The 144,179-nt window shown below is 45.7% G+C and overlaps 1 protein-coding gene and 1 long non-coding RNA gene across 3 annotated transcripts; one reads left to right on the forward strand and one right to left on the reverse strand.

Annotated features, from left to right (window-relative positions):
* Positions 1 to 16,152: 16,152 nt before the first annotated feature.
* LOC143996941 (uncharacterized) lies at positions 16,153 to 77,967 on the reverse strand. The gene is made up of 2 exons (XR_013277615.1): positions 77,626 to 77,967; positions 16,153 to 16,357 (listed from the first exon to the last, which is right to left on the reverse strand). It is a non-coding gene; the product is annotated as an uncharacterized LOC143996941 (long non-coding RNA).
* E2F3 (E2F transcription factor 3) lies at positions 74,252 to 108,114 on the forward strand. 2 transcript variants are annotated; one of them, XM_077492264.1, is made up of 7 exons: positions 74,252 to 74,832; positions 96,228 to 96,339; positions 96,546 to 96,765; positions 99,816 to 99,974; positions 100,946 to 101,060; positions 107,256 to 107,391; positions 107,485 to 108,114. In XM_077492264.1, exons 1-7 carry the CDS (start codon positions 74,560 to 74,562, stop codon positions 107,733 to 107,735), a joined length of 1,266 nt encoding a protein of 421 aa, XP_077348390.1. In that variant the 5' UTR covers positions 74,252 to 74,559; the 3' UTR covers positions 107,736 to 108,114. The 2 variants fall into 2 exon arrangements, with proteins under 2 accessions (XP_077348390.1, XP_077348391.1); XM_077492265.1 differs by having other exon boundaries at positions 74,254 to 74,592.
* Positions 108,115 to 144,179: the final 36,065 nt, after the last annotated feature.

Below are 144,179 nucleotides of genomic sequence, written 5' to 3' on the forward strand. Positions count from 1 at the left end.
ATCTATCTATCTATCTATCTATCTATCTATATATATATATATATATATATATATATATATATATATATATATATAAATATATAATTTTATATATATATATATATATACAATTTTATATGTATATATATATATATATATATATATAGCGGCAAAAGTGTCCGCTATGTGCAAATTTAGTTTTTTTCCTCAGAACAGTAAAGGGGTTCTGAGGGTTGATTCTGCAGGTTTAACTTTGGCCTTAGTTTGGCTGGGCTGTGTTAGGGTTCTGTCTGGTCATGTGTACAGTTAGGTGCACATGACAGGACCAGAACCAGGCCTGGTTGGACGCTTTGGGTATCAGCGTTCCTCAGAGCCAATCAGTGGGTGAGTCTGTCCCCGTTGAGTCTGGGTAAGGGTACTTAAGAGGCTGAAGTCACGTATTTGGGGCTCGTTTGTTAGGCCTGAACTGCCTGTTCCTGAAGCTGGACAGGGGTAGCCCTGCAAGGGGTTCTAGCCACGGGGGCGTATGCCGCTCCACAACATGGTCAGTTTGACTAGCCCCATTAGACCTGCATGGTCTGGGGCAAGGATCCATCTGTTCTCGAGTCTTGGAACCGGCTGGTCCGAGGCGCAGTAAATGTGGGAGGATTCAAGGCGTCCGGGTGTGCTCTCAACTTGGAGGGGCACCGCAGCCTGTGTAAGCGATCGGGGGAGGACTCTTCGGAGGAGGGCCAACAAGCTGGCATCCCAAGAACTGCCTGGTTGCTGGGTTGTCAAGGACACTAACGGATCCACGCTTTTCCAGTTCTGCTAAGGAGACAGAGAACGTTCCAGGTACTGAGGAAAGGTTCCTGTTCACTTTCGGTTGCAAATTTGTTCATGGTTAGAGACTTTGCCAGTTCCGGATTAAAGTGCTGACTGCCATAATCTCTGGCTAGAGATTTGTTCAGCTTTGAAGCGCCCAGCTAAGAGTGGCTACTCTCTGGGTTGCATTAGAGACTTTCTAGCGATTAGCAGTTCAAGGTGCCTGAGTTTCTTCACCCTTGCCCTCTGCTCCCATACGAGACTGTGCTTGTTGGATGTTACCCCTGCAAATAAAAACCTTTCTAAAGGACTTTTATGGTGTCAGCCTCCAAGGTTGTTGGGTACTAACCCTGGGAACCCCTAGACATGGAAGAACAAGCCAAGCAGAGGTAACCGGTAAGCCGGTTATATATATAACATTTGCTGTTTTGCAGAATATTTTTTCTGACAGCACCGGTGATTTGGCTACACTACCCAGTATCGATTTGGGAATATTGTCATTTGGTGTGGAGGCACATTATACTCTTTCCTGTTACTTAGTGGAGTTTTTTTTCTGTTGAAATTTGATTTGAGGTAGCGCCACACTTTTATTTAGTGGATTTCTACTTTTGCAGTTGGATTCAAGGTAGCTCCACATTTTTATTTTTATTAAAAGAAGAAGAAGATCCTATTATTTCATCAGACCAGCAAGAAGATTGTTGTAAGAAGGTATAGAAACAATAAGTGATCCCCAGTGCACAACAGAACATTCTGGCCCCACCACCAACACCACCAAGAAAGTAGAAGATCCGGTTACATCACCAGACCGGCAAGAAGATTGCTGAGAAAAGGTATAGAAACAATAAGCAATTGTCCCCAGAGGACAAAAAATCATTCTGGCCCCACCACCACCAAGAAAGAAAAAGAATATCCTGTTATGTCACCTGAGTGGGAAGAAAATTGCTTTAAAATTATATAGAAACAATAAGTGAACCCAAGAGTATAACAGTACATTCTGGCCCAACCACCAAGAATAAAGAAGATCATGGTGCAATACTGGACTGGCAAGAAGACTTCTGTAAAAAGGTATAGAAACAATAAGTGATCCCCAGAATGCAACAGAACATTTGTCCCCACCACAACCACCAGGAAAGAAGAAGATCTGGTTACATCACCAGACTGGCAGGAAGACTGAAGTAAAATGTTATAGAAATAGCAAGTGATCCTAAGAGCACAATAGAACATTCAAGCCTTAGGCAATTAGTAAAATATAACATGTCTACCCAAGAGTAAATCAGACTGGGAAACATCTCTCATTGAAGCAAAAGTTTGGAGGACCCACCAATGCTGAAAATCTGAAAACAAAGCCAAGCATCTGTGCACCTTTTTCCTGTGATTTATTTTTAGCTCTAGGGCTAGCTGTATAGGTCTAAAAAAAAAAAAAAAATAACAGGAAAAAAACTCTGCTCTGGAGTTCCACTGTTAATTCGCAACACCCTGGGGAAGAAGAAGCTTAATAATTACCTTTCCAGCTGCATTAAAACTTCATTCTCTTAAAGAGTCATGGGGGCTCTTGGTGTGTCAGATATCTGATCCCCAGGTGTCACTATGGTTTCTTTTTCCAGTTTCCACGATACTACAGGAAACTAGAGACACAGTGAATGGTGGGAGGAACCATGGCCGATGCTACAACTAGGGCGCCCGACCACTGGTGTTATTACTCTCTTCTCTCTGCAGCAAGCAACTAAGTCTCAGCATCAGTATCAGCAGACAGCCGCTGCTCCGTTCACACATAGTGTCAGAGGCGCAGTGGCAGCAGAGAACTGTGTCTGTGTCCTGACACCTGAATGAATGGAAGCAAGCAAACATTCATTGATGGGTGCTGGTGAGGTTGCATTGATGGGCGCTGATGAGGCTGCATTTGATGGGCGCTGGTGGGCTGCGTTTGATGAGTGCTTCATTAACCTCCCTGGCGGTACGATTATTTCGGATTTTAGGTGCTAAAAGCGGTACCATTATTTTGCATGAAAATTTGGCGTTTTATATTGTAGTCCTTTAATTCTTAGGAATAACTCTCTTAAATCTGTCCAAACCAGAGTCTAGCAGACATCCCGGGTATGATAAAGTTTGAAAAATTAAATCATAAATTATAATATAATAAATAATTATAAATAATTGTACCAAATAATAATATAACAATAATAAAAATTATTTAATAATGTAATCAAATCAAAAACACTGAAATTTGCTCAGTTGCAGAATTGTCACTGTCATTACTTTTCAGTATTTGATGACGGATCTCCCCACAAATCGCTATCGCTCAATTCTGCGAGTGATTCTAATTTATTATCGCTGTTTTCTAGCTGGTCTAAAATCATTTTTGATGTAAAGTGACAGTTTTGGTTGCTATGGGCAATCTCCAGTTTCCAGGCATAAAGAACAGTTTTTATTATATAAAACTGCATGCAGGACACTGGGCAGACCACTAGGGACAACGGGGATGTGAAATATTTACATACAGCAATGTAATCTGTAAGATTACATTATACTGTATGTTTACTGTTTGTTTCACTTTTTGAATTTGGCGCCGAACTCCGTCCCCGTGCGTCGCAACGCTCGCAGGGCACGGAGATCGGCGATGTAATGCATCGAGCGAGACACGGCTCGCTCGTACAGCGGGGAGACAACGCTGGATCCGAGGGAGAAGGTAAGTAAACCTCCTCCTGGATCCAGCGATGCAGTCCCGAGTCTGACTCGGGGATACCGCTCTTGGTATAAAAAATCCACCCCGAGTCAGACTCGGGAATACCGTCAGGGGGGTTAAAGAGGCGGAGTATACATGGACAGGGCAAAGGGGGTGGAGTGAGGGGTGGAGTGGAAAAATTAGGTTTCGTCTAGGGTGTCAAACATCCTTGCACCAGCCCTGAGAGGATCCACAGTGCCCAGCAAGGGAAATTTTATCCTACAGACCCAGAAATGTCTGACAGCAATAGCACAGTAGCTCTTTAAAAGAATTAAAATTCTGGTGCAATTTTTTTAATTCCCCATAGTCGGCCACAAATGCCTTTAGACCCCTCGGCCCAGCTGGATGCTCCCCAAGTCGACCACTCCTTACCCTCCAATTACGGTCCCTGCCAGCCCCTTGGCCGCGGAAGGGGAACCCATGCAGCTAGGACTTGTTCGCCCTCGTCTCACCCCAGATGAAAGGCAACGAAGACGACAGGCCAACCTATGTCTGTACTGCGGAGGGGTTGGCCATTACCTTCGCAACTGCCCAGTGAGACCTTGTAAGCCACCTCTGCAATTTGTTATGAACTATCAAGCCACAAACCTCACTCAGTCTTATGTTACTCTTTCTGTTTCTCTGCAGCTGGCGGAAGAGAGGATTCAACTACAGGCCGTAATTGACTCGGGAGAATGCAGTTGTTTCCTGGACATCTCTGTGGCTCAAAAACTTCACATCCCTCTCCAAGACAAAAAACAAAATCTTCTTGTCCACTTGGCTGATGGGTCTTTACCTCGCTCCGGACCAGTTACACAAGAGACCCAGCCGATTCTCACCATCACGGACTAGGGCCACCAGGAGTTCTTACGCTTTGATTTGATTTCTTCTCCCATGTTCCCCATTATTTTAGGACTCCCTTGGTTGCAGGCCCATGACCCCCAAGTTAACTGGGGCAGAAAGAAGGTCTCTTTTACATCCTCTTACTGTTCTCAACACTGTTTTCCTCCAGTTCCAGCTACTTGTATGGCAGTCATTCCTGCATCCGACAGTCTTCAGCATGTCTCTCCAGTATATCTCGAGTTTAAGGATGTTTTTGATAAAAAGAAGGCCGATTGTCTACCACCTCATCGGTCTTATGACTGCCCCATCGAATTGTTACCTGGATCTGAAATTCCGTTCGGGCGCATATTCCCTCTATCCGAGACTGAACTAAAGGCTCTCAAAGCCTACATCGATGAGAACCTGGAAAAAGGCTTCATTCGGCCCTCTTCATCTCCAGCCGGGGCGGGTATTTTCTTTGTTGAGAAAAAAGATGGCTCCCTCACACCCTGTATCGATTATAGGGAACTCAATAAAATAACTGTCAAAAACCGATACCCACTCTCGCTCATCCCAGAACTATTTCAGTGCTTTCGGACTGCCAAGATCTTCTCCAAACTTGACCTACGATGCGCTTATAACCTTGTCCGGATTCGTACCAATGACGAATGGAAAACAGCCTTCAGGTCCAGGTTTGGGCATTTTGAGTATTTAGTGATGCCCTTCGGTCTGTGCAATGCCTTGGCCACCTTTCAACACCTGGTGAATGACATTTTCAGAGACTACCTTGACGATTTTGTAGTCGTATATTTAGACGACATTCTCATTTTTTCTGCCACCATCGAACTTCACCGAGACCATGTAAGAAAGGTCCTTACCATTCTTAGGAAACATAAACTATACCTTAAGGCAGAAAAAAAATGCGAATTTGAGAAGACCGTTGTCCAATTTCTTGGATTCATCATTTCCACTCAGGGGATCGCCATGGACCCCCAAAAGGTCAAGGCGATTCTTGATTGGCCCGCTCCAGGGGATAAAAAAGCTGTGCAAAGATTCATAGGCTTTGCTAACTTCTATCGAAGATTCATTGCCGGCTTCTCATCCATTGTTTCTCCGATTACGCAGCTGACCCGTCAACATGGACGCTTCCAGTGGTCCCAGGAAGCTCAGGAAGCCTTCATTAAACTGAAATCTTTGTTCACTTCAGCACCCATTCTACAGCATCCAGACCCACTTTTGCCATTTGTGTTGGAAGTTGACACTTCTGAAACCGCCACTGGAGCCATTCTTTCACAAAGACGGGGCCCCAAGGCCCTTTTACATCCAGTAGCTTTTGCCTCCCGAAAGCTAAATCCTCCGGAAAAGAATTATGATGTCGGTGACCGAGAGCTACTGGCCATTAAGTTTGCCTTAGAAGAATGGAGGTATCTCTTAGAGGGTGCAACTCATCCTATTACAATTTTTACGGACCACAAGAACCTGGAATACCTCAGAACAGCCAAGCGCTTAAGACCACGACAAGCCCGTTGGGCACTTTTTTTTTCTAGGTTCAACTTCCACATTTCCTACCGTCCCTGGTCCAAAAATGGCAAAGCGGATGCACTCTCCTGGATGTTCCCTGAATCCCCCCAGTTTACTGAGCCCAGCACCATTCTGTCACCGCAAAATTTTCTCCTGCTTACACAATCCGACCTGTAGTGTCTTCCTTGAAGAAACGCAATGATCTACTTTGGGCACATGATAAGATCTTTGTCCCTCAGGAAGTAAGGCCAGCAATCTTAAAGACTTTTCATGACCACAAGTTGGCCGGCCACTTCGGAATACGGAAGACGTCAGAATTGATTTCCCGTTCCTTCTGGTGGCCTGGTTGGAGGTGGGACTGTCAGAAATTTGTCTCCTCATGTATTCCGTGCCAACGCAACAAAGGATTTAAAGCCAAACCTTGGGGATTACGGAGACCCCTACCTATCCCTGAACGGCCATGGGCAGACATTTCTATGGACTTTATTGTGGACCTGCCACCCTCAGAAGGGTTTACCACCATCCTGGTCGTGGTTGACCATCTTTCAAAAATGGCCCACTTCTTGCCCATGATTGGTACTCCCTCTGCCTTGGACACTGCCAATACTTTTATTAAGGAAATAGTCAGACTCTATGGAGTACCTAAGAGTATTGTCTCAGATCGGGGCGCTCAGTTTACTTCCAAATTCTGGAAAGAACTCTGTAAGGCCTTGGAAATCAAGGTCTGTCTCTCATCCGCATACCATCCTCAGAGCAACGGTCAGACAGAAAGGACAAATCAATCTCTAGAACAATATCTCCGCTGTTTCTGTTCCGGCTCCCGGGATGACTGGTCTTCCCTTCTGTCTTATGCAGAATTTGCATACAACAATTCTGTACACACGGCTACTAACCAAACACCGTTTTGGTCGAATTTTGGATTCCATCCCTCCTTCCTCCCCAACTCCATCCCTGAAACGTCAGTCCCTGCTGTTCAGGATCGGATAGTCTCTATCCAATCAAATTTTCAAAAGATTCGAGAAACCATGCAAAGAGCTCAAGACGACTACAGGAAGTACTACGACAAAGGGAGAAAGGAGAATCCAGCTTTTGGAATTGGCGAGAAGGTCTGGCTAGCCTCTACTCATCTCAAACTACCCTGCCCTTCACGCAAGTTAGGTCCTAGGTTCATAGGCCCATTCACAATCAAGAGAATGGTGAATCTTGTGGCCTTCGAGTTAGACTTACCCAGATCATACAGAATACATCCGGTTTTTCATGTATCTCTCTTAAAACCAGTGGTTCCTAGTCCATTTCCCGGAAGAGAGGAGCCTCCCCCGCCTCCAGTGGTAATAGATGGAGAGGACGAATTTGAAGTGGAAGCCATACTTAGCTGCAGAAAGTCGGGCAGACAACTTCAGTACCTAGTAAAATGGAAAGGGTACCCATCAGAAGACAACTCCTGGGAACCTTCTGGTAATCTTCATGCTCCAAGGTTGATTAGAGCTTTTCATCAGGAACATCCGGAGTTGATGGCCAGCTTGGGCGTCCGGAGGCCGCCCCTTGGGGGGGGCACTATCAGGGAAGTAATTTGTATCAAACTCACCATCTCCCTGCGCAAAGACGCACACAAATTTGCCATGGATCGGTGCTCCGGCGCATGCACATTCGTAGCCCTACTGAGAGGCGTGCGCGAGTGAATTCCCTGACCAGCCTATAAAAGGATCTTTAGCACACAGACAAGTTGCTGGTTTGTCTCAGCTCACCTGTGTTTCCCTGCTTCCTGTTCCTGTTTGCCACTTCCTGTTTGACCCGGATTGCCTGAAGACTATGCTGATTCTCTCCTGACCTGACCCCTGGCTTGTTTAAACAGACTTCCTGCTCTTAGCCTTGCTGCACACTGGACTGATACTTGTGTTTGACCCTCGGCCTGCCTCTGGATTATTCTCTGTCTGCTGCACTTAGCCTTGCTGGCTCCAGGACTGATCACCTGTGTTTGACCCTCGGCCTGCCTCTGGATTATTCTCTGTCTGCTGCACTTAGACTTGCTGGCTCCAGGACTGATCACCTGTGTTTGACCCTCAGTCTGTTTCTGCACTTTCTTTACTTGTTTTACAGACCTGCTGGCTGCTTACCTTCTGGTCCGGTCCATCCTGCACAAGCCTTCTTCCAGACCTTCACACAAGTCAGGTATCCCGCTGGAGGCTTGTGCCTCTTGGTGCAACCCATTCCCTGTATCACCTCCAGGGGTGGTGTGCGCTGAGTCGCAACAGCCACCACTCTCTGCATCTTGGCCTCGGTGAATACCTCTTTGCTGATAGTATGCTGCTGGAGGACATGGAGATCTCCTGGGTCACGCTGGGGCCTCAAGAATCACCTCCTTTCCTTCTTGCTTGATCCTGCAAGAAGACGCGGAAGCAGCAAAACAGGAGGGAACACATAGATCCATGAAGAAAAAATTGATCCCATGGAAAAACCAAGGCATTTGTTCCATGTGCCATCGGATCCCTTGTCCTTGACACAAAGTTGTCGATCTTGTTGTTGAACCTGGACGCAAACAGATCCACGTCCAGAACTCCCCCTTTGACATATTGACAGAAAGATGTCAGGGTGAAGGGACCATTCTCCCGGAAACAATTGTTGGCGACTCAAGTAGTCTGCCTGCCTGGAATGAACATTGCAAGATTGAAGATAGGCAAGGAATGTTGTTTTCTACCCAAGATAGAATATGATTCACCTCTCTCTGGGCTGCATGAATTCTCGTGCCCCCTTGGTGATCGATATAGGCCACTGCTGTGGCATTGCCGGATTGGATCCTGACAGGACAATTCCGTAATCTGAGCATCCAGGCCTCTAGGGCCAGGCGTACTGCCCGAATCTCTAGAATATTGAAGGGCAAAGTCCTCTCTGATTTGGACCGTTTCCCTTGGGCAGACGCTTCTCCCAGGACTGCTCCCCAGCCCAGAAGGCTGGCATCTGTTGTTACCACCTTCCAGGTAGCTGGTAGAAAGGATTTTCCTTTCTGAAGCTTCTTGGATATCAACCATTGAGGCTCTGATGCACTTTGGGGGATAAACGCTTTGGGAAGTACAGAGCTTGGGCCTTTTTGATTCAAATTGAAAGGATACTATTTTTCAGCAGTCTTGAATGAAACTGCGCATAAGGAATGGCCTTGAAGAAGCCACCATCTTTCCCAACAATTTCATGCAAAGTCAAGTAGAAGGATTCTACTTTGTCTTGATCAACTGAATCAGTACCTTTATGGAACTGATCCTTTCCTGGGGCAAAAGCTCTTCTGAACTGTATCTATGATCAGCCCTAAGTACTGCCATCTCCTTGATGGTTCTAAGGAGGATTTTTCTAGGTTGACAATCCAACCTAGGTATTCCAGGTAGCTGACTGTCGTGACCAAACTTTGGATTTAAGCGGGCTACCGATTAATCTATCAAGAGTAGATCGTCTAAGTAGGCTAGTATCGTTATACCTTGAGCCCTTAACCTGGCTAAAGAAGGAGCCAGGACCTTTGTAAACACTCAAGGTGCAGTAGCTATACCGAAGGCAGAGCTACAAACTGGAAATGAAGATTTCCTACCTAGAAACTTAGAAATTTTTTGTGAGCGGGGAAAAAACAGCACATGGAAAAGCATCCTTGATGTCGATTGACGCTAGAAGTTCTCCCCCTTGTAGGATGGGGACTACAGACCGGATTGACTCCATGCAAAAAGAATGGATATTCAAAACTGGTTTAGATCTTTGAGATCTAAAATGCTAAAAAGAGAGTCTCCTTTTCACTGGATCTCTGGGAATGTTTGATCTGAGAAAACGAGGAGATGGGAACCCTCAGAAATCTAGTTTGTAACCTAGAGAAATTGAGGAAGCAACCCATCTGTCTTGACATTGTACCTGCCAGATCCTTGAAAACTGTAGAAACTTTTCCCCCACTCGAGCAAGCGGGGGCATCCCTTCATAAGGCTTTAGTATTTTGTTTTGTGGGTTACCTCCCCCATTTGACCCTGGGACTGACCCTGAGGTTTACCTCTTTAAACTTGATGGTAAAAGCCGTGACTGCCTGGAGGCTGATGCCCCTGGTACTGAAGAAGAAGCATATTTAAAAGATAAAAACGTCTTAACCGGAAAAAAGGGAACTTTCCCATTAAAAAATTCTTTGAATATACTTATCCAGATCGTCTCCAAATAACCATTCACCATAAAAAGGGAAACTGGCCAAGAGCTTTTGCATGGCGCTTTGGTTGACCAATTTTTGAACCATAGGATTCTACACACATGTACCAGCCCTAGCATGAGCCATAAGGCCTGGAGTATAGAATCTTTCATAGCATCAACTGTAAACACAACGCTTCTGATATGCTGGCCAAATCTTGGGCCTGCTGATCAGGAATAACTTTGAGTACCTCTATAAACTGGTCCTTTAAGGCCTGAGATACTCTGAACGCTGCCAGCGCAGGATGAATGACTGAACCTGCGAGCGAAATATAGTTCTTTTAAAAAGGAACTCCAACTTCTTATCTGTTGGACCCTTTAGCATATGAACATTGTCTACTGGACAAGTCAGGATTTTACTTACAGAGGATATAGCAGCGTAAATTGCTGGAACTCCCCATTAAAGCCTTCCTCCATAGAATAAAGTATTGAGAACTTTTTCAGAGGAAAAAAACTGTTTATCTGGGTGCTCTGAACTCAGAATACATAAGATTTCTTAGCCATGAATGGATAGGAAAAGCATGAACAGATTGGGGAGGCTTTAATGAACCCAAACCAGAAGTGGGCTCATCGACTGACTGCGTTTCTGGCAGTAAAAATGTGGAACGGACCAATTCAGTGAGCGACTGTACCAACAACCTTTTCTGCGAACCTGATACTCTGCATCAGGTTCTTTGGAAGAGGAGACATGGGCCTTTTCCTGGTCCTTGAGAGAAATTTGTCATCTCTCGCCCCTTGTTTATCAGAATGAGGGTGCTGAGCAATGGATGAGGAGTTGCTACGCTTAGTCACACTCTGGGATGCGATTAAAACAACAATCTTTACTCCAAGCTAACTCTCAGGGGAGGATGCCATCTTACTGGGATGGATCTAGGCTTCTGTGTGACTGTAAGTCTTTCTAGAGCCCCTTATTGAGGTGTTTTTCACCCCCCTTCTGACTATAGCCCAATGCACAAAGCTATCAGAAAGCTATGTACTATCAGAAGGAATGCATCCACTGCTTGAGTAATAGTTCAGCTCTGTTATTGCTATTAATCCTCAGCTTGATGCAGCAGTAAATGTGTCAAGGAATGCCTGTGCCACCAACCTCATTGCTCTTGTGTCCCTCCTTCAGCATGTAATTAGACCTTCCTGCGCTGGATGTTGGAGGACACAAACTCCACGCTAAGCCATGCCCCCACTGACTACAGCCCTTCCCCTCCTGATCCTATGGGATCTCCAGGAGAAAGGAGGAATGGCGGAGGGGGGGTCTGGTAGCTACCGAGCGGTGTGCCAATCGCTCCATTTTTTTTTTAAACTATTGGCGCTCTTTCCCCAAGAAGAGGGGAAGAAAAAACGGCACGAGGGGGGGGCGTCTGGTGGGGAGAAGGAACCCCCCAGACTTACTGGTGGTCTTGCTGCTGTGGAGGAGAGAAACTTGCTGTTTTCTGGAGACAAACGTGAGCTCTCTGAGAAGCATGAGACGTAAGTTCTCAATACAGCCCCCAGTGGTGACACATAGGCTTGACAACACTTAAAGATTTAAAGGAAACATTCATTAGAAAATTTGAAAAATTTCATAGGAAACTCCACTTACCTTTCCCGTAGGGTTTTCTGTGGTAAACCAACAGACCCAATCTTCACCCTTCACGATGGGTTCCGTTAAAACTTCAGGAGCCCAGGGATCCTCGAGGAAACCCACAATCCTGGACCTGTAATAGCACCTCCGCCAGTAAACTTTATGGCCTTACTACCAAAAAGTACTGAATCCCGGGGTCCAGCTCTCTAAAAAGAGAAGCGTTAAAGGCAAGACCTTGTTTCTTTGGATACGAGGCCTGGATACCATTCAATTCAGACAAAAATACACTTTGAATGGATCCGCTCTGCATGGCTAGCCCCAGCAAAGATTGCTCCAGTGGAGCTCAGCACTGCACATCTTCACTCGTGACCAACACCTTAGACACTGGCAAAAAAACTCCCACCAGTGGGAGGGGTTATATAAGGAGTGCACTTTTTAATCTAGGGCATGCCAGTGTCCATCACCTGGAGGTGGCCTATAATCCACATAGTAACAATTATGGCTCTGCATCCCTTGATGTACGATAAGAAATTAAAGTGCCCAAACACATTCAATCTGGTTTTCTGCAAATTTACTCCTTTAAGCATGTTGGGCTTCTCTATGGAATATTGAGGCATATATTTATATTGTTTTATCACTTTCAATTCATTTTATTTGGGCCAGTTCGCACCATGAATCACATACGATCCAGTGTGATTTCAACGCATTCACTTGAACGGGCTGAAATCACACCGAACCGCAGCAAAAGTAGTGCATGCACTACTTTACAAAGCAAAGAGCAACCAAAACGCATAGTACTTCTGTACCACGTGATCCAGTGATAAATGGGTCCCATTCTGTGTGGAAGAGCAGCCATAAGCAGTCCTTTCAGCACTGATCAGCAGGAGTTACAAAAATTGATACATTATTTATTAATTAAAAGGGTATGCAAGTATGGCCAAAGCTTTTTTGGGCCATACGTCTCCTGTGGGTACACTTACTTTTGTGCTTCTAAGACTCAGATTCTGCTGACAGTGGGCTATTGCATGCTATTATTATTATTATTATTATTATACAGGTTTTATATAGCACCAAAAGTTTGCTCAGCGCTTTACAACATAAGGACAGACATTACAGTTACATTACAATTTGGTACAAGAGGAATCAGAGGGCCCTGCTCGTTAGAGGTTACAATCTAAAAATGTGACAGAGCTGCTTCAGGCTCTGGAAGATTCCCAACCATATTGTCGGGATCCAACCAGCTGCCTGATTGGCTGCTGGCTCAACCTCTCAGGGCACAACTGCGAGCGATGGAGGGGCAGAGAGGAGAGTGGTGAATGACAGCCACTGCTATCCGCTCCCACCAGGCAGAGGACTGAGCAATCGGTGGTCATGTGATCGCTCAGTTCTCGGGCTTAGAGCCGACAGTTGCAGCATCAAACCGAGCAGAGTATGTGTGTTTTTGTTAACCCCCAAATTTCTCCTTGAAATGTCTCTGGACAGTCATGTGATGTCATCGGTCCTTCTTCTCCTCTTATGTCATTGTTGGTGAGAGGGTCCTGAATGAGACTGTTCTCTGTAGCATTCTATGATGCCAACATTTGGAAACAAAAATAGCTGTATATAAACAATAACTGATTTTAGCTTTACTGTCAAGTGCAGCAAGACATTAGCTCTAATAAGACCTTATTAAAGCACAAACAGTCAATGGGTTTCCATCATAATGACCTTACTTAATAGTAGGGGTGCAACAGATCAAAAAACTCACGGATCAGATCGTTCCTCGGATCAGGGTCACGGATCGGATCATTTTTCGGATCAGCAAATGATAATTGAATTTGCAAAAACCTGTGAAAATTCCACCGCCATATAGTCACCACTGTAATATCCACAATCTCCCCCACTGTAATATTGGCTGAGCATGACTGGGTACGGCTGAGCATGGCTGGGTATTGCTGAGCATGGCTGGGTATTGCAGAGTATGGCTGGGTATGGCAGAGTATGGCTGGGTATTGCAGAGTATGTCTGGGTATGGCAGAGTATGGCTGGGTATTGAAGAGTATTACAGGGTATGGCTGGGTATGGCAGAGTATTGGCAGAGTATGGCAAAGGATTGGCAGAATATTGGCAGGGTATATAAGAGTATTGGCAGGGTATGGCAGAGTATTGGCAGGGTATGGCACAGTATTGGCAGGGTATGGCAGAGTATTGGCAGAGTATTGGCAGGGTATTGCAGGGTATGGCAGAGTATTGGCAGCGTGTTGGCAGGGTATGGCAGAGTATTGGCAGGGTATGGCAGAGTATTGGCAGGGTATTGCAGAGTATTGTCAGGGTATGGCAGAGTATTGGCAGGGTATCTGATCTCTCCCCCTCCACTGTACAGATCAGTACAGAGAGGGGAGAGAGGAACCGACGTCATGACATGACGCCAGTTTGTTTACAAGTGATCGCTCCGTCATTTGACGGAGTGATCACATTGTAAACGGCCTGGGTGTAGAAAGATGCCCGCCGCTTCGTAGCTGGGCCAAAGCCGCGGCCTTTCCTAAGGCCGTGACCGCGGATCGCGGCGTGTGCCAATCCGAGTGGGGTGACCCGTTCGGATCACGGATTGGTGATGATCCGTTGCACCCCTACTTAATAGTAAGGCCATTGTGGCGGAAACATGTTGACTGTTTTAGAGTTCTTTAGAATATGTTGAATCTGCTATTTGTGCCATTATGACAAGGTGACTTAATCTCCAAGCTGAATGAAGCTCAAAGGACAGAGGAGGAACAGAAGAAGGATTGTGTCACTATTCGCTACCTCATCGCAGTTCACCACTTTGGGCGCCTCTTCAAAGTGCTGCACGAGTTCTGAGTGATGACCAGTTGATGCAGTGAAAAGGCTCCCCAGAGCCTGTATTTGGGCTAAAAATACCCATTGATGGCACCAGCGTATGCAGGTGTTGCTGATAAGGCGAATGGCAGGCAGCTGATGTTGGAGCTGCATTTCTTCCAAGCAAGCCTTGCAGGAACCATGAAACAGACAGAGACAGAAATACAATCTAATCACACTTGTTTATTAATAAAAAATAAAAAGATAAATAGGAAAAAAGCGTAGTCAAGCAAGCCAGAGTCCAGTAGCCAGATCGGGTAGTCAGCCAGTCCAAGTTCATAAACCAGATCGGGTAATCAGCCAGTCCAGAGTTCAGGGATCCATGAAGAGCAAGTGCAAGCCAGTCTTGAAACAACAGCAGGAGATGATTCCAGTGATGTGACCAAACGTGAAGGCAAAGGAGAAATGAGCTGGAGACTTATATATAGGCAGGCCAGATGAGCATCATAATGAACAGCTGGTAACTGAAGAGAGAGAGAAGAGAACTGGCAATTAGCCGACAGCTGAGAGGCCAGCCCAGAGGAGGAAGGGCTAAGCCAGCCCTGACAAAGCCACTGGCAATTATGACCACATAGAGCAGGGGTAGGCAACCTCAGCACTTCAGCTGTGGAGAAATTACAAATCCCATCATGCCTCTGCCTCTAGGAGTCATGCCTATGATTGTCAGGGTCTTTCAGTGTATCATGGGAACTTATAGTTTCACCACAGCTGGAGGACCGAGGTTGCCTACCCCTGCCCTAGAGTGTCAATTAGGCCTCTTGGCCTGACAAAGGACCTACAATACTGGCAGATAGGGTATTTTGTGATAAACTACTTCCAGGCAAGGCACGTGTGTGAATTTTCCCTGGCAAGGTGGTAAATAGTAAACACATAACCTTGACTGGTTGAAGATGGCTTGGAGTCAGCCACCTCTAAGCCTGAGCTTGCAAAGCTGGCAGTAGCTCTGGTCCATTGTGACTCCTGTTCCCCAGGCATACTAACTGCAACACAGCATGGCAGTGTTTAGTCTGCAATGTTGCATATGCTCTAGGGCAGTGATGGCGAACCTTGGCACCCCAGATGTTTTGGAACTACATTTCCCATGATGCTCATGCACTCTGCAGTGTAGTTGAGCATCATGGGAAATGTAGTTCCAAAACATCTGGGGTGCCAAGGTTCGCCATCACTGCTCTAGGGAGTTTGGGGGGATTTTTGGTTCAGATGAGTTGGAGGATAAGGTGGCAGAGGAGAGGAAGGAAGATGGCAGCGCTGGGATTGGGGCAACAAACGGAGGGGGGGAGGCCAGGCAGCAGGGGGAAAAAGAGTGCATAGGGAGGATTATTGGTGAGGCAGGGAGGAGGGATTATAGGACCATACCCCTGTGTGTCTCTCCCTGCTGGAAGCTGGCTGGAGGGAGAGGAGGAGAAGCCAGATTTTAGCTGTTGTTGTAGAGAGAAACACACAGAGATCGGTTTCTGTAATAGCCCCCGCCACACCAATAACCCCCTCTCCTGCTCACATCTGATTCCCCTTGCTGCCCAAGCCCCACTACTGGCCTCATTATCAGCAGCCCTGGCTAAAAGATATGTAGCATCCCTGCCCATATTTACTGGACCACATCTCTGTGGTCATACAGTGGCTATAGAAAAGAATCATCCCCCTTTAAAATAATTACATTTGTTGCTTTGCAGCCTAAAATGAAGACAGACACAGTTAAAGACATAACACCAACATGTCAGATGTAAACCATATTTTGCTTTAATTACAGCCTGTTGGGATGTCTCTACTAACATTGCACATCTAGACTTTGCAATATTTGGCCACTCTTCTTTGCAGAACTGCTCAAGTTCAGTTAAATTTGCTGGTGACAGTTTGTGGACTGCAGTCTTCAAGCCATTCCATAGATTTCCAATGTGGTTTAAGTCTGGGTTGTGACCAATCTAATGAGTGAACAAACACACAATAAGCAACTACCTAAACCAAATATATACAGACAGTAGGATATGGCCAAGAAGCGTAGTCAGTGTCAAAGCCAGGGTCATGCACAGGAGATCAGGCAGAGGGAGCAAGGAGCAGGCCAGAACAAGGAGAGGGTACACGAGAACAGGAGTAAGGAGGAACATGGTTTGCAGGTCAGGGGCACATGGGCAGAACACAAAGGTAAGGGGAATAAGCAGAGGAAAGACTAAATACTCTTTCAGCAACAAGCATCAGGCGATGACTAATTACTATGAACTTCTGGCTGCTGAGAGACACCCACTGGTGGACACCGGAACTACAGCCAATAGGTCTGGGAGCCAGAGTGCCACCAGCAGGCGAACCAGTTCCTGACACATGCTTTAGCCTAAAGTTATTATAATACAATGTTCCAAGATAGTGGTCCTTTAACATGAGCATGGCTGAGTGTTGACAAGAGCTTTGCAAGGCTTTCCCATGTATTTTGTGAACATTTGCATAGGCATTGTAGGGCATTTTGTATAAAACAGGAGGTTGCATGACTCTGTTATGGTATTTCATGGAACTAGATCGATGAAAACACTCACAAGAATCCATGTAACAAGCATTTTGGAAAACGTACCTTATAGAGTAATGGAAGATGAAGACTCTTGCTGTCTGAGCCACTAGGAACTAGTATACACTCAGAAAAGTCAGGGGAGTATCATTATTTTCCAATTTGCTCCAGGTCAGTGACACAAAGTATTCAAGTGAGCATAATCAGCAGTAGCAAAAACCATCATAATCAAGCCAGTTCATTTTTGTAACCACTTGTGGACCGCCCACTGTAAATATGTTGTGGCAGGGCGGCAGTTCTGCTTCAAATCGCGCACCTAGTACATGATCTGACACTTCCGGGTCTGGGGAGCACATGCCCGCCAGACCACTCTCCACTGTGATTATTCACAGTGAGGGCTGATAGGCAGGTATGGCGGACCCAATGTCGGTTGGCACCCGCCGATGCTTCGGTGGTACATACGGAGAATGGTGATCTGTAAAAAAGGCAGATTGTCATTCTGTCAGAACAGAAAGCATGGTTCCTGTGCCTTTGCAAAGCAGGGGTACCGATCCATGCCTTCCCCTAGTAAAAGCACCTCCCCATAGTAAGAAAACACCAGCTAGGCACACAGTTAACCCTTTGATTGCCCCTGATGTTAACCCCTTCCCAGTTTCATTACTACAGTTACAGTGCATATTTTTTAACACTTATCACTGTATTAGTGTCACTAGTCCCCAAAAAGTGTCAGTTAGTGTCCGATTTGTCTGCCGCAATATCACAGTCCTGCTATAAGTCACTGGTCACTGCCATTACTATAAAAAAACTAAAAATAACTATAAATAAATAAAAATATACCATAGTTTGTAGAAGCTATAACTTTTGCCCAAACCCTATTAACATAAACACAGGCACACCTATGTAACCAATAAATATATGCTTATTCTGATTTTTTTTATATATATAAATTTATTTATTTAATTTTCACAATTTTATTACAAGCAGGGAAAAAAACACACCCATCTCCATAAATTTATTGAATAGCCATTGAGAGTGGGAGGGTTTAATCTCTACCCTACCCCTCCCATAATAACATAAAAACCAACCATCCTATTTACTTTACATTCCAGGGAAATACCCATTTTTTTCCCCCTCCCGGCCCTCCCCTCCACTTCCTGGTATGAGTGGATGGGAGCCCCCCCCCCAAGTCTCTGAACCTCAACATATTTCTTTGTTAGTTTAAATTTCTTCCATGCCTCCCACTTCCTCTGCGGCTCCCTACCTATATCCTCCTCGTCTACCCTAAGTTCCTCCATTCTGTATATTTTGTCTATTTTCTCAAGCCACTCTCTTACTTTAGGTGGTTCTACTTCCTTCCTTTTCTTTGGGATCAGACTCTTTTCTGCATTTATCAGGTGGATTGTAAGGGGGTTTTTATACTCTTTTACTGACGAGTCTATACAATGGAAAAGGCAGACCCAGGGACCTTAGGGTATTTGATTTTTAGTTATCATCTCTATATATCCTAATATTTCCCTCCAATACTGTTTAATCTTTGGGCAATTCCACCATATATGTGCCATATTCCCCGGTTGTCCACAACCCCTCCAGCATTCCCCAGTGAGCTCTGTTTGGTATTTTGCCATTATGTCCAGTGTCCTATACCATCCTTGCCAAACATTTATAGTTTGTTTCTATCATCTTAATATTTGTTGAAGACCCATGCAGCAGCCTCAAAATGTTATCTATATTCTGCTTATCAACTCGTGGGCCTATTTCTTTTTCCCATTTTTTTATAAATGTCGGCACCTCCACCTCATCATCCCATACTAAGGTCTTATATATCTGCGAGATCCCTGCCCGGGATGTTTTTCCCTCACAGATCCCCTCAAAGGCTGTCAATTTCTCTCCATCTCTCAATGGTCGTGGGATTCCGAAGACAAAATGTCTGAGCTGGAGGTACCGCCATTCATTCAAATCAAACAAATCTTTTTCTTTCTTTAGTGTTTCTAGTGTGTTTATTTTCCCCTCTTTTAATATATGTCTCAATTGAACATTTCCTTTTTTTATCCAATTCCCTCCCATAGTGTTTTACCTGGTGGAAAGAGATCATTCTCTTTTAAATGTATTAGTGGAGAATTATATTTCCATTTATTGTGTTTGTGCACTCCATCCCAAACTCTTATCACATTATTTGTCAATGTAAGTGTTTTTCCCCCCAGTGTTCTATATTGTGGTGGTGTCCAAACATTTCTCCCTAAATTTGTGTCTGCTAAGCTGTGCTCTATTTCTACCCATCTTTTTTTACTATCTAATTTTGTCCATTCTACTACCCATGTTAATACTACTGCTTCATAATATTTTTTAACATCTGGTACACTTAGTCCTCCTTGATCTTTTTCCAATTGCAGAGTCCTTAAAGTGGTTTGGTACCTAAAAATGAAAGTTCATGTTATTAAAATCAACAGATAGCATACTTACCTAAACGAACCCTGAAAAAAAAAAATATCATTTCCTTACCTTTTATTTCTGATGTTTCAGCTGACTTCCTGGTTGTCCTCCCGTGGGAGTAGGTGTGGCTATCGTCCTCGCAATGGTCCCTGGGAAATTTCCCAAGAATCCATGGGGGACAATGAAAGTTTTTCTTTCCTTGTCACTGCTCTCACTGAGCATGTGCAAGATGGAGCGGAGCATGCTGGGAGCCAGACGTCATCATATACCAGGAAGTAAATGCCTGTGGGCTTCAGACGCCCACAGTTAAAATGGAAAATGCCAGGGCAGGTTTTTATAAGTCATCCTGAGGAAAAGATTCGTGGCGCCGGGGGTCAAATAAACGCCGGACGTGGATGCCAATCGAAGGTAGCACTCACCCACCAGTGAGACAGGTAAGAAAAAAATAAAAAAAGAGTGGAATCCCGCTTTAAGGATATTCTGGGTCTCTTATTTTGGCAGATACATTTTGTAATTAGAGTTTTAATAATTCTAAAATACACCGGAGGGATATAAATCGGGAGCATCTGGAATTTGTATAATATTTTAGGCAGTATAACCATTTTTAGGGCGTTTATCCTTCCCATCCAGGACACAGGTTTTCTTATAATTCTCCTTATTTCTTCTTTTAATTAATCCAAAAAAGGCATGAAGTTAACCTGATAAATCTTATCGATTGATGATGTCAGTTTTACCCCTAGATATTTAATTTCCCTCTTCCATATTTAGGGAAATTCCTTCTGGATACTCTGCTCTTCTTTTAGGTCAATATTTACATTTAACACTTCTGATTTCCCCGGGTTGATTCCGAAGTTGGATAATTCTCCATATTCTTTGATTGTTTTTGGCAGATTTGGCATTGAAATTCTGGGTTTGGAAAGGTAAAACAGTACATCATCCGCAAATGCGGCTAACTTGTCTGTCGCCTCCCTAACTCCCACCCCCCTTATATTGGGGGTCCCCTTACCGTTTCCAGAAATGGTTCATGTGCCAACATAAATAATAATGGCGACAGCGGGCACCCTTGCTGGGTTCCGTTGTACATCCTGAAGGGTGGGGATAGTGTTCCATTGACTCTTATAGCAGCAGTTGGATTTCTATAGAGTACTTCTATCCAACTCAAAATCCTAGGGCCAAACCCCATTCTCTCTAGAGTACCCATCATGAATCCCCAGTCTACTCTGTCGAAAGCTTTTTTCGCATCAATCGACAAGAATAGACTGGGGATTCCCCTCTCCTGCATTTTCTGGAGCAATAACAATGTCCTTACTCCATTATCTTTTCCTTACCTTCCTACTACAAATCCCACCTGGTCTGAATGGATCAAACTCGACATTAACTTTTTTATCCTAAGGGCCAGCACTTTAGCAAACAACTTGGTGTCAATATTCATTAATGAGATTGGTCTATAATTAGAACAGATTGTCCTCTCTTTCCCTTCTTTCAAAACCGTGTTAATTGTAGCTATCGAGGCTTCTTTACTCAATCTATATCTACTTCCCAATCCATTAAAATATGCGCAGAGTTTTGGGGATAATATTCTCTAATTTTTTTAAATATTCCATAGTAAAGCCATTGGGCCCAGGGCTTTTCCTTCCCGCAGATTCTCTTATTACCTGATCTACTTCTTGTACCGTTATTGGGTTTTCTAACTCCTGGGCTAACTCCTCTCTTAATCTAGGAACTTTTGCTTGGAGCATATTATATTCCTTAATTTTTCCTTTTCTATTGGTCTCTTGTTGTCCTGTCTGTCTGCGTTTAACTTAATATAACTGCTTATAGAACTCCCTGAACACTCCTAATATATCCTTGGTATTATATACTAACTCCCCTTTCTTATTTAATATTTTCTCAATATAATTTATAGATCTTTTTTTCCTTAATATCCTAGATAGACATTTACTATTTTTATTTCCCCATAAATATCTCTCTTTTGCTATCCTAATTTCTTGCTCCATTAGTTCCTTTAACTCTTCTCTTCTAGTTATTAATTTTTGCTGTAAACCAGTCTTGTTCCCTTTTCCTACTTTTCACTTTTTTATGGGATTGTTCTAATCTATAGATTTCCTCACTTAGTGCTCTTCTGTTGTTATTTATTTCTTTCTTTCTCCTTACCCCTAATGAAATATACATTCCTCTGACATAGGCCTTGTGGGCCTCCCATATGATATTCTCTGCAGTATCCCTTATCCAATCTCCAAGAGAATAGTGGTTTATGCAGACCTGGGATTCTAAGTTTCATAGTCATTGGAGCATGATCTGACACAGATCTTATTTCTATATTTGTAGATATTACATAATCTAATATCCTGTGTTCCACCAACCAATAATCAATCCTTGTGTATGTTGCATGCACAGGGGAGAAAAACGTGAAGTCCCTTATCTTCAGATGTTGTGTTCTCCACACATCAACCAGCTGATACTGGTACAGCTGGTGTTTAATTGCTCTCAACTGTATGTTTCCTATCCCCCGTGCATGCAAAGTACTATCCAATTCTGGATTCATACAGAAGTTCAGGTCACCGGTCACAATCACCATCCCACTCTTAATCTGCCATCATTTCTCAAGAGCTTCCTTCAGAAAGATCGTTGGGCCTCTATTAGGACAGTATATATTGACTAGGGTATACTTTACTCCCTAAAACTTTCCCTTTAGAAATAATAACCTTCCTTCCGGATCCCATAACCTGTCCTCCAAAGCCACCCCCTTTGAATTACTTGACATTGAGTCGCCATAGTACCACAGGGGGTATCGCGGGGAATATAATCTAACCTTGCTTTCATGCGATATATGGGTTTCCTGTAATAAAAAATCCCTGCATCATACTGCTCAATCTCTTTCAAGATTTTATACTTTTTAGCTGAATTATTTAGGCCTCTGACGTTTCTAAGTCAGGAAGTTTACTGTAGACATATTTTATAGAAAGTACCTTCTGTTGCCTTCTATGTTTAATCGGCCCTTGGTTGGAAGTCCAAATTCCTGAGGTTCTAGACTGTAGATTTTTACCCCCCACCCTCCCACCCCTCCTCCTTGACCATACCTCGGCCTCTGCACCACCTACCAGGATGCATCCCCTTCCTAGCCACGTACCTTACCCCTTGGGATGAAGCTGTGTCTGGGGAGGGGGGAGGCAGGAGCGGGCACTCAATAGAGGTCCAGTTCCGCAAACCCCCCACCTTCAACTCATTTCAAAACATGTTCTGGTAAATTCCCTCCCCCCCAGCACCAGTCGACCCCTACCCCTCTACCCCCCTAGTCTTAATCACTATTCATTCCACTCTCTGCTATCTTCCTTCTTTACTGGCCGTTCGTTCTCTGTGTTGTCCTACTGAGAGGTTTGGGGCTGGGATCCCTAATTTTTACAGAAGTCCTGTATCTCTTCCACAAATTTTAATCTCACCGTCCTTCCTTCTCTCTGAACAATTAGGGCAGCCGGGAATCCCCAGCTATATTTGATATAAGTCCCCTTAATTGTTCCAATAGGGGTTTAAATTGCCTTCTCCGTGCCAATGTTCCCGCTGAGAGATCTGCAAACACCTGGAATGCCACTTGTTCATATTGAAGTTGAGGCTTTCCTCTTAGACTACTTCATATTCTTGCTTTGTCAGTAAACTGATGGAATTTAACAATGACGTCTCGGGGGAACTTCCTCCTTCAAACCTGGGGGTTTCCTTATCCTGTGCACTCTGTCAATCTTTAACTCCTCCCCCTCTCCTCGACCCAGCAAGGGATTGAAAATCGTTCTCATTTTTGCCTCTAAGTTTTCTCCATTTTGTTTTGGTAAATCTCTTATTCTTAGATTTTGGCGTCTATTTTGGTTCTCTTGCTCTTCCAATTTATAGAGAAAGTCCCTTTGATTTGTTTGCAATTCCTTTACTTGCATTTTTAATTCCATAATCTCTTGTGCTTGCTTTTCCGTTTTCTCTTCTGACTCTTCCACTCTCCTCAACAAATGTCCCAGATCCATCCTTCCATTTGTAATCTCTCTTTTAATAAGGCTTTCCATCCTCTCGAACATTGCCTTCATCTAATTTTTAGTCGGCATTTGGGATATATTTCTCTGTTCTTCTCCTTCCCCCATGTCTATTTCCCTCTCCATTTCCATCTCCTCTCTCGTTTTATCACCTTACACCCCCTTTTGTTTAGCTATCTCTTTCTTAGTACTTTTGGTGTTTTGTACTTTTTTTCCATTCCTGGGCTTTTAGAGTTTCCCTCTTTAGTTGTTAAATATTTCTGTATCGAGCTTACGTTTACACTTGTATTTAGGCTCTATCTTGGGGTTTTAGGTTCTGTCGATTTTTGAGAGCAGCCTCTCATATTTTATTCTTGTTTCTATCTCCTTGTCCCACCACGGAGAATGATCCAACAGTCCCCTTTACTCCCCCCCCCCCCCCACCGCCTCTCCCTCCTCCCCAATTATCTTTCAGGGAAAAAAGATTTTATAATAGCAGAGACCCGTTTGATCAGGATCAGTTTTCACAAAATTCTATTCAGAACCGTTCATGGAGCACCAGGATGGGTGAAAATATTTACCTAACAGAGAGGGAGGGGGATTCCACCACCATTCACCTTTAATAAGGGAAAAACTAATTAACCATTTGGAGTTTTTGACAGTTTTCCTTTCTATTATATGGGGTGTTGTGATCACCGGTGCCTCCGCATGTAGTCCTCCCAGAGCCCGGCTGTCCTCTCACACATGCCCGACTCATAGGGCACCGCCACGGCTAGCGTCCTCTCCGTGCGCCCTCACAGGTGCCTCCATCCGGCTCCTCCCCCAGCTCACACACGTCATGTCGCCATCCCCCCTTATTGGGATTTTTTTACCAAAAATTTATAGCAGAATATATATTGGCCTAAATTGATGAAGAAATTCGATTTTTATTTTCTATTTTTTTATTGGATGTGTGTTATAGCAGAAAGTAAAAAATATTGTTTTTTTTGTTTTTTTTTCAAAATTGTCAGTTTTTTTGTTCATACGCAAAAAATAAAAACCGCAGAAGAGATCAAATAACATCAAAAGAAAGCTCAATTTGTGGGGGAAATAGGACATACATGTTATTTGAGTACAGTGTCGCATGACTGTGCAATTGTCAGTTAAAATAACGCAGTGCCGTATTGCAAAAAATGGCCTGGTTAGGAACTGGATAAATCTCCGGTTGTGGTTAATCAGGTTTATTTTACAGCACATCTTTTAACCTGTCAGAAAGACTGCTTACACCATACAAACAAAAGGGTCTGGTGCCGTGGTCCAAGTGGCCCACACTGCCCAGGTACGTTGCAAAAGTCCTTGGCAAGTTGGGGTACCTGTTTTCTTTTGGAGGGTATTTCTTCTATTGTCAATATGGAGATAATTTGGAGAGTATTTATTTTATTATTTACTATATTGGTGGTCCCATGTTTAACTATGTGTAATAAGCACCTGTCTCCTGATCCTTAGACCTTAGATCTTGGGGACCTAGTCACATGTGAAGGACATGCAAGCTATCTGGTGCTTCCTTTCAAAGTGTAGAGTGACATTATTTCCTTATCCTGAAAGGAGCTGCTGAATCTCTAGCATGCAAATGTGGCAATCACCCCCTGAAAGTCTGTATACTGGTTTACACAGATTTGGCAGAAAATCTGAAAACCCCAGAATGCATATGAAGCTGGTTTCTTTCTCCTACTTTGTCTCTATATATGGTCAGGATTTGTCAAGTTTTTGTTTTGGGAAGGAAAAGCTGAAATGGAGATCTACTAATCCCATTGTCTTTACATCAGAACTCTAGGTTCCCTTTTACCTTAAAATTGGAGTAAACTCCCATGCATGAATTTTACCTATAGGTAAGCCTATAAGGCTTACCTATAGGTACTGTAATCATCTCCTAAACATACAGCTGGTGACATCACCGAAGCATGCACTCTGAAGGAACAGCCACCTGGGCAGTTCCTACAGAGTCCTGTGCTGTAAGCGGCAGCTCCCACGCACATGTGCAGGAGTGACATCATCCCGGCTCTGGCCACTCACACGACCAGAATCCGCAAACCCGGAAGGAAGACTGGTAAAGATGGAAGCCTTGTCAGTGGTGACAGCTCACCACCAGAAGAGCTTTGTTAAGGTAAGTTTTACATACTGTGCTAGTATGTGAGGCATACTAGCACAATTATAACTTTGCTTTGCAGGTTACAAAAAAAAAAAAATCACAGGCGGTTTATTATCACTTTAAAATAGTTTGAAACAGTTTGGCTCAAACAAATTATTTGCGTGACTGCTGGGGATGCTGTCACAGACTGTAGTAGGTTCTGCTACATATAGTAAGTGCTGTTGTCTTCCTTCAGGTGTTCAAGTAACTTCTGCTGCTGAAAAGAGAGTCACTCCTACTGCATTTCCATTGTTCAGGAACAGCCCTGTTTTTTTAATGAATACAAGTGTTTTTTTCTGATTGTCAGAGATGGAAAGGCAGGGATGGGGCAACTTGCAAAACCAGTCCCAATCACAGTGATTGCTTGGAAGATAGACTATAAATTCAGATAAGTTGTGTTCCTCCTCCCTTTCTCTTTACTGAAATACGTACCGTAGTTACATTCAGAAAAAGTTCAGATTCATGCCCCAACTGGTGGATTGGAAGTCCAGCAGCCCAGCAATTAATTAAGATAGTTATATTGTGCAAAAAAGTAACTTTAAATTGATTAATGAAATTAGATCATCATAAAGCTAAAGCAAGATTTTTATTTTTAGCTAATAAGTATTGCATCAGTTGTATAATTATCAAATGAAAATTGTACACACCTATGACTGATTGGTATTTAACTTCTGTTCGAATACCCACCCACTAGCTCTTCTTAGTGTTAAAAAGCTGTAACACCATACAGTAAAAAGCTGACTATATTTTCCCTTTTGTCTGCAGATTTTGGCTTAACAATCATTTAGGTATTAGTGTCATACTCCGAAAAAGAAACACCCTGCCATAAAACTGAACTTCTGTAGCAACAGGAAACCACAACATTTCATAACAGATTAAACCATCTCACACTTAAACCATGATTATCCAATGTAAAACTAGGTGGGGCTAAATGGAATGTTTTCCAAGTTTCTTCTGAAGGTACCAGCGGGATAAAGAGCATCCATGAACAATTCATCAATCATGTGTCCTAATCATGACCATGAATATACCTTAAAAAATTGCCATTCAAGTCAATCAACATAATCATAAATATTCACACTTTATCATGTTTTCTTTGCCCAAATTGTTTCACCCTCCTAGTCAGTGCAGGCTGATAGGCACATTTAGTACTGGCTCCCCTGTAATCAGTGGAGCTGTTGTTGATTGTTCTAGCCTGTTCAGTGTTTCACAGGCTGCTGCTCTGCTGGAGGAAACCCCTGTGCAGGGGTTCTGCCACTGGGGCAGGACCACTGGAGGTGCCATCTACAAGACATTGAGGTCCAAGCTGAAGCTTTAGCCAGGGGAGTCTATTTGCAGAGATTAGTTCTGGAATCGGATTGGGTCTGGAGCTCACTAAAGAATGCCAGGAGGAGGTTGGAGGGAAAGTGTCCAGTTGTCCTATAGTGGTGGGAGTCTGTCTCCTTCACTGAAAAATATCCGATGCATATCAGAAGGAGGCATTAAATGATTCTGTGGCCTTGTGGGTAAAGACCCCAATGCTGAAAGTAAGTGACTGTGCGCAGCTTTTGGTCTTTTGGGAGAAGCTATAGTTACCCGTTCACGCGTGTAAACTAGCAAAATAAAGAAGAGTTCAGTCCACCAGATTTAGGGTATCCCATGTTTCCTTCACTCCATTCAAGTTCACCATTACAATATAACCCTAAAATGACACCCCTAGACTGTTCCTTCAAGCCAGAGGTAAAGTGGAAAAAATGCTGAGATCAAAATTGGAATAGTTTCTGACAGTAGCCAACTAGAATTCAGCCCAAAGTGACAGTGTCTTTGCAAAGGCCCAGTCGCACCTAACAGTTATACTCACCTTACCAGTGCTTTTCTCGCTGCTCCCATTTAATGTATGGTCACAGTAACTGGTACTGTATGGTGGAGAATGTGATCTGTTCTTTTGTAACAATGCTTGTGTCTAGCAGTCTTTAGCCACATGACCATGACCAGTGGAGTGATGTCACAGCTTCTCTCACTGTCTGGCACCAGCCAACACCTTGTAGCTTGGTGCAGGCTGCAGGATTGGTAGTGTGACGGACCGCATGGCACCCCGCTTGGGTGCTTCTGCCAAGATACAGCTTTCTCCACTCCTTAACAAGAACAAGCTATTGTACTGTAGCTGAGAATTGCACCCAAGAACTAGACAACACTAACTTAGGTGCAAACTGGAACTAACTTTATTGTAAATTCACACAGTATTTATACCACACAAAATCAGATAAGAGCTTGATCACATTATCCTAAACAATGCAAACTTTAAACAGTAATATCATCAGTACATCTAGCAGCTATCAGTAACCCACTTAGCCCCTTCATGCCTAAGCCTTTTTCTGACATTTGTTGCTTACAAGTTAAAATCTAAATTTTTTGCTAGAAAATTACTTAGAACCCCCAAACATTATATATATATATATATATATATATATATATATATATATATATATATATATATATATATATATATATTTTTTTTTTTAGCAGAGACCCTAGAGAATAAAAAAGGCAATCATTGCAATATTTTTATGTCACATATATTTGCACAGCGGCCTTTCAAATGCAGTTTTTGGGGAAAAATACACTTTCATGAATTAAAAAAAAATAATAATAATAATAACGTTAGCCCAATTTATTTTGTATAATGTGAAAGATGATGTTACACTAAGTAAATAGATACCTAACATGTCATGCTTTAAAATGGCGCACACTCCTGGAATGGCGACAAACTACAGTACTTAAAAATCTCCATAGGCTACACTTTAAACATCTCTACAGGTTACCAGTTTAAACTTAAAGTTACAGAGAAGGTCTTGTGCTAGAATTATTGCTCTCGCTCTAACGATCGTGGTGATACCTCACATGTGTGGTTTTAACACTGTTTACATTTACAGTTGCAACTTACGTATATGTGTTCACTTCTGCGTGCTAGGACGGAGCGATTGGGCGCTTTCACTTTTTTTTCTTATTTATTTTATTTTATTACTTGTTTTTCTTTACACTGTCACTTTGAAAAAAAAAATAATAATTCTCAACACTTTTATTGCTGCCAGAAGGAATGTAAACAACCCTTGCGACAGTAATAGTCAGTGACAGGTACTCTTTATGGAGGGATCTAGGGGCTATAAGACCCCAAATCCCACCTTTGCACTTAAACGCATTCAAAACATCAAGTTTGGCAGTTTTAAATTCTGTCATTTTTTTAAATTCTGGAGCCTTTAAGTTTTCAGTAAACCAGAAGTGACATCAGAAGATCATGACATCAATTCCGGTTTCATATGGGTTTCCGGCCAGCCGGCGGACGTGCTAGCTGGTCGATTGGGTCTCTCAGTGGGATCGTATTCTCCCGCTACTTGGGATAACAGCTGAGTGGCTTCTTAGCCGCATCAGTTGCTACCTCAAGAAAGCCAACTGCTGGCTCTAAAAAATAGTACTGGGGTGATGCCCTTCAAGCCGAGGCTGTATATTTGTGTATGGTTGGTGTGAAGAGGTTAACTTAAACAGTGATCTAATTAACAGTAAGCTAATCAACAGCTAGGCCCCAAGACATGTCTCGATTAGTCAGGGAGCGCCAACCCCTGACAGTTCGACAACAGATCTCCTGCTGCTCTGAGGGATGTTCTCCTGCTTCGTATGTCTGCCACAAAAAACAGCTCTTGCGTCAGTCTCAGCGTATTTTTGAACACGGGGAAAAGAATGGACAGCTGGCTAGGGAGGGCTCCTCGCCTGTGTCCATCCCCAGCATTAGAGATGCAGATGGATTGCCTTTGACTGATCCTATCTCTATCAATAACTGTTTTGCGTCTTATTATCAGGAGCTTTACAGCTCCCGGGGGTCAGGCACAGATGAGGAGCTGCATAATTACCTAGAGGAGATTGAGTTGCCCTGTTTAACATCTGCCTTCCGAGATGCGCTGGACAGCACCATCACCTTGGAAGAACTTCTGGGGGTGGTGGCCTCTCTGCAGGCTGGTAAGATGCCACCGGCCGAGTTTACATATATGATTTACATATTTTTTACATTTTACACATTTTACACAGTTTACATATATGGAAGAGCTGCTCCTAACATTTAGGGCTGTGCTTCTGAAGGTGATGGAGGAGGAATCTCTCCCCCTTTCCATGTCAGAGGCAGTTGTGGTGGTCCTTCTAAAACCCGGGAAGACCCCAGATCAGTGTTCCTCTGGCCTATTTCCCTCCTTAATGTGGATGCAAAAATTTTTGGCAAAGGTTCTGGCTGGTCGACTGAACACTGCAATCACTGCTCTGGTACATGCAGACCAATCCGGATTTATGCCAGGTAGGGGGAAAGACATTAATATCCAAAGGCTTCTTACCCATCTATCGAGGGTGATGGGGATGGTTCGGAGTTGGTGGCCTCTCTGGATTCTGAAAAGGCCTTCAGTGGAGTGGCGCTACCTTTGGGCCATCCTACGTAAGTTTGGGTTTGGTCCCTGATTCCTACGCCTTTCACAAGCAGTTTCCACCTTCTCTAACACTGGAGTCTGATCTGGTAGAGAGCTTACTCATTGCTAAGGTTATAGACAAGCCCTTATCTTTTCTATATTTCCTCCTTTCTATAACCCCTACTAACAAGTTGGCCAGGACTTTTGCTAAATGGCAGGTAGATATCCCCAGTTTGACAGAGGAGGAGTGGGAAGACTTCTTGTCCTCGTTTGTTATGAACATGATATTGACCAGGGATCGGTTCCTCCAGATGAAATTCCTGCATAGGGCTTACTTTACCCCGAAGAGGTTAACAATAATGAATCCCACAGCCCAAGTTCCCTGCTGGAGATGTGGTACACAGGCTGCTTCCTTTTTACACATGGTTTGGTCCTATCCACAGCTCGACGCATATTGGCTAGCAGTCCTTGCTGATCTAAATCTGATTACTAATCTAACCCTTGGGTCGGATCCCAAAATCATGCTACTAAATGTCTTTGATGATCATAATATAGGCCACCTTCTATGCACGGAGGGAGATATTTCTCCATTGGAATGATGCCCTACCACCCACAATATATACATGGCGCTCTGTCCTGAACTCTGTTATTCCTCTCTACAAGATCAGATACCTTAACTGGAACTGGCCCAAAAAATTTGACAAGGTCTGTATGGGATGGATAGATGCCTGGGGCTCCATGGAGGAGGAGGCGCCTCAGCTTGCTCAAGATGCTGTACTCTGATTCTCAGCTGCTCATGGGTATCCAAGTCTTTATATTTCCTTACAGGGTTTTATATGCAATATTATCCCTTGTGGCCCCCTTTCTTCCTGCCCCCCTTTATTTTTTCCTCCTCACCCCCCGCAGGATACACTTTCTCCCTTTCAACCCCCCCTCCCTTTTTTTTCCTTCCCCATCCTGCTATAGATAAGTTCAACTCTATGCTATAATGCACCAGTATCGATAACCGTTTTATTTGTAAGAAGTGACCTAGCTTGGATTAATCTCCTGATATCTATATGGTTCCGCATGTTTGGTTATCCCTGATTTACAAATTTGTTGCCTAATATGCCTGATCACCGCTTGTATTTTCAAATATCTTAATAGTAAATATAATAGAGTCTATAGTAGAGTCTTAATAGTCTTAATAGTAAATTAATAATAAATTTTTTCTTGTTAAAAAAATAATAGAAGTAATGAGCTTCAATCATCCTGACACCATACCAACCATGGTGCTGGGATGATTGAAGCGCTAACATCAAGTGTTTGGAGTATCTTTTCTGCTGATTGTTCAACTGATTATTACACATATTGCTATTATGGTGTAGGAAAGATCTGTGCCTGCTGTCCCTTCATCCCTCTTTCTTTCCTTCCTTCTCTCTCCTTCCCTTCCTTCTCCCTCCTTACTTCCCTATTTCTTTCTTTCTCCCTCCATCCGTCGTTCAACTCAGACTCAAACCACACCCCCTGTGATACACGCCCCTTTAAGCCATGTCCAACATTTAGTTTAACTGATGCCAATTTTTTGCCGCGGCGCACTTCGCATGCCTAATTTTTCTTCCCCCACTACGGCACGCCTAGAAATGAATGCCCCACCCCCTAATTATAATAAGACTAGAGGCAAAAAAGTGTCCCTATAAATTTTTGGACAATGTTGGCAACTATGCCATAGCCAGTAGCCAAGAGCCTATCCTGCAGTCCCCTCCAAAAGCCCCTGTCCCAGTTGGGTCTGTCACAGGTAAGAACTGAGAAAGAATGCTGGCAACGTGGGACGGCAGGTCCTTTACTAAGTCACTGTCAGTTTGTCTTAAATTGGCAAAGTGGCATTTTCTCTACCATAAAATGACACGGTTGGCCAATATGGGCATTACTGAACTTTTTTTGTCAGCTTTTTTTCCTCCAGTTTTTTCAACAAATTAATTAATTAAATAACGAATCAATCAATTAGCGTGAAATCTGCTCAGTATTTTTTTTTACTATTTATCTCTCAGCATTTCAGCAGTCATTCAACTTATGTAATATAATTACTCCAACATTAATTATTCCTTGAAAAACTTCCCAGTAGTTTTATTTTAAAACTCTTCTAAATATTTCTGCTCGTGCTTTTTTCCCCAAATGGATTACTTTCATGTTAACCTCTTAAGGACCAGCCGCCGCAGTTGTACTGCGGCAAAGTGGCTGCTTCCCGTGAATCGCCGTCATTGTACATCGGTTCATACAGGGAGCCCACTGGCCAGCGGGGGAGCCAATCAGCGGGTGGGCCGGCCACCCGCAATCGTTCCCTACAGTGACAGAATGGGGATCTGCCTGTGTAAACAAGGCAAATCTCCGTTCAGACAGGGGAGATCACACCGATCCTGTCTTTCTGCTATGCAGGAAGACGGATCTGTGTATTTCCCTAGTCACACATACAGTTAGTAAACACACTGAGGGAACAGATTTAATCCCTTGATCGCCCCCTGATGTTAACCCCTTCCCTGGCAGCGTCATTAGTACAATAACAGTGCATATTTTTAGCACCGATTACTATAATAATGTCCCAAAAAAAGTGTCAAAAATGTTAGTTAGGTGTCTGATCTGTCCGCCGCAATGTCTCAGTCCTGCTACAAAATCACAGATCACCGCCATTACTAGTAAAAAAAGAATATTAAAAATACCATATATCTATTCCCTGTTTTGTAGACGCTATAACTTTTTTGCAAACCAATAAATATATGCTTATTGCGATTTTTTTACCAAAAATATGTAGAAGAATACATATTGGTCTAAAGTGAGGAAGACATTTTTTTATTTTTTTGGGGCTATTTATTATAGCAAAAAGTACAAAATATTGTTTTGTTTCAAAATTGTCACTATTTTTTGTTTATAGTGCAAAAAATAAAAACCGTAGAGGTGATCAAATACCACCAAAAGAAAGCTCTATTTGTGGGAAAAAAGGACCTCAATTTTGTTTGGGTACGTTGTCGCACAAACGTGCAATTGTCAGTTAAAGCGGCGCAGTGCGGTATAGCAAAAATGGCCTGGTCATTAAGGGGGAAAATCTTCCGGTCCTTAAGTAATTAAACTAACACACCCATGCAACACTGCTAAACAGTAGACATGGGCGCCGTCAATAAATTCATTTAGTTCTGTTCCGTTTCGGTTCGTATTAAAATTAATTCGTACTTTCGTATTTCGTGTCCGAAATTCCGTTTCATTTCGTACGAAATACGAATTGTCGTTAGGTTCCTTAACTTGTATGAACGTTCGTTACGATGAATTTAAAGGCAAAAATATACCTCAATATAATGACAGTCGATGCTGATGGAAGTTTGGTTTTTATCCAAAATACGAAATTCCGTTGAAGAATTTTCTATCCGAAATACGAATTTTCATTAGATGAGAAAGAGAGGAGCGGATTGTGTGCCATGCACCGCTGGTCCCGTTTTCGCCTGCTCCTCCTGGGGCTGCTTATTATGAGGGGCTCCCACCATCCCTGTGCTATGCTGACTTCCTCCTGGGGCTGCTTATTATGAGGGGCTCCCACCATCCCTGTGCAATGCTGACTTCCTCCTGGGGCTGCTTATTATGAGGGGCTCCCACCATCCCTGTGCTATGCTGACTTCCTCCTGGGGCTGTACCTCTGCTGTGCTCATTATGAGGGGCTCCCACCATCCCTGTGCTATGCTGACTTCCTCCTGGGGCTGCTTATTATGAGGGGCTCCCACCATCCCTGTGCTATGCTGACTTCTTCCTGGGGCTGCTTATTATGAGGGGCTCCCACCATCCCTGTGCTATGCTGACTTCCTCCTGGGGCTGTACCTCTGCTGTGCATATTATGAGGGGCTCCCACCATCCCTGTGCTGTGCTGACTTCCTCCTGGGGCTGTACCTCTGCTGTGCTCATTATGAGGGCTCCCACCATCCCTGTGCTATGCTGACTTCCTCCTGGGGCTGCTTATTATGAGGGGCTCCCACCATCTAGGGTTGCCACCTGTCCGGTTTTGACCCGGACAGTCCGGGTTTGGACACATGTGCCCGGGTTTCCACCCGTCGGAAACCCGGGCACACATCAACCATCCTGTGCCAGCTGGATCTCTGGCTCCGGCCGCCGCGACCGCAACAAACATCAATGTTCAGTTCACACTGCCCAAACATCGTTGCGCTCCGAGTCTGAGCCCAGCTCAGCAAAGGGCAGCAGCGGGTGTTCTGTGATTGGCCGAGTAGGCTGCAGGTCATGTGTGGGACGGACCGGATGGGGAACATGAAGGTCCCTGAATAATTCGTCTCAAGCCGTAGCTGCTGGTCACATGTGGATGCAGGGCTGTACTGTCTGGATCATCGTGACAGCCCTGCATGCTCCGGAGTCCTAACCCACGCTGTGTTTCTGTCTCCTGTCCATCTCTCTCATCCGCTCTGTCAGCCGCCCCCCCCCCCCTCCTGGCTCTCTATCTGCTAGACCCCCCCCCCTCTCCTGGCTTTCTATCTGACAGACCCCCCCCCTTTCCGGGCTCTCTATCTGCCAGACCCCCCTCTCCTCTCTGCCAGACCCCCCCTCTCCTCTCTGCCAGACTCCCCTCCCCTCTCTGCCAGACCCCCCCTCTCCTCTCTGCCAGACCCCCCTCTCCTGTCTCTCTCTCTGCCAGTCCCCCCTCTCCTCTCTGCCAGACCCCCCTCTCCTGTCTGTGTCTCTCTCTCTCTGCCAGACCCATCTCCTCTCTGCTAGACCCCCTCTCCTGTCTCTCTCTCTCTCTCTCTCTCTGCCAGACCCATCTCCTCTCTGCTAGACCCCCCTCTCCTGTCTCTCTCTCTCTCTCTCTGCCAGACCCCCCTCTCCTCTCTGCCAGTCCCCCCTCTCCTGTCTCTCTCTCTGCCAGACCCCCCTCCCCTCTCTGCCAGACTCCCTTCCCCTCTCTGCCAGCCCCCCCCCCTCTCCTCTCTGCCAGACCCCCCCTCCTGTCTCTCTCTCTGCCAGTCCCCCCTCTCCTCTCTGCCAGACCCCCCTCTCCTGTCTGTGTCTCTCTCTCTCTGCCAGACCCATCTCCTCTCTGCTAGACCCCCCTCTCCTGTCTGTGTCTCTCTCTCTCTGCCAGACCCATCTCCTCTCTGCTAGACCCCCCTCTCCTGTCTCTCTCTCTCTCTCTCTGCCAGACCCCCCTCTCCTCTCTGCCAGTCCCCCCTCTCCTGTCTCTCTCTCTGCCAGACCCCCCTCCCCTCTCTGCCAGACTCCCTTCCCCTCTCTGCCAGTCCCCCCCCCCTCCTCTCTGCCAGACCCCCCCTCCTGTCTCTCTCTCTGCCAGTCCCCCCTCTCCTCTCTGCCAGACCCCCCTCTCCTGTCTGTGTGTGTCTCTCTCTCTCTCTCTCTCTCTGCCAGTCCCCCCTCTCATGGCTCTCTATCTGCCAGACCCCCCTCTCCTGTCTGTGTGTGTCTCTCTCTCTCTCTCTCTGCCAGTCCCCCCTCTCCTCTCTGCCAGTCCCCCCTCTCCTGTCTCTCTATCTGCCAGACCCCTCCCCTCTCTGCCAGACCCCCCTCCCCTGTCTGTCTCTCTCTCTCTCTCTCTCTCTCTCTCTCTGCCAGACCCCCTCTCCTCTCTGCCAGACCCCCCTCTCCTGTCTCTCTCTCTCTCTCTCTTTATCTGCCAGACCCCCCCTCCTCTCTGCCAGTCCCCCCTCTCCTGGCTCTCTATCTGCCAGACCCCCCCCTCCTCTCTGCCAGTCCCCCCTCTCCTGTCTCTCTATCTGCCAGACCCCCCCTCTCCTCTATGCCAGACCACCCTTCTCCTCTCTGCCAGACCCCCCTCTCCTCTCTGCCAGACCCCCCTCTCCTCTCTGCCAGACCCCCTCTCCTCTCTGCCCGACCCCCCTCCCCTCTCTGCCAGACCCCCCTCCCCTCTCTGCCAGACCCCCCTCCCCTCTCTGCCAGACCCCCCCTCCTCTCTGCCAGTCCCCCCTCTCCTGTCTCTCTATCTGCCAGACCCCCCTCCCCTCTCTGCCAGACCCCCCTCCCCTCTCTGCCAGACTCCCCCCCCCCTCTCTGCCAGACTCCCCCCCCTCTCTGCCAGACTCCCCTCCCCTCTCTGCCAGACCCCCCCCTCCCCTCTCTGCCAGACCTCCTGTCCCCTCTCTGCCAGACTCCCCTCTCCTCTCTGCCAGACCCCCCTCTCCTGTCTCTTTCTCTGCCAGTCCCCCCTCTCCTCTCTGCCAGACCCCCCTCTCCTGTCTGTGTCTCTCTCTCTCTGCCAGACCCCATCTCCTCTCTGCTAGACCCCCCTCTCCTGTCTCTCTCTCTCTCTGCCAAACCCCCCTCTCCTCTCTGCCAGTCCCCCCTCTCCTGGCTCTCTATCTGCCAGTCCCCCCTCTCCTGTCTCTCTATCTGCCAGACCCCCCCTCTCCTCTCTGCCAGACCCCCCTCCCTGCCAGACTCCCCTCCCCTCTCTGCCAGACCCCCCCTCTCCTCTCTGCCAGACCCCCCCTCTCCTCTCTGCCAGACCCCCCTCCCCTCTCTGCCAGACCCCCCTCCCCTGTCTGTCTCTCTCTCTCTCTCTCTCTGCCAGACCCCCCTCCCCTGTCTGTCTCTCTCTCTCTCTCTCTCTCTCTCTGCCAGACCCCCTCTCCTGTCTCTCTCTCTCTCTCTTTATCTGCCAGACCCCCCCCTCCTCTCTGCCAGTCCCCCCTCTCCTGGCTCTCTATCTGCCAGACCCCCCCTCCTCTCTGCCAGTCCCCCCTCTCCTGTCTCTCTATCTGCCAGACCCCCCTCTCCTCTATGCCAGACCCCCCTTCTCCTCTCTGCCAGACCCCCCTTCTCCTCTCTGCCAGACCCCCCTCTCCTCTCTGCCAGACCCCCCTCTCCTCTCTGCCCGACCCCCCCTCCTCTCTGCCCGACCCCCTCCCCTCTCTGCCAGACCCCCCTCCCCTCTCTGCCAGACCCCCCTCCCCTCTCTGCCAGACCCCCCCCTCCTCTCTGCCAGTCCCCCCTCTCCTGTCTCTCTATCTGCCAGACCCCCCTCCCCTCTCTGCCAGACTTCCCCCCCCTCTCTGCCAGACTCCCCTCCCCTCTCTGCCAGACCCCCCCCCTCCCCTCTCTGCCAGACCCCCCCTCCCCTCTCTGCCAGACTCCCCTCTCCTCTCTGCCAGACCCCCCTCTCCTGTCTCTCTCTCTGCCAGTCCCCCCTCTCCTCTCTGCCAGACCCCCCTCTCCTGTCTGTGTCTCTCTCTCTGCCAGACCCCATCTCCTCTCTGCTAGACCCCCCTCTCCTGTCTCTCTCTCTCTGCCAAACCCCCCTCTCCTCTCTGCCAGTCCCCCCTCTCCTGGCTCTCTATCTGCCAGTCCCCCCTCTCCTGTCTCTCTATCTGCCAGACCCCCCCTCTCCTCTCTGCCAGACCCCCCTCCCTGCCAGACTCCCCTCCCCTCTCTGCCAGACCCCCCCCTCTCCTCTCTGCCAGACCCCCCCTCTCCTCTCTGCCAGACCCCCCCTCTCCTCTCTGCCAGACCCCCCTCCCCTCTCTGCCAGACCCCCCTCCCCTGTCTGTCTCTCTCTCTCTCTCTGCCAGACCCCCTCTCCTGTCTCTCTCTCTCTCTCTTTATCTGCCAGACCCCCCCCCTCCTCTCTGCCAGTCCCCCCTCTCCTGGCTCTCTATCTGCCAGACCCCCCCCCCCTCCTCTCTGCCAGTCCCCCCTCTCCTCTCTGCCAGACCCCCCTCTCCTCTCTGCCAGACCCCCCTCTCCTCTCTGCCCGACCCCCCCTCCTCTCTGCCCGACCCCCCCTCCTCTCTGCCAGACCCCCCTCCCCTCTCTTCCAGACCCCCCTCCCCTCTCTGCCAGACCCCCCTCCCCTCTCTGCCAGACCCCCCTCCCCTCTCTGCCAGACCCCCCCTCCTCTCTGCCAGTCCCCCCTCTCCTGTCTCTCTATCTGCCAGACCCCCCCATCTCCTCTCTGCCAGACCCCCCTCCCTTCCAGACCCCCCTCCCCTCTCTGCCAGTCCCCCCTCTCCTGTCTCTCTATCTGCCAGACCCCCCTCTCTTCTCTGCCAGACCCCCCTCTCCTCTCTGCCAGACCCCCCTCTCCTCTCTGCCAGACTCTCCTCCCCTCTCTGCCAGACCCCCCCTCTCCTCTCTGCCAGACCCCCCTCTCCTGTCTCTCTATCTGCCAGACCCCCCCCTCTCTGCCAGACTCCCCTCCCCTCTCTGCCAGACCCCCCCTCCCCTCTCTGCCAGACCCCCCCTCCCCTCTCTGCCAGACTCCCCTCCCCTCTCTGCCAGCCCCCCCCCTCTCCTCTATGCCAGACCCCCCTCTCCTGTCTGTGTGTCTCTCTCCTTCTCTCTCTCTCTCTCTCTCTCTCTCTGCCAGACCCCATCTCCTCTCTGCTAGACCCCCCCTCTCCTGTGTCTCTCCCCTCTCTGCCAGTCCCCCCTCTCCTGGCTCTCTATCTGCCAGACCCCCCTCTCCTCTCCTGTCTCTCTCTCTGCCAGTCCCCCCTCTCCTCTCTGCCAGACCCCCCTCTCCTGTCTGTCTCTCTCTCTCTCTCTCTCTCTCTCTCTGCCAGACCCCATCTCCTCTCTGCTAGACCCCCCTCTCCTGTCTCTCTCTCCTCTCTGCCAGTCCCCCCCCTCCTGGCTCTCTATCTGCCAGACCCCCCTCTCCTCTCTGCCAGTCCCCCCTCTCCTGTATCTCTATCTGCCAGACCCCCCCTCTCCTCTCTGCCAGACCCCCCTCCCTGCCAGACTCCCCTCTCCTCTCTGCCAGACCCCCCCCCTCTCCTCTCTGCCAGACCCCCCCTCCCCTCTCTGCCAGACCCCCCTCCCCTGTCTGTCTGTCTCTCTCTCTCTCTCTGCCAGACCCCCTCTCCTCTCTGCCAGACCCCCCTCTCCTGTCTCTCTCTCTCTCTCTTTATCTGCCAGACCCCCCCCCTCCTCTCTGCCAGTCCCTCCTCTCCTGGCTCTCTATCTGCCAGACCCCCCCCTCCTCTCTGCCAGTCCCCCCTCTCCTGTCTCTCTATCTGCCAGACCCCCCCTCTTCTCTCTGCCAGAAACCCCTCTCCTCTCTGCCAGAAACCCCTCTCCTCTCTGCCCGACCCCCCTCTCCTCTCTGCCCGACCCCCCTCTCCTCTCTGCCCGACCCCCACCCCTCCTCTCTGCCCGACCCCCCCCTCCTCTCTTCCAGACCTCCCTCCCCTCTCTGCCAGACCCCCCCTCCCCTCTCTGCCAGACCCCCCCTCCTCTCTGCCAGTCCCCCCTCTCCTGTCTCTCTATCTGCCAGACCCCCCCTCTCCTCTCTGCCAGACCCCCTCTCCTCTCTGCCAGACCCCCCTCTCCTCTCTGCCCGACCCCCCTCCCCTCTCTGCCCGACCCCCCTCCCCTCTCTGCCCGACCCCCCTCCCCTCTCTGCCAGACCCCCCTCCCCTCTCTGCCAGACCCCCCCTCCCCTCTCTTCCAGACCTCCCCCCTCTCTGCCAGTCCCCCCTCTCCTGTCTCTCTATCTGCCAGACCCCCCCCTCTCCTCTCTGCCAGTCCCCCCTCTCTTGTCTATCTGCCAGACCCCCCCCTCTCCTCTCTGCCAGACCCCCCCCCTCTCCTCTCTGCCAGACCCCCCCCTCTCCTCTCTGCCAGACCCCCCTCTCCTCTCTGCCAGACCCCCCTCTCCTCTTTGCCAGACCCCCCTCTCCTGTGTGTGTGTGTGTGTGTGTGTGTGTGTATGTGTGTGTCTCTCTCTCTCTCTCTGCCAGACCCCCTCTCCTCTCTGCCAGATCCCCCTCTCCTGTCTCTTTCTCTTCTCTCTCTGCCAGTCTCCCCTCTCCTCTCTGCCAGTCCCCCCTCTCCTCTCTGCCAGATCCCCCCCTCCTGTATGTCTCTCTTTTGCTCTCTCTCTGCCGGACCCCCCCTCTCCTCTCTGCCAGACCCCCTCTCTTCTCTGCCAGACCCCCCTCTCTTCTCTGCCAGACCCCCCTCTCTTCTCTGCCAGACCCCCCTCTCTTCTCTGCCAGACCCGCCTCTCCTCTCTCCTGTCTCTCTCTCCTTTCTGCCAGACCCCCCTCTCTCCTGTATCTCTATCTCTCTCCTGACCCTTTTTTACCTCCCTCCCCCCACCTCTTTCCCTCCTCAGGTGATGGGGGCCCTAATCATTTCAACAGCAGCCTGTGAGTGAATGCTCCAGCTCCCACACTTGCTGGCTCGAAGCAGCTCTCGGTAAGGCAGTCTAATGGGGGTCTTTAAGGGCAGGGGACACTGATGTGGGGATCCCTGATCTATCAAGGGGGGGACCGATATAAGGGAAGGGGAATCTGAGCTAATGGGGGGAGTCTGTGGGGAGGGGGGTTCTGACTGCTGTTGACCACTTAGAGACCCCCTATTATATCAGCACCCCCTCCCCCTACTTGGAGACCTCTATTAGATAAGGGGAACTCTCTTTATATAAGCACCCCCTTTAGAGACCCACATTATGATATAAGGATCAGTGTGTCCTTATATCAACCCCCTTTTTAGAGACTGGTCTCCTCTCTGCCAGACCCCCCCTCTCTTCTCTGCCAGACCCCCCCTCTTCTCTGCCAGACCCCCTTCTCTTCTCTGCCAGACCCCCTTCTCTTCTCTGCCAGACCCCCTTCTCTTCTCTGCCAGACCCCCCTCTCTTCTCTCTCAGACCCCCTTCTCTTCTCTGCCAGACCCCCCTCTCCTCTGAGACTGGTCTCTAAAGGGAATCTGATATAGGGGACCCTGATCTAAAAAAATAAAATAAATAATAAAACATGCAGTGCAACCTCCCCTTATAATTATATTAATTCAAATGTGAAAAAATAAATTGTAAATGATGGTGGAAACCCCCCAGGATAATCCAAGTATTAATACACTCCAATCTTATTTAAACATACATATTGTTCAATTTCCACAAACATACAATAGTGTATGAATAGTGGTGTAAATCCATTCCACAATGTGCTGTGCTAATATCCAACGTATATAACTCAAAAGGTGTTTATAAATTGGATATTAGCACAACACATTTTGGAATGGATTTACACCACTATTCATACACTATTGTATGTGTGTGGAAATGAACAATACGTATGTTTTTTTTTTTTTTTTTAAAGATTGGAGTGTATTAATACTTGGATTATCCTTGGGGGTTTCCACCATCATTCACAATTATTGAGGTTGTGCTGCATTTTGTTTCAATTTAAAAAATGTTTGGGTCTCTAAGGGGAGGACTGATATAAAGGGATTCTGATCTAATGGGTTCCTCTATGGGGGTCCCTGTATTATGGAGGGTATAATACTGACCCCTATATTAAGTGTGTGACACTGACCCTGTGTTATGGGGGTTAACACTGACCCCTGTCTTGAAAAGGGGGGGTGATACTGACCCCTGTATTATGTCGCCTAGGATTGCCACCTGTGTGGGGTCCACTTGAATAGCTCAGGTTTTCAATCGTGTCTGAATTTCTGCCTAAGACCCAGTCATATTATTCAGATCGAACTGTGGCTTCGCAAGTTACTAAGATAGTCGGACACCAATCCATTGCCACCTGTTAAAATTGGCCACACAAACTGTTCGTTCAGAGTGTTACGTGCGACGCATTATTGCTCTCCTCCTGGTCTTTAAAATCCTATAAAGTATAGCACAAAAAAATTTGCCATGCACCGCTAAAGTGTTCGGGTTTGGCTTGAAGAAAAGGTGGCAACCCTACCACCATCCCTGTGCTATGCTGACTTCCTCCTGGGGCTGCTTATTATGAGGGGCTTCCACCATCCCTGTGCTACGCTGACTTCCTCCTGGGGCTGTACCTCTGCTGTGCATATTATGAGGGGCTCCCACCATCCCTGTGCTGTGCTGACTTCCTCCTGGGGCTGCTTATTATGAGGGGCTCCCACCATCCCTGTGCTATGCTGACTTCCTCCTGGGGCTGTACCTCTGCTGTGCTCATTATGAGGGGCTCCCACCATCCCTGTGCTATGCTGACTTCCTCCTGGGGCTGCTTATTATGAGGGGCTCCCACCATCCCTGTGCTATGCTGACTTCCTCCTGGGGCTGTACCTCTGCTGTGCATATTATGAGGGGCTCCCACCATCCCTGTGCTGTGCTGACTTCCTCCTGGGGCTGTACCTCTGCTGTGCTCATTATGAGGGGTTTCCACCATTCCTGTGCTGTACTGACATACTGAGCACAGCAGGGGTACAGCCCCAGGAGGAAGTCAGCACAGCACAGGGATGGTGAGAGCCCCTCATAATAAGCAGCCCCAGGAGGAAGTCAGCATAGCACAGGGATGGTGGGAGCCCCTCATAATGAGCACAGCAGAAGTATAGCCCCAGGAGGAAGTCAGCACAGCACAGGGATGGTGGGAGCCCCTCATAATGAGCACAGCAGAGGTATAGCCCCAGGAGGAAGTCAGCACAGCACAGGGATGGTGGGAGCCCCTCATAATATGCACAGCAGAGGTACAGCCCCAGGCGGAAGTCAGCACAGCACAGGGATGGTGGGAGCCCCTCATAATATGCACAGCAGAGGTACAGCCCCAGGAGGAAGTCAGCACAGCACAGGGATGGTGGGAGCCCCTCATAATAAGCAGCCCCAGGAGGAAGTCAGCAAAGCACAGGGATGGTGGGAGCCCCTCATAACATGCACAGCAGAGGTACAGCCCCAGGAGGAAGTCAGCATAGCACAGGGATGGTGGGAGCCCCTCATAATAAGCAGCCCCAGGAGGAAGTCAGCATAGCACAGGGATGGTGGGAGCCCCTCATAATAAGCAGCCCCAGGAGGAAGTCAGCATAGCACAGGGATGGTGGGAGCCCCTCATAATGAGCACAGCAGAGGTACAGCCCCAGGAGGAAGTCAGCACAGCACAGGGATGGTGGGAGCCCCTCATAATATGCACAGCAGAGGTACAGCCCCAGGAGGAAGTCAGCACAGCACAGAGATGGTGGGAGCCCCTCATAATAAGCAGCCCCAGGAGGAAGTCATCACAGCACAGGGATGGTGGGAGTCCCTCATAATATGCACAGCAGAGGTACAGCCCCAGGAGGAAGTCAGTATTGCACAGGGATGGTGGGAGCCCCTCATAATACTCAGCCCCAGGAGTAAGTCAGCATAGCACAGGGATGGTGGGAGCCCCTCATAATAAGCAGCCCCAGGAGGAAGTCAGCATAGCACAGGGATGGTGGGAGCCCCTCATAATGAGCACAGCAGAGGTACAGCCCCAGGAGGAAGTCAGCATAGCACAGGGATGGTGGGAGCCCCTCATAATAAGCATAATGACTGAGTCGTCGATGCGATGACAACTGATCCGAAATCCGAAATTCGTAAACAAAAGTTCGTATTGCGTACAGAATTCAGACGCATGGCGATTCGTAGTTTGGATCCTCCCGAACGTGCGAATTTCAGATTCGTACGAAACGAATGGCACATGTCTACTAAACAGCTTCATATAAGGATGCTTAGTAAGGCCTGGTTCACAGCTATGCATTTTTTTGGTGCATGTTCAGTTTTGCAGAAACACACTACAGTCCATTTAACATTGTTTCCTATAGGTCATGTTCACATCTATGCATTTTATGGAAAGTAGCAGGGACTTTATTCTGGTTTTTGGTTCCATGACCAGGACAGTCCAGATATCACTCTCAGAGACATTATGGCTGCAGTGCTCTCGTGCAACACCTCTATAGCAGCCCTAACCTCAGATACTAAAGGGGTTAAAACTGAACTATCTTTTGTTAGACAAGACATGCAAAAATTGCGGGACCGCACCACAGCACTGGAGGGCAGACTGAGCACATTGGAGGATAAATGGGCCCCTATACAACAGGAGGTACACTAGAACACAATGGCGGTAGACAAACAGGTTGCCTGCATAGATGACATGGAAAATAGGATGATGAGTAATAATGTCCGAGCGATCGGTATTCCTGAAAAGACCAAAGGAAAGATCCCGGTACAATTTATTGAACAGTGGCTTCTCCAGATATATGGGAAAGAAGCCTTATCTCCTATGTTCTGCGTCGAAAGAGCCCATAGAATACCCATGAGACCACTACCCCCGGGCAACCCACCTCGCACATTCCTGTTCAATCTACTCAATTACAAAGATAGAGACGTTATACTCTCAAAAGCCAGGAATCTGGAAGATGCCCTAAAAATGGCTAGCTCCAAAATCTCACTCTTTCCTGACTTCTCTGCGGAAGTGCAGAAGCAGAGAGCTCAATTCAATGATGTAAACAAACGATTGAAAGCCCTTAAGGTACAGTACTCTATGCTATACCCCTCCTGTCTCTGTGTGAATGAATGAAATGAATAAAATACTTGTATAGTGCACAATGCAAACTGAATCGCCTCTAGGCGCTGTGGCGAGCTTTGATCATCTGTGTGGTGGCCAGGGACCAGTTCCATTTATTTAACAGACCACAATTGGTGTTGCAGTGGCTGGACAGAGAGGAGGCAGCAAATCGCAGAATAGCTGTATGATGCACATAAGCTCAAGGTATGTAGAACACAGACCCCGACATCGTATATCCTTCCCTACTGCTACTACATTCTTGGCAAGGCAGATGCCCTAAAAGATGACAGAAAATTACACTATCAACCCCATTTTGCCTGGTGCGCCAGTCAGGCGCACGAACTGCGCCAGTCAGGCGCACGAACTGCGCAAAGACAGACCAAGAGTCACGTCTCCCCACACTCAGGACGCCTTGACAGTCCCACGGGGACGAAGATCTTTCTGAATGTTTTTTGTAAAGGCCCTGTTGGCCTGTTTGGTGCTTCCCTTCACAGACCAGGACCCACACACAGAACTCCAGAGGGATGACCAGTCTGCTTATTGCTGATCCCGCAACAAAAATTTAACTTCAGCACACTCAAAGAAAAGTTTTTATTTTCCCTATCTGCATGCGATGGTATGGTGCACATGTACGTTTTGTGAGTGGAATATATACCCTCTCCTGACTTTTATTTTCAGTCGGACATTTTATAATCATATGACATGGCTAGATCTCATGTTGTGCGGGGAATGGGCAGCGGAGTGAACAGGCTGGCTGTGACACATGTGGCTAAGCACTTACGGTCCTCAATACTTTGCTTACAAGAAACGCATATGCATATAGACCAATCCATACAATGCTCGGCTCGTATAATCAGCCAGCAGTTTCACTCTGCATATTTCTCATTTTCTCGGTGACTAAGTATACTGATCCTACCAAGGGATCCCCTTTACATATGCACTCTCAGTGACAGATGACAACGGGAGGTATATTTTTCTCACGTGCAACCTGGAGGGCTTAGAATGTATATTAGCAAATATGTATATACCCCCTCACTTCTCTGCAAAAGTTCTTACCATTTTGGCAAGCTTTCTGGCCCATTACCCTAATGTTCCAGCTCTTATCGTGGGCGACTTTAATAATTATTTAAACTTCCAGCTAGATACATTTTCGATGGCCCGCTCTGATAGATTTAAGATGGGTGGCCCATCACCATTTGCCCATCTACTGACGGAGATGGGATTACATGATGTCTGGCACCTAAAAAAACAAAAAAACAAAGACATATTCATGCCACTCTGCTTCACACAGGGGCCTCTCCAAAATTGACCTTGGTCTTTGTAATGAGGAGATGCTACCATACATTGATGATACTCTGTATGAACCGATGAAGTTCTCTGACCACTCTCCATACTAGGTTAAGATAAATACCGCTGGCCCCAGCAAATGGAAACACTGGAAAATAAATCAATTTTGGCTATCCCTGTTCCCCACATCAGGCCTGGTAACTACCACTCTTGTGGACTTTATCGCCATCAATAAAAATACAGCGCCCTCGGGTATGTGCTGGGACGCTCTTAAGGCCTTTCTCAGAGGCCAGTTGATTAAAGCAATCTCCTCCATAAAGACTAGCACCAAGACCTGGGGGCTTTCTGTCCTGCAGGAACTAGGGGAGGCAGAACTGGGTTCATTGCAAACCCGAATGACCATACCGAAAGGTGGGAGCAAGACCTAGGAGCGAATGGGGGCGAGGATTGGGAACTGTGCTTGCAGTCTCTGCCAATCGCCTTGGTGTCTCCATTGTATAGGCTCTCCCAACTCTTCATTTTACATAGAACCTACCGTACCTCGGTGCTGCTTCACAGATGGGGCAGGAGGGAAACCCCTCTGTGCCCCAGATGTGGGGGGGCCAATGGGGATCTTATACACCTGATGTGGCACTGCCCCAAACTATTCAGATATTGGAGTGCGGTAACTACCATATCATCTGTATATCAATCCACTGTTCCGCTATACACCCAGTCACATTCTTGCTGGGCGCAGTGGATGAGGAATTCTTATTCCCCCCGACTAATATAGCAGTTTCAAGATTTCTGTATATTGCACGCAAGCAGATAGCTCATCTATGGCTATCACAGCATAGCCCAACAACAAAGCAGTGGATCGGACAGATTAATAATACTCTAATTAAAGAAAAGCTGACGTATCAACACAGAAATGCAGTTAATAAGTTCAATAAAATCTGGCAACCTTGGCTGGACACTCCAGGCTTGGTACCCTCTCAGCTAGTTCTCAATAGACTGCTCTAAATGTACACTTCTAGATTCTTAAAAATATTGGCCAACTGTTCGTACCATATCACAATAATACAAAGCCTTGAGCCAGTTTAAGGAATTAGGGATCTTTCTTAATACCTCCTTTCTTAGTGGTTAGTTTCACCTTCCCGTTGGAAGGTATATAGTTCAATCACAGTTCCCCTTTTGGTTATGACTACCAGTGTGTGATGTACATTGCTACCAACTTACTAGTGAAATATATGGAACCAAAAGCATAGATGGAACACACCTGATATACGTATATTATTGAAATGTCAAGTGTGAGTTCTATGCTTTGGGCCAACGACTGAATATAACACTGTTACTAATGTACACCCTGAAGTTACTATGATATATCTGTTTATATTGTACATCTGTTTTATGACACAATAAAAACCTTTCTGATAAAAAAAAAGAAAAGAGGAACTGCAGTCTGCTCACATAATTTGGAATAAAAACATCTTTGCTATTCTGAAGCTTCCGCCCAACAACTTTGCATATTATTTTATATATACGGTGATTCTGTACTTGCCAAATATGCTGCAAACATCTCCCTCCACTGAGTCTGGCTGCATCCATTTAACCACTTCCCGACCGCCGCACGACGATGTACGTCGACAGAATGGCACGGGCAGGCATAAGGGCTTACATGTACGTCCTTGCCTTCCCGCGGGTCGGGGGCCCGATCGGGCCCCGCCCGGTGCCTGCGGCGGTCGGTATTCGTTCGGGAGCGATCCGGGATGAGGGGGCGGCCATTCATTCATGGCCACCCCCTCGCGATCGCTCCCGACTAATAGAAATCCTTCGTCACATCACTTCCTCTCCTGTAATGTAAACACAGGAGAGGAAGTGATGTAATCTCTCCTCCGTGTCGGTATTTTTCGTTCCGACACCGAGGAGAGAGGATCGGTGAGTTGCACCAGCACGACACTACACAGTAGAACATGCCAGGCACACTCACACCCCCCCGATCACCCCCCCAATTACCCCTGCCCCCCAGTCACAGTGACACCAATGTCATTTTTTATTTTTTTGCATTGGTGTCATTTGTGACTGTAATAACTGTTAGAGCAGTTAGGGTTAGCCCCCTTTAGTTCTAATGTACCCCCCTAACCCCCCCAATAAAGGTTTAACCCCGTGATCACCCCCCGTCGCCAGTGTCACTAAGGCTGGGTTCACATTGCAGCGGTTTATGAGAACGAATGTGATTCGCACCGTACTGCAGTGCAAATCACATCCGATCTCTGTGCGATTCGAGTTCAGCCATACAGATAGTATGGCTGAATTCGCATCGCACCCGCCGCTCCCGCCGCAAATTCGCACGGGACCCTTTTTTTGGCCCGCAGCAGAATCGGATCGCATGGGTGTTCACACCATGCGATCCTAGTTTGCAGATCGCACTGCGATATGCGAACTGATCTGGGGGTGTCATTAACATTTCACTGACACTCCCAGCAGTTCGCATAGGGCAGTGTGAACTGCCGCCGGGAGGCATGCGATGCGGGAACCCGCCGCGGATTCGTGGCGTTCCCGCATCGCTCCAGTGTGAACCCAGCCTAATAAGCGATCGTTTTTCTGATCGCTGTATTAGTGTCACAGGTGACGCTAGTTAGGCAGGTAGGTATTTAGGTTCGCCGCAGCTTTTTATAGCGCCAGGGACCCCCATATACTACCGCATAAAGCCCCCTGATTGCCCCCTAGTTAACCCTTTCACCAGTGATCACCATATAACTGTTACAGGTGACGCTGGTTGGTTAGTTATTTTTTTATAGTTTCAGGGCACCCGCCATTTATTACCTAATAAAGGTTTAACCCCCTGATCACCCGGCGGGTGTCATTTGTGACTGTAATAACTGTTAGGGCAGTTAGGGTTAGCCCCCTTTAGTTCTAAGGTACCCCCCTAACCCCCCCAATAAAGGTTTAACCCCGTGATCACCCCCCGTCGCCAGTGTCACTAAGGCTGGGTTCACATTGCAGCGGTTTATGAGAACGGATGTGATTCGCACCGCACTGCAGTGCAAATCACATCCGATCTCTGTGTGATTCGAGTTCAGCCATACAGATAGTATGGCTGAATTCGTGTCGCACCCGCCGCAAACTCGCAGGGGACCCTTTTTTTGGTCCGCAGCAGAATTGGATCGCATGGGTGTTCACACGATGCGATCCGAGTTTGCAGATCGCACTGCGATATGCGAACTGATCTGGGGGTGTCATTAACATTTCACTGACACTCCCAGCAGTTCGCATAGGGCAGTGTGAACTGCCGCCGGGAGGCATGTGATGCGGGAACCCGCCGCGGATTCGTGGCGTTCCCGCATCGCTCCAGTGTGAACCCAGCCTAATAAGCGATCGTTTTTCTGATCGCTGTATTAGTGTCACAGGTGACGCTAGTTAGGCAGGTAGGTATTTAGGTTCGCCGCAGCTTTTTATAGCGCCAGGGACCCCCATATACTACCGCATAAAGCCCCCTGATTGCCCCCTAGTTAACCCTTTCACCAGTGATCACCATATAACTGTTACAGGTGACGCTGGTTGGTTAGTTATTTTTTTATAGTTTCAGGGCACCCGCCATTTATTACCTAGTCTCACTAGTGTACCCCTAAATTTAGGGGTGTCTACTTTCCAAAATGGGGTCATTTGGGGGGGTTTGTGCCATCTTGGCATTTTATGGCCTTCAAAACTGTAACGCCCTTAGAAAGCCTGAAGGCGGTGCTTGGTTTTCGGGGCCCCGTACGCGGCTAGGCTCCCAAAAAGTCCCACATATGTGGTATCCCCGTACTCAGGAGAAGCAGCAGAATTTATTTTGGGGTGTCATTTCACATATGCCCATGGCATGCGTGAGCAATATATCATTTAGTGACAACTTTGTGAAAAAAAAAAAAAAAGTTTGCAATTTTCCCGCAACTTGTGGCAAAATATAAAATATTCCATGGACTCAACATGCCTCTCAGCAAATAGCTTGGGGTGTCTACTTTCTAAAATGGGGTCATTTGTGGGGGTTTTGTGCCATCTTGGCATTTTATGGCCTTCAAAACTGTAATAGGTAGTGAGGAGTGAAGTCAAATATTTACGCCCTTAGAAAACCTGAAGGCGGTTCTTGGTTTTCGGGGCCCCGTACGCGGCTAGGCTCCCAAAAAGTCCCACATATGTGGTATCCCCGTACTCAGAAGAAGCAGCAGAATTTATTTTGGGGTGTCATTTCACATATGCCCATAGCATGTGTGAGCAATATATCATTGAGTGACAAGTTTGTGAAAAAAAAATAAAAAAAAATTAAAGTTTGTAATTTTCCCGCAACTTGTGGCAAAATATAAAATATTCCATGGACTCAAAATGCCTCTCAGCAAATAGCTTGGGGTGTCTACTTTCTAAAATGGGGTCATTTGTGGGGGTTTTGTGCCATCTTGGCATTTTATGGCCTTCAAAACTGTAATAGGTAGTGAGAAGTGAAATCAAAAATTTACGCCCTTAGAAAGCCTGAAGGCGGTGCTTGGTTTTCGGGGCCCCGTACGTGGCTAGGCTCCCAAAAAGTCCCACATATGTGGTATCCCCGTACTCAGGAGAAGCAGCAGAATTTATTTTGGGGTGTCATTTCACATATGCCCATAGCATGTGTGAGCAATATATCATTTAGTGACAACTTTGTGTAAAAAAAAAAAAAATTTTTTTTTTTGTCATTATTCAATCGCTTGAGGCAAAAAAATAAAATATTCAATGGGCTCAACATGCCACTTATGAATTTCCTTAGGGGGTCTACTTTCCAAAATGGGGTCATTTGGGGGGGTTTTGTACTGCCCTGCCATTTTAGCACCTCAAGAAATGAGATAGGCAGTCGTAAACTAAAAGCTGCGTAAATTCCAGAAAACGTACCTTAGTTTGTAGATGTGACAACTTTTGCGCAAACCAATAAATATACAATTATTGACTTTTTTTTTACCAAAGACATGTGGCTTAATACATTTTGGCCTAAATGTATGACTAAAATTGAGTTTATTGGATTTTTCTAATAACAAAAAGTAGAAAATATAATTTTTTTTCAAAATTTGCGGTCTTTTTACGTTTATATCGCAAAAAATAAAAATCGCAGAGGCAATCAAATACCATCAAAAGAAAGCTCTATTTGTGGGAAGAAAAGGACGCAAATTTTGTTTGGGTACAACATTGCATGACCGCGCAATTACCAGTTAAAGCAGCGCAGTGCCAAATTGTAAAAAGACCTCTGGTCATTTACCAGCAAAATGGTCCGGTCTGAAAGTGGTTAAACTGTGGGTAGCTGGAGCTGTTGCCTGTTCACTTCCTGGATTTACACAGACACACAGAGGCACACTTCCAGCTCTGCAGCTCTCATTGTCCCTCTTATGGCCTCCCTTCCTGGCAAATTTTTACAAGAGTTATAGAGAGAGCTGTGCATGATGTCATAAGCCTAGGCTTTTTACCGGACAAGAAACAGGAAGTGGGCTGTATAAGGTATTTACTGTCAGACAAAAAATGTTTTACTATCCAAAATTAAAACAACAAGGGCAAAAAAGGAATTAGATGAAAAGTTGACTGAAGTTCGGCTTTAAGGTCTATCGTGATTGTTTGCATACCATATAGATGTTGAATGACTATTTTTTTCTATTCTGAATACCTTAAAGCAGAAATGGGCCCCAGGGAAGCTTGCCATGTGTGCAAGTATGCACAACATACTATGCATACACACTATGACAAACTCACCTCAAAGTTTGTCCTCCTCCAAATATGACAGTTAAATGGAGCAGGGGAGTGGTATGATATAATGCATAATTCCATGGGAGAATGTCATCCCTAATAAAGTGCAAGACCAAAATAAATATATTTATATAGCTCCAATGGTTTTACAAACAAAGAATAAACATTATTAAAAATAATCATACATCTGTATTCATACATATAAAAAAATATATAAAATCTTTAAAAATGTAAATATGACACCAGTTACATTGTAAGTAGTGTAGGGTTCCATGCACAATGGGCTTAAAAATTTTTTAAAAAAATGCCAGTTCCCTTGGCAGAACAAAACTCATTTAGAGTGTTTCTGTACACAGTTTATGTGATTTTATAAGAGTTAGCGTTTTTTCTGCCAGAAAGCTCCAATCAGAAACACAAACCAGAAGGTTTTTTTTTCCTGTCTCAAAACACTGAGCTCAAAATCTTCCTGTAATCATCCTAATGTATATGGACACATAGGATAACACTGAGCTGCTTTTCCAGGCAAAACACAAAACTCCGGCAGAAGCAGGGATTTTTAAGCCAGTGTGCGTGGAGCCTTAAATTTAGAGTCCCCGGAGACCAATAGGTAGGAAACGCGTTGACCCAAACCTAATGGTCTCTGGGGACTCTACATATTCGTTGTTTGTAAAACCATTAGAGATATATTTAAAGTCACAAATTTACACAAATATTTTTATCCTCCAAACATGACACTCTCTGAACCTTTGGTTCTGGAATTATATTATCCAAGTACTTTGCTGAACTCTCAGTATCTTACAGATATCAAGAACAGGTACAGGTAAGGTTGATTTCTGACAGAAGAGACATGTAAAGTTTGTAGTTATACTGCGGGTGAGCCGTACAGCCGCACCGGACCACATAACTGTACATTGGCTGGGACTTCCAGGGTTTTCAGGCATGTATGTGTGTGCCCCCCGCTGGCCCTTGCTGTCACTGGCTACAGCACAAGTTTGTCAGCAGGTCCCAGCCAATGATTTTTGGCTAGGACATGCTAATTGGCTGTAGCCAATCACAAAACAATCCTATGTCTTGTTTGTAAACAGACACATGATGTTCTGGGTTTTTCTCTTCCTGAGCCCTTCCAGAAAGACTACAGTGAGTAAAAGCAGAACATTTGCACCCACACACACTTTATAGGCACACTTAACCCCTTAATCGCCCTCAATTAACCCTTTGATCACACCTGTCACCCAGCCAGTGTCATTTGTATAGTGTCAGTGTACAGCATTTATCACTGATCACTATATTAGTGTAACTTGCGACATCAGATAGCTTCAGGGTCATTTAGCATCTCTCCCAGCCAGGATCAGTTAGAGCTAAATTGCCCGCACACTATACGTCACTAATTACCGCCATTGCTAGCATAGTGTCTGAACGGATCAGTATTTTGATCATGATCAGCACTATACTAGTGTCCCCATTGGTATAGTGTCCCCAAAAACAAAGCGTTAGTAGGATCAGTGCCAATACCTGAAAGCACTTGCGTTTAGACCCCCCACCCCCGCCCCCCAAAACAAGTGCAGTGTCAGTATAATTTTTCTGATTACTGACACCTCTGATACATTGTACTTAAATGGCAGTGTTAGCAAGATCAGGTCTGATCTCTCCTAGCACTAGTGGCTAATTTTATTTCTAGCACGCAAGCAATCCCTGACAGCCAGGAGCTCTTTTTCCCATAGTCGCACTAGGTGCTCGTAAATTTAGCATCCAAAATGTCCCAAAATGGTGCTCTACTAAAGAACATTACATATGAGAGCAAAGGGTAGTCCTCAATGTCAGAATCTGGCTCAGAATACGAACCTGTAGAAAGCAGCGGCACCCTGACAGCTAGCTCAGAGGATGGAGAACAGGTCCCTGCTAAAGCCAGGTGTATCCAACCCAGGGTTACTGAGGTGCTAGAAATGCATAGTTATGCTCATATGCAGCAGAGTGCCAGTACTAGCATTGCACTACCTTTTGGTGATCTGACAAGCACCAGACGGCTAGTACATTGTGGCCTTTTAGACACCAGCAGTTCAGTATCTCATGGTAAAATGGTGAGCACTAGAAGTGCAGTACAAGCTAGTGAGGTGGCTAGCACTAGTAGCATCAAACAGCCACCAAGAATTAGAGCACAAGCCGTAGAACCCATAGTAGCCTTCTAGAGGTGCTTGCAAACCCAAATTGGCTCCCCCCAGATTCAGCAGCATCCATTATCCCCCCATACATAGCCCAGCCTGGGGTTTGGGGGAAACAGCGAACTTACCAACGCTCCTAATTTATTTTAGCTGTTTTTTCACTGAAGACCTCTACAATTTGAGTGTAGACAAAACTAATGTTTATGCCCTACAATACATCACCACCAACCCAAATTCATAACTTGCCAGACCATTCGACGACCTGTCATGGTTGTAAAACTTTTTGGGCCTAAACCTTAACATTACAAAAAAGAATGAATTGCAGTCATATTGGTCCACAGACCTGATTCATCATATGCCCACGTTCTCTGCTGCAATGGCCAGACATAGATATGAGCATTTTTTAAAGTCTGTTTCTGGACTGAAGTGTAATGAGTTATAAATAGCTGCACCTATATATATATAACCTGAATACCAAAAGTGATGTGAAAACATATATATATATATATATATATACATAATAGTGCGCTTCTGGTTACTATGCAAGAAATAAAATACTGAAAAAGTATCAATGTACAATCAAACAGTGAATTGAATAGTCCATAAAGTTCAATATGGAAATAAGTCCATGTGTCAATAGCAATGAAAGCATAAAGTGGAATGAAAGTTTATCTAATTCTTCTCAGGATAATAACATATCCCACCAGGTGGCAAACCATGTGAATTGTTAAGGAATTCCACCATACACCCGTGCCCTCCATCATAATTAAGCCTCTTACCAGATGGTTGTGATCCCCAATTACAGAGATCAAACATATGAGAAATAATGGACCCCTCTGGGTGTCTCTAAATAGGATCAGTAGGGTACACTGTGGAGAGTGGGATGGAGACCTCCCCTTCTAAAGAACCAAGCAGTCTCGGACCCATGTCAGGGGGTGCTGGTGTGGATTCAGAGATAGTGGATGAGATTGGGAATGTGCCTGTGAGTTCTGTGAACAGCAGTGGAACCCCCGGTGGATGAAGGTGGGGAAGATCCGATAGAAGGGGTGGATGGAAAACTTGTGGCTGCAGATTTGAAGGGGAGGAGGTGGAAGCCAGAGTTCAAGGTGTGGGTGAGGAACAAGAGATGGAGTTGGAGAGCCATGTGATGGAAGAGAATGACAAAGGTGGAACATCTAAGTCAGACTGTCTGCCTACAGCACGCCAGGGGGAGAAGTTGTGTGCAGAGAGAGAGGAGTATGTGGAAGTAAGCCAGTTTACAAGATATAAGTTGGATGTGATGCCTAATAGTCTATATAGTCCCATAAGCGTTCCGGGTTCAGACCATGTGATCACAGGGGACCTGAGGATATCAGAGTCTGAATCTGAGGAGGAGGTCCTGTAGAGGTGGGAGGTGGGCAGAGGTTGGGACCACCCTGCTTCAATGGTGGATACGTTTGGAATCTGTGGACAGGTTTGATCAAATAGACTACTTATGTTTTCCATTGTTTCTGTTAACGTGAAGGGCATTGGCTCCTCACTAAGGACAGTGGCGATGTTTCAGAAGTTGAGTGGCCTGAATTGTGAAGTGATATACATACAGGAGTGCATGTTAGCTCATAGGCCTAAACAGGATGAATAGACGTTTGGGAGGTCTGTCTGATCGCCTGCCTGTTCTGGAAGAAATTAAGGTATAGGTATACTAACGAGAGGAGATAATATTAAAATGTTAAGTTACAAAGTTAGCATTCCTGGGCGGTTGCTTCAGGTTCAGCTGAAATATTTTGATTTAGAATTTTGTCTTTTTAATTGTTATGCCCCTGCGTCTAGGAGGGAAAGACAGGGGTTCTTTGAGACCCTGTCCTTGCACCTGCCTGGAAGGTGTCCCATGGTGATTGTCAGAGACCTAAATTGCATTAGGAGTACGGAAGATAAAGTACATCTGCAACAACTCTAGATAGTATTTCCAGCTGTTTAAACAATTTAATTTCTGATTTTACATTTTTTTACATTGGGAAAGAGTTGGGTGGAGAGGACAGGAAGTACACCTTCTTCTCAGATAAAGGGACAATAAAATCATGTATCAATTTATTTTTGACTTCAGAGACATTAAAGCCGATCGCCTTTGTGACCAAGGGAATGAGTTTTTTTCAGACCACTGTGCAATGGTGATGGATATGGAAGTCAATACCAAAATGAAGCATGGTCGTGGAATCTGGAAGCTTAATGTCAAGATTTTAAATGAGGAAAAGGTGATCAAACAATTTGATTATTTTTTTGAGTCTTTGATTAAGAGGAGAGAGGAGTTCCCAGACTTACTAGTATGATGAGACTGGGTCAAGTTTAGGACCAGGGGGTATTTTGTGAAGTGGGGGTTTTAGCTGGCAAGAGAGAAAGGGTGGGGGGAGGAGTTGGTGGTGAGGCTACATACCTTATACAAGTTAAAGACTGTAGGATGGAGGTGGAGGCTGAGCTAGCCAGGGTGAAGGCAAAATGTAAAAAAAAGGCTTAGTGAATGTGGGGAAAGATTATTTACTAGTCTAGGGTGGAGCACCTGGAGTTGGATGAGAAGTGCACCTGGTTCTTCTTTAAGAAAGCTCTACAGAGGAAAGATGTGTTGTATTCAGTGTTGGGGCCCTAAGGGGAAGTGGAGGGGGAAAAAGTACTAAAAGGTGGTGCGAGGCTTTTATGCAAGTCTCTTTGAAGGAGAGAGGAGAGTGGACATGGGTGAAATGGTGGAATATTGAAGGATTGTGGAAAAGCAGTTGAATGCTGATGATGTTTGTGTCCTTGCAGCTTCCTTGGAGGATGGGGAGATTCTTAAAACTGTGCAGAACATGGCAAGTAACAAAACCCCAGGTAAGGATGGTCTGCGGGCCGAATTTTATATTAAAATATGGAAGGTGGGTAAATAAGTATGTGTTGGTGGTGAAGTATACTTACGAAGGTGGGAGGATGAGTAAGTCAATGAAAGAGGGGGTGATTACACTCATTCCTAAAGGAGGTGACTAGCGGGATATGAGGAATTCGAGATCTATCTCCCTCCTCAATGTTGACTACAAGATCCTGTTAAAAGTAATTGCTAATCGCAAAAAGGAGGTGACGACAAACAAGTTGATTGGCAAGCACCAGGTTTGTGCAGTCACTGGAAGGCAGATTGCGGACAAACAGGTTATCTTTAGGGACATGGTGTTCTATGCCAATTCACACAATAGTTCATTGGTAGTTGAGAGTATTGACTTGGAGAAATCCTTTGACTGGGTGTGCCTTCCTGTTTCAGATTTTGGCTGGCATGGGGCTCCTGGAGGGTTTGATAAGGGCTGTGAAAGGTTTATATAAGGACATCTCAAGTCAGGTACTAGTAAATGGTCAGTTGTGTGAGGCGTTTTTTGTTAGATCAGGGGTCTGGCAGGGGTGCCCACTCTCCCCATTGACCTTTATCTCGATTTTTGAGCCCCTTTTGAAGAATATACAACAAGACAAGGCATGCAGAGGTTTTTTCGTCCCAGGCAGTGGACACCAGAGTGCCAAGACTCTGGCGTACATGGATGCCATTACGTCACAGCCAAATTTAGATCAAGCAGCTCTACACCTGAGGATATTCTGTGGCATGTCAGGTATGTTCAATTGGAAGAAAAGCCAGTTCTGCCAGATGGGGTGGGAGATTCCAATTAAAGTACATGTAATTTAGAGAACTGCCCTAGATGGGAGACACTATAAAAATACTGGGTCCTGAAGAGGCTGTTATGTATATAGTTTGTTTTACCCAATGTTGAATATATGAATATGATACCTACCGCTCCCTGATGGTTAGGGGATGGTGACGCCCCGCTCTGCTCATGGGCTATGGTAGGGCTGGGAGCAGAAAGGGGAGGAAAAATGACAGAGGACATGCATGACAAATACTGAAACCAAAGAACAACACCTACAGTAGCCTTATCATACGATCCTATCTTTATTTTTGATTATTTTGGTATGACTACATGACATACCAGACTGAACGGTCATGTAACATCGATCTCTATGTGTCCTCACAAATATAGGACGTGTTTTGTCTTGTAAGATGGAAAAATATTTGTTTTTTGTTTGCTTTCAATAAAAATGATCTGATTTAAAAAAAAAAGTAGATGTAATTTGAGTGGTGGAGGGGGTCAAGGTCCTTGGAGTCTGCTTTGATGCAAAGTGTAGCGGGAAAACTAGCTATGAGAAACTAGCTGCCAAGGTCATGCAAAAGCTGATTTTTTGGCATTTGATCGACTTGTCCTTTATTAAAGCTGCAGTTCTTCCACTCTTATTGTACATTTGTGTGATCCTACCACCTGGGAAGAGATGGATACAGAAGGTAACGAGAGAGCTTCTTACTTTTCTTTGTGGAGCACAAGTGGAAAAATTGTCCCGTGAGATATTTATGAAGTGGGAAGACAAGGGGGGCTTAGGCTACCTAAAGTGGATTGCTTTGTGAAACTGCATTATCTACTATTGGTGAATAGGATGTTGCTTAGTGGAAGCAAGGCTGCATTTATGATGAGTATCTAGGAGGATGGAAGTTTGTACAGTGGAAATGGTTTGAGAAAGATGTGATGAGACCATGGGCATTAGGCCCAATTCAACCTTTGCCTGGAGGGCATCAGGAAGCAGCTGAAAGTGGAATGTGGAACCTGAGCTCGGATGAGTTGACTAAAGGGAGAATTATAAAAGGAGTAAGGAGTGGTGATACAGTCAGCCTCATAACTTACTTAAATTCAACCCAGTCTGTTCAGATATGGAAAAGGATGGGGGTGGCAGGGGTATATAATCAGAGAAAAGATACCACATGGATGACCCTTCAGTGCCCTGCTCCTAATTAGTAGACATGTGCGATTCATTTCGTACGAATCTGAAATTCGTACGAATTTCCCTAAATTTGTACGTTCGGGGGGATCCGAAATACGAATTGCCATGCGTCCGAATTTTGTACGAAATGCAAACTTTTGTTTACGAATCCCCAGGAGGAAGTCAGCACAGGGATGGTGGGAGCCGCTCATCTAACGAAAATTCGTATTTCGGATAGGAAATTCTTCAACGGAATTTCGTATTTCGGATAAAAACCAAACTTCCATCAGCATCGACTGTCATATTGAGGTATATTTTTGCCTTTAACCACTTCCCACCTGGCCAATGTACATATACGGCCGGGTGGGAGCTCTCTACACCTGATAGGACGTTCAGGAACGTCCTTCAGAAGGAGGGGGATCACGCGCGCACGTGCCCGCGCATCGGCGCGATCCCGATGTGCTCGTGTCACCCGGACACGGCGCATCTCGGATCGGCAGGAGGGCTCTGTGATTGGCCCTCCTGATCACATGACGGCCGAGTCCAATCACGGCCGTCATGTGATGTAAACAAACAGCTGGTTGCTAGGCAATCAGGTCCTCCTCTCCTCACACAGAAGTCATCGCTGAGGAGAGGAGAGCAGATCGCTGCAGCCGGCTGGTGATCAGTGAGTATGAGCTGTTTTTACAGCTTTTTACTAACTGATCACCAGTCTAGTGTAAACACACATCACCACACAGTGTAAACACACATGTCACCACAATACACGTCACCACACATGTCCCCAAAACACACATGTCCCCAAATAATAAAAAGACATGTCCCCCACATATGTCCCACTAAAATCACATGTTCCAATGATTATCTGCACACATATGTACGTGATCACCTGCACACATCTGTACATGATCATTTGCGTACATATGTCCGTGATCACACAAACCAATTATTATACACTTAACGGAATTTTTTTTACCAAAAACATGTAGCAGAATACATTTTGGCTTAAATTTATGACAAAATTTGATTTTATTGGATTTCTTTTAAAATAGAAAAAAGAAAATATTGTTTTTTTTCCAAATTTCCGCTTTTTTTGCGCTTATATCGCAAAAAATAAAAAACGGAGTCGTGAATAAATACCACCAAAATAAAGCTCTATTTGTGCAAACAAAATGATAAAAATTTCATTTGGGTACAGTGTAGCATGACCGTGCAATTGTCATTGAAAGTGTGAGAGCGATGAAAGCTGAAAATTGGGCTGGGAAGGAAGGGGGCGAAAGTGCCCTGTATTGTAGTGGTTAAATTCATCGTAACGAACGTTCGTACAAGTTAACGAACCTAACATCAATTTGTATTTCGTACGAATTGAAATTGAATTTCGGACACGAAATACGAAGTATGAATTAATTTTAATACGAACCGTAACGGAACAGAACGAAACAAATTTATTGACGGCGCCCATGTCTACTAATTAGCAGATGCTTTTGTTTTTTTCTCTCAAATTTAAGTTGTCTGAGCTGCAGTTAGGCTCAGGCTAATTACTCTAAAGTTCTGGTTTCTGTACCAGTTCAGGTGGGTTGTGATAATTTCCACTTGGCCGTAGGTGTCGCTGTCACCACCGGTAAGTGTAGAAATGCAACAGGCTGGATGCATTGAATACCAACTTTGCTCGGAAATAGTCCAGTGGGAGTGGTTCACCCGCTGTGCATTCTGGGTGGGGGTATTTAAGGTACTGACGCCATTTTGAGGGGTTCTTTTCCGGGGTTCGCTATCCCGACTTCATGGCCCTCCTGGCCTGGGGTGTGTGCTGCATGTTCTTGTCCCGCGAGGGCCGGCTGGCCCGAGGCTTTGCAACTGAGAGAGTAGACCCAAAAAGTCTTGGGGCCTACTGATCCAGGGGTCGTCCTGTGCTGTCTTGCCTGTGGGGAGAAGCCAAGTGACTGGAGGATGCAGGGGAGAACTTTTCCAGGAGAGGACCGAGCGTCAAGGCTGGTATCTCTGGAGGAGCCTGGAAACTCAGTTGGAGGACGCAACCCGGGTCACCAACCATACAGTATCACCGGGTTTGCTGAAAGAAACTGGTACTGTGTGACAGTTCTTTAATTTCTCAAGAAGTTTCATTTAAATTGACAAGTCTGTGGCTGAGACTTTGTTTGAGAATCCCACCGGCTGCTAGGTCAGTTAGAGGGGCCTATCCGGTGATTGCTGGACCCAGTCTGTGGAAGCTGTTTGTCCTCTGGATGAGGAAAATACCTCTAACCCGCAATTACCAGGTACCTGAACTCCCCTTAACCCTCTAACTCTCTATTGAAAGACTTTGTGTTTATCCCAAATAAATATTGAAAAAAGGATTAAGTGTCGGAGCTAACATTCTTTGGGTTTACTTTCCAACGGGACCCCTAAGACGGAGAGGCTAGCAGGTGAGGTAACGGTAAGCCCAATAAAAACCAGCAGCTCCTTCGGGGGTCAGTGCTACATGTGGAGGCTCATACATCTGGGATTTGCCGTTACCTCTCGCTACTCAAGGAACTATCTGCTGGAAGTCTATGCAATAGAGGGTACTGGACTGTGCCATACTTTTTACAAGGGGTTAATTGCGGGCCACTACCTAGCACGTGAGCTGTGGGTGCAGTCCAGAAAGCCCGTGAGTTACGTGACCAGAGGAGCCAGTAGGAGGAGTCTTTCTGTCTACTTGCTGCACGAGGCACCGCGTGTCTGTGTCGAGACATTGAGAGGAAGAGTCTGTCGGTCGCTAAAAATGTTGCGAATGCCAGGAGTGCAGTCTGCTATGGGACCCAGGATGTTCTCTGGGGGTACCACTACAAGTGTCAGATTGCCTGGAACATTGTTGACAGACACAGGGATTCGCCTGAAACCGCAGGGGTGTTTCATACTGTATACAACAGGAGATGTCGAGGCCTTAGGCATGCTGTGTGACAGGTGCGAGGGACTGGTCGTAACCCTCCATCCATTTGCCCGATGCTTGCATTGCGGGGAGTACCTGTTCACAGTGGAGAAACCCACGTGCCGCCTCGTGCTTACAGGATGGATTGGGCCACGGGCATCGCCACCTAGCAGACTGCTATGTTTACTCCTAAGTTGGGGCCTACATCCTCAAAGCCTACTACAAGTGTTCCTGAGGGAGATGGTGCTGTTACTGCCATCAGAGGAACAACCACGGACATTGTGGAAGCTGTTTCTTCTACCGCTACTCACTTTTCTGCACCTGTTCAAAAGAAGGTGGTATATGTGAAAGCCTCCCGTGCCCGCGGTCGAGGCCTACCTCAGAGATTGCCTGGACCGGATCCGGAGAAAGAGATCACTCCAGAGGAAGCCACGACAGGAACGGGTGAGAGAACTGAGGAAAATGTACATAGCGGGACTGCGTGTAAATATGTACCTGCAGAAGTGTTACGGGACTCTGAGAAAGACTCTCTGTCTGACATATCTGGGGATGATGACCTCTTTGAAGCCATGTCCCAGGAGATGTTGTGGGCAAATGCTGATGATATTGCCTCAACGTGTAATGTATCTGGCTGCCTAGCTATAAATTCGGGGGGGGGGTACATCGCCTCGGGCAGAAACTCCTGTTACTGTTAGGGAAACTTTGCCTAAGGATGACAGTTGCTGAACAAACGGATGGCCACAGAGTATAGGCTGGTGTTTCCTTATGTTCCTAAAGAAGTCATGCAGGAGATTGAGAGGAATAGAGAAAGCTGGTACGCTGACGATGTTTGGGACTATTTAAAAGTGCCAAAGCCCTTCAGGAAGCCAGGATGTTCTCCCAGCATGGATGATCGGTTCACCGGATGTCTTCTGCAGTGGAGCTACGGGAGACACATTTATGCAGAAAAAGTGATCATTTGCCGGCCGGGAAAAGATAACATTGTATATTTCATCACAACTGTGGATGCTAAGGGGAAAGATGTGACTTTGCCTGATCCCCGTTTTTATTGGTGATTGATTACAGTGACTATTCTATCAGTGCCAGTTCTGGAAGAATTTTTTTTTCAAAATACAAGGACTGTGTGGACTATGGCCAGGTAGTATTAGCTTTTTAGAGAGAAGCTTTGGGTCAAGATCATCTACCAACCACAGTACTTGCCTAAAGGACTTGTATTACCCTGTTTCTGCCACTAGGTGGTGGAAGTTTTCACAACAAAGATTGGACTCTTGCACTTAGACACTACAGACAAAGTAAATGGAAAGAAAGTGTAATTTTCTTGGAAATGGGGCTTTGCTTCCTATTGTTGTACACTGTATATGCTCTTGTTTTTTTCTTTTTCCTGTGTGTTTTGTTTCAGAAATTCAACAAGATCTACTATCAAGCTGCTGGAGAGTGGGTGGCTTAGATAGGTAGTAGGTAGATATATGTTTGCCTTACCCTTTTCCTATCCAACATTTTGGAGTTCAGGGACCAGACTCTCAGGATTGAGAGTCTTTTTTTTCCAGACGATGGGGAAATTGTCTAACGCGGAGGGGGGAGTATGTAGCACCCTGCTCCTAATGAGCAGACGCTATTGTTTTCTTTTCTCAAATTTAAGTTGTCTGAGCTGCAGTTAGGCTCAGGCTATTTACTCTAATGTTCTAGTTTCTGTACCAGTTCAGCTGGGTTGCGATAATTTCCACTTGGCCGTAGATGTCGCTGTCACCACCGGAAAGTGTAGAAATGCAACAGGCTGGATGCATTGAATACCAACTTTGCTCGGAAATAGTCCAGTGGCAGTGGTTCACCCGCTGTGCATTCTGGGTGGGGGTATTTAAGGTACTGACACCATTTTGAGGGGTTATTTTCCGGGGTTCACTATCCCGACTTCATAGCCCTCCTGGCCTGGGGTGTGTACTGCATCTTCCTGTGCCTCGTGCCGGCTGGCCCGAGGTTCTGCAACTGAGAGAGTAGGCCCAAAAGTCTTGGGGCCTACTGATCCAGGGGTCGTCCTCTGCTGTCTTGCCTGCGGGGAGAAGCCAAGCGACTGGAGGATGCAGGGGAGGACTTTTCCAGGATTGGACCGAGCATGAAGGCTGGTATCTCTGGAGGAGCCTGGAAACTCAGTTGGAGGACGCAACCCGGGTCACCAACCATACAGTATCACCGGGTTTGCTGAAAGAAACTGGTACTGTGTGACAGTTCTTTAATTTCTCAATAAGTTTCATTTAAATTGACAAGTCTGTGGCAGAGACTTTGTTTGAGAATCCCACCAGCTGCTAGGTCAGTGAGAGAGGCCTATGCGGTGATTGCTGGATCTAGTCTGTGGAATCTGTTTGTCCTCTGGATCAGGAAAATACCTCTAACCTGCAATTACCGGGTACCTGAACTCCCCTTAACCCTCTAACTCTCCTTTGAAAGACTTTGGGGGTAATTTACTAAGATGAATGCACTGCGCCGGTTCATACCATAATTTGTGTGCCTGATAAATTATTAATTGAGCGTGTGAACCAGCGCACGCATAAGCACAACAGATAATATTCCGGCGCACGCGATAATGATATACCACTGATAATAGCGCACGCTGTATCATTGACAGTCCATTCACATAGGGCCAACACGAATTCCAGCATGACTTTGGGAGGCAACTTGGACACGACTTGAGTATGAATCACAGCGCGAGTTGGGACGACTTACAACACAACTTTAAGTTGCCCCCAGGCTAGGCGACTTTAATTTTAAAAAACAAAAACCGGCATGGGTTCCCCTCCAAAAGCATACCAGGCCCTTCAGGTCTGGCATGGATTTTAAGGAGAAACCCACGCCAAAAAAAAAATGGTGTGGGGGTCCCCCTCAAAATCCAAACCAGGCCCTTCAGTTCTGGCATGGATTTTAAGGGGAACTCCGTGGCAAAAAAAATGGCGTGGGGTCCCCCTCAAAATCCATACCAGACCCTTATCCGAGCACGTAACCTGGCAGGCTGCAGGAAAAGAGGAGGCTCCCGCTGTGTGACGCTTCTCTTCTTCTGACACTTATATAACGGAACCGTGCGTCAGAGGGGGTGGGGTCACCGGGTTGCCCCGTCCTCCATTATATAAGAACTGTCAGAAGAAGGGAAGCGTCACACAGCGGGAGCCTCCCATTGCACGGAGCGGCCCGAGAAGGAAGCGAAGAAGAGACGCAGTGGAGGAAGATGCCAGAATGAGAACACTGGAGGAAGAAGCAGAGGATCAGAGGAAGAAGAAGATGGAGGAAGAAAAAGATGGAGGAAGAAACCGAAGGATGAAGGAAAGAAGAAGGAAGAAGACCCGAAGAAGATGAAAAGAAGAAGACTTTCATAAAGGAATTGTCAAAAACTGTCTCTTGTCATTTTTAACACTTTTGTCACTTTTTTGGTGAAATGGTAGGGGTACTTTTGTACCCCCTTATCATTTCACGGGGGGGCCGGGATCTGGGGGCCCCTTGTTAAAGGGGGCTTCCAGATTCCTATAAGCCCCCCACCCACAGACCCCCACAACCACCGGCTAGGGTTGTGGGGATGAGGCCCTTGTCCTCATAAACATGGGGACAAGGTGCTTTGGGGGGTACCCCAAAGCACCCTCCCAATGTTGAGGGCATGTGGCTTGGTACGGTTCAGGAGGGGGGGGGCGCTCTCTCGTCCCCCTCTCTTTTCCTGTGGCCTGCCAGGTTGCGTGCCTGGATAAGGGTCTGGTATGGATTTTGAGGGGGGCCCCCACGCAATTTTTTTTTTTTTTGGCGCGGGGTTCCCCTTAATATCCATACCAGACATGAAGGGCCTGGTATGGAATTTCGGGGGACCCCCGCTCATTTTTTTTCTTAATTTTTTCTCTTCTTGCTAACATGACCTGTGTACAAATAGCCTTAAAAAAAAACATAGAAGTTAACCAGCGTAAAAAAAAAAGGCAAGTTGAAATGTGCGCCTGTTCAACTTATGCAAATGCATTTACGTTGCTTAACATTAACTAAGATTTTGCCGGCGCAGTCAACCAAAGCACTTGAACGTGCGCAAATGCCGCTTGCGCATGCACAGTGCATAAATTGACCTCACGCAGTTCCAGTTTTGCAGGCGCAGCAGGCTTGTTCACAGAAAGTTACTTTTCCATTCTATTTTGGGCATATTTGTTACTTGGACAGTTATAACTATACTTCTTCACATCACCCACATCACCCCCATAATATTGGCACTTCCACCTTCTTTCAATTCTGAGTTGAATAATGCGTGCGCCATGTCTATAGCAGTGCACCGATCGTTGCCCCCCCCGTGCGCCGGCATGATAATAGTAAATGGGGAATTGCGCTGTCACAGGCGCAAATGCTTTGTGAATACGAAAACGGCCGTTGCGCATTGGCGTGCGCCGCAACTCATGGCGCAAACCGTTTATAAATCAGCCCCTTTGTGTTTATCCCAAATAAATATTGAAAAAAAGAACTAAGAGTCGGAGCTAATATTCTTTGGGTTTACTTTCCAACGGGACCCCTAAGACAGAGAGGCGAGCAGGTGAGGTAACGGTAAGCCTAATAAAAGCCAGCAACTCCGGGGGTCAGTGCTACAGGTGCCTTTCAGAAGAGACGGGACCTTTGTAGATCCGAAAAATGTCCCAGAGTGGGTTGTGCTAATGCGGAACATTTATGTCATCTGTTTTATTTTTACCCTTTTACAGTGCAGGTGCAGAGGATTTTTCGTGTTTTTTCCCCAGTCGTTTTAGGACAAATAAATCCAGACAGTTTTTGTCTGGATGGGTGGAAGGTGAAGAGGTAAGAGTCCCATGGATCTTTTTTATTATTTTTCGAGATGCTATATGGTATGCCCTTAATCTTTTGATTTTCAGGAAGGAGGAATTGATGTCTAAAATGGTGGCTAAGTTAAAACGGTTGTATAGTCATTTCTGTAAGTTTAACCTACATGTAAGGTAGGCTTACCTGTAGGTAAAAAAAATATCTCCTAAACCTGTACGGTTTAGGAGATATTCTCCTTGCAATGCGCCGCTGACTGCAGCGGCGCATGCGCACAGGGGATTCTTGGCTGAAAGTCCGGCAGATGCCGAACCCTGCCGGAAAGAAATCTCCCGCGCACATGCGCGGGAGTGACGATATTGCAGCTCTGACCACTCACAGCACCAGAGCCGCGATACCTGGAAGATACGTCAAGGGAACATGTCAGCTCCCTTGGCGTGGATCGGGCCAGATGTCGGGGCCTCGTTCTAAGGTAAGTATTTCATAATGAGCTAGTATGCGGTGCATACTAGCTCATTATGACTTTTCCCTTGCAGGTCAGAAAAAAAAAAAACGTGATTTTACCAAAATAATGTAATGCTGCTGCATCAAGCCTTTGTTGGTGAAGGTGTTTTATGTTGGCATAAATGCAGTAATAACTAACTGATGGTAAAAAAAAAAAAAGAAGAAAAAATAAATAAAAATCTGTTCTTATCAGTTGCAAGAGGAGGCGCTGTGCTTCTCCTATACGAGAGGAGGTGGCTATGCAAATACTCTGGTGTAATGGTACCTAGATGGCAGGGACGGAACCTGAGTGCTCCTCATTTGGAGGCTGGTACTCGGTCGAGCCCGAGAGAGACAGAAGGGTGCCCCCCTCGTGAGGATGGGTGATGTGCTGATCTGACTGAAGGGCCGGGTCCCTGGCCTTCTGGCCCAGATTTGGTGTGGTTCCTGTCCTTGTCAGTTTTTCGGGAAAAAGCACTGATACCGCTTTTTCTGCTGGGGGGGAGGGTTTGTTAAAGCGGAGGTCCACCCTAAAGTGGACCTTCCGCTCATTGGAATCCTCCCCCCCCTCCGGCGACACAATTGGCACCTTTCAGGGGGGAGGGGGGTGCAGGTACCTGTACAGTACAGGTATTTGCACCCACTTCAGGGATAGCTCTCTGCGGAAAGGGGCGTAGATCTACGCCCCTTTCCGAAAGTCCCCCACTGCCTGCTGGGAAACACACAGATCCCAGAGGCAGCGGGTCCATCCTTATTGCGCAGCGGGACTCGCGCATGCGCAGTAGGGAACCGGGAAATTAGGCCGAAAGGCTCCACTTCCTGATTCCCATACCCAAGATGGTGGCGGCAGCACCCGAGAGACGATCGAGAGATCGGCTTCGGGTGCCGACATCGCGGGCGCGCTGGGCGGGTAAGTGTCCTTATTTTAAAAGGCTTTTAAAAAAAAAAACTCCCGGCGGACTCCCGTTTTAAGTACTTCCCAAATGTAATTAGGCAGGAATGATGGGAGTGGTGGTGGAGCCTTTTAGTCCAAGGGGGTCTCCTTAAGCTCTCAAAGTTCTATGCCTTCCTGGTGAGGTCGGGGCTGCACTGGGATGGGGTTGAAGAGAGCCTGTGGTGTATATGCTCCTTGAGTGGTGTTGTAGGCACTGTGTTAGAGTGGCACTTTGAGTTTTTGCTGCCACTTTGGGGGTCACTACACCACACGTTTTTTTTTTTTTTTGCACCTGCCTCTTGGGCTGGGCCTTTTGGCCAGGACCAGAGGAACTTCTTTTTTCCTGGCCTCAGGACTTGTCATGCATGTGACACCACATGCACTTTCTCTGCTTCCCCCTTTCCCCACCTTTATGTTGTTTGTCTTGTACTGTCACTTTATGTTTTTATTTTTGGTTGTTGGGTTTGTACACTGTTCCACATTTCAGTAAGGTATATGTCCTTGGCCTGCCCTAAAAGTCTTGGGAGTGGATGGACATGGCCTTCTGGCTTAGTTTGCCCTCTCTCATAGGGTCTCCCTTTGGAGGAGCTCCACCTAGTACTTGGTGGTGGTCTGTTTCAGCAGACACCCCCAGGGAACGGGGTCCGTCTGGCTTTGGTCAGATGGGCTATGTGAAAGTACCCCAGTCCCCAGCTGGAGCCTAATGCCCTGGGGGATTAGGGCAAGGTCCTTAGATTTTGGAGAACCATATGTACACCATATGTGCACTTTTTGGTGTACACTTTTTTTTGCGCCGGGTGGAGTTTTTTGGACTGTGTTCACACACCACAGGCTTAAAGAAAAAAAAGAAACATGTTCTATACAGTGTAAGGCCCCTTTCACACTTGTGTGACTTGTCCTATGACTTGGGACTGCAAAAGCGCACGACAAGTCGTACCCCATGATTTCCAATGAGTACCATTCGTATCTGAGCGAATTCAGGTCGCACCAACTTCAAAGTTGTTCCTGTACTACTTTGGTCTGACTTTGATGCGAGTTCAGGTTCATAGACCTCAAGTCTCCCCCGAAATTATGATGAAATTGCGCGTCTTTAAAGTCGTGGTAGTGTGAAAAGAACCTTAGCCTGTTTTTTAAAATTCTTCTTCTAAATACCTTATTTCTCCTCAACGATTAGAAGTCACATGACCGCCCAGCAGACGTCAAAGGGAAATATTGGCCCCTCCCTCTGTAGTAAATACATCGGAGGAAGATAGTGATGTGGTCACATGATCGCTGATCGGCGAGGAGAAATAAGGTATTTAGAAGAAAATTTAAAAAAAACTACCTACACTGTATAGTCATTGTTATCCTAGCAGAGGGGCTGGCAGTGATTGCGAGCATTGCCTTTACAACCTCTTTAATTCCTTCCCTCCTGTCATAAAGGCAATCTGCCTTGTTTACATAAGCAAACAGCGGTTCTGCCTCTCTGCTTGATGATCAGTGGTATCCGCCACTTGGCTCTCGTTGTGTATGATCAGTGATCACAGACAAAGCGAGCCACTGGTGGTGTGCATGCGTGCCCCCTACCCGGATAATGTATATACGTGATCCGGCGCAGAGGTGCCACCCTGTAGCAGTAAAACTGCTATAGGATGGACCTTAAGTGGCTGAAGTATAACTAGTGGCAAAACCTTTTTTTTTGTTTTGGACATAGAGAGGGACTAGAACACCTGTTTTTAGAGGGCTCGTGTACCCGTTGCACTTTTTTGTGTCATCTCTTTATGTGTGTGCACATTCTTTTGGCAGCGGGTGACGTTTTTGAGTGTGTTTCACACGCCATGGGCTTTCAAGAAAAAAAAAAAAAACATGGTACAGAGGGCACAGTGTGATTAGTAGGGTGTGGGTCCTCGGGCCTACCCTGAAAGCCTTGGGAGGGGGCGGACTCTCTCATGGGGTCTCCCTTCGGGGGAGCCCCACTGAGTACTTGGGTGGGTCTGTTTTCAGCAGACCTTCCAGAGAAAGGGGGTCCATCTGGTTTTCGGACAGATGGGTCCAGTGAGTACCTCAGTCCCCATCTGGAGCCTAACGCCCCCGGGTGATCACGGTTAGGTCCTTCCTAGGGAGGACTGTGTAACACCCGTTGCATGTTTTGTGTCACTCTTTATGTGTGCACTTTTTTTTGGCACCAGGTGAAGTTTTTGGGTGTGTTTCACACGTCATAGGCTTTAAAAAAAAAAAAATGGTACAGATGGCACATATGGAGAATATGAAATATTGGGTATACATATTATTTAATGTCATAGCTGAGGTAACCTTTGTTATTGTCCAAAATATTTAAGTCCAGGGGGTGGCCAACTGTGGTCCTTTAGCTGCTGTGGAACTTGCTGCCTTATGAGTATTTTAAAGGTTAACAAACATGTCTCATGAGGCACTGCAAGACTGGCAGTTACAACACGACTCAAAGAGGCATGATGGGAAGGCTGACAGTTGCTCTCAGAGGCATGATGGGACTTGTAGTTCCACTGGTTGCCACCTCATCCTTTTAAAACCAAACACATATGAATTACACAGGTTCTGGGGCTAATTTAAAAGAGGTAAGGCACTAAGCAAGTTTAGCTACCTCCTTAATCAGCCACAGAACCTGTGCAATTAATATGTTTGTTTTTAACCACTTAAGGACCGCCGCATGCCAATGTACGTCATCACAATGGCATGTACAGGCTCCCGCTGGATGCGGCGGTCCGTTTCGCTGCAGGAGCGATCCGGGATGAGGGGATGGCCGTTGGTTTCTGGCCATCCCCTCTCGATCGCTCCTGGTGAATGAGAAGCTTCCTCCCACTGTGTATAGTAAACACAGGCAGGGAGGAAGTGATGTCATTCTCCTCGGGGCGGTCTTATTGACCAGACTACGAGGAGAGGACACAGTAAGTGTGCACCAACACTACACTAACACATAGTCACACACAGGCACACAACCCCCCGATCCCCCCCAGTCACAGTGTCACTGATTGCAGTGATCATTTATTTACTGATCACTGCATTCAGTGTCAGTTGTGACAGTAAAAACTGTCAGGGCAGTTAGTGTTAGGTCCAGGGTAGCCCCCTACCACCCCCCAATATAGGTTTAACCCCCTGATTGTCCCTAGAGTTAACCCTTTCATCCCCTTTTGCCAGTGTCACTAAGCGATCATTTTTCTGATCGCTGCATTAGTGTCGCTAGTGTCGCTAGGTAGCTAGTTATTTTTTTAGGTTCACCGCCAGGTTTTTATAGCGCTAGGTACCCCAATATACTACCCAATAATGGTTTTAACCCCCTGATTGCCCCTAGTTAACCCTTTCACCCCCTTTTGCCAGTGTCACTAAGCGATCGTTTTTCTGATCGCTGCATTATTGTCACTGGTGCTGCTAAGTAGCTAGTTATTTTTTTAGGTTCACCGCCAGGTTTTTATAGCGCTAGGTACCCCGATATACTACCCAATAATAGTTTTAACCCCCTGATTGCCCCTAATTAACCCTTTCACCCACTTTTGCCAGTGTCACTAAGCGATCATTTTTCTGATCGCTGCATTAGTGTCGCTAGGTAGCTAGTTATTTTTTTAGGTTCACTGCCATGTTTTTATAGCGCTAGGTACCCCGATATACTACCCAATAACGGTTTTAACCCCCTGATTGCCCCTAGTTAACCCTTTTACCCCCTTTTGCCAGTGTCACTAAGCGATCATTTTTCTGATCGCTGCATTAGTGTCACTAGTGTCGCTAGGTAGCTAGTTATTTTTTTAGGTTCACCCCCAGGTTTTTATAGCGCTAGGTACCCCAATATACTACCCAATAATGGTTTTAACCCCCTGATTGCCCCTAGTTAACCCTTTCACCAACGATCACAGTATAAGTGTCACTGGTGACCCTGGTTAGCCAGTTAGTTATTTAGGTTCCCTGTCAGGTTTTTATACAGCGCCAGGGACCCCCATATACTACCTAATAAAAATTTGAACCCCCTGATTGCCCCTAGTTAACCCTATCACCAGTGATCACCGTATAAGTGTTACGGGTGACTCTGGTTAGTTTGCTTTTTATAGCATTAGGGCATCCACCATTTATTACCCAATAAAGGTTTAACCCCCAGATCACCCAGCGGGTGATATCAATTAGGTTTTAGGGTCAGGGTCTGCATCGCCCTAGGCAGCGCTAGGTTAGTGCCAGTCCCGCTAACACCCACGTGCAAAGCATAAACCTCCCGTAGTGGTATAGAATCTGAAAGAGGAAGTAAACCCTGATGAGTTTACTTCCTCTTTCATTCCCTGCAAAGGCAAAGCATAATGGACTTCTATGCATCGCATAGTAGCCCATTATGTGTCACTTACCTGACACAGGAGCCAGCGAAGTCGCCGTTGTCCCCTGTAGTCCGCCGCATTCATCTTGTTGGTGGGGTCTCGCGGCTCCGCCGCTGTCATTCGGCGAAGCCGCGATGACGTCACTCCCGCGCATGCGCACGGGAGCCGACACGCGCGGCAGCTCCATCGCTGAGAATGCCGCGCTCAGAGCGCCTGCGCGCCGCTGTCTACGTTTTCGGGCAAATATCTCATAAACCATATAGGTTTAGGAGATATTGCTTGGACCTACAGGTAAGCCTTAATCTAGGCTTACCTGTAGGTCAAAGTGGTTTGTAAGGGTTTACAACCACTTGAACAGATCAATATCTGATCTGATCAGATCTATACTAGCGTCCCCAGCAGATTAGGGTTCCAAAAAAACGCATTGTTAGCAGGATCAGCCCAGATACCTGCTAGCACCTGCTTTTTGCCCCTCCGCCCAGCCCACCCAAGTGCAGTATCGATCGATCACTGTCACTTACAAAAAACGAAACACATAACTGCAGCGATTGCAGAGTCAGGTCTGATCCCTGCGATCGCTAACAGTTTTTTTTGGTAGCGTTTTATATTTAAATCCAGAAGGCAGTGCTTGGTTTTCGGGGTCCCGTATGTGGCTAGGCTCCCAAAAAGTCCCCCACATGTGGTATCCCCGTACTCGGGAGAAGCAGCAGAATTTATTTTGGGGTGTAATTTGACTTATGCCCATAGCATGTGTGAGCAATATATCATTTAGTGACAACTTTGTGCAAAAAAAAAAATGTAATATTGCTGCAACTTGTGGCAAAATATAAAATATTTCATGGACTCAACATGCCTCTCAGTAAATAGCTTGGGGTGTCTACTTTCCAAAATGGGGTCATTTGGGGGGGGGGGGGGTTGTGCTATTTTGGCATTTTATGGCCTTCGAAACTGTGATAGGTAGTGAGGAGTGAAATCAAAAATGTGCACCCTTAGAAACCCTGAAGGCAGTGATTGGTTTTCGGGGTGCCGTACGCAGCTAGACTCCCAAAAAGTCCCACATATGTGGTATCCTCGTACTCAGGAGAAGCAGCAGAATATATTTGGGGGGGCAATTCCACATATAACTATGGCATGTGTGAGCAATATATCATTTAGTGACAACTTTTTTTTTTGTGTCATTATTCAATCACGTGGGACAAAAAAAAAATATTCAATGGGCTCAACATGCCCCTCAGCAATTTCCTTGGGGTGTCTACTTTCCAAAATGGGGTCATTTGGGGGGGGGGGGGGGTTGTACTGCCCTGCCATTTTAGCACCTCAAGAAATGAGATAGGCATTCGTAAATTAAAAGCTGTGTAAATTCCAGAAAATGTACTCTAGTTTGTAGACGCTATAACTTTTGCGCAAACCAATAAATATACGCTTATTGACATTTTTTTTACTAAAGACATGTGGCTGAATAAATTTTGCCCTAAATGTATGACTAAAATTGAGTTTATTCGATTTTTCTTATAACAAAAAGTAGAAAATATCTTTTTTTCTCAAAATTTACGGTCTTTTTCCATTTATATCGCAAAAAATAAAAATCGCAGAGGCAATCAAATACCATCAAAAGAAAGCTCTATTTGTGGGAAGAAAAGGACGCAAATTTCGTTTGGGTACAACATTGCATGACCGCGCAATTACCAGTTAAAGCAGTGCAGTGCGAAATTGTAAAAAGACCTCTGGTCCGGGGCTAAAGTGGTTAAAGCGGTAGTAAACTCGCATTTTTTTTTTTTTTTTTAACACCCGCAAAGCAAAAGGCATAATGAGCTAGTATGCACCGCATACTAGCTCATTATGAAATACTTACCTTAGAACGAGGCCCCGACATCTGGCCCGATCCACGCCGAGGGAGCTGACATGCTCCCTCTGCATTTCTTCCGGTTATCGCGGCTCCGGCGCTGAGTGGCCGGAGCCGCGATATCGTCACTCCCGCGCATGCGCGCGGGAGATCTCATTCCGGCCGGCCGGCCACTGCCGGATTTTCAGGCCGAGAATCCCCTTGTGCGCATGCGCCGCTGCAGTCAGCGGAGCATACCGAGGGGAATATCTCCTAAACCGTACAGGTTTAGGAGATATTTTTTTTACCTACAGGTAAGCCTTATTATAGGCTTTCCTGTGGGTAAAAGTTAAAAAAATTGAGTATACAACCACTTTAAAGGGATGAGGTGACAACCCATTCTACTACAGCTGCCCACTATGTATTTAATCCCAGGAGGAAGAGGCCTAAGAGCTGAGCAGTATATGAATAGTACACTGCTACCCTAACATCACCACAACAAATGTGCAGCAAACACTCCCTATGAGGAATACAGATATAAAGACGTGAATGTATGAAGCTTCTTTATGAATAAAACGTCCAGAAATTTCTATCAGCTCGTCCTATACCAGGCACACAGTGCTGATGCTCTGCACCATGTGATAACTCTCCGCTGACCCCTCCTGCCGCCTCGCCTCAGCAACCAATCAAAAACCGATGAATGTGACAGGCTCTCTGGTGTGAGGAAAACGCAGCGCGGCGTCCCGAATTCGAGCGCCTCCCCGCCAATCAGAGGCTCCGAAAGTATCCTGGGCGTGGACATGCAAATCCAGTTTGAAAAAGACGGCGGGAAATCTGAGTTTCGCGGGAGGACCTTCGCGCGTAAACCGCATCCCTTCATTCATTGTCAGCTTCCTGGAGCCATTTTTCAGCCGCGGCGGTGGCAGGGAGGTCGAAGCGGGGCCCAATCACTTCCAGCAGCACAATCCGCCTGCATCTGCCCCCTCAGGTGCCCGATCGCCCCCCGATAAGCTCACCCCAGGCACGGAGGGGGTCCCTGCTAGCTGTATCGGTGACTATTTGCAGGGTACGGGGGGGCCGGGCCCGCACGGATTCCAGGGGTCGGAAGGAGGGAGGAAGCCGAGTGTGCCCGGGATCGGAGAGCGGGAGGAGCAGTATGAGGAAAGGAATCCTCTCCGGACACGACAAGGTGCTGGTGGCCGGCCTGCAGGGCTCGGAGAAGGGCTCCGGGGGGTTCGTGACCGGGGGAGGCACCGCCGCCGCTATGGTGGGAGGGGGATACCTGCAGATCCTGTCCTCTCCCGGCCCGGTACACGGACTGTGTGTATCCGAACAGCAACACCAGGCGGCCGCCAGCTTCATCTACTCTACACCGCATGGACCCGCCGCCAGAGCCGGCCTACTGCAACCTACACTGGGGCGCCCTCCGGTAATCAGCCCATCCCCCACACTGCACCACACCGGGGGGGGGGAGAGATCGGTGTGTCTGTTCAGGGGGGGGGGGGGGTCATACACCGAGGGGGGACTAGGCTTTCTGGGCAGGTTCCCGCCCCGGATGGAGGGGGTAGGGAGGGGAAAGGTCACCTGTGTATTAGCTGTTTATACATCTGTCACTGGGGGGGGTGGGGGGCTCACACACCAATTTATACATTCTTCTGCTCAGACATCACTTTCTACCATCAGGGGGGGTATGCACACTTCCAGAAATCAATTTTCTTTCATCGTGAATGTTCCAATCTATAATCAATTTCATTGCTATGACAGACTGAGCGATAGTTGTGATCGAATAGTGTACAATCGTATCTTTCAGCTATGGCTCATACTCTGCTTTCTTATGGACTGATAGACCTTGATCATAAAAATTGACTGATCCCATGATTACACGATGAAAGATGTGATTGTACGCTATCGGTCACATCTGTTTTTACTGTGTGATCTCATCTGTTTGGCCGGTTCTTTTATTGTCAACATTCCTATCAAACAATTGATAAAAATGGAATTGGTTAACCATTTATCGATTTTTGTCTGGTCAATTCTTTTAGCCTCAACATTTCTATCAATCGATCAATGGTAAACAGCTGTTTCCGTTTCTATTGATGGGAATGTTGATAAGAGAATTGACCAGTCCAATGAGATTATATAGTAAAAACAGATGTGATTGTACACTATCATATCTCACATCATGTAATCTCATCTGGTCAATTCTCTTATCGTTAACATTCCTATCAATTGATAGCGATAGAATTGGTTGTTCACCATTGGTCAATTCTCTTATCAACATTCATATCAATGATCAACAACCAATTCTATCTCTCTAAATTGATAGGAATGTTGACAAGAGAATTGACCAATTAATGGAATTGGTTGTTCACCATTGGTCAATTCTCTTATCGTCAACATTCCTATCAATGGTGAACAACCAATTCCATCTCTATCAATTCATTGGTCAATTCTCTTGTCAACATTCCTATCAATTGATAAAGATGGAATTGGTTGTTCACCATTGGTCAATTCTCTTATCAACATTCATATCAATGATCAACAACCAATTCTATCTCTCTAAATTGATAGGAATGTTGACAAGAGAATTGACCAATTAATGGAATTGGTTGTTCACCATTGGTCAATTCTCTTATCGTCAACATTCCTATCAATGGTGAACAACCAATTCCATCTCTATCAATTCATTGGTCAATTCTCTTGTCAACATTCCTATCAATTGATAAAGATGGAATTGGTTGTTCACCATTGATCAATTTTGTTTGGTCAATTCTCTTTCAACCCCCAACATTCCTATCAAACATAATTGATCATTGGTGAACAACCAATTCCATCTTTATCAATTGATAAATTCTCTTATCAACGTTCCTATCAGACCGATCAATTGAGAACAATCAATTCAATTTATGACATGCAGGAAAGTTGAGTTTGAGCGATAACTGATGTACAGTCAGATCAATCAAGCTTGTGTGTGTCATATTGATCAAATTGGTTGTTGGACTATCAATCGATTGTCTAATAGAAATGCTGATCATAAAAAAGAATTGACCAATTACAATCGCTTGATAGTCCAACAACCAAATTGATCTGACAGGAAAGGGAAGCTTGGAAGATATGATTGTACATTATCAATCGGTTATCGCTCAAACTTCTTTCCTGTATGTCATATTAATCAAATTGGTTGACTAGTGATCGATTGCAATAGGTTTCCTTTTTTTCCATCTCATCAATTATTTTATGATCAGAGTTCCTATCAGACAATTGATAGTCAACCAATTTGATTGATATGACACACAGGTAAACAGAGTGATAGTTGTAATGTCATACAATCGTATCTTTCAGCGATCAATCAAGCTCCTCTTTCTGTGTGACATATCAATCAAATTGACTATTAATTGATAGGAACGCTCATCGTAAAAGAGAACTGACCAATCTGGTGAGGCTATTTCATGGTAAAAAACAGATGGATATGATTGTACGCTTTCAGTTGCATCGGTTTTCATTATGTAATCTCATCTGATCATTTGATAAGAATGCTGATCATAAAAGAAAATTGATCAATCAGATGGAATTACATGGTGAAAACAGATGTGATAGCGCTACAATCGTATCTTTCATTCTGTTTTTACCAACTAATCTCATTGAATTGGTCAATTCTTTTATGATCGTCAACAATCAATTTGATATAACGCACAGGAAAGCAAAACTTGATAGTTGGAAGAATTTGTATGCTATCACAGCTGTCCCTCAAATTGGTTGCCTATCAATCGATTTGTCTGATGGGAATGTTGATTCAGATGAGATTACATGTTAGTAACAGAGCGGACATATTGCACGCTATCGCTCACATCTGTTTTCTCCCATGCAATTGCCTCTGATCAATTCTTTTAAGATCAACATTCCTATCGGACAATCAATTGATAGTCAACTAATTTTATATGACTCACAGGAAAGTGGAGGTTGAGTGATAATTAAAAGATCTGATTGTACGTTATCACAACTATTGCGCGAGCTCCACTTTTCTGTGTCTTGTCAATAGAATTGGTTGGTGGACTATCAATCGCTTTGATAGGAATGTTGATCATAAGAGATTGTGTGTGTGTGTGGTCACCATTATGAAAGTACATCTTGGCTTGCCTGTTTGTGGTGTTTATTAACCTCCAACATCTGCTTAGGCATTTTAAACTTCAACATGGCTTTCCTTAATTTATTGGCAGTTTACCATTTGGTGTTGCTGCTCCTTTACCCATGTCTGCCTTTTCCTTTGGTGATCAGGATCTCTAACCTCCCATCCTCCATGGCTTTGGTATGGAAATGAAATGAGGTGGCTGGCTGCATAATTAGGCCTGCAGTGTGGCTCTTCAGGAGTGTCTGAGGCCTGGAAGTCGGGTGTATAATGGTCTGAGACCAGCAGCTCTTGTTGCAGATCATCCTGTTTAAGACTAAGTCCAGCCTGAGCTAGTTTCCGCTGGGTCACAGAAGTGTGGTTTGTTTATCACTCCTGTGACCTGGTTTCAGCAGAGCAGTCTGAAGTCCACTCTCTGCTGACATCACAAAGATCAGTCCAGGCACCACGTCATCCGGAATCTGGATCCACCAGGTGCATGGATTGATAGCTGTCTCGGCCTATCAGCGTGCCGTTGAGACAGCCACTCGCCTCCACAGCTCAGCGCTCCAGTGTACATGCCGGAGCAGAGCTGCTGATTGACAGGCAGCAGCTCTCTGCTTAGGGAGCTGAGAACCGAGCCATCGGTGGTGTTCGGTGGCTTGGTTTTCAGCGTCGAGGCACCGGGGGACAGATGCAGCTTCGGGCCCATGCTGCGTCCACCTAGGTAAGTATAAATCTGCACTAACCCCGATTCTCATACTACTTTTAAGCCAGCCATAGATACTGTGATTTTCTTTGGTTGCATAAAAGAAAATTGCTCTTCCTCCAACAGTCAGTGTTGATGGAGGAATCCCTCCTGTGGCACTGTTGTGTTCTCCCAGTGGGGTGGTGAGGCGCAGAGAGATATCTGTCCCCGGAGAACACAGGGATTTTTGCTAGCTGCTATAGCCATTGGCAATAATCTCAGTGAAAATCCAACGAGCTGTTTGACCAATTAAGTTAACTACAAGCAGCCTGCCCATACTTGGTTTGAATCTCAGCTGCTCTCTGCTAAACCAGCCAAGATGTAAACTAAGATAAGGGTTGATGGCAAAGTGGACCTTGCACCATTCATTGTACTTGTTACTCATTCCATCTGCTTTGTTGCAGAATGGTCATGTTTTGGGACCTGTAAGCAGTTTGTCTTTACTAACTATGATGCATAACGCCATATGCATGACAGTGTCCGCGGTATGTTATGCATCCCTCCATTTTGAACAGGAATGCTTACTTTTTCAGTTGCAGGGTTCGTTGCCTTCCCCATTTCATCCTGCAGATAGCACGATGTACTGAACGTTTGATGCATGGCCCTGGAAACTTATGAGCAAGCACTTGCCCTCATTCCTACCCATGCATGCACAGCCTGCACTCTGGCAGCTCAGTGTTCTGTGAGTGGACTGCGCATGGGCGGAGAATGAAGCCAAGTGCTTTTGAGTTTTTGGGGCTGTGCATCCAACACAAAGCCTGTCCTATCTTCAGTGGAGGCTAATGGAATGAGTTGCTGAAGTTGCTCCTTCTTTTACAAAATGAAACACTGCAATGTACTCACTGTAACGTATGAGGTCTGTGACAAGGTAGTAAAGCTTAACTAACCCTTAGGCCTCATTCACATGTCCGGGTAACTGCAGCTGCTAAATTTTTAACTAATGGCAGGCTGACAATGGCTGCTGTTTTCATGTTCCAACACATGGAGTGGATGGCTGTGGTTAGGGACGGGTGTCTGAGCCTGGATGCAGCTTATAATCGATCAGCACAGACCCCCCTGTCAGAGGAGCAGCCGGTCGGCTCTCCTCTATTCGCGTGTGACAGACGCGAGTGAGGAAAAGCCGATCACCGGCTCTTCCTATTTACACTGTGATCAGCCGTGATTGGACACAGCTGATCACGTGGTTAAGAGTTTCCGTTGGAAACTCTTTACCGAGATCGTAGTTGCGGGGTGTCGGACTGACTGGGGGCGCAGCGGTTCAAAATCCTGATCACGTCATATGACGTCCGGTCAGGATTTTGAAACCACTTTGCCGCCGTGTTTCTGCTATAGGGCGGGCGGCAAGTGGTTAAACAGCGACATCACTGAAAATTGGGTTGGGCAGGAATGGGGTGTAAGTGCCTAGTATTGAAGTAAAGTGGACCGTCAGGGGCGTTTCTGCAAAATACACTAAACGTGTAGGTGTGAATAAGGCCTAAATCTAGCCCTCCATCCTCCCACTTCCTTGTTTCTCCTGGTGAAATACCTTGAGGATCCTAGGATATTCTCATCACACATCCCAAAAGGCTTGAGGTTGGGAAGTGCCAACTATCATGAGATTTCACTCTTGGAAAGCGAGCAGGGAATCTTGATACTATGAGCTACTGAAGATACATTGCTGTCACCTAGGCAAGAAGTTGGAGGGTCAAAATTCTACACAGGTCACAAAACATAAATATTAGTAAATCTATAATGGAGATTAAGGAAATTGGCAAAAGTGCTGAGAAAGGTATGTTTTAAAACGCTGATTATCCCCTGTAAAGCCATCTATAGTGTGGTGTTATTGCTGCAGAGTAGAATGCCTGGTGCTTCTGGGAGGTTGGGGTGGAGGGGGAGATCTCCAATATAAGGAGTAATATTGCAGATGATAACCATAGGCCAATGGGGGATGGGTAGGCGTACAACACCCCTTGTTGGTATGTATCTGTTACTAAGATGTTGTCATGCTTCAGAAACATATGGTGACTTAGACACATCTCAACCTAACATGCTCATAAGTAAGTCTTAGGTTTTCTAAGGCTGCCATACACTTGTTAGTTGTCACTAGAAGAATATCTCATGCCTGATGGATTAAGGGTGGTTTACTACCTTTCTTATTTGTATATCTTTGGTTTGAATGTGAAGGAGAGGTTTTGTTGGCATTAATCTTTTTACTGCCGACTCAAATTAGATCTATGCAGGTATACATGTCATTTTCAGAAAGACACCCTTTTAATTTTTCTTCAGCCCTGGTAGCAACTGTAGAGATTGGGTATGTGGGTTTTTTTTTTTTTTTTTTCCGGTTGATCTCTCCAAAAGCAGATAAGGGACTGATCGATCAACTTGGGTACAACCAGCCTGCTAGATTTCCTTGCTATTATCGCAAGTGGCTGCTATAGCTGCTAGCAATAATTGCTTTCTTCTCCCAAGTGGGGACTGCTTCTCTTGCTGGGAGAACATAATGTCTCTTCTGCAGGGATTCCTGCCAGAACTGTCTGTGTAGATGTGGGGGGGTTGAGGAATTTGCCAATTTCATTCCTGCAACCATAAGTTGCAGGAAAGAAATTTGCACGTCTATGGCTGAAGGGAGCACAATCTTTGGCTATATTTAAAGGTGTTTTGTCTTGCTGATAGAGTAACAGTAGCTAAAAGTAGCCTTGACTGCTGAGGTGGTGAACCTCCCTTAATCCAAAGAAATTTGCACGTCTATGGCTGAAGGGAGCACAATCTTTGGCTATATTTAAAGGTGTTTTGTCTTGCTGATAGAGTAACAGTAGCTAAAAGTAGCCTTGACTGCTGAGGTGGTGAACCTCCAACACCCCCCCCCCCCCCCCCACCCGGTTCCTGCAGTCTATTTTACAGCGCTCCCCTGCCCCTCCCTACTTTGAAGGTAGATCTGCTGTGGAGGGTCACCTGCATCCTCCATGGGACTGGTAAGCAGGGCGTGGGTGCTCCCAGGGATGGCTGCCTGGGCCCTCAAATGAATGGTCTGCTGTGCCTGTGTAAACGCGCCTCGTAGAGCCACATGGATGTGAACCTAGTCTTAGACAATCGTCTAAGTGTTTCTATATTTGCTTGACCTGCATAAAAAAATGTTTAATTTTTTTTCTCGTGGGATTTCTCTATGGAAAACGGGTGAATAGGCGCTGCTACCTTCCCACATAAAAGCTCTGCCCAGTGCTCAGACCTTAAGGCTGCTGACACCTCCAACTTACCAGAATAAAGGAAAGGGTTGGTCGCCACTCGGGATGTCATCCAAAACAGTATTCCTTAAATGCATGTACAAAGCTGTAAAATGGCCTGCGTGTTTCGGACGTTGGTGACTAAGGGTCACGTCAAACTTGTAGGTGGTTTTGCAGCTTTGTACTTGCATTTTAATAAAATACGATTTTGGATGTCATCCTGAGTGCCGACCATCCCTTTCCTTTATTCTGAGGCCTCCTGCAATAAGCAATTATGTACATATAGCAGTTTCCAGTGGCAGGAATCTTAATTTCTTTTGTTCATTGATGGACACAGCACCTTTAACCACTTAAGGACCAGGCCTCTTTTTCAGACTTGGTGTTTACATGTTTTTTTGCTAGAAAATTACTCAGAACCCCCAAACATTTTATATTGTTTTTTTTTCTAACACCCTAGAGAATAAAATGGCGGTCATTGAAATACTTTTTTTCACACCGTATTTGCGCAGCGGTCTTCCAAGCGCACTTTTTTGGGAAAAAATTCACTTTTTTGAATAAAAAAAATAAGACAACCGTAAAATTAGCCCAATTTTTTATTTTTTTTATATTGTGAAAGATAATGGTACGCAGAGTAAATTGATACCCAACATATCACGCTTCAAAATTGCGCCCGCTCGTGGAATGGCGTCAAACTTTTAGCCTCAAATCTCCATAGGCGACATTTAAAAAATTCTACAGGTTGCATTTTTTGCGTTAGAGGTCTAGGGCTAGAAGTATTGCTCTTGCTCTACCGATCGCGGCGATATCTCACATGTGTGTTTTGACCACCGTTTTCATATGCGGGCGCTACTCACGTATGCGCTCGCTTCTGTGTGCAAGCTCGTCGTGACGGGGTGTTTTTAAAAAAAAAAAAAAATTTTTTCTTATTTATTTTAATTGATTTTATTTTTACACTGTTTAAAAAAAAAAAAAAAAATGGATCACTTTTATTCCTATTACAAGGAATGTAAACATCCCTTGTAATAGAAAAAAGCATGACATGTCCTCTTAAATATGAGATCTGGGGTCAAAAAGTCCTCAGATCTCATATTTGGGCTAAAATGCAAAAAAAAAAGAATCTGACATTTAAAAAAATATACCTTTTAAGAGGTATGGGCGGAAGTGACGTTTTGACGTCGCTTCCGCCCTCCTATGGTATAGAGATGAGTGGGGGCCATCTTAGCCTCACTTGTCTCTATGCCCAGCAGATGAAAGGACCCGATCGCCTCCGGTAAGCGGCGGGAGGGGGGCGGCACCTCTCCCGCCGCCGATAGCCGTGATCTCGCGGTGAATCCGCCGCGGAGACCACCGTTATCGTACAGCCGACTACCGCCTGAAGAGATGGATATCTCGGTTGTGGCAGCAGCTGCTGCCGTTACAGAGATATCCCTGTTCAAAAATAGGATGTACATCGTCGTGTGGCAATCGGCAAGTGGTTAATCTTGACCTGTTATATCGCCACCATCAGAGGACTAGGCAGAACATGTAAAAACAGCAAAACTGCACAGTATGCCCAGGGGGCGGTCCTACTGGCTATAACACCTCACTCGCTCAGTTTTTTTGCCTAGTGTAGGAGGACCTGGCTCCCTGTGGGAACCATTGGTCCTTGGGATGTTTTTCTTTCTGCTTTTTGGATTCCTGTGATCTACAATCAACAGCCGGGCTGGGTGACAGACTGGATAATGTAGATCCTGGTAGTCTCCCCAGCCTGGCCATCGAGCATGAGCAGACTCTAGCTACGCGTTGGGTCGGCCACAACATGCCCTGTCTGTTCCAGGGACATCCGGTGAGCTATATGCTCCGGTGCGCACATATGACCAGGCTACTGCTGTCTGTGTCAGTGTGCCGTGCCCGACAGCCACCCCGTACTGATCGGTCTGTCTGTGGAATGCGCCCAGCAGTCCTTGCAGGAGGGGTAAATATGGTTCCACCTGCCTCGACCGGATGGAGCAGCTGGGCAACTAGGGGGTCTCACTCCATTTCTTCTGTCCCTTCCCCTCCTCCTCATGCTATGGGCTGCTGTGTAACTGGGCATAGGGAGTGCGGTGCACGTACCTAGCCAGGGGCCTCTGAGTCTTGGCAGGGACCTGCGGTTGGTGGTCGGCTCGTTTTCGCCCTGTTTTTAGGCTGTTTTTTGTATCTGTTGCCTGGCAAGACAGCAGACACTGGGTGTACCATGATGGCCGGAGCTAGGCTGAAGCCGTGGCCTTTCCAAAGCCACGCAATCAGCGGAGTGCTCCGCAGATTGCGTGGTGTGCTGATCCAAACAGGGTGACCCGTTTGGATCACAGATCGGTGACGATCCCTTGCACCCCTAGCTGTTATTGCACCGTGAGTTGGAGAAGCAACAGGTTTCACCGGATTGCGTGGAACTGGCATACCAGTTGGTGCAGGGCCTGAAGTATGTAGAGCCTCAGTATTATCAGTGGTGCTATGTCTCCTGGTTTGGCTTAAATCCTGGTCTGCGGACCAGACTGCTAAGAAAGCGCTAGCCGATTTCTCCTTCCAGGGGGAGAGGCTATTTGGAGCCTCACTGGATGACATTATTAAGAATGTTACCGGGGGGAAGAGTACTTTGCTCCCACAATCCAGAAAGGGTAAGGAGCCACGCTGTAGGCAAGGGCTCCCAGTCTGACAAGCTGCCCGCTGAGGGACAAAAGCGTCCCTGGTTTTGCAAGCCTGCAAGCAAATCTGTTGCTGGATGAAGGTTTGCACCCCCCCCCACTGAGTCGGGGGTCTCCTTTGGGAGTTTGCAGCTCGGTGGACCTCCCTTCTTTCCAACCAGTGGATCTGCGAACTGGTTTAATCAGGCTACAAGAGTTTTTCTTGTCCGCCAAACAGATTTTTATTTTTTTTCCCCTCCAACCTTCATCTTCTGGCTTGTTGGGGGACTTTGGGGCAGTACAGGACCCGCTGCAGCACGGGATTATAGTACCTGCACCGACACGAAAGGTTTCAGGGAATCTACTCCAATCTGTTTGTAGTCCCAAACAAGGAAGGGGTCTGTCCGTGCCTGGATCTTAAGGCCCCCCAACGTCTGTGAAAGTGCAAAGGTTCAGGATGGAATTGGTTTGCTCTGTGGTCGTTTCACTCCACCAGGGGGATTTCTTGGCGTCAAGGATGCATACTTGCATGTCCCCATATATGTCGGGCATCAGAGGTTCTTATGATTTGCGGTCGGGGAGGAGCACTATCAATTTGTAGCTCTCCCTTTTGGCCTAGCGACAGTGCTAAGGGTCTTCACCAAGGTGCTAGCCCTAATTCTGCCATTGCTGAGACAACGAGTGATCAAAATGGTGGATTACCTGAACGACCGCCTTCTGAGAGCAGCATCCGCCTCAGAATTAAGGGAGGATGTAGCAATCGCCATACAAACTCTCCGGGAGTTTGGTTGGGTGTTGAACCTCCAGAAGTCTGTGTTGGTGCCGACTGAAGGCCTAGAGTACCTGGGCTTGATTCTGGACTCCTCAGAGGGGAGTCTTTCTTCCCTCAGACAAGCTGCAGACTCTTCAATCTGCAGTGAAGTTGTCCCGCAGGTGGTGGTCGCTGTGTTTTTTTTGCATGCGAGTTCTGGGTCTCATGGTAGCCACTTTCGAGGCAGTACCGTATGCTCAATTCCACACAAGTATTGCAGAAAGAGATCCTGTCCAGATGGGGCAAATCTCCGACATCCCTGGATTGTCAAATTCGGATGAGGCAGCTAGTCGGATTCCCTTCTCTGGTGGCTGAAGTCTCCGGCCCTTCGGACCGAGAAGGCATTCCTTCCCTCCATTGGACGGTGATCGGAACGGATGTCAACCTGACCAGCTGGGGGCAAGTTTGGGGCGTACAGACAGCCCAGGGTCACTGGACGCAGGAAGAATCCTGCTTGCCAATCAATGTGCTGGAGCTTCGGGCGATCAGGCGGTGCCTCTCCACATGGTCAAAGAGGCTGCAGGGGTGTCAGGTCAGAATCCAGTCTGACAATGACACGGCAGTGGCATATGACTTCCATCAAGGAGCTCGGCTGCAGCACTGGCGGTTGCTCACATCCTGCATTGGGCAGAGCTGCGTTTGCCTGCTCTGTCGGCCGTATACATTCCGGGCATAGAAAACTGGTAGGCGGAATACCAAAGTTGTTGGATGCTGGACCAAGGGAAATGGTAGCTGCATCCAGATGTATTTTGGCTCATTTGCCTAAGGTGGGACACACCAGATGTGGATCCTTTAGCCTCAGCTCAATCGGAAGGTACAGAGGTTTGTGGCCAGGACAAGGGACCCCCGGGTGGACATGTTGGTAGCTCCATGGGGGCATTATCGGTTGAGTTATGCCTCCCTGATTGGCCCTCAACATCCTTGATACGCTGACATAGTCAGAATGGTGGTGACTGCTGAGGTAGGACCTTCTGTCGCAAGGTCCAATAGTTCATCCTGCTTTACCGTTGCTGGTTTTAACGGCATGGCTGTTGAAAGCCAGGTGATAAGGGACCAAGGACTGTCAGATTCGGTGATCTCCACTATGCTGAGGGCACGGGAGTCCTCTTCTGAGAAGATTTATCATGGTACGTGGAAGGCTGGCATCTCCATGTGAGCTGAGGTGGCATCTGCATACATATTCAGTTTCCAGGATCCTGCTCTTTTTGCAGCGAGGGGTGGATCAGAAACGGACACCATTAAGGGGCAGGTTATTTATTTATTCCCCCCACCCACAGCGACCATTGGCGACTCATTCATTGGTGAGTACGTTTGTTCAGGGAGTTTGACATGTGGCCCCTCCGATTCGGCCACCGCTGCCTCTGTGGGATTTGAATCTGGTACTCTGTAGTTCAGAAACCGCTGCTTGAGAACATTAGGGAGATTCCCTTATTGACACGCTCTCTCAGAAAGTAGTCTTTCTAGTAGCTATTGCATCAGCCAAGAGGGTTTCTGAGTTGGTGGCCTTGTCTTGCAAGTCTCCCTACTTGATCCTCCACAAGGATAAGGCGGTGCAGCCTTAGTTTCTTCCAAAGGTTGTTTCAGCTTTTCATCTAAATGAGGACATTGTGTTTCTGTCGTTATTTCCTCGGCGTTGCATCCCAAAGAGGTTGCTTTGCATTCTCTGGACGTGGTCCGGGCTCTGTGGGTACATCGGTCTGCTACAGCTCCTTTTCCGGAGCTCGGACTCATTTGTATCGGTGGCTGATGAGACTGCCAGGCCCTTCTATTTCTCGGTGGATCAGACAGATCGTGGTTCAGACTTATGCCATAAGGGGACAGGTGCCCCCTTTTCCTGTCATGGCACATTCTACTAGGGCAATTGGTGCCTCCTGGGCTTTCTGACATCAAGCGTCTGTTTCTCAGGTGTGTAAGGCGGCCACCTGGTCGTCCGTTCACTTTCACAAAATTTTTATAAGGTTGACATGAGCACATCTTTGGATGCATGCTTTGGCTGCAAGGTTTTGTAGGTGGCCGTTTAAGGTTGCAACTCCTCTGAGTTTTGGTTATGGGTGGAGATTCTTCTTGCTGTTCCCACCCCCTTGTTTTTTTGTTTAGTTTTTTGACACTGCTTGAGGACATCCTTAAGGTCAAGATTAAAGGTGCTGTGTGTCAATGAACGGAAGAGAAAATAGGATTTTCCTGTTCTGCTTTTTGACAAACTGAGCTGCTGGAAATGGAGTGAGGGGTTATAGCCAGTAGGACCACCCCCCTGGGTAGTACTGTGCAGTTTGCTGTTTTTACATGTTCTGCCTAGTCCTCTCCTGAAGGTGGCGCTATAACCCTAAGGTCAAGATTAAAGGTGCTGTGTCCGTCAATGAATTTCAGAGAAAAGGATTTTACGGTGAGTACAAAAATCCTATTTCTTGTAGCTGGGAGCCATGGCTTTTCACTTGTATTTTCACACCCAGCAGTTGGGAAAAGCTGTTCAATCCTGGACACATCTTTCTGCATCCAGGATCGTCTATCTGTCTAAAAGCAAGTAACCCCTGGGGGTGTGGGTATGCACATTGCCTGCTCTATCTGCTGTTATTCATTTGTACATGCTGAGTGGCTGCAGCTGTTTGCATGCACAAGTGATCACAGCCACAGGAATGTGTTGTACATATGCAGGTAAGCCCCCATCTGAAGGAGGCCTAAATGTCTCTCTATGATCTGGGTACCTTTGTCCCACTATAACTTGGATTATAAAGGGAGGGGTGGGGGGGGGGTGGGAGAAGATGGCTCCATCCAGAATATAAATTTTTTCAGTTTGAATTCTAAATGTGTGTTGCCGATAGCTGCAGACAAACACTGCAGTGACACGTAGACCATTTCCAGCCTTGCCATTCAGGGCTACAAAACTGCTTTTCAAGGCCATATTATGAAATTTGACACTTTCTGTTTTTGTTCTGGCTTCATAGCTGTAACAAGATGGCAACATTAGAAATTTGTTAGGAACAGTGACTGGCTTTAGGTGAGTCATTCTTTTTCTTTTTAGGGTCAAATGGAACGTGGAAGTCTTACCCACCTCAGGTCTCTGAAATAACCCAGGAATCCCCAGTCCAGTTGCTTATCTTGTCATGGCAGCTGCAACTGCTTGTTATTTCTCCTCCGAAGACCCCTTTCACACTGGAGGTGTTTTACAGGCGCTACAGTGCTAAAAATAGCACCTGAAAAAAGCCTCAGCTGCAAACCCAGTGTGCGAGCCTGAGGTGCTTTCACACTGGGGCGCTGCGCTGGCAGGGCATCACAAAGTCCTGCCAGAAGCTTCTTTGCAGCGGTGAATATACCGCTCCTGCCCATTTAAAACAATGGGGCAGCGCTGGCAAAGCAGTGTTTTGCGGGAGGATTTAACCCTTTTTTGACTGCTAAAACTAAAGCGGCGCTAAAAATGGCGTCTCTACCGCCGACAACCAGGGTGGCTCAGTGTGGAAAGGGTCTTGCTGGCTATTCCTGTGCTGTAAGTTCCACCCATATAGTCACATGGGCACGGTGCTGCATGTCTTCAGTTCCCATTTAGGCAGCATGGTTCACATCTGTGTGGGGGCGATCCTAACTGGCTCTGCACCTGTTCCCGCAATCGCCCACTGGGGAAACGCAGGAGATATTTGAGGGTGGGATTAATCCTAATTGCACACCACACACTGGGCTTCACTCCCACAATGGGAGCTGTACTGCACTTGCAGTTTCCGTTGCAGGCTGTGATCTCAAAGGAGACCATGCATTGAGTTTATTTATTTTAAATCTGAAGTTGCTGTGGCTATTAAATGGGGTACTGAACTTTGAGTTGCCAATTTTATATTCTGGAGAATGCAGCACTGTGGATAGAAACAGATCAAGAAACTGCAGGGAGATCCTACTGGTGCCACGAGCAGTATAAGAAGCCAGCAGGTAATTCTGCCTGCTACAGTACCCCTAAGGTTCTGTTAACAAATTGGATGCGTTTTTGAACTGCATCAAATTTGCATTACGTGAACGGGCAGCCTTCTCTATGGAAACCAGTTCACATCTGCGGGCTAGCTGCAGTTTATCAGTAATCTTCAGGTGCGTGGAGTTTTTTTATTTTTTTTCCCCCCTCTGGTAAAAATTTGCACCTGAACCAGTGAACAAAAGTACATCAGCCTCCTTTAAAAAAAAAAAAAATAATAAAAAAAATGCAAGGAAACTGCATCTGGACTTGTGGCCCAAGCTTAAAGAGGAAGTAAAGCCTCTAGAGACACCTTGCAAGGCAAAGGCATAATGAACTAGTAAGTGTAACATACTAGCTCATGAATTATTACCTGAGATCAAAGCCCACACAGTGTTCCTCGGTCACCGACATGATACCCGGAGTGACTTCCGGCTATTGCCGCTCCGGTACTGTGACTGGCCGGAGCCGCGGTGATGTCAATCCCTCGCTGGTGCTGCCACAAGCGGCATGATCGCTGTTAGAGATGGCACGCTCGGTGCGCCTGCACTGTAGACATCGGTGCTACTATTCTTGCAAATATCTCCTAAAGATTTTAGGTTTGGGACATATTTCTTGCACCTACAGGTAAGTCTTAATCTAGGCTTACCTGTAGGTTAAAGTGGTTGTAAGGGGTTTGCAACCACTTTAATGGAACAAAACTAGTTCACTAGTAAAGCTACATGGAGAAATTACAGCTATAAACTGCAATTGTAAGCCATGTGAGATTCCTAAGCATACTGTACACTTTTTAGTAGTTGTGTTTTTTTTTTTTTCTTTGTGGATTTTACAATTCTGAAGTCTTTTTGCTCAGATGCTAGATTAATGGTATCCAAGTTCCGGCACCTAGTGGAATCTATACCATTTGACATTTTTATCCATTTACTTTATTTTCAGCAAGTACAAGGACTTAAGACTGTCTCTGATCTACCAATAAATGGTCAAAACTGTTTGCGGCAGGTCATCTGATCTGTTTTTTTTTTTTTTCATTGATTACAAGACCAACTAAATAAGTGCAGGGGCTGAACCTATTTTATACTTTAACCACTTGGGTACTTAAACCCCCTTCCTAACCAGACCAATTTTCAGCTTTCGGTGCTCATACTTTGAATGAGTTACTCAGTCATGCAACACTACCCAAATTAATATTTGTCCGACTGATCGGTACAGAGAGGGGAGGGAGGATCCAGTGTCATGACGTAATGCAGGTTTGTTTACAAGTGATCGCTCCGTCATTTGACGGAGTGATCACATGGTAAACGACCTCTATCAGCTGCTGTCACTGATGTTCCCGAATGCGTGCCCCAGGGGGCGCGCAGGAGCAAGATTCTGGGAGGACATCCATGGACGCCCTCCCAGAATAAGCAGACCGTGCTGTCGCAGTCTTTCGGCTATGGCCCGGTTGGCATGTGCTTAAAATAGCAAGGATGTATGAAATTGAACTGGTACTAGGGCTGCAACTAACGATGATTTAACTCGATTAGTTATTGCGTTTTTTTTTTTTTTTTTTTTTTTTGTTTCGAATAACCTTTAAAGTGTGCTATATAATTTTGGCTCAAAGTGGAAGTCCGCCTAACATTTATTCTCACCCTGCAATCATTAATGTGAGATAAGTTCAGCCTTATGTCTCAATGGGGAAAAAAATCCCAGGTTTTTCTACCTTTTTTATTTTGCAGACTCCAGTGCTGTCACGTGACTTCAATTCTACTTCCTTCTGAGAGTAAAATCAGTCTGTGGGTGTGGTTACTGAAAGCTAGTGATGTCACTTCTGTGTATATCCTAATTCATGAGAAAATGAAGAAATGGCCCCTTCCACACATGGGGGATGGGAGGTGCAGTGCACACACAGTATAGCTGTGCACAGGTGAAGGGAGCTGGACACGGAGAGGCACCCGATCCCATCTATGCGTCTTGGAAAAGGTACCTGCAATGCTTTGATGCGACTTTGATTCAGAGCGTGAAGTTCGATCAAAGCTGCACTCTAAATCGTGCAACTTTATGGGTGCAATAGTGAATACTTAGACTAAGGCTCCACTAGTATGAATTGTCATGCGACTTTGGACACAGTTGCATGACAAGTCCCAGGCCATTGACTTCAATGGCACCCATTCCCATCTATGCAACTTTGAAAAGGTACCTGCAATGCTTTGATGCAACTTTGAGTGTAAAGTTGGATCAAAGTGACACTCTAGCCTTAGGCTTTGTTTCTACAAGTGCGGCTCCAAAGCTGTGTGGTTTTGAGTGCAGCTTTGATCCACGTTACATTCTGGATCAAAGTTGCATCAGTCGTGCAGGCACCTTTTTAAAGTCGCATAGATGGGACAGTTTTCTATTGAAATCAATGGGCTGTGATTTGTCATGCTACTTTGTAGTTTTTGTTTTACATATGCAAATCCCTGTACTGGGGCCTGTGCACGTGACCGGCAGCCACAAGCATCAGTTCCCCTGCTGAGCAGCAGGGGCGTGCCCTCTGGTGGCTCTTAAAGGAAACCCAGTACAGGTATGGAGTTTCACGCAGGGGTGCCATTCTTCCCCTCTCTGGAACCGGTTAAATGTAATTGTAAAGCCTTATATTCCCTCCAGTCTGTCAGCCTCCACCACCTCTAGGTTCAGATGCCGATCTTCCCTGCACGCAGTCTTTAAAAACCAAAAACACTTTCAACAGTGTTATACTTGCCTCCTCTGTTATGGTTTTGCACAGAGCAGCCCTGTTTCTCCTCCTCTGGGGCCCCCCACCAATGCTTCTCGCTCCTCCTGCCTTCAGAGTGCCCCAATAGCATAGTATAGAGTGCCCTTATAGAAAGGTAAAAAAAACCTGCCTTTAGAACCACTCACTTCCTGCCAGGACTACATGTCCCATAAGGCATTGCTCATAGTCATAAGTTATCAGGCACTTATTGACATGGACGGTGTACTAAGCTCTGTGCTGCATTGTTTTTTTCTGATATGTAAACAAATAATGCATTCTGTATACAGGCCAACTTATCGACTGACTGATTAAAGAGGAAGTAAACCCTGATGAGTTTACTTCCTTTCATTAGCTGTAAAGGCAAAGCAAAGTAGTCCATTATGTGTCACTTACCTGACACAGGAGCCAGCGAAGTCACCGCTGTCCCCTGTAGTTCCGAGCGTCCATCTTCTTGGTGGGTCTCGCTGCTCCGGATGACGTCACTCCCGCGCATGCGCACGGGAGCCGAGTCTCGCGGCATTGCCGCCATCGGCGATGCCCCGCTCAGTGCGTCTCTGTGCCGCTGTCTACGGCGCATGCGCCGTAGATAGCGGTGCCCGTCTTCGGGCAAATATCTCCTAAACCGTATAGGTTTGGGAGATATTTCTTGGACCTACAGGTAAGCCTTAATCTAGGCTTACCTGTAGGTCAAAGTGGTTTGTAAGGGTTTACAACCACTTTAATCTGTTATGGAAATAGGTGACAACTATTTTCATAATCTATTTTTTTTAATGCGGCCCTAACTGGTTCCAAAGGTGGCTTTGCTTTCATTTTCTTTAACTAGGAAGGGCAATAGTGGGCAATACCCAGCTTTGTTGTAAACCATTGAAGTGGAACTTTACCCATAATATCTTGATGAAAAATGTTTAGCAAGGAACATGCACTCCATATTACAGCACACATTAATTTTGGTAGCATCTGTAATTTGCCTCCAGCATTGCCCCTGTTACTTCATGCTGTAGGCTGCCATTTTGTTGAAGCCCAGAGTCCTGAGCAACAGTAAATATTTAGGCTGTCACAGATCAGCTTCTATGTTTTTTGCCAACTGAGCATGTGTGAGACAGTGTATTACTGGATTTTAAACCGTATAAGCGCTTATTTTTATTTTTTTAAATGTGTTTCATAGCTATACCTGCAAATGGGGCCAGCCTGAAGTGATCTATCTGGACAATTATCTGACTAAAGTTTTTTACTTTAACCACTTCAATACAGGGCACTTTCACCCCCTTCCTTCCCAGCCCAATTTTCAGCTTTCATCGCTCTAGCGCTTTCAGTGACAATTGCGCGGTCATGCTACACTGTACCCAAATGAAATTGTTATCATTTTGTTCGCACAAATAGAGCTTTATTTTGGTGGTATTTATTCACGACTCCGTTTTTTTTTTTTTTGCGATATAAGCGCAAAAAAAGCGGAAATTTGGGGAAAAAAACAATATTTTCTTTTTTCTATTTGAAAAGAAATCCAATAAAATCAAATTTTGTCATAAATTTAAGCCAAAATGTATTCTGCTACATGTTTTTGGTAAAAAAAATTCCGTTAAGTGTATAATAATTGGTTTGTGTGATCACGGACATATGTACGCAAATGATCATGTACATATGTGTGCAGGTGATCACGTACATATGTGTGCAGATAATCATTGGGACATGTGATTTTAGTGGGACATATGTGGGGGACATGTTTTTATTATTAGTGACATGTGTTTTTATTATTTGGGGACATGTATGTTTGGGGACATATGTGGGGACTGTGTTTGTACTGTGTGGTGTGTTGTGTGTTGACACTACACTGATGATCAGTGAGTAAAAAGCTGTGAAAAGCAGCCCATACTCACTGATCATCAGCCGGCTGCAGCGATCCGCTCTCCTCTCCTCTGCGATGACTTCCGTGTGAGGAGAGGAGAGCCGATTGCCTAGCAACCGGCTGTTTGTTTACATCACATGACGGCCGTGATTGGACACGGCCGTCATGTGATCAGGAGGGCCAATCACAGAGCCCTCCTGCCGATCTGAGATGTGCCGTGTCCGGGTGACACGAGCACATCGGGATCGCGCCGCTGCGCGGGCGCGCGCGCGCGATCCCACTACTCCTGAAGGACGTTCCTGAACATCCTATCAGGAGCAGGCGGCTCCCACCCGGCCGTATATATACATTGGCCGGGTGGGAAGTGGTTAAAGCAGAGTTCTGCTTAAAAGATAAATTGGCGGCTGCAAATGGTGCAGCTGCTGACTTTTAATAATCAGGCACTTACCTGTCCCAGGGTCCAGCGATGCGGGAAACGAAGCTCGTCTTCCCCCTCTCTGCGGCACCGGCATTGTAACTGTGAGCGCCCGGCTGTGGCTTCACAGCCAGGCATCCCCTGCGCATGCGTGAGTTGTACCGTGACTGGCCGGGCAATTATCTGGGACCTATGGCGTGTCCGAGATTGCCAAGAGCGGGAGGGGAGAGTTTTAGAGTTTTATTTGTGGGTAAAAAAGGCAGACATTTCGGGTACAATGTCCCACAACAGCGCAATTGTGAGTTAAAGCGAGGTAGTGCCGTATCGCAAAAATGGCCTGGTCATTAAAGGGGTAATTCCTTCTGGTTAAGTACCGTATTGGCGTATAAAACGCACATTCATTTTAGGAGGGAAGTTTCAGGAAAAAACGTAATTTTTAAATAAGGCAGCTAAAATTATTGGCACATGCTATTTGCACCCGATTTTCATGGTGAAAAACTGAATGTTGTATGCTAATAAATACAGTAGTTAAAGTGCTTGTAACCCTTAAACTCCTGTCCCTTAAGACACAATATATAGCCCAGTGCTTTTGCCACACCAATGTCCCTTTCTGTGGTGTAAAATACCTGGTTGATCCTGGCTGTTCCGGTCTTTAAACTCACCATGTTTATCTTGGCTGCTGATCCATGATAGCATGGTAAGTTATGTGCCTCTGTCATCCAACTCCTCAGTCTCTGCATCTCCCCTTCCCGCTGGCTGTCATATCAGTCTGTGTGTAAGAACCTAATCTCCTCCTGCCCAGATGGTGCTATGCTCGCCAAAGGTTTCTGCTGTTAGAGGTAGAGAAGCAGCATTTCCAGTTGGTAGCCTTGCCCTTCAGGCTAGCTACAGCACCTGGGTGTTTACAAAAGTCCTGGCTCCACCTCTAGCCAGGTTAAGGGCACAGGGCTTTGCTAGAAAACTACTTGGAACACCCAAACGATATAGATATCTTCCCATGACAATAAAATGGTGGGTGTTGCAATTTTATGTCGGATGTTGTTTCCGCAGCGAATTTTCAAACAAACACTACACAATATCTCATTTAATTTTTTATTTATTTTTTTTGTGTAAAAATGTTACGCTGAGTAATGCTTATCTGTACCTAAAAATCTCTAACTATTTTAAAAGTCTTTACAGGCTACCAGTTTAGAATTCTTTAGATAAAATTATTGCTCGCTGTTTGCAGCGATACCTCACGTGTGGTTCGATCACTGTTTACATATGCATGCAAGACCTATTTATATGTTCATTTACACATTGGCAAAGGGGAAGAGGGGCACTTTTTTTATTTTACACTTTTTTTTTTTTTTTTTTGCAATATTTATCCTTTTCTATAGTACAATACCAGATTTACCTTGTCAGTAAATTGACTTTCTATTACCCCGCTCTGCAACCTCTATTGCCCTTGCTATCCTTTCCATGGTCAGTATGAAGCTAATCCCTCCCCCTCCACACACTGCCATCGCTGTTGCCCTAGTTTATTGTGCAGACTTTACAGCCGCTTTAATAACTTTGGTACTGCGCTATAGTGGTGTACTATAGTTCTAGGAGATAGTCTATAGATGTCCTCCCACCCCCCTAAACTGCACGCTCTGTGACGGCTGTCATTGGGGTAAAGGGCTGATCACATGTAAACAGACTTGCCAGGTTATCGGCAGTTTTTTTTTCCTTGAAAGGTGTGCTAACTACAAGGCTATTAGTACCATGTGATTGTTGAATGTACTTTTGTTAAGTCTTTATAATCAACTCTCTTGAAGCCCACCGGATTCTAGCGCCTAAGCTGTGCACGAGACCGTTTTTTTTCTCTATTCAAGATAAATTGCACCCCCTGCTTAAGCATGCTGAAGATTTTGAAGTGAACCGGTGATTGTATTTAGCTCTGCTTAAGAGGAGATGTGTGTCACTTTGTTAGGCAGGGCCAACCATCTGTGCACCCCTAAATCTGTTTCTTTGACACTAAAGGATGACTTGGAAGCTGATCTCTGCTAGATGTACTTCCCTGCCCAAAAGGATTCCCTTGGCGCCCTGCAAGGGCACTCTTGTTGGACAGAAGTCATTTTGTGAAACTTGGACCCCTTTCACACTGAGGTGCTTTTTATTGCTAAAAATGGCACCTGTATAGAGCCTCTCATGCCGCCTCAGTATCAAGCTTCAATGAGGCTCTTACCACAGCAATGTAGCAAGAGACTGGAATATGCTAGACGGCTATCATTGGACTACAGTTTTAATGCTATATAACCACCAGTGATGCATAACACCAAATGGAATGGGGGCTAACTAGATCATTAATCAGTTTGTTGATGTTCTACAGTTTGAAGTGTATTTTATCACTGTTCTGAATCTGTTTATCTGTTCTTTGCAGGCTAAGCGGCGGCTGGAACTTGGCGATGGAAGTCAACAGTATCTTTCTGAAGGGCTAAAAACGCCAAAAGGCAAAGGAAGGGCAGCTGTACTTTGTCCAGATAGTCCAAAAAGTAAGCTGTTTATAAATCTTCAGCTCGTTGTGTGGTTATCTAGTAATGGAAGTCTAAGCATTCATCTTGAGTATTGCCTATTACTCTGGTAAATCCCCATTCAATCTTCAGTATCATTGCTGAAGTAGAAGTACCTTTTTGTCTTAGGATGCAAGGTTCATGTTCATTTGACACCTAAAATGTTTACTCTTCTATGTTTGGTTTAGCTCCAAAGTCTCCCTTGGAAAAGACTCGTTATGACACTTCACTTGGGCTCTTGACAAAGAAATTCATTCAGCTACTCAGCCAGTCCTCTGATGGAGTTGTGGACCTTAACAGAGCTGCAGAAGTCCTTAAAGTGCAGAAAAGAAGAATTTATGACATTACAAATGTATTAGAAGGCATTCATCTCATAAAAAAGAAATCAAAAAATAATATCCAGTGGATGTAAGTATCTTTTGATTCCTTTGTAATGCAGTCTGAAAAACAGACAAGTTCAGGGAGTTATTCTCGAATAACAGCTTCACACCTTCAGCTGGACTGTGTCCCAGCATACAATGCTGCACATTCTCCTTTATGATAGTTAGCCGTGCCTACACCGCTTATGGTGGAGGAAATCCCTAACTGGCTGTCAGTATGGCCCAGGTTCGGGGTGGGATTAAGCTGTAATGGGTCCTATGACAGCTCAGCTCTTCCAGGCACTCACCTCAGGTCATGCTAAAAGTACACTAGTGCTGTCGGTCAAGTATATTATCTGCCCAACAGCATTGGTGGGCAGAGCAGCTCGCTGACAGCTCTACTCTGATTTGCACAATGTCTGAAGATGAGTGCTTTCCAGAGTCTTTCCGAAGACCTTTTTGGAACTTTGCACCTACATTTTCAGGCTTGTTCATAGCGCCCCTATCTTGGTAGAGATGGGCCCTCCCAGAGGGGGGTAGAGACCCTGCTGGGTGTGCCTTCTGTGATGGGTTAGGTTTGGGTCTACTAGGTCCTGTAGCAGCAAGTGCCTCTGGCATTGACAACCCCCCCCCCCCCCCTTAGTGTTCCGCTCTAAAGTTTTGGGGCACAGGTGTGTGTTTGGGGTCCCCCTTGTGGCTTTTTTAAAAGTTAAGGTGGATCAGACAGCCATTCGGTGTCCCATTTATTCAATGGGGACCCAAGCTCCCACTATTTAGCAGCCTCCATGAACTGAGTTGACTTCTGACTATTGGGGCATTTTGAGGGGTGCTACCACTTAAGGGTTTTGGCATAGACTAACACACCTGTCAGCTGAGTGGCCTCTTCCTGCTTGGTTACATTCTTGCGTGGACTACCAGATTCCTTCATCGGGTAGGGATAACGCACCCCTCTCCTATGGGTCAAAATGGCTGTGAATCCCAGCCTATATCTGATATTCCCACAGTTTTCAGGGGTACAGCCCTCTGTGTCAAGGGGAAAAATGATCTTCAGCTATTTCTAGACAGATTTCAAGAGTTCTTTCTAGTCTGGGCAAGAGAACATCACCAGCACACCTTGGATTTCTAGAATGTTTCAAAAACTTTATTCAGCGGTCACACTTTTACAGCAGAAGCAACATTTCAGGGCCTCACAGGACCCCTTCATTAGGCATTTAATGCTAGTCTGGGGCGCAAATGTGGGGACTCTTCAAGCCCCCCTTTGTGGGAGAATGGGGAAAAAATGGAAGCTGTTGATCAGGAAGCCCCTTACTGATGTGTCATGTTAACCATAAGTCTGCACTACCTGAACTGTATGTGTCTGGTCCATAGGATACAAGCTGGAATTTTTTTCCTTTCACAGTATTTCCTTGAATGCCTTCAGATCCACAAAGTGTAGTTTTTTTCTTTGTGGCCCTGGAAAGACTACAGTCCCAAAGGGGTAATTGCAACTGTCAGAGGAGAGGTCTCAAGGATTTTACTTCAACCTTTTCACAGCTCCCAAGCTAAATAGACATTCGCTTTAACTCCTTCCTTCCCTTTTACAAAGGTGGAGGGTGTTCAGGCAATCGTCATGATCACATGCAAACATAGACGACATGGGCTTTTCCAGATCAGCTGTCATGGGGTCACACCATAGAAACACAATCCGGATGCGCTCCAGATGCTTTTTTGCATGCATGTATTTGATGCTTTCCAGTGCATTCTCCCTCTTCTTTTTTTTTTTCCTTTTAAGGACGTGCGTGCCAGTGCATTTTTTTTTTTTATGCTTTTTACAGCATTCAAGTACAGTTCAGGAAAAATGCAGCATGTTGTACTTTTTTCCTGAAACTGCAAGCGCTGGTGTGAACTAGAGGTGCACCGAAATTTCAGCCGCTGAAAATTATCGGCTGAAATCTGTTTTCGGTATTGGCCGATGGCAAAAATAAGCTGATACCGAATGGGGGTGGGGGTTGCCCATTGCGGGAGTCTCCTCCGCTCCCACCTCCCCTCTCTGTGTGTGTGATGCCACTGACTGCTCCCTCCCCCTCCTCTTCGCCACGATCCTCCCGCCTCCTCCCTACTTGTCACAGCGGGAGACTGCTGTGTCATGGAGTTGTGAGAAATGTACCGTGCTGTGACAAAAGTCCCGCCCTCCTCCTAGACCAGCTTGTGTGATAGACAGTGCTCTGTCTAGCACATGAGCTGGTCTAGGAGGAGGGTGGGACTTTTGTCATAGTGCGGCTGAACGTTTCACACTTGGCTCCGTGACACAGCGGGAGATGCTACGATGGTGAGGTGGTGATGTTAGGCAGCAAAGATGTGTTTTTAGGAGGTTTCTGTAATGGGCCCAAAATGATTGCGGTTAAAGGAGAAGTTCACCTTCGGGAACATGTTACATGTTCTACTTGTAAGATTTTTTTTTTTCAAGCTCTGTTACACAGCATTAAAATCCACCATTTCAAGGTGGGTTGTCCAGCAAATTTTTCAGGGCTACAGGTTTAAGTTGGTCTCATTTCCAGGGTAAAGGAGTGTCCGTGCTTTCTGGATCATTAAGCTTCTGCAGATGTCTGTTTCAGATAAAAGGTCATGCATGTGGCTTAATAAGGGGTTTCCCTCACCTCTGTTTGGGATTTGGGCTAGTTTCAGTGTTGCCCTCACCTCAGACTGATTTTGCTTTGGGGCAGCCATGTATTCATACCCTAATGCTGTGTCTTATGATGTACTGTTTGTAAATTAGGAATTTTGGTTTACCTGCAAAAACCCTGGATTACATCACCGGTCAGACATTACTTGTAACACACAAGTTGTAGATGAGCTGGGAGAAACTCCTACTTTGGTTTTTATTTTTGGCAAGTGTCCGTTTTTAAATGAAGGGTGGCAGGCTAACCCATGTGATCTCAGAAAATTGTTTTACAGGTAAACAAAGAATCCAAATTTTTTTTGGTGGTTGAAGTGAAAAGGTATTTAATGGGTTTTCTTAGTCTGTGCCAGTACTCAAGCAATTGGGAGCGAAAGCCTGGGTACTTTGCCTGGTTCATTGACATATAAAAATGTAACTGTTTTCTGAAATTGCACTTGTAGGGGCTGCACTTTACCTGATGATGGAATCAACATGGTACGCTGTCAAGGACTATCCAAGGAACTGTCAGAACTTAGCCAGGAAGAGGCTAAACTAGATGAGTTGATACAGAGCTGTACACTAGACTTGAAACTTCTAACTGAGGATTCTGAGAACCAACGATATCCTTTCTCTGTTGTTTTTTTTTTTTTTTTTTTTTCTCGTGGAGTAATTTATTTTATTTTCAAACTAGTGCTGAAGTAACATGTACATCTTTTTATGTAGTGTAAATTTTCCTGTGGATATATTGCCCATAGTGACTATTCTTGCACTTTTCAATTTTTTCGGATGAATCATGTTGGTCAATATTGGTATTAAAGTGCTATTAACTAGTTCAGCTCATGCAGGAGCAACCATCGTGTGTGTGTGGGTTTTTTTTTTTGGCTCGCAGCTTGAAAGTGATGCTGTAGCTCCATAGCTGCCTGTCACTTTCACAGGGCCCGTGGCATGGTACCCGCACCCCCTCCTTCCCCCTGTGGTTCTTGGACTCTTACTGGGACCACAACTGTCAGCTAGGGGGCGGGAGAGTATTGTGAGCAAGGCAAATCCATGCCTCAATCTTGCATGTTTAACAATGAAGCCGTAAGTGATTTTTTTTTTGCCACTTCCAGTTTTAGATCCACCATTTACTGGCCAGTACTTTCATTTCATCAGCATCGTAAGAGTAATAAACACACGTTTTTGGACAATCCAGTATAAGCTTACTTGAAAAATCTAATTTCTTGAGTGCTGCCTGTATGCTGGCAATCTTTCCACAACTTCCTGGATTCCCTGCATGCTTTGCAGCTGCTGCTGTTTACTTTCAATTTGTAAGCACTACATAACCCATGGTACCTTGCTACTTGCAAGCCATGATTCCTGTACAGACTGCCTCTAAACTCCCCTGATGCCCTCTGTAGTTCAGAAGGCATGCTGAATAGGTGTTACAGGATTCAAGAAAGTAAATTTGTGGGCATGCATAGTTCGTTTTTTAGCAGCTTCAAGATTGCTTAGATTAATAGGAGTAGGCTAGAAATAACTGAAATGCTGTGTAAAAACCATGATTTTAGATTTTGACCATAGATGCACTTTGTTTTCCTTAACTTTATTTTACGTTGGCCTATGTAACCTATCAAGATATAAGGAAAATTGGTGGCCTTAAGGATCAAACCGTTATTGTTGTCAGAGCTCCCCCTGAAACTAGACTTGAAGTGCCTGATCCTGTCGAGGTAAGTGTCACCTGGACATGTCATTGATTGATGGAATAGTGGTGTATAGCATTAAAATTGTATTGATCACTACAGTTTTAAAGCATTTTACACTTTAGGAATCATCTTTTCTTATATTCACCGACTGACACAGCTCCTCTCTAAAACTAAATGGGTTTGTTAGCCTGCCATTAGGAGAACTAGGCAAAAAATTGTAACAATACACAGAACTTTAGTCCTGCCCCGGGGGGGCGGACCCTGTGCTAACAACCCTCCCTGCTCCCAGGCAGAACTGTTCTATTTTGCCTAGTGAAGGAGAATGACCTAGGAACCTTTCGGGGTTTTTTTTTTTTTTTTCCATGCAGGTTTGGTGTTTTTTGCGCAAGATAGAAGATCCTGGCATCTTCTATCAACTGCCGGCTGGGTGACAGGCTGGTTAAGTTATCCTTGTAGTTTCCCCAGTCCGGCCATCGAGCATGTGCAGGCCGCATCTAAGGCTCGGCAGGCCACGACATACCTCAGCTCCAAAGGTGGTCGGTGAGCTTCAATGCTCCGGGGTATACATATGACCGGGCTACTGATGTCTGGATCACAGTATACTGGGCCAGCAGCTACCCTGTAACTGCGCAGGAGTAGGTCTGTGATGGAATGTCTCCCAGCTCTTTAGGACTGGTAAGTACGGCTCTCCCTGCTTCGGTGGGGTGAGCAGCTGGGCATTCCCTGGGAGGTTGCTTCGGGGGGCCACCGCACCACGTCCCCATCTTCCTTCCCCCCCCCCCTCGGGTGGAAAATTGGCAGGTGGACTGAGTCGTCAGATGCTGGACCTAGGAGAATGGGCGTTGCATCCAGAGATATTCAGGCTGCTGTGCCTGAAATGGTGCACGCCAGATGTGGATCTATTGGCTTCCTGTCTCAATCGGAAGGTGCCGAGATTCGTGTCCAGGACCAGAGATCTGTGAGCAGATGCGCTGGTGGCTCCGTGGGATCTGTACCAGCTGATCTACGCCTTTCCTCCGCTGAAACCGTTGCCACGTCTGCTTCGCAGAGTGTAAGCAGAACGGTTCCTAGTTGCCCCAGCGGCCGTGGTACGCAGACCTGGTGGCAGACACTCCTTGACTGCTGCTGCAAGAGGACCTCCTATCGAGGTCCTATCTTTCGCCCTGCTTTACCATCGCTGGCTTTAACAGCATGGCTATTGAGAGCCAGATGCAGAGGAACCGATGTCTGTCGGACTCGGTGATTCCAACTATGCTCAGGGCGCAGAAATCTTCACGGAAGATATACCATCATACCTGGAAAGCTTATATCTCCATGTGTGAGGAGAAAGGGTGGCATCCGCGATCCTTTTCTATATCCAGGGTCCTGCTGTTTCTTCAGCGAGGAGTATACCAGAAATTGGCGTTGAGCACCATTTAAGGGGCAAATTTCAGCCCTGGCTATGTGTTTTGTTTATTTTTCCCAAGCGACCCCTGGCGTCTTACTCATTAGTGAGTACCTTTTTGTTCAGGGGGTTCGACATGTAGTCCCTCTGGTGCGTCCACTGTTACCCCCATGGAATTTGAACCTGGTGTCGCTTCAGAAGCCGCAGTTTGAGAATATCAGGGAGATTCCCCTGTTAACCCTTTCACAGAAAGTGCTTTTCCTAGTGGCCATCACATCGGCCAGGAGGGTTTCGGGGAAATTGGCGGCCTTGTCATGCAAGTTGCCTTATCTGGTCAGCCACAAGGATAAGGTGGTGTTGCATCCGCAACGGTCCTTTTCTACCGAAGGTGGTTTCGGCTCTTCATATCGATGAGGACATTGTATTACCATCGTTGTGTCCCAAGCCGAAGCACCCGAAAGAGGTGGCTCTTCACGCTCTCAATGTGGTTAGGGCTCTGAAGGTGTGTTTGTCTGCCATGGCTACCTTTCAGAAGTCAGACTCACTGTTTGTTTCGGTGTCTGGTCCAAAGAAGGTTATGGCAGTCTCGTCGGCCACCATTTCCAAGTGGATCAGACAGATTGTAGTCCAAGCCTAAGCCTTAAAGGGGCAGGTGCCCCTCTTTCTAGTCACGGCCCACTCTACAAGAGCTATCGAACGTCTAGGCCCCAGGGCGCGACTAAAGTTCTGTGTATTGTGTTACAATTTTTGCCTTGCTCTCCTAATGGCAGGCTAAAAAAAAAACATTTAGTTACAGAGAGGAGCTGTGTCGGTCAGTGAATTACAGAGAAAAGGATTTTATGGCGAGTACAAAAATCCTATATTTTGGTTCTCCAAAAGTGCATTTGTAAGTCTTGCTTGTACGATGAGACATAACTTGAAGGCCACCCACCTTTAGAGTAGGGCCTTTTGTCTGCAGACAAAGCCCTGACCAGTTGAGGCACGAACTCCTGTAGACATCTGAAGGTATGCTGCTGTATCTGGTACCAAGCCATCAGTAGCATGTCCTTTATCTGCTTCAATACTAGGCACTTTCTGCCCAGGCCAATTTTCAGTTTTCATTGCTGTTGCACTTTGATAGTCGAGTGGCCATGCAACACTACCCAAACAATGTTTTTTTTTTTAGCTTTGCTTATCACCTCCACTGGGTTTTTTCCCCTTACATGTGCGCTCATGAGGCTGCACTGACTGGCATCACTGTTGGGGCAGCACTGATAATCGCGGCAATGCTGCTGATTGGCTCTCATACTGACAGCATGTGAGGAGAGCCGAGCACCAGTGTTTCCTTGTTTACGTGTGATCAGCTGTGATTGGACACAGCTGATCACATGGCTAAGAGCCTCATCGACTCTTCACTGAGATCGGTGATGTGCTGTGTCCCAGGAATGCAGCGCACCCCTGATCACTGCACTGCCAGCGCGCAAGCTCAGCGAGAGTGGGATGACATCCCAGAATAAAAGCAATGTTGCTCCCGCCGTTTTACTATACGGCGGGAGGTGGTTAAGGGACCACACGTTTTGCTTGTTGCCGAATATATCCCAGCCACTTTCGTATGCCATTTTAACAAGATATTCAGTGGTCATAAAGTCATGGCTCTTCTATGTATAGTGTGTATAACTGTATATACGGGTACATCTCAAATCTAGAATATCATCCAAAAGTTAATTTCAGTAATTCAATTCAGATCGTGAAACACATATAGATTACACAGTGATAATTGAAGCATTTCTTTTAATTTCGATTATGGCTTAAAGCTAGTGAAAACCCCAAATTCAGTGTATTGTAAAATTTTAAATATTACATGGTACCAATAAAAAAAGTCTTAATGGAGAACTGCTGGCATATTGAACAGGATGTCAATATACAGTATGCACTCAATTGCGGCTCCTCTTTCATTAATTACTGCATCAATGCAGCGGGCATGCTGAGGTCTTACGAAGCCCAGGTTACTCTGATAGCAGCCTTTAGCTCATCTGCGTTGTCTGGTCTCATCTTCCTCTTGACAATACCCCACAGATTCTCTATGGGGTAAAAGTCAAGCGAGTTTGCTGGTCGATCAAGCAGTGATACCACTGCTTGAGTTTTTTTTTTTTTTTTTTTTTATTTTTTTTTTTTTTTTGCTGCAAAAGGAAATCTGCATCTCCATAAAGCTGGTCTGCAGAGGCAAGCATGATGTGCTCTAGCGTTTCCTGGTAGAGGGCTGTGCTTACTTGATATAACAGTGGACCAACACCAACAGATGACATGGCTCCCCAAATCATCACTGACTGGAAACTTCACACTGGGCCTCAGCAGTATTTTATCCTCTGATTTTGTACTTTTGCCCACTGACAAATGATCAGTCTAATTTTAAAGTTGGTTTTATTTTAAGTGAGACAATCGCAAATATCCAGGAAAAAGCCATTTCAAAAAAAGTTTTATAAATTGATTTGTATTTCTCCACCATGGCTAAGACCAAAGCTGTCCAAGGATGTCGGACAAGATAGTAGACCTACGCAAGGCTGGAATAGGTTACAAGACCATTGCCAAGCAGCTTGGGTGAGAGTGACAACAGTTGGTGCAATTATTTGTAAATGGAAGAACACAAAATAAATGTCAACTGGGGCTCCATGCAAGATCTCGCCTTGCACTTCAATGATCATGAGAACGGTGAGCCATCGGCCCAGAACTACACGGGAGAATCTTGACGCTCTCAAGGCAGCTGGCACCATAGTCGCCAAGAAAACTGGTATGCTATGACATGAAGGACTGAAATCCTGTAGTGCCCGCAAGGTCCCTCCTGCTTAAAGCGCATGTAAAGGCCCATCTGAAGTTTGCTAATGAACATCTGATTCAGAGGAGAACTGGGTGGATGTGTTAGATGAGACCAAAATCGTGCTCTCTAGCATAAACTCAACTGTTTGGAGGAGGAATGCTGCCTATGACCCCAAGAACACCGTCCCCACTGTCAAACATTATTATGCTTTGGGGGGTTGTTTCCACAAAGGAGACAGGGCAACTTTACTGCATCAAAGGGGCGATGGACGGGGCCATGCGCCATCAAATCTTGGGTGACCCCCCCCCCCCCCCCTTTCCAGCATGCCTATGACCCAAAACACCACAGCCAAGTCGAGTGGCTTGGGAAGAAACATTAAGGCCCTGGAGTGGCCAGTTTCCAAACCTACGCCTCAAAACCTTAATGACTTGGAGAGGATCTGCAGAGGTATGGGGCAAAATCCCTCCTGAGATGCGTGCACACCTGGGGGTCAACTACAAGAAACGTCTGACCTCTGTGATCGCCACCAAATACCAGTCTTGTTTTGTGAAGGTATCAAAATACTTGTTTCACTCATTTACAACTTGCCGACCAGCGCACGACGATGTACGTCGACAGAATGGCACAGGCAGGCAAATGGGCGTACATGTACGTCCCTTTATATTTGCCACCCTGCCATCGGGAGCGCGCCGCCGGCGGCGCACTCCCGCGCTGGTCGGGACCCCCGTGAGTCCGGTCGCGGGACCCGCGGACTCGATCGCCGCGGGCATCCCCGTGATCATCTCACGGAGCGGCCGAATGGAGGAAATGCTGTGTAAACAACATTTCTCCATTCTGCCTAGCAACTAGTGACACTGATCTCTGCTCCATGTGATTGGAGCAGAGATCAGTGTTCACTAAATGAAAGCCCAACCCCCCCACAGTTAGTAACACACCCCTAGGAACACTTAACCCCTACACTGCCACCCACTGGTTAACCCCTTCACTGCCAGTGTCATTTACACAGGAATCGCTGCATTTATATAGCAGTGATTACTGTATAAATGGTCCCAAAAATGTGTCAAAAATGTCCGATGGGTCCCCCACAATGTCGCAGTCACAAAAATCGCTGATCGCTGCCATTACTAGTAAAAAAAAAATAATAAAAAATTATTAATGCTATAAAACTATCCCTATTTTGTAAACGCTATAACTTTTGCGCAAACCAATCAATAATCGCTTATTGCGATTTTTTTTTTTTTTTTTTTTTTTTTTTTTTTTTTACCCAAAATATGTAGAGGAATACGTATCGGCCTAAACTGAGGGGAAAAATTTTTTTTTATATATTTTTGGGGGATATTTATTATAACAAAGTAAAAAATGCCTTTTTCTTTTCTTTTTTCAAAATTGTCGCTCTATTTTTGTTTATAGCGCAAAAAATAAAAACCGCAGGGGTGATCAAATACTACCAAAAAAAGCTCTATTTGTGGGGAAAAAAAGGACATCAATTTTGTTTGGGAGCCACGTTGCACGACCGCAATTGTCAGTTAAAGCAACGCAGTGCCGAATCGCAAAAAGTGGTCTGGTCTTTGACCAGCAAATTGGTCCGGTCTGAAAGTGGTTAAAATGCAAATGTAACTTTTCTGAAAGTTTTTTTTTTCTGGATATTTTTGTTCTGTTGGTCACTGTTGAAATAAACCTATCATTAAAATTATAGACTGATAATTTTTTGTCAGTGGGCAAATGTACAAAATCAGCAGGTGTGCGTTTCTTTTTTTCCTTCCAGTATATTTGGGACATTGATCTGGAAGTCGGGTTAACGGGGATATAGGAAAATTTAGAAATTGTTAAATTTTGATACCAAAGTTTCATTCCATTGACACATTCCATTAACTAAGATGTCTATGCTGAGTTTTTCTCACAAGGGAACCAATAGTCAGGGTAGGCATTGCCATGAGACCAATTGTAAGTTAGTCTTGAATATTAACATGTTGGCAAAAGTAAAACTTTTGTTTGAAAAAAAATTGTAAATTTTATTTTATTTTTTTCACCCCCACTCAAGAGTTTACAAATACACTTGTCCAGCACTCAAGGAGCAATTGAAGTTTATTTATGCCCTGAAGAAAGTGAATCCAGTAGTCCAGTGAAGCAAAGCCATCAGGACCAAAATGGCAATATCTCAAAACCAAACTCCAAAGGTATCTGTATATATTATCATGTTGGGATGTTGAAGCTGGCATTCAGCCATGACTGTCAATTATTTATTTTTTATTTCTCCTCTTTCCCTCCAGATTTACTATCGCCTAACATAGAACACTGTACAATGGAAGCAATTTCTCCCTTGACCTCTCCATCAAACCTCCTGCAGCAAACAGAAGATCAAATACCTTTAAGTCTTGACAACCCATTTGTGAACTTGCTCCCTCCCCTTATCCATGAGGATTATTTACTTAGCCTTGGAGAAGAGGAGGGCATCAGTGATCTTTTTGATGCCTATGAGCTAGAAAAACTTCCATCTCTTGAGGACTTCATGTGCAGTTGACTCGTATGATCCCAAGGCCACGCTTTTGTTCTGTATGAATTTCAAATGGAATCTTATCAACTTGCTGGCATTGCCTACTTGACACCTTATTTGCCTGTGTCTTTTAAAGAAGGCATGAATTTAATAAGGCAGCAATTGCTGCAAAAAGTGCAGTTATTTCATTCCATACTACTTGAGGCTATGCAATTTACTGCATTGGGATGGTCTGCTGGGATTGCTAAAGGCACAAATGAGCAACTTGAATGGATTTAACTTTCTCAGTTCGTTTCCATTAATAGTACATGGCCTGGTGAAGTCAGTCTGTGCCTTCCTGTACAATTCGTTTTCCCCAGTTCTTGTGGAGAAACTCCACAATAAATATGAACTGTAATTTTGCATATATTGTGTGAATTTTTATTTGTGGTTGTTGGCAAGCATCATAAAACTGCCCAACACATTGCATGTTACACAAATGTACATTTATAAGATGTACACTTCGCTATCTACTTCACTATCTTCCTGTTCTCAAGCCATACGAGTTGTCATCTTGCCTTATATAACCTATTTTATTTGTTCGAAACTTGGAGCATTGAAGTGCCTGTGAGACCTTCTGCATGTGAAGGATTTCTGAATGTTTACGCGGAAGGTTTTTTTTTAAACATCCTTTATTTTAGGATGTACTAACATGAGTTTTTTTTTTATTTTTTTCTCTTCTCCCCCTGAGACAAGTTTGTTTAAAGTAAACCTTTCACTGCTTGGTATGAGCAATTGTTGCAGGGGAAAACAAGGCTCCCTGCAAAAGATTAATACTTGCCTCTATAGCAGGTGGGGATGCCTATCTTGACACTTTTGCATAGCCATCAAATGCTTTCAGGTGTGATACCAGGTTTCCTGTTGCCAGTCATGCCATCTGGTACATCCCTACAGGACATAATTCCTATATGGGGAAGGGGGGCAGATAGACTAGGCACAATTACACATGGAAGTGTGTAAAGATGCTGAAGTCTTAAGCTGCTGTAGACCTTTAAGTGTGTGAAGATGGGTGTTCCTGACTGCAGGACTGAGTATCACATTTTGCACAGTGCATTTTTGAAGATGGAATTTTTTTTTTCCTTGGCAACTATAGAATATGCTTAGAACTATCCATGCAGATCCCTTTAGTGAAGGGAAGTACCAGGAATTTGTAACCCTTGTTACTTCTGGGTCTTTTTGCCAGCTATCCTTAACATGTTGTGCCATCTAAGTCATTGTGTACATGGGTGTCAATGTTGAGAGCCTGGTTTCTTATCTTGCTGTGTGCCAAGTGTTTACTGGGTCAAGAACCTAAATACACATTTGTGCTTTTGTGGAACATCTGCTTTAAATCTGTAAAGTAACTGATCACAATTGCTAGTATCCCCTCTGTTACAGCAAGATATTTAGTTCAGTGTCTGTTTTTGAAGAGTGTATGTGGCTAAATACCTTTTTTTATATCTATCTAGTTATGTGACCTCCCATTGCTCTCCTACCCTGATCCAAGGACTAGAGGGAGGGGCTGAGATTCTCCTGTCAGCTGGGTGGTCACATGACAGCACAGAGGTTCTGTAAAATAAGGTGTTTAGCTGCATAAAAATAAAACTGTACTGTTTCGCTGTAACCGAGGGGATTGTAGGATTTGTGATCAGTCCACAGTGGACTAGCGGTGGGAGGGACCATAAGGAGATGGCTCACAGACTACCGAGCTAGTAGGGAGGGGAAGAGGGAGAGACTGCGGGATGACTGAGGCACGCAAACTGACCACAATATCATGGATCAGCGGCCATGATGAATGTGGTCAGTTTATAGGGATGGGCAGGAGCAACTAGTTTATTTTACAGAATAGAGAGACCAATTACACTGCAGAAGCACTATGTAGTTTATTGTGCTTCAAAGGAACAGGATCATCTCTACACTTCATTTTTTTGTGGGCTGCAGTGTTGGCAAAGAGCCACTGTCCCTCTGCCCTGCCCTTTCATACTATAACAATGTATTGAGCTTTTTGTTGAAGACACTTTCTCTACTAAGCTCAGTAGCAGAAATGAGAACATTCTCTATTGGGACTCATTGTTGGGTTGATGGCACATACAGAAAGCAATGCTTATTTTTAATTTAAAATAACCATCTGCATGCTCTGACATGTGCCCTAATGTTAAGCTGTTTGCAGCACTGCTTCAGCATATTGTCCATGAATTTATTTGCAGGTACCATCAAGGCTTGTGGTGTCCTTCAAACTACCCAACCTTACCATTCTAGGAAGATGCTAGCCTACAGTGCCTGGTAAACAAAATGTATTGGTATGAGAATAAAAGTGCCAAAGGTTTACATTTCATAAGGAGATAGTTTTTAGAGAGGGTGATTCTTATTTTTGATTATGCTGCATCTGTGCCCTCTGCACCATTGGATTGGGATCCATCCATTTGGATGCTTTGAATTGATCGCTAATTTTTATTTGTTTATACACATCTTGGATGTTAAATTGGGGCAAAGCTTTTGCTTATCGGCTAACTTTGACTCTAATTTTTTCCTCTACGTAAGAATATGTAAAGCTTTTATGGATGTGTGAATCCACCATGGTACAGGCTGTTGTCTCGAAGTATTTATTTAAGTCTGGTACCATTCAAGCTGCTACCTAGTCTTTTTATGGGTAAAAAAAAAACTTGCATTAACTAGCAGTTAATTTGTTTTTTAAACTGTAGTGGAGTGTTAACAGTGTTATGTGTGTGCATAAATGTGTGGGGGTTTTAATTATTAAACCTTGTACTTTCAGGTCTGTTTGGACTGGAAATCTACATGAGACTAGAAAAGCTTCTGGTTTTGTTGGTCATTTTTAAATTAAGTTTAATGTTATTTAACATGGTTTTGTGTGAGCTTGACTTTTTTTTTTTTTATTTTATTTTTTTTTTTTTTGTCCCAGCCCCCCCCCCCCTTTGGTGAGGGTGTTTGTCCATTCCTAAAACTTTTTAGACCTTTTTGTGATGGACTTTCTTCCCTAAAAGTATGAATCATTGGAATAAAAATTTATTGCGCTTTTGTGGTTTGTAGACTGTAAAGTAATGTAAAAAAAACTATTAAATGCTATTTGTAAATAGAAAATACAGGATAACCTGTAATCTAGCAGTTTTTGTCATTTAAAGTACATTTTGTAAAGTAATCAATAAATGATTTTTCTAATATTTGTAAGCTGTCTAACTGCCGGTAATGTTTTTTTATTTTTTTTGTACATAGTTATTCTCTCAGTCCAGTATGTTTTGGGTGGTTAACCAAAGTGTTTGCTTACATTGTGTACAGCAAACAATGGCACACTGGCAAGTTAGATGGTCATTTTAAGCCCCTGCTTTCACAGGTGAAAGTCTCCTTATTGAAATTTTCCTCACTTCTCATATACGTTGTATTGGGGATCGACCGATTATTGGTAAGGAAGATTATTGCAGGCCAAAATCAGCGTTTTCTGAAAAATCTGCATCGGTGACCAACTACAGCAATATTGTATTCAATCACCCCGGTACCGTTTTTTTAGAGCGGATGGTTGGCTTTATTGTAAAAACGACTGATGTGGTTCAACAGCCACTCAGCGGTTATTACAAACAGAAGGGGACTCTCCACTGCTCTCCTGTCCCACCAGGAGGCCCAAGCAACCAGCCAGCACATCAGCTGGCTGACTGAGACTTGAGTGACGCTGATGCTTCGTCCGGGTCTTGGATCTAGTAACCCAGAAGCGATGTCATGACATCTCTTCCCAGATTACTGGCATCTTAACTGTTTCCTGACCACATCGCGTAGATATACTGCATCAGAAGGGCACGTACAGGCAGAATCGCGTACCTGTACGTTGCCCTTTAAGAGGCCTGCTTGCGGGCGCGCCCACTGGGAGATTTCCGATCGTGGGTCCTGCGGACTCTATGTCCAAGGGGATACCTGCTCTCATCTCACAGAGGAAGAATGGGCAAGTGCTAATGTAAACAAGCATTTTCCCATTCTGCCTAGTGGCACAGTCACTGGTGATCAGTGTTGTCATACACATCCCCTCCCCCCAGTTAGAATCAATCCCTAGGACATGCTTTAACCCCTACAGAGCCACCTAGTGGTTAACCCCTTTACTGCAAGTCACATTTACACAGTAATCAATGCATTTTTAATTGCACTGATCGCTGTATAAATGTGGTCCCAAAAGTTTCCGTTCTGTCTGCCATAAAGTACTCTGGTCTATGGCCAGCCAAATGGTCCAGGGCTTAAGTAGTTAAAGGTGCCCATTTAAAAAAAGTATTCAAAAACGCCAACCTTGACATTTTTGAATACTTTCAAGTACGGAGCAGGGGTTTGGTGTCTTATAGATCCATCTATAAAGAGTACCTGTCGCTGCCTATTACTATCCCAAGGGATATTTTTACATACCTTGTGACAGTGATGAAAAGAAAAGTGTACACATTAAAAAAAAAAAAAAGTGCAGACAATATCTCGGCCTGACAGGTTGCCTATTTGCACCAGAGAAAAATTGGTCGATCCCTACTTTGGTAAAAAGTAGCACAAACCTAAAAGGAACTATCCTGTGGGCTTTTCCAGCTGGCAATCCACTGACAACTTGGCGATGGGCCTGGTCACTGTCCCTACTAGAATCTACACCCTCTAAAGCTGGTCATACATAGATCAAAATTTGATCCATGTGTTCCCGTTCATAAGAAGTCTCTATCAATCACTTCAGAGCTTGCAGCCAATGTTAGTGCTGAGCAGTGATGAACCAAAAAAAATATACCATGTATGGCTAGCTTTAGTTGCTCATGGCTTTTTTTTTTTTTTTTTTTTGTGAAATATTCTGGTATAGTAAGAATTTGAGCAAAGTTTCTGCAATGATGGCTATTGGGGAATTTAGCAGAACTGTTTCTACACCCTCACGCCTTATGGTTTCCTTTTTAGCTGCTTCTACTTTAGCACTATGAGGATTGTAATCTGCCCCTTTTTGTTTCTGCTGACCTCTCAGGTTTAAGAATACCATTTCAGTCATTGACACAGCGCACGCATACATTGACTAGCTTGATCTTGACAAGCAAAGTACTCCTCCTTTTAGGGGTTTGCTCAGCAATACCCCATCAAAGCATTCCTTGAGTGGGCAATTTAATTTTGTGACTCCAGTCATTTCTTGCTTAACAGGACACTGTTCCTGTTGGACATCCATGGTTTGAGTTAATTCACCCTTAAACATACAACAAAGGCCTTTTTTTTTTTTTTTTTTTTTTTTAGGGTTTAATAGCCATCTGCAAATGGTTACTTATTGCAGGCTTTTTATTCTCTGCATATCTTATTCTTCACTTTCTCATTTTTCTCAAAGTGCCCATTTTTCACTGAAGGGTAGATTAAAAGCCTCTTTACTTAATTGAACTCTGCCTAAAACACTGGTTCTTTTCTTGAAAATGTGAAAGGTTAATTTCCCAGGATGCATCTGTGATGTCCAAGTTGCATCAGTTACTCTCACAAAGGCCCCTTTACACTTGTGCGATGGGTCCTGTGACCTGGTACTGCAAAGTCGCCTGACAAGTTATACCCCATGAATTCCAATGAGTACCCTTCGTATCTGTGTCTTCAAGTCACAGGCTTTAAAGTAGTCCCTGCACTACTTTGGTCTGACTTGAGGTCCATAGACCTCAAGATTACACAGGCAGTGCTACAAGTCATGTCAAAATAATGCAACTTTCAAGTCGTACAATTGTGATAGGAGCCTCAACCAGGAAATGGTAGAAAGCACAAAATGCTTAATATAAGATCTTACATTGGCACGCAGGACCTCTATGCCAATGTGGTTTTTGGTAAAAGATGGTAAAGGTCTGCTTTTGCTACCCCAGATAAAATCTTAATCTTTCCCCCTGCTTTTAAATGTCTTCCTTCATGGGGATTAGATACCTTGATGTGCCTTTTGACATCCTTCCCAAACACGAACAAATGGAATGGAGCAAGTGTAAATGTCCCTGTATTCAAAGACCCAGTTTGAAACTATTTAGAACTGTTCTCGATGGTGTCTTGACCTTTACCCTATATTTGCTATGACTGTCAAGCCATGGAAGAATGGTCAAGTGCTCTTCAAAGAATGTCTCCTATGGCAAGTGGATCTTATCTGTATGTGGCAAATGGCTGGAGCTTTACGTCTCTATGGGTCCTGCATCCAAGAAGTACCTGACCATGAATGGTCTGGTGGAAAAACCTCTGGTTGGCCCTTGATTTCACTGAAGGATAGAGTACCAATCTGCCTCCGTGTAAGGAGCCTAGGGAAAGGTCTGCAAAGTTTTAACCCTTTTTGTTGACCCCTGGCGTATACATTGAGGCCTCCCAAACTTTATTCTCTGGTCATCTGCAAAAGTCTTAAATTCTGCTAAACCTGGAAAAATTAGCATGATGGTGTAGCCCACATTCCTAAATTTGTTGTCCTTTGTGCACACCCAGATACTTTGCTACTTGGGTGCAGGGAGTTATCTCCCAGGGATACAATTCAAACCTTTTTTGCTTTGAGCTTTCTGCTTCTTGCCTCCAGCTTTCCTGTGTCACCTCACAGATTAGCAGATCTCAATCTAGTGTCTTTGGAGTCTTATGCAGCCTTTCATGCCCATTCTTGCCCCAGACGCCATCGGCATTATCTTGTCTCATGTGAGACCAAGCTGGCAGATTTGGTACCTTGATGGCTGGGCGGTTTTAGCATGTTGCATTGGTTTTCCAGCTCTGCAGTTGAAAGTCCTTCGCTATTGCCTTCTGGAAAATCCTGTGATCAGATGCCAGCCTGTTGGGCTTGGGTAGAAGAATGGTTGGTTGACCATTCACATAAGAAAAACGGATCTTGCAGAAATTAGTAGAACTTTCCTTTCTAGTGTTCATCTTGGATGTGGACAGGTTCGCTGGGTTGAATCATGTGATATACCCTACATGCCTACAACTTTTGAAGGTGTAAACATCATAACATGGGCAGATTATCTTTCTGGAGACATCAAGAGTCTTGGACCCCCAAGGTCTCATGTAGCTAATGACAAAATGTGTACTTGATTAGCTGGCTGCTTACCTGGCTATAGTAGCTGGCCAATGACTGATTGCTCTCCACCTGGAAGTAGTTGAATACATATCACTTTCTGGTTCATTCATTAGATTTGGGAATTGATAGTTCTTGATATCCTTCTGCAAAACTTGTTTGGTCACAGTATTTTACCTTGTTTCCGGGCTCCCCGGAGGAGAGCCTGGGAAACTATGTGGGACTTTACGGCAGAGGGCTCTACAGCTGCCCTTATTACTTTTACATGACAGCCGATCGCTGGCTTACTACTGAAGTAGCAACATTGAACTTCCTTTTGACCCCCCCCTGAATACCAGAATGTTAACATAGCTTGGTAGACAATGGGTTAAAGTGTTACTAAATACTCGACCATAAAATCAGTCTGTATTCAGTCAAGCATGCTTGTTATACTCGCTGTGGAACCTAAAGGGGCTAACTTTCTGCATTATGTAAAAAGGCAGTTTGATCTTGTCTTCTCTGATCCTCCCCTTTTACTGTCCCCAATTCATCTGCTAATTAGTACAGAGCCTTGGGGGCAACTCTACACATACATAGTTTAGTGTGTATTGCTAAAGGGGTGTGTGGGTTTTTTTTTTTTTCACTTTTTGTGTGCATGTGATTGGCACAGGGCCATTTAACACTGTCCAGACAAAGGGTCAGGGGTTCTGCAGCCTTATAGGGCAGTCGGAGTAGAATGAAAACTAGAAGCTTTAACCAGACACTGATAGAAGTTGCAAGACTGCTATATACTGCTGAGAAAAGGTTTTTAGCCAGCAGTTTAAAATTTACTAAAATTGCATGTTCATGTACTGTGGTAGACCAGATAGACTGAATGCAGGGTCCTGGGTTTAGTAACAAAAAGCTTTTCTGTTTGCTCTTCCATAAAGTCCCCCTCTGTGGAGTTTAGGGCGTAAAAGCTGTCCTATGGACAGATACTCCCATCTACACTGTGAATCTTTGCAGCTCCTCCCGTGTTATTTTGGGTTTTTATGCAGTCTGACCAATGACCAACTTGCCCAGTACTGGTGGCCTATCTCTTGAGGCCCTAAATTTAGGATAGTACACATTCCCTCAAAGAGCCCCTTTTTGAAAAGTAGTGTTTTTTTTTTTTTTTTTTTTTTTTTTTTTTTTTATACAGTGAGAAACAATAACCAATATCCAGAAAAAAAACATTTCAAGAAGTTGATTTTGCATTTTAATGAGTGTAAAGTATTTGACCCCTTCGCAAAAACATGACTTAGTACTTGGTGGCAAAATTCTTATTGGCAATCTGAGGTCAGATGTTTGTTGTAGGTGGCTACTGGGTTTGCACACATCTTGGAAGGGATTTTTTCACACTGATCTTTGCAGAGCCTCTTCAATTCATTAAGTGTTTGAGGCTGACTTTTGGCAACTGAAACCTTGAGCCCCCTCAACATATGTTCTATAAGATTAAGGTCTGTAGACTGGCTAGGCCACTACAGGACCTTAATGTGCTTCTTGAGCCACTCCTTTATTGCCTTGGCCTTGTGTTTTGGGTTGTTGGCATGCTGGAATATATAGCCACAACCCATTTTTAGTGCCCTGGCTGAGGGAAGGAGGTTCTCGTCTAAGATTTGGCAGTACATGGCTCTGTCCATTGTCTGATGTGGGGATGTTGTCCTGTCCCCTTAGCAGAAAAAAAACCCCAAACCATAATATTTCCACCTCCTGTGTTTGATGGGGGTTCTTTGGGTCATAGGCAGCATTCCTCCTCCAAACATGGCAAGTTGGGGCCAAAGAGCTGGATTTTGGTCTCATCTGACCACAACACTTTTTTACCCAGTTCTCCTCTGAAGCGTTCAGGTAATCCATTAGCAAACTTCAGATGGGCCTGTACATGTGCTTTCTTGAGCAGGGGGACCTTGCAGGTGCTCTGGGATTTCAGTCTTTCAAGGCGTAGTGTTGCCAATTGTGTTATTGGTTACTGGTCCCAGCTGCCTTGAGATCATTGACAAGATTCTCCCATGTAGTTCTGGGCTGATTACGCACCATTCTCATGATTGAAACTCCAGGAGGTGAGATATTGCATGGAGCATCAGACTGAGGGAGAGTGCCAGTTCTATTGCGTTTCTTCCATTTGCAAATTGCACCAACTGTCACCAAGCTGCTTGCCGATGGCCGTGTAGGTTGATGCTCAACCTTTTACCTGACCTAGTTGGACAGCTCTTTGGTCTTTGCCATGGTGGAGAAATTTGAATCTGATTGCTTCTGTGGACTGGCGTGTGACAGATAACAAGCTGAGATTAGGAGCGCTCCTAATTTCAGCTCTTTGGCTTTATAGAAGACACCTTGAAGCTAGAGATCTTCCTGAATTAATAGGGGATCAAATACTTATTTCACTCATTAAAATGCAAATCAAACTTTTTTGAAATGTATTTTTCTGGATATTTTTGTTCGGTTTCCCACTGTTAAAATAAACCTACCATTAAAATTTATAGACCATTTCTTTGTCGGTGAGCAAATGTACAAAATCCTCAGGGGATCAAATACTTTGTCTCTCACTGTACCAAAAAAGTGTCGTGCTCAATACTTTTTTTTTTTTTTTTCCCTTGTGTCTCTCTGTATTATAGAGATGTTTCCCGAAAATGGTGTTAATGGCATTTTGCAGAGAAGAGAAAAAATGCAGATAATGGTGCTGAAAATGTATGTGGCTTTGCAGTGATTTTACTTTTACTATGCTTATGGTGTTTTTTTTCATAGATCATGTGACAAAAAAAGTAACCTCGCTCTGTTATTGGGAGGTGCGTTATTTTTTTTTTTTTTCAGAGGGGGGTTTTACTGACTAAAAAAAAAGCAAGCATGATTTTTAATACCACATATAGAATGTAAACATGTATTTTTTTTTTTTTTTAGCTAAAGGTGCCAATAATGTCTTTTTTTTTTTTAAATTCATGATAGTAATCAAAGTTGAATAATATACTTTTTTATTTTTTGTATAATGCATCCGGCCTTTTCATTTTTTGGCACCAAAATTTCCGTTCAGTGCACCTTGTGTGTGTGTGTGTGTGTGTGTGTGTGTGTGTGTGTGTGTGTTTTTGTATGTTCAGTAACTAATTAGAGTGTTTGGTAGTTATATTTTTTGGTTATAGTGCAGCGTTTGGCTTAGGGCTTTAAGAAAATGTATTCTCTGTTTGGCGTATCTATTCTTTCCAAATTCAGCAGAAGCACTGGTGAGTGACCTTTTTAGACAAGCATCGGCTACTTTCAGGAATTAGGGTGCATAATAAACGTACAAAAGTGCCAAGCCAATCAGCGGTGTACTAGGGCTATGTAGTAGATGCCAAGGAAATGAAAATCTGCCTAACCCAAGATTTGGTACAAAAGATCAGAGGGGGTAGCATCATTTGACACGGGCAAACTCTTACGATCAGACAAGGAATGATAGTTCCGGGACTCACAACATTCTCGATCTTGGGCACAGTTGCATGCCAGTACCCTTCAAAACCACCTTTTTAGCCCAGCAGAATGGGGATCGATGATCTTTGCACACATAGACCAACACAGTGCATTTTCACAAAGATGCCAGTACCCTGGGTTGTGGAGTGTAACTGGCAGAATGCTTAATGCGAGGCAAGTGTAATCTGCTGTAGATGTGAGCCTCCTTGTACATTAGTGGTTTGAAAGCAGTGCAGAAAGCATTTAAGTCCTTACAATTATTTATCCAGGGCAAATGCAACAGCCAGGGAGAAACCAAATCCCCCTCATCTAATGGTTATGCTTGACTCAATCCTGACTTGGGCAGAAGTAAATGTAAAGCCCATTTCAGCGGTACACTTGAATGGTGTAGAAAATCCTTTCGTAGACTACTTGAGCTGGAATGTAGTGAAACCAATGGAATGATCGCTAGATTAGACAAACTTCACCTGGCGCACCAAACATGGCAGTCACCTGAGGTGGACCTATTGCCGGCAAGGTTCAGTGCAAAATCCCCAAAATTCTTGTTGGATCCAAGAGATTGCAATCAGGGAGTGAGTGACTTCAATCAAAATTTTGTCGTACACTCTATGCTACGCTTTCCCTCCGACAGGAGTAATTCAAGAGGCAAAAGTGGTGGTCATCCTGCACTGGCCCCCAAAGAGCTTGGTTTAGCCACCTCAAAAACATGAGCATTCAAAACACCCCCTGCTGACCAGGTGCACTGACTCTACCAACACAGGGATCAGCCACCCAAACAGCGGGTTGATGAAACTTGACTTCGCTGTGGAGAGGATAATGCTGCATAGAAAGGTGCTGTCAGATAAGATTTAACACCATACTGGCCAGCTCGAAAAAGATCACCTGGGCTATAAATGAGAGGCTGCAAACAGTTTATTGCCTTGACTGAAGACAAAAGGGGAACTAAGCAGGATGTGGTCCCCACAGTCTTAGACTTTCTTCAGGAGAGTGTGGATGAAAAATCTCTGGCTTTCTTTGACACGAAGTTTGCACATAACACACAAAAATATATATATATTTTTTAATTGAGTTTTGCATCACACACAACATCCAGCTGGGCTGCCAAAATGGCAGTAACCCGACTTTGCGGACACGCAGGGCCCAGTGAAAAAAAAGTAACCTAACTAACAAAGTCGACTAACTACAACTTGTCCACCCCCGTCACAGCCCGCTTTTGCAGATGAGTGATGCCAAACCACCTATTTTCTGTTGTCCTATCATCCTGTTGCCATCGTCCGTCCCAGAGCATCCCTGCAAAGTACTGATATCAAATGCACACACCCTGGACTTTATCCATATCTTCTCTAGCCCACGTGTTCTCCGAATTGTACCAGGCCTGCCCTATCTTGTCAAATTTCTTGCCACATCCTCTAGCCCTGTAAGTAGATTTATAGAAGGGCAGCATGGTATTCACTAAAGTTTTCCAAAAGGTAATGTGCGGTGCCCTCGGCTTTTTCCATTTAAGCAATATAGCCTTTTTTGCATAGAAGAACAATATTGTGAGCAGTGTTCTCAAAGCCCTGGTCTGAACCACCTCCTCCGCCAGTCCCAACAGGCACGCCTTCAGTCACGGATGGGGATTGCGATTAGGTCCAATACACAAGATAGGACATCCTCCCAATATCGTTTAAGGTAGGGGCAATGCCAGAATATGTGGTCAGCGCCTGCTGGGGAAAATGCACACCTCCACCGCTCTGCTGAAACAGTTCCAAAGATCTTTGTTGGCCTGGCTGGAGTATAATAACTTCTATGTAGGAATTTTTAAATTGTATCAGCTTGTCTCTTGCTGACACCAGATGCCAAAAGGTTTGATTCCAGACCTCATCCCAGTCCTCCCCCTGCAGTTCTGGGACTTCTTCCTCCCATTTACCTCTGCATCTTGCCACCGCCTTAGGTGTAATTTAAAAAAAAATCCTTTTAAGATTTAGAGAGGGGTTTGTCTAGATCCTCTGCTGACAACACAGATTCCAGTGTTGATGGAAGCGATTCCACCTTGCGGTCCCTGAATTGTCTGGTATGCATGCCTAATTTACAAATATCGGAATAGCTAAGTCTTTTCCTAATCATGTCTTTCCTTCATCTGTGGGAATGTCAATAGGTCACCATAGGAGGTTATATTCCTCGGTGTCTTAATTCCCTTTACTGCCCAGATCATGGGGCAGGTAGGTTGTAGAAATGTTGTAATTTAGGGTTCATCCACAGTGGGGTTGAGGGGGAGAATCCCTGGAAACTAGGAGATGCTAGTTGAAGCGCAGTTTCCCGCGCTTTAATGCTGTCCTTCATAGTTGTAGTTATCGTTAGTTCAGATTTAAGGCCTCTGAAGAGTGCCAGGTGCAAGCTTTCATACCACCCCAGGTGCGCTGCCTCCAACACCGTGGCAGCATTTCCTTCATGGTCAACTATCTCTGGACAAATACCATTTGGCCTGCCAAATATTTGTGCCAGTCTGCAAGCACCAGCCCCCCAGCCCGTCCCCTGGTTCCTGTAATGTTTTAAGCCCAATCCTTGGGGGGGGCTAGGGGGCCCATAGCAAAGAGCCCACTATACCGTCTAATTGTTTGAAATAAGATTTTGGAATCCTGATTGGTGCATGACTTAGAAAATATAGAATCACCGTGATGATCTTCATTTTGAGTAGACTAATCCTGCCAATCGGGGACAGTGGAAGCTTAGTTCACGCCTGTACTTTTTGTTTAAGAAAAGTTACTAGTGGGAATAAGTTAAGGGACATGTAGTCATTTATGTTTTGCTGTAACTTTTACCCCTAAATATTTAATTGATGAAACCCATTGCAGTGTTAGGGTGGGAGCTACTCTGTTTTTTGCCTGGTCATCTAGAAGAAGAATTGAGTACTTCAGTTCATTTTTTAACCCTGAATATTTGGCAAAATCATTCAATATTTCTAGCACAACCTTCAGTGAGTTCCCTGGGTCTTGAAGAAACAGGAGCATGTCGTCTGCATATAGCGTGAAGTTTTAGTGAATTGTCCTCACCCTGATATCCTGAACTCTACCAGAGGACCGCAAGGCGATGGACAGGGGCTCCATAACCAAGGTAAAAAGAAAAGGGGATAAAGGGCAGCCTTGTCTGGTACCCCTATTAACTGCAAAGAATGGGGGACACTGTCTTCCCCATACGTATTGCCACTCTAGGGTTTTTATATAGCATACAGACCTGCTGCCTGTAGTATGATCCAAATCCCATAGCTTCCCGTATCTTACCCATAAATAGCCAGTCAACTGAGTCGAAGGCCTTTTCTATATCTATGGACACTACAATTTTAGAGTCAGTGTTTGTAGAGGGGAGATGTAGGTGCGTAAATAGTCTCCTGAGATTAGTATCCGTCAAGTTGCCTGGCATAAACCCAGTCTGGTCAATATTGACTATTGTCTGAATAACCTTAGCTAGTCTGGTCGCTAATAGTTTGGTTAGAATTTTAAGGTTGGAATTTAGGAGGGCTATAGGGCAGTAAGATGCACAGTCAGGTCCTTCCCTGGTTTTGGCAAGAGAATCATGTATGCTTCCAGCATAGACTCTGGTAGAGAGGAGCGCTCAAGGCAGTGTTCTAGAAGCCAGTTAAATCTAACGCCTAATGCAGGGGTGTCCAAACTACGGCCCTCCAGTTGTTCAGGAACTACAATCCCCATCATGCCTAGTCATGTCTTTGAATGTCAGAGTTTTACAATGCCTCATGGGATGTGTAGTTCTGCAACAGCTGGAGGGCCGTAGTTTGGACACCCCTGGCCTAATGTTTTTCGACATTTACTTTGTAAAACTCTGCCGGGAAGCTGTCTGGCCCTGGGGCCGTATTGGGCGAAAAGGCAAACACTGCAACCCGAATCTCCTGGACGTGATATTGACCTCCAACTTGGCACAATGCTCTTCAGATAACCTAGGTATTGCCGGTCTCCGAAGGACATTATGCAATTCCGCCGTGTGATACGGGTGGATGGGAGAATATATAGTGTCGTCCACCCCCCCGTGTCCTTAATTACTGGGATGCGAGCCATTGGAGGATGATCCACCACCAGCATGGCTAGGAGCTTCCCATTCTTGTCCCCCTTGGCAAAGACCGTGTGCATTCTTTGAGATCTGTTTTTGACTTTGCTTTGATAAGAAGCGACAGACGCCGCCTAACCTCCAGAAGGGACCCATACAAGGTCTCCGTGGGGGACTTCGCGTGGACCCTAGCACATTCCCTCTCCTCCTTTTGTATACTGGTAAGTTCCTCATTGGCATGGACATGGTCATTCTTGATGGCTGAAATACATTCACCCCTGGCAACCACCTTGAAGGCAGCCCAGACCTCCGGGGGCTCTGCCGTGTCAACATTTGAATTCCAGTACTTCTGAATGGCCCCCTCCAGCTGGGCATCAATCTGCTCGTGCTGCAGCCAACTGGGAGAAAGACGCCATCCCCCTCTCTCCCCCCTGGACCGAAAGGTCAGAGTAAGAGAAAGGATTGTGATCCAACAGACCCCCTGCTAAATAATCAATATTTGTCACATAAGGCATCAAGAGGTTATTACCAAACGCCATGTCTATTCTGGCTGAGGAGCTGCGGGCCAGTGATAGGTGAGAGAAGCATTGGTCTGATGGATGCTTCCATCTTCATAACGCCACCAAACCAGCCACCGATGCCCAGTTCTTCAGGTCAGCAGAGCCCGCCCTGCCCAGATTGCAAACGCTGAAGTCGCCCAACACAACCAGGGGCAAGTGTCCAAATTGAGCCAGCCTAGTCAACATGTGATATAGAATTTGAACCTGGAAGGGAGAAGGCAAGTATACATTATCAATATACAACTATAGAAAATATCTAGCACCATCGCCACATATCTTGCCCCTGGGTCCGTGATTACCTGGTGTATAGTACACAAAACTAGCCTACTTATAAGAATGGAGACTCCCCTCGCAAACGTAGAGTAAGTGGAGTGAACTGCTCTCTGAATCCACTGTTTGCACAAGGCAATTACTCTGCTTCCCTCTAAATGAATTTCCTGTAAGAAAATTTGGTGTGGCTTATAATACTTTAGATAATGATAAATTGAGACCCTTTTGAACTTGTTAAGGTCCCTGGTGTTCCAGGACACTATATTGACCTTATCCGCCATGGTCATCACAGTCCGGGAAACCAATTCTATGGAGAGTCAGAGGATCTCCCAGCCAGTGGTGTTGCCAACTTTCATTGTCATTACTGGAGTCAGATACCAGATAACATTTATAAGTTGATGGGCTGTGACAGTTAAAACTTCCCCCCTGCTATTATACCAGAAAAAAAAGTCCCTAACTAAACACAAAAACACTTCCGGTATGTAGCTTCTTCCCAGAACAACAACAAAAAAAATTCAGTGACTTCTTTCCCGTAGCAATCAAATGTGCGGCAGCACTGAGTTGATTCTGCACTTAGGCCCTCATGCTCTGGTTCATAGAAAAGATGGAGCGACAGGAGAAATGGTATGGATAGACTCCAAACAAAAACAGAACACTCACAATAAACAAAAAAAATAAAACTTGTGCAAGATCAGTGTGAGCTGAAGTTATTCCTTTTAGCACCACAACGCCCACCGTCCTTGACATATAGGTTGCGTAGCCAAGGGTACTTGGCTTGATTATTCGAGGGCCCTCTCTGTTCACAAGGTACATACTAAGGACGGATGGAAGCCTCACATCGTTCGTGGTTTATGCATGTCCTGTACGAACACTTCTCTGACAATCCTCTTACCAGTGTGATATATGGTCCGGAGACTTGTAGGTGTCCATGGGCTCTTCCCCTCATGCTGGGTTAAAGGTAAACTTGCAGACATTCTTGTAGACCTACGAAGACAGGGTAACGTAACAAAAATATAATAGGTGCAACTGTAAATCCAGAAGAGATGGCCTCTCAAACTGGTGAGTCATGAGAGTTCCTTGTCTATCCAGTCGCTTGCCTCCCCAGGGTCATCAAAGAGTTTTACACTGCCCTTGTATTGGATCCTAAGCCTGCTTGGGTACAGCATACTGTATTGAATCTCCTTGTCCCTTAGTTGTTTGCGGACATCATTAAACCAACGGCGTTGCGTAGCCGCCGAAAAGTCTGGGAAAAACATTACTCTGGCATTTTCATATTTGAGTTCCTGCAGTTTTCTGGATTTTGCCAAGATCATGTCCCTCTCCCTGTAATTTAGGAACCAGACCAAAAAGGGCCTAGGGACTGCTCCTGGTGGTCTGTGGCCAGTGGGGACTCTATGGGCTCTCTCTACCATGTAGGTGGGGTGTAAATCTTCCAGCGATTAGAAATTGCTTGAACAGGGCCTCTGCAAACAAGACTGGCTTGTCCCCCTCCACTCCCTTAGGCAGGCCCACAATCCTGATATTCCTTCTCTGTCTATCTTCAGCATCGTTGGCCCTGTGTTGAAGGGAAAGTGCAATGTCTCTTAATTCTGCTATATTTACCCACTGAGTATGAGAAGAATCTTCCACATCTGAGACCCTGGATTCCACCGTGGTAAGTCTGCCCCGGATTTTATCCAGGTCGTGTCTGATCAGCGTGCATTCTGAGAATAAATGGTCAATCCTTCCCATAAGCTCAGACTTACTGACATTTATGGCTTCTAGGATCGGTCTTGTTATAGCCTCCATATCCACAGCCACCAGTTGATCCTCCGCTTGCTCAGCAGCCTCTCCCGTCTCCACAGCTGTCCCCTCTGCCGCCGTTTGGCGAGCTTTGCTGAACCCTGCGCAGACAAGATGGTGGGGGCTGCACTCCACTTCCCTCATGGAGCGAGTCTGGCACTGAACTTTAGCCTTCTTCTGCTGTTTCCTGGAGGCCAAGGAGTACATCTCTGTGTTCCGGGCACATTCCCCCAGATGTTAGGTATGTGGAGATCATTGGTATTTGCTCCTATCTCACGGATCAAGTCAGGGTGATCGGAGCCTCTGAGAGATGTGTGCTGCCTTGATCACATCTGGTCACGCCCTCACATAACCCACTTATAAATGGTTCCTTTACTCCCATGGAGAAATCTAAACTAATAAGAAACGACAAGTGTCCAGTATGGAACCTATCCACGGTTCAAGGGTTCCTTTTTGCTCTGTTTGAACCGTTCAATAAATACCAGGACAAAATCCTTACGCATAAGACGGTACTGTTATTGTCCTTGGTGTCAACTAGGAGAGTCAGGTACGACCCGGTCACTATCTATGGTGAAGCCATACTGTTTAATTCAGCTAGACAAAAAAGGTTTCTCTCCAGACCTAGCTTTCGTATCTGGAGACCCTTCAGCTTTTTATAGGTCACAAATCCTAACCGTTTCCTCCCTTCTGGCCTCAATGTACAGCAGGAAAATGGAAACCTACTCTAAATTGGATGTTGGGAAGATCCTCAAAGCCAAGCCTACTGAGAACCAAGAAGTGGCAGAGATCAACAAACCTATGGCCATAACCTTGACATATTAGGCACAAAATCTTGCTCCCCAAGTGGGATCAAAGCCCTGTTATACCAGGCCCTTGTCTTTCTTGATTGCAGAAAGAGCATTGGTAACACTAAAGCAGATCTACAGTGCACTGACAAGGTCAAGCTTTAAATCCTTTGTAAGGCACCACCTCATCGCTTGCCTGTCCAGTTAGGATTAATCTTCTGGAAGGAAATTGTTCCAGGCAATAACCCCTCACTAGTAAGTAATCTTTGCTATATCCTCTCAGATGCTGCCCTGGAAGACGACTTGCGAAAACTGAGTTGGGTACCTGGTAAGTCTTCTAGGGCCGTACTCGTTTTATACCCCAAGTGTCAGAATATAGGCATTCTGTTCCATTGATACTTTGATATCACTGAGGTATGAGTGAACTTTTTCTAATGGTGGACAACAGGGTTTCCTGTTTGCAGGTGGGAAGAGCCCTATCTCTCACATGCTGCCCTGGAAGACTTCCTAGAAAACCAGGTTACCAGGTGCCCAACTTTGTTTTCTTGGATTTTATTGAGGGCTACAGATCCCACCCCTGTGTGTCTGATCATGCTCTCAATACTGCTGTGCTACAAAACTGTGCTATGGTGGTATTAAGGATCATCTTTGGCTGGCCAAATCTGTATGTGGTAGTCTACATGAAAGAATAAAGACTTCCTGTGTCCCTCAATAGCTTCCAAGAAAGACTAGGTCAAGTAAAGTACTGTTTTGTTTTTTTCGGTTACCCAGCATATACAGAAAGCTTTCTTTCGTGTTGGAGGCAATCTGTAAATTTTGTGTTAACTGGAGAACTGAGGTAGGATTCTGTTTTTGCTAAAAGTGGCAGCATTTTAGGAAAACTTCACAGCCAATTGCTCCCCTATAAACCTAGGTAAATGTCCACTATACATTGGGGCAAAAAAGTATTTAGTCAGCTACCAATTATGCAAGTTATCCCACCTAAAAAGATGAGCGAGGCCTGTAATTGTCATCATAGGTATACCTGAACTATGAGAGACAAAATGTGGAAACAAATCCAGACAATCGCATTGTCTGATTTTTGAAAGAATTTATTTTGCAAATTATGGTGGAAAATAAGTGTTTGGTCACTATCAAAAGTTCATCTCAATACTTTGTTATATATCCTTTGTTGGATATGACAGAGGTCAAACGTTTTCTGTAAGTCTTCACAAGGTTGTCACACACTGTTGCTGGTATGTTGGCCCATTCCTCCATGCAGATCTCCTCTAGAGCAGTGATGTTTTGGGGCTATCGCTGGGCAACCCAGACTTTCAACTTCCTCCCAAAGGTTTTCTATGGGGTTGAGACTGGCTAGGCCACTTCAGGACCTTGAAATGCTTCTTAAGAAGCCACTCCTTCATTGCCTGGGCGGTGTGTTTGGGATCATTGTCATGCTGAAAGACCCAGCCACGTTTCATCTTCAATGCCCTTGCTGATGGGAGGAGGCTTGCACTCAAAATCTCACGATACATGGTCCCATTCATTCTTTCATGTACATGGATCAGTCGTCCTGTTCCCTTTGCAGAAAAACAGCCCCAAAGCTTGATGTTGCCACCCCCATACTTCACAGTATGTATGGTGTTCTTTGGTTGCAACTCAGCATTCTCTCTTGTCTAAACACGACGAGTTGTTTCTACCAAACAGTTCTACTTTGGTTTCATCTGACCATATGACATTCTCCCAATCCTCTTCTGGATCATCCAAATGCTCTCTAGCAAACCTCAGACAGGCCCAGACATGTACTGGCTTAAGCAGGGGGACATGTCTGCCACTGCAGGACCTGAGTCCCTGGAGGCGTAGTGTGTTACTGAGGGTAGCCTTTGTTACGTTGATCCCAGGTCTCTGCAGGTCATTCACTAGGTCCCCCCGTGTGGTTCTGGGATTTTTGCTCACCATTCTTGTGATCATTTTGACCCCCCATGGGGTAAGATCTTGCGTGGAGCCCCAGATTGAGGGAGATTCAGTGGTCTTGTATGTCTTCCATTTTCTAATTATTGCTCCTACAGTTGATTTCTTCACACCAAGCTGCTTGCCTATTGCAGATTCAGTCTTCCAAGCCTGGTGCAGGTCTACAGTTTTTTGTTTGTGGTGTGCTGTGACAACTCTTTGTTCTTCACCGTAGTGGAGTTTGGAGTGTGACTGAGGTTGTGGACAGGTGTCTTTTATACTGATAACAAGTTCAAACAGGTGATGAGTAGAGGACAGACGAGTCTCTTAAAGAAGAAGATACAGGTCTGCGAGAGACAGAAATCTTGCTTGTTTGTAGGTGACCAAATACTTATGGTGGAAAATAATTTGAAAATAAATTCTTTCAAAAATCAGGCAATGTGATTGATTGTCTGGATTTGTTTCCACATTTTGTCTCTCATAGTTGAGGTACCTATGATGACAATTACAGGCCTCTCGTCTTTTTAAAGTGGTTGTTAACCCTTGCAACCAACTTTGACCTACAGGTAAGCCTAGATTAAGGCTTACCTCTAGGTCCAAGAAATATCTCCGAAACCTACACGGTTTAGGAGATATTTGCCGAAAGACAGGCACCGCTGTCTACGGCGCATGCGCCGTAGACAGCGGCTCGCAGACGCACTGAGCGTGCTGCGGTCAACGGCGATATGCCGTGAGTGGCGGCTCCCGTGCGCATGCGCGGGAGTGACGCCATTGCGGCTTCGCCGAATGACAGCAGAGGAGCAGTGAGACCCACCGAGAAGATGGATGCGCCGGACTACAGGGGACAGCGGTGACTTCGCTGGCTCCTGTGTCAGGTAAGTAACACATATGCTTTACCTTTGCAGGGAATGAAAGAGGAAGTAAACTCATCAGGGTTTACTTTCTCTTTAAGTGGGAGAACTTGCACAATTGGTGGCTGACTAAATACTTTTTTGCCCCACTGTATGCGGATGTAGCTGTGTTCAGTATTATGCAATCACATACAAACTCATGTTAAGTAAGCGTCAGTACACACTTGCCATAATTTAAAGCCCCTCTGATTAACCCCAAATAAAATTTAGTGGTTTTTCCTGACATTTTCTTAGTTGCATCCTACAGCAAAAGCTATGATCCACAGAATGCTTCCAAAGCATCAGAGGGGATCTCTTTGTTAAAAGGTATCAGTCGAGAGATGGAAATCCTTACCAAGTTTCTTGGTTTGGCAGATGTAATGTCCTAAAAAGGCATGTAATGCCACATATTATACCTTCTGCAGGTTTTGCTGGTCAAATTGCCAAGGCAGTTATTTCACAAACTCTGGACAGCTGTCATCAGATACATCTGGCAAACCTTCCCGTCTCAGGTAGTCACTGCTGCAACGAACCAAGCTTACATAGGGTGTTGTCTCCCTGACCCTGCCTTATACTGCACAGCGTTGCATATGGCCAGAGTAGTTGACTGGTGCACACACACCTCTCACAACCTTTGGGTATCGCTGGAACAGGAATAGTTAGCGGCCTCCCATGGACATTAGTGCCATACTCTAAGCTAGTGCCTCCCCACTCCTTCGTTGAAGCCACCTAGATAGAACGTTCAAGATAATACAAGCTGGCAGTGACTTCTAGCTTCCCCTCTCCACGGACCATCCAAACTTCGCTCTGGGGCTCACTGAAAGAGGTAATGTAGACGAAAACTCACCCAAGCTCTATCTCGTGATTGTAGAATGATGAACTGTATAATGGTGCTCAGGCTTGTTATGTCCCATAAACATCAGAATAGTAAGAAACGCTGGCAACTCAATTGCTTCTTTTTAAATCCTTATTGCGCACTAAAGCAGTGCGACATCTAAAATGCTAACATCATTTGTTTTAGATGTCGCGCTGCTGTTATTGCTAAATCAAGATTTAAGAAGCAGTCAAGTTGCTGAAATTTTTTGCTTACTGAAAGAGGTTTTCATCTTCAAGCAGATCAGAACCTAGTTAGAGCTTTTTCCTTTCTTGGCCTGTCTGGCTGGGTCTGGCCTTCGGACCTGTTTAGTCTGCTCAACTCTTCAGTGCTGGGTCAGTGTAAGCTGTTATAATTGGCCTACTTCCTCCAGGCCCTTCCTGACCATTCTAAGTTCCCCTAGACCCCTATCTACTTCATTACATTTTTGTGTGGGAGAGGGACCAATCCGGAAAGCTTTCTGTTTCTTATTTCATTCTACTTGCAGTCACGTCTCCGTAAGGTCTGCTCAAATGGGAAAGAGATCTAAAAAGCACATTTTCAGAGGACCATAAGAATTAGATATTTTATTTTGCACATAAATCTTCCTTTTGTAGTAAATGTCAGGAGACCTCTTACAAAATCCAAACGGGCTGGTACCGGATCTGATGTTAGCGTCCCTCTTTCCCGGTCCTTGGAGATGTGGGAACCGGACTACCGCAATTTTTCACATCTTTTGGGAATCTCCCAAGATTTGCCCCTTTTTGGCAGCAGGTTTTGCAAATTGTGCACAAAATCAGACTGTTCTTTTCTTGACAACCCAGCTACTACTGTATCTGTAAGGGGCTGTAAACCCTCATGGTTTTTCACCTTAATGCATTCTATGCATTTAAGGCGAAAAATCTTCTGTGCTGCAGCCCCCGTTTTACTTACCTGACCCTGATCCTGCTCTGGCCAGGAACGAGCACACCAGCTCTAGCTGGTGTCTCGTGCCCTGATTGGATAGCTTGATAGCAGCGCAGCCATTGGCTCCTGCTGCTGTCAATCAAATCCAATGATGCGGGCCGAGTCCTGCATTCTGTGTGAATGAACGGGACTCGAGAGTGCGCCCGCACGGGTGTCCACCAAGCGGAGCCCTTCTCCAACGTGAACACTCGATGCGGGGAGTAGCCAGGAGTGCCGCTGAGGGACCCCAGGGCCACTCTAAAAAAAAAAAAAAAATGGTCACTTTCCTCCACTGTGCAGGTTTTTTTTTGTTTTTGTTTTTTTGCACAAACAGGGTTTACAACCCCTTTAATCTGACCCCTATATCGAGTAAGAGATGCCGTAAATCCTTATTGAAGCATCTGCTGAATGCCACCAGGGCCTTATATTGCCCGAGTGAATGCTATTTAGCAAATAGAACAACTCACTATGGTCCACATGGACAAGACGGAGGTATGTAATACGTGTTGGCTATACTGGGACATGTTTCACTTTTCGGCTGAATACTTAACCTATCCTTAAATAATTGAGGGTAATCTATAATGTGAGTGTGACTACTTATGCTGACAACCTCACCCGATTCCCCCCCTTTTTTTGTTTTCTCTCCACCGCTGCCCCCCCTTCTTTTCCCACCCCCTCCTCTTGCCTAACTACTCCTTTATCTTCCTGTTTTCAACACCCAATGTGTCTTTTCTGTCTGAAAATATAAAAAATTGCTTTTCAGTATGCACTAATAGTTTTGGGAGGAATGTCTTGTATGCAGAACACTGGATGCCTGTGGATTAGAGGGTTCATGCATGCCCTTACCTGACAATAGAGAGTTGAGCTGATCCTTTTAGTTAGTTCATGTGAGTCATGTTCCTTCAAATATTGTTTATTACATGGCAATCATTTTTTCTTCAGTTTTTTTTTATTGTCCCAAAGTGCTAGTTGTGATTTATTTTTATATTAGATTGGTACATTATGTGCTTTGTGACTATTACCCTCTAGTGTCTGAATTTCTATTATATTACAACAGATAACCTTTTTCTGGACATTACTGTTTTGTTATAATACTGTTTCATACTGCATATCTATAAATAAAGAATTTTAAAAAGGTATCAGGCAGGAGAAGGGTACAAAAGAAATTCCAAGGTGTTAGATATGCCATAGAACACTGAAGACTGTCATCAAGTGGAGAAAATATGGCACAACAGTGACATTACCAAGAACTGAACATTCCTCCAAAATTGATGAAAAGAGGAGAAGAAAACTGGTCAGGGAGGCTGCCAAGAGGCCTACAGCAACATAAAAAAAATACATCGCTGTACATCACCAAAAGAACACCATACCCACAGTGAAGCACGGTGGTGGCAACATCATGCTTTGGGGCTGGTTTCTTTACCTGGAACGGGGACCTTAGTCAAGGTAGAAGGAATTATGAATCGTTCCAGATACCATCCAATTCGCATGACAGGAGATTGTGATCGGCTCTCTATGGAGCAAGTTCACATATCTCCGTTGCAGCTGCGAGCGACTTACACAGGAGTGCTGTGTGTCTTTGATTGGTTTCAGGCAAAAATTCAGCCCTGATTCATCCCCGAAACAGAGAACAGGAATGCACCGGACCCCTGCTGTGAACCGTATCCATCGGAGGTGTGAACCCAGCCTCTGGCTTCTGCTAGAAAGCTGAAAATGAAGAGAAATTTCATCTTTCGACCCAAAGCATACATTCAAATTAACAAAGGAATGGCTTCACCAGAATATTAAAAGTTTTGGACTGGCCCAGGCAGAGTTCCGACCCTAATGCCATTGGAAATTTGTGGGGGGATCTGAAGAGAGCTTTGCACAAGGAGATGCCCTCGCAATCTGATAGATTTGGAGTGTTTTTGCATAGAAAGTGGGCAAATATTGCCAAGTCAAGACGTTCCATGCTGATAGACTCATACCCAAACAGACTGAGTGCTGTAGTAAAATCAAAAGGTGCTTCAACAAAGTTTTAGTTTTAAGGGTGTGCACACTTGTGCAATCATATTATTTATTTATTTATTTTTTTACTTCCCTCCACCTAAAAAGATTTCAGTTTGTTCAACGAAGTTGTACAGTTTATAGATCGCATTAAAGGTGGAAAAGGTTCTGAAATGATTGATTTATCTTTGTCTTGTGTTTTTTTTTTTTTTTTTTTTTTTACATCACAGAAACCTGAAAACTTAATAGGAGTGTGTAGACTTTATATCCACTCTATATCGGTAGATAGAACCGTATATTACAAAGAATAATTTAGGGGGGAATAGAACCTACTAAAGTCTTCTTTTTTTTTTTTATTGTAAATAACAAACCTGTGATACTTACCTGCTCTGTGTAGTGGTTTTACCTCCTCCTTCTCAGGTCCCTCTTTGATTGCTCCTGGCTCCTCCCTCCTGTTAAGTGCCCCCACAGCAAGCAGCTTGCTGTGGGGGCAACCGAGCCAAGCCACAGCTCTCTGTGTTCATTCAGACACTGAGCTGCGGCCCTGCCCCCTTTCTCTCCTCATTGGCTGACTGACTTTGACAGCAGCGGGAGCCAAGGGTGCCGCCTTGCTGTCTCAGCCAATGAGCAGAGTAGTCCCAGGCAGCAGAGACACTATTGCAACATCGCTTGATAGAGATGAGGTTTGGGTGAGTCTTAGCCCCTGTACACACGGTCGGAGATTTCCACAACCAAATCCGTCGGATCTTGTCCGAAACTGTTGCATATACACGGTCGGACAAAGTTGGCGAAAAATCCGATCTTTCAGAACGTGATGACGTAATTTCGTTACGATGGGACTACATTCAGGCTAGTAGCCAATAGCTTTGATGTAGGAATTTGATCTGAGCATGCGTGGCACTTGGTCCGATCAAAATTCTCTACACATGATTGGAGTATGTCCGATCGGCCCAGTTGGTCGGGAAATATTTCCAACATGTTGGAAAATTGGGTCTGACGGATATTCCGACGGAATCAGTCCGATGCATAACACACACAGTCGGATTATCCGACAACACGGTCCGATAGGACACATTCCGACGGATTCTCCGACCGTGTGTACAAGGGCTTAAGGGGGCTGCTGCACACAAGGTTTTTTTTTTATCCTAATGCATAGAATTCATTAAGATGAAAAACCTGCCTTTATAACCACTTTAAGGGAAATGCTCCACCCCCCAGAGATAGGCAACGTCTGGGATTCCTCAATGTTTGTTACACAACAAGTAGAACCCGAGGATAGTACTATTTGTGCAAAAATTTCGATTGACAAAATGCTTTTTTTTTTTGACGTAGAAACATAGTGTAGATTTGTCATTGTTTCTGATCAAGTGCAGTCTTTCGTATTCAGCAGTACACATTAAACGGAAATCGTTAATTCTGTTCACATGGGGGCGTGGTCTCGGCATGCAGCGGTGAGGACGCATTGTCCCTGAGCTCCGGCGCTGACCCTGGTATTTTAGCACATAATAACTGCATGATCCACTCCACTCGTCCGGGAAAGATGGGGAGGAGAACTGGCAAGTCCCTGCCGAAGAAGAGCGGGCCGGAGGGATCAATTAAACGGTTCCTGGCGGAGCCTGACGATGTGGGGGACATGGATGGCCTAGGCCGCTCTCCGCTCGCCACGAGCGCGGCCGCGGGCTCCGCCCCCCGCTCCAGGCCTATGCACAGGTCGCAATCCCCGGCCTCGTCAGCGGGTTCTGACGGGGAGGAAGGTGAACCAAGCCGGTCGGATGTGGCGGCGCTGGTGAGCGGACTCCCTACGAAATCGGAGCTGGCATCGATGCTCCTGGGGCTTGAAAAGTCCATTAAGAAGGAAGTGTCCGCAGTACGATCGGATCTCGCGCAGGTGTTGGATCGTGTGGAGGAGTCCGAGCAGCGGCTAGACCGACACACTATTGCCATTAGGTCATTGCAAGCCACTACCCGCTCTCTTGCTGTCGCCCATCGGTCTGCCCTCTATAAGATTGAGGACCAGGAGAACCGTAACCGACGGAACAACATTCGGATTCGGGGGCTCCCGGAGGCCACCGGGGATGAAGATCTCCTACCATCTGTAAGGGGTATTTTTAACGGCCTACTGGGGAACGCGGCGGACTACCCTTTGAAAATTGATCGGGTGCACCGAGCCCTCCGCCCTCGTAACCTAACGGCGGACACTCCGCGTGATGTGATCTGCAGAGTGCATTACTATGAGGAGAAGGAACGCATCATGAAAAAACTCAAGGAGACTCCGGTTTTGGATTTTGATGGTGCATCGCTCTCTTTTTTTCCTGATCTAGCCAGGGAAACTCTGGAAAGGCGCAAGGCCCTGCGTCCCCTAACGGAAAAGCTGCGCCTATCTTCCATCAGCTACCGGTGGAGTTTCCCCGCCGCCCTGATTGCTCACAGGGATGGGAAGACGGCGGTTCTGCGGTTCCCAGAAGATCTGGAGAAATTCTGCATGGATGTGAACATAAACCCGCCGGAATTGCCTGGTTGGCAGGAGGGCATACCACCCTTACCGAATACTTCTGAGGAGCAGTGGCAGCGAGTGTCTCGCAAGCAACATGTCCCTTCTTCTGGCCTGGCTACTTCGCACGCTTAGATGGCGCTCTAGATGTTGCTATGCGGCCTAATAATCCACACTGTTGATAAGGCCCCCCAGGTCCCACAAGTATGCCGCACTGTTTTGGTTATCTTTTGTTTGCATTTTTATTTTTGTTCTGGTGGTCACCGCTATACTCCCTACTCTGCCCATAGGGGACATGCCTTACTGGAACCGTAATGAGGGAGTGTCAGCGGGCGGATATCTACTGGAGGCGTTTGAGTTTTGCCTTCGCCTGTCTCAGCTTCATGACGTTGGGACCCTATATGGAGCGCATTGGTGAACAGTGATATTGGTTCTGTTGTATGCATAACTGTACATGATGTTTGTGCTAGCTATTTTTACTTGACTGTTGTTATGTGTTTTGTAATTTGGGGTTGGAGCCGGAGCTGTGACCTGCGACTTCTGTTTTGAACGGTTGCGGGTTGCTGCTGCCTGGCCACGTGTGTTTTCCCCCTGGGGGGGCGTCGGGTGGGTCCTGGCCCTCGGGCTCCGGCCGTTTCGATGGCTGGGGCTGCGGGGGTGGGGGCCTGGCCGATTGCCTCCTTGTTTCCTTATACCCTGCTGTCTGCGTGCGCTACATCAGGCCCCATTGGGTCTGGAGCGCGTGTGCTGCAGGGTCTGCGGGCCATAATTGGTAAATACTATCTTATCTCTGCTTTCCTCTTATTTCATTTTCTTTTCACACTCTTTCTGTCTCCCTCCTGCCCTCTATCTCCTATGCCTCAGGTCCTGTTCCAAGGTAATGTTTTGTACTTTGAGTTCTCTGTCGGATCCCCATGGCCGCGGTGGAATTACTATCACTAAATGTGCGGGGCCTACATGCCCCTGGTAAACGACATAACCTTTATAGGGAACTGGGTCGCCTGCGGGGGGATGTTGTCTTTCTGCAGGAGACCCACCTTACCCACACCACTTCAGTGAAGTTATTTTCCCCCCATTACCCAACCTGGTACTATAGTCTCTCTGATGTGCACAAGGCTAAGGGCGTGGCCATCGGGTTCCGAAGAGGTACCCCGTTTAATATGGTTGAGATGTTGAGTGACCCTCACGGACGCTTTCTGTTTCTCAAGGGCAGCCTAGGTGGAATGCAATGCACGTTGGCGACCCTTTATGCTCCTAATAGAGATCAGGCTTCTTTTATTGCTGCTATGCTTGGGAGGCTACGGGACTTTGCTACCGGATGTGTTATCCTGGCGGGAGACTTTAATGTCCCTTTGGAGCCAGTGTTTGATACGTCTCTAGGCAGGTCTTCGGTTTCTTGTAGGCGTCTTGCATACATTCGCAAACGTCTGCATGACGCCCAATTGATTGACGTATGGAGGATAATGCATCCGCGAGCGAGAGACTATACGCACTATTCAAGCGTCCACCACTCCTACTCCAGGATTGATTTTTTTTTTCTAGACCACCATCACCTTTCCCTAGTATCACGTTCCAAAATTGCTTCATCTCCTATCTCGGATCATGCCCCCATCTTGCTCACTATTAATATCTCCTCGTTGCCTCATAAATCAACTTCCTGGAAGTTGAACGAGAACCTAATATGTGAGGAGGCAGACAAAACATACATGCAAGGGGAACTAAATCAATATTTTCTAGATAACACCCACCCGGATATTTCCCCGGGAGTGTTATGGGAGGCCCATAAAGCTCATATGAGAGGTAAATTTATAGAATTGGGCTCCAGAAGGAAAAAGGAAGTGGCGCAACAACATTCTAACTTGTTGGCAGAAATTAGCTCTCGAGTCGCAACACAAGGCCAGTCTCGCCCACGCAACACTGCATACTCTAACACTTAAGAGGGAGGAGCTGAAAGCCATGTACCACGCACAATGGAAGCGGGAGGCTTGCAGGGTGTCACAAAAGTTCCATGAATGGGGTAATAAGCCGGGAAGGCTTCTGGCTCGCTCCTTACAGCAGGCAAAAACCAGGGCTTTCATTGCGAAAATCAAGACAGCTTCTGACACACTCACGCATGAAACCTCGTCTATAGCCAGGGAATTTCACGCCTTTTTCCAACGCTTGTACCATGTCACCCCTGCGGTGCCTGACTCGGGGGTTAGACGAACCCTGATTCAGGAGTACCTGACGCAGGCAAATCTACCCGTGCTGGACTCGGAGACCCTTGCCTCATTGGACGGAGAGTTTTCGGTCCGGGAGTTCAAGGTAGCTCTGAAGGCTATGGCTGGTGGCAAGGCCCCGGGACCGGATGGTCTGACGGCACTTTATTATAAGTCCTTCGCGGAGACCTTGCTTCCGCGCCTCGCTTCTTATGCCAATGCGATCTCTCAGGGGGGAACATTTCGCCCGGAGACGTTGCATGCTCACATCTCGGTGCTCCCCAAGCCGGGGAAGGACCCCAGTCTATGCGGGAGTTATCGACCTATATCTCTCTTGAATTTAGACGCCAAATTGTATGCCAAGGTTTTAGCGAACAGGCTACTTCCCCTACTCCCTCGCTGGGTTTCTAGTGACCAGACAGGGTTTATCCCGGGTCGGGAAGCGCGCGACAATGCTCTCCGCACTCTGTCCCTGATGGCTTGTGCTAGGGGGTCTGCCCAACCCACCCTGTTACTCTCTACGGATGCAGAAAAAGCGTTTGACAGGGTGGGTTGGGAATATCTCATGGCGACCCTGACACATTTGGGAATCAGTCAGACCTTTATGTCCCACATTTCAGCGCTATACCATTCCCCGACTGCTCAGATTCGTGTGAACGGTACTCTAAGCGACTCCTTTACACTCCATAATGGTACTCGCCAGGGTTGCCCCCTTTCACCTATTTTATTTGCCCTCTCTCTGGAGCCCTTCCTCTCTACAATTAGACACAATCCAAATATCCATGGGATCACAGTTGGTGCTCGAGAACATAAATATGCTGCTTACGCAGATGATATTCTGTTCTACGTACAGCAACCTCGGATTACACTCCCCAATCTGATGTCTGCCTTCTCGCAATTTGGCCGTATCTCTAATTTTAAAATTAACATGTCCAAATCGGAGATCCTTAATGTTTCTGTCCCCAGGGCAACTGTAGCTCATCTTAGAGAATCCTTCCCTTTTAGTTGGCAACCGCATAAAATGAAATATCTAGGCATATTCCTCACATCAAATCCACAGACATTATTCCGAGTTAATTATATGCCCCTCCTTAATGCTATTCGCGCTGATTTACAGAAATGGTCCCAAGTTGCACATTCCTGGCTAGGGAAAATCAGTGTGATTAAAATGAATATCTTACCTCGAATCTTGTTTCTATTCCAGATGATCCCTGTGGGTATTCCAGCTAGTTTTTTTAAGCTCATAGATTCATTGATATGCAAATACGTTTGGAGCAGAAAGCGTCCGAGATTGTCCCGAGCACTCTTGTCCAGACCTAAACGGATGGGTGGCTTGGCTTTACCTAATGTGAAATTGTATTTTTTAGCTGTGGTTCTAAACAGGATATCAGATTGGAAATATCATAGACACTCTAAACTCTGGGTTGCTCTTGAACTGGCTCTCAGTGGTACGGATCTTTACACCCAGGTATGGATTCCCAGAAAATATAGGTCACTGGCTTCCAGCTCCTCGCCGCTCACCTACTCTACTTTGCGGATATGGGACTCGATATGCAAACAGCATAGATGGTTATCTCACTCTCCCATTATGCCCCTAACGGGACACAATTACTTTCCACCAGGCAACATGGACCCCAGAATTTACTCTTGGAACTTGGGGGAAACCCCTCTGCTACACCACGTCGCCAACCAAGATGGCATTGTGCCATTATCTCAATTGATTCCTCCCGCACGGACGACACCTATGGACCACTGGACTTACCGCCAATTAGCTGCCTTTGTTCGCTCCCTGCCGACGCCATTGCGCTCAATGGCTGAGTTGACGCTGGTTGAATCGGCTTTCGTTGAGGCCCAGCCAGTTGAAAGACCATTATCCTTTTTTTACCATGCTCTGCAACTTCTGTTGATTAAGAACTTTCCCTCCTTCTTGTCCAACTGGGAGAAAGATTTGCGCAGTGAGATTTCAGAGGCACAAAAGTCAACTATTCTGTCGATGGCTCATCTATCATCCACAGCATCCCAAGCGGCTGAAGTGAACTATAAATTACTAACGCGTTGGCACTACACCCCAGCCGCTCTACATAAGTTGTTCCCTCAGGCCTCGGATCTTTGTTGGAGAGGCTGTGGGGAACGTGCCACTCATGCTCATATATGGTGGTTCTGTCCTCTTATACGGCCGTACTGGCTAGCTATTTTATATTGGATAAATGTTATTTTAGGAAACGAGTTACCCAATGACCCGTGGGCAGTACTTTTTCATAGTGCAGGCTCTCCAGCAGGGCCATACAGAAAATCTTTGACCCCTCATCTGCTTAATGCGGCAAAGGCTCTCATTCCCCGTAGTTGGAAGCAACCCGCGGCTCCCTCTCTGCGACAGTGGTTGATGGAGGTGGACCGTGTGTACTATTTAGAGGATCTCACCTACTCTTTACAAAATAAATCGGACTTGGGGAAAAGGATTTGGTCCTGCTGGTTAGCCTTCAAAAGTACAAAGGAATACGCGGACACTATGTCACAGGTGGATAAAGTAAGTGTACCTTCATAGGTTCCTTTTTTGCTGGTGGGAACAGGACCGAGGTGGACCCTTCCCTTTTCCTCTCCTTCCTCCTCTATTCTTCCTGGTTTCTGATCTTTCTTTCTTATACTGCTCTTTCCACTCTTTTCTCCCCACGCTTTCTTTTTATTTACTTGGTACAACGTTGTTTGTCTGCTGCATCTGGGGACCTTGCAGTCTAGCAGCCGCAGTCCCACTTGTGGGAAGGTGGATGCTCTTCGTGTTACGCTGGTAGGCTTAGAACATATTCGGTTATTTTTTTGTGAGCTGTTAAGAGCTTTTATGTCATTGACCGTGTACCATAACCTCTGCAATCCCTGTCTTATTTTGCACTTGATGCTATATGTGCCAGGCTTTCTGTTATTATCTCTTTGATACCTGCCTTTTCTTTTCATTTAATAAACATATATTAAACAAAATTCTGTTCACATACCAAAATAAAGTTTGTCCCTTTTTAGAAATTTTTGTTTGGAAAATTTGCACCACGTGTCAAAGTGTGTACCCACTATACGAGAAATTGAACGACTGTTCCTCGTACGGAATGTTTCTTCCAATTTTTCTTTGTGTAAAATATGCTAAAAAAAAAACATGCTAGGGTGTCTGCAAATAAATCAAAAAAGCAGCAGATTAATGTGGGATAACGCAAAGAAATATAATAAGAGAAGCCGCGCTAAATTAGTCCTAATTGATGCAAATGGATCCTTGATTAAATATCATGACAATAAGTTTTCCATAATTGAGAATGGTAAAGAAAATCCTTTTCACAGTGCCACCACAAAGAGTGATACGCAAGTCCAGTAATGTTATTGCTGTTATTTTAAAGTGATTGTTATTCCATCCTGTCTGTTGAATTATCCTATGTGCTCCTGTGTCTGTTTAATTAAAATAAACTGTTCTTTACCATATCTCAAAGCGCCACTCACGTGACCCTCTGGCTCTCTCGTCTGCTGCAGTGGGTGGGGCAGAGGATTTCCCTGATGTCAGTTGGGAGGGGAGGAGAGAGGCGGCGGGTCACATGAGCGGCAATCGGTGCTCTGAGATATGGTAAAGAATGGCTTATTTTAATAAAACAGGGGCACATAGCCTTAGTCAACAGACAGACAGGATGGGCTAAAACATTAAATAAAATTTCAGCAGGAGGGGAGGGAGCACGCACTGGCACAGGAGCAGACAGGAGAGGAGAGAGCGGATGACGGAGGCATTGATAGAAGGGACCAAGTTACACAGCACAAGCACTGTGCTGTATAATGTGCTTTAAGGGAGCAGGATCAATATATTTGTTAACCTAAAAAGAAAACGTTTTAAGCCTTCCCAAGGAGTTGGTGAGATTTTCTTTGGCATGTAATTCCATGAATTGGAATGGTTTCATGAGAGAAGATTAATTTTTGAGAGTAGAGGAGTGTACCATGAATGAATTCCATCATTTGAAAAAAAAAAAAAAGGTTTGTAGGACTCAAGTTCTGAGTTACAACATCTAATCTTTCAATATACTTAGGAGTTTTCAGATCCTTTTTGACTAAGGGTGAGGTCCAGGCAAAAAGGATAATCCTGAATACTGCTAATAAATAAAGTAATGTGCATTGGGGGGGGTTGAGGCGACGAAGAGGAGGATGAAATTGCGGAGGCCTGGGGGACATATACAATGATGTGAAGCATTAGGTCTTTAGGAAGCATAGTTGACTTGACTCCGTTAATATTGGACAGTAGCAGATCCCAAAAAGCAGCAATGGCAGTGCAGACCCAGAGGCGGTGGACCATAGTAGAGTGATGGGAGCCACACCAAGGACAAAAAGACAGCACAGGATTATCAGGAGTAATCATTCACAGAATATAGGCTCTATGAACAAACTTAAAATATGTGTCTCCAGATTTTGTTTATGGTAATATTGTAGGTGTAACAATACCCCTCCAGAAGCCTCTCCGTAAGGTCGACAGCAGTCTCAGGAAAATCTATAGACCATACCTGCAGCAAGTTCGGGGGAAAAGCTAGTACTGTATTTAAGTGAGCATCATTAGCAGGTTTTTGTGGATAGCCATCAGTTTCCCATAACCCATCAGTTTCCGTATCTCCCACCTGTCAAGTGAAATAAAAGATTGATACCAAGGTATGCAAGATGGTGGAGAAGTGATTTGAATGGGGAGGAAGCGGTCCAGGACCTTTCCTTGGATGAGTGGAGAGGAAGAACTTGGCTTTTGGTAAAAAAATATTTCAGAGGCACAAACAATAATTCTGAAAAAATTCATTATAGTAGGTATGTCAGCAAATAATCTGAAAGAAAAAAAATAAGAATTTTGTCAGCAAAGTGCAACCTAAAGGCTTGTGCAGTTAGAATCCTAGAAAGGGTTTCAATGGCTAGATTGAACAATAGGGGTGAAAGAGGGCAGCCTTGTCATGCCCTTAGTGAGAAGTATAGAAGTAGAGAGGAGACCCAAAACCACCAGGCGGGCTGAAGGAGATTTATTCAGATTTAGTGGCATTAGATAAGACAGGGGCTTTGCAAGCTCAGCCATGAATAGATGGGGTGTATCAGCCAATGGGCAGGGATTTTCTGTGGTCGCTTGGCCTGCTGGGAGAGCCTATTTATTTGGGTGGTGTCAGGTGATCGGGCTTCTGTGCCACCTGGACAGCTGTCTTGGTGGACATGTGTTATGCTGCCCCAGGCTGCTAGGCCGGATGCCTGAGGCCTATCCCAGGGACACCTGGCTGCTAGGTTGCCTGAGCCCTATCCAGGAGCAGGAGAAGCAGCGTAGGGTTGAGACTACTGGCTTGTCCAACCAGAATTAGTGGTTCAGCCGGACAGGGAACCAGCTGTGGTCAGAGGGGAAGCTGTCTCCACTAAGGGACCATCCACCTTGTTACCAGAGACCACAGTGAGTAAGCTGAAGCCAGTACCAGAGCAGTCCTCTCACCAGCCGGGGACGGTGAAGAAGTGGGATAACTTCAGTGAGTGCTAAGCCAGGGTCCCAGCTGGACAGCAGAGGTGGTGCTTGCGGCGCTTCAGTGGGTGCCAAGCCAGAGACCTAGTGGGTCAGCAGGGGTGATGCTTGAAGAGTATCTGAGTGCCAAGCCTGGGACCCAGCAGAGAAGCGGGGGGGGGGGGGGTGACGCTTAAGGAAGATACTGAGTGATAAAAGTGGAAGAGCTCAGGGAAACCAGTGGCTATTTGATCTGAAGTCTAGCGAAAGACTGGGAGTTCATTGAGTGAAGATCCACAGTGAGTGATTGTATGGTAAGCAGAGGACTGTTTTTGTTGCCAATAGTTGAATACAACTACCGTTAGTAACTGCTACAAGATTATTGCCATAGGAGACAGCAGTCTTACCTATACAGAAGCGGTGTCTGGCTGGAGGCCTTTACCTGTATAGCTGTCTACCTATAGAAGTCTTGGAGTCTGCCAATTATCATTGCATCTACTTAAGGGTGTCCTGGCCCTATCCCTCACTTCCCCAGTTCTGTTCAATAGACAATAAATCTCTTTGCATTCAAAATGTGTCTGGCACCCACCATTTCAACTTGCACAGCACCCACCATGCCTTGTAACCCACTCTACACAGAAGGATGTCAGCTGTCTCTAACTCTGGAGGTAACAATTAGGCCTCAGGGGCCCGGGACCTGGCTACACATATTTAGAATACATGTCCAGTCCACGCTGGGTCTTTAAATCCCAGCTTTGTCATCACCAGGTATAATCATTCAAAACTGATATTGTCAAATGCTTTTTCTGCTTCAAGCAAAATAACAGCCATATCTATTTTAGGGTGGGGTTTAGCTTGTTCCAGAGCTAAAAGGACCTTTTGAATATTTAGTGGCAGACCGCCCAGGGACAAAACTTGACTGGACTGTTTGTATAATTTTATGTAATAATGCCACCAGAGGAGTGGCTATTTTGGCATCTACATTGATTAGGGAGATCGGTCTATACAACCCCAGAAATGTAGGATCTTATCTTTTTTGGCCAGAAGTTTATTATGAGCTTGGGAGCCCAGGGGGAGGTAAGGGCCCCCACTTCACATCCCTGCATAGACATGTAAAAATGTGGGGAAAATATATTTCTGGGCTAGCTTAAACAATTCTGCAGTGTGCCCGCCTGGTCTGGGGGTTTTGTTATTGGCCAAGGATTTAATAGTAGCTACAATGTCACCCTGAGCGATTGGCACACTCAAAAGAGCAGTTCGGGGTTTAGAAAAAATAAATAAAAATAATACTCCCCTAGGTGGATGCAGCATTATTCCGATGTTGCAACTCCCTCTGCATTGAGAACTGAGCAATCAGACTGCTGATTGTTCAGTTCTCAGCATTCTGTGAGCTAAGACTTGTAAGTCTCCGGCTCTCTGCTCTGACACCCTCCAACCCCGAGCTGACAGGCTGAGTCAGCTGACGGTGTAGGGTTCTAGGTGGATCCTGACCATATGGTTGGGATCTTTTCAGAGACTGGATGGGCTCTGTGATGTCAGCTGATGGGGGGGGGGGGGGGAGGGGGGCTGCTGAAAATGAGTCACAGGAGTGCAGAACTAACTGCAGTACTGTGATCCATACCAGAAGTATAGCTGTGGCTGTACTTAACCACTTCAGCCCTGGAGGATTTGGCTGCTCAATGACCTGAGCACTTTTTACAATTTAGCACTGTGCTGCTTTAACTGTCATGCAATGCTGTACCCAAACGAAATTTGTGTCCTTTTTTTCCACACAAACAGAGATTTCTTTTGATGGTATTTGACTGCCTC

This window comes from Lithobates pipiens, unplaced genomic scaffold (genome assembly GCF_037356315.1).
Source record: "Lithobates pipiens isolate NorthernLeopardFrog02 unplaced genomic scaffold, aLitPip1_a1.2 Scaffold_19, whole genome shotgun sequence".
NCBI lineage: Eukaryota > Metazoa > Chordata > Amphibia > Anura > Ranidae > Lithobates > Lithobates pipiens.

Coding starts and splice junctions, on each gene's coding strand:
- E2F3 (XM_077492264.1), top strand. CDS start 74,560: ATGAGGAAAGGAATCCTCTCCGGACACGACAAGGTGCTGGTGGCCGGC. Junction 96,340..96,545: donor TTGTCCAGATAGTCCAAAAA/GTAAGCTGTTTA, acceptor TGTTTGGTTTAG/CTCCAAAGTCTCCCTTGGAA. Junction 101,061..107,255: donor AAGTGCCTGATCCTGTCGAG/GTAAGTGTCACC, acceptor CCCCCACTCAAG/AGTTTACAAATACACTTGTC.